The sequence below is a fragment of the Beta vulgaris genome, chromosome 9, assembly GCF_026745355.1.
Source record: "Beta vulgaris subsp. vulgaris cultivar EL10 chromosome 9, EL10.2, whole genome shotgun sequence".
NCBI lineage: Eukaryota > Viridiplantae > Streptophyta > Magnoliopsida > Caryophyllales > Amaranthaceae > Beta > Beta vulgaris.
In genome coordinates, this window is record NC_079210.1 from 22,708,850 (window position 1) to 22,853,028 (window position 144,179).

At 36.7% G+C, this 144,179-nt stretch overlaps 3 protein-coding genes across 7 annotated transcripts; 1 reads left to right on the top strand and 2 right to left on the bottom strand.

Moving 5' to 3' along the window:
• The first annotated feature begins 32,814 nt into the window (after positions 1–32,814).
• On the top strand, positions 32,815–68,476 carry LOC104903035 (diacylglycerol kinase 5). 4 transcript variants are annotated; one of them, XM_048635833.2, is made up of 14 exons: positions 32,815–33,053; positions 45,100–45,258; positions 55,703–55,891; positions 55,982–56,104; positions 56,215–56,343; positions 56,606–56,691; positions 58,781–58,904; positions 61,474–61,522; positions 62,550–62,632; positions 64,403–64,470; positions 64,606–64,683; positions 65,843–65,930; positions 66,127–66,243; positions 67,939–68,476. In XM_048635833.2, the coding sequence occupies exons 2-14, from the start codon at positions 45,181–45,183 to the stop codon at positions 68,260–68,262; spliced, it is 1,536 nt and encodes a 511-aa protein (XP_048491790.1). In that variant the 5' UTR covers positions 32,815–33,053; positions 45,100–45,180; the 3' UTR covers positions 68,263–68,476. The 4 variants fall into 4 exon arrangements, with proteins under 4 accessions (XP_048491790.1, XP_010689308.1, XP_010689309.1 ...); XM_010691006.4 differs by having other exon boundaries at positions 45,142–45,258; XM_010691007.4 differs by lacking the exons at positions 32,815–33,053; positions 45,100–45,258 and adding an exon at positions 54,920–55,136.
• A 161-nt stretch (positions 68,477–68,637) lies between these two features.
• Positions 68,638–85,744, bottom strand: LOC104903036 (protein THYLAKOID FORMATION1, chloroplastic). 2 transcript variants are annotated; one of them, XM_010691008.4, is made up of 5 exons: positions 85,325–85,744; positions 70,849–71,116; positions 69,913–70,129; positions 68,951–69,066; positions 68,638–68,839 (listed from the first exon to the last, which is right to left on the bottom strand). In XM_010691008.4, the coding sequence occupies exons 1-5, from the start codon at positions 85,524–85,526 to the stop codon at positions 68,776–68,778; spliced, it is 867 nt and encodes a 288-aa protein (XP_010689310.1). In that variant the 5' UTR covers positions 85,527–85,744; the 3' UTR covers positions 68,638–68,775. The 2 variants fall into 2 exon arrangements, with proteins under 2 accessions (XP_010689310.1, XP_048491792.1); XM_048635835.2 differs by lacking the exons at positions 68,638–68,839; positions 68,951–69,066; positions 69,913–70,129; positions 70,849–71,116 and adding an exon at positions 79,760–83,383 and having other exon boundaries at positions 85,325–85,466.
• Positions 85,745–127,989: 42,245 nt separating this feature from the next.
• LOC104903034 (germin-like protein) lies at positions 127,990–129,063 on the bottom strand. The gene is made up of 2 exons (XM_010691003.3): positions 128,882–129,063; positions 127,990–128,740 (listed from the first exon to the last, which is right to left on the bottom strand). Exons 1-2 carry the CDS (start codon positions 129,006–129,008, stop codon positions 128,181–128,183), a joined length of 687 nt encoding a protein of 228 aa, XP_010689305.2. The 5' UTR covers positions 129,009–129,063; the 3' UTR covers positions 127,990–128,180.
• Between the last annotated feature and the right edge of the window lie 15,116 nt (positions 129,064–144,179).

Consider the following 144,179-nt stretch of genomic DNA (forward strand, 5'->3'; position numbering starts at 1 on the left):
GCCCTTTAGCCTATTGGAATCTAATGGAAACCTATAAATATATTACTGCCTCATAAATTTTGTCTCTCATTAAATAAGCAAAGCCCTAATTTCTCTCTTTCTCCATCCCTCTCACCCGGTTTCTCTCTCGATTTTCCTCCCACCCGATTTTCTTTCTATCTCTTTCTTTTCTTCTCGACTGTTGTCAGCTACCGCCAGCGACCACCTACCGCCAACCACGCCCAACCGCCGTCAGCCCAGCCAGCGTCCCTCCTCCTCGGCCGCCCTTGTTTCCTTCTCTTCTTTTGGTTTAATTCCTCCCTTATTCTTAGTATTATTTATGATGTGAATTGTTTTCATGTTTTAAGTATTGTTTTATTGAATTATAGTTTAAAGTTTGTATCTTTAGCTATTTTAATATTAGTTTCAGATTATATAATCAGTTTCATAAAGAAAATATATTTCAGAGTTAATACATATGCTTAAATTAGGGTTTTAAATATTTAAGCATGGTTTTTAGTGTTTTTTAAGAGTGAAAACTATAGTACTATATTATAATTTATGAAAATTGAGCACATTAATCTTTCGAACAATTTTATAGTAACTTTAAAAGAGTTATAAAGAACTTATACCTTGCCGGACCTTTTATTGGTGTACTTACAGTGGATATTTTATTTTTGGTAGGAGGAGATTTCACTTTAAGTGAGTTCTAAGGTTGAGAAAGTGGCTTCCCGTGTTGTTTACACAAGGTACGTACATGCATACGTGTTTTTAGACTAGTATCAGGTTCTAAGGTTAGGAATGATATAGTATCATGTGTAGGGAACATTTTATGGTTCATATGTGGCTTATATCTAAGTAAATTGGCATGTCGTTTACTGTGTGTGAAGCATGTTGCCTATAATGAAGTATTACATGTTTGTATGAATCATTGTGGGTTGGGAACGTTTAATTTATTAGTTCACATGAGGGATTAATAAATGTATTTTTTATTGGATCATGAAATGTATTATGGTGTTCCCTTGACTATATTATATTATTTACTTTATAAGGATTGTAGGCCTTGTTTAGTAAAGTTGGATATTCACCTATTTAAGGCTTGGTTGGTTGTTGATTTAAGTCAACAAATAAAGGCGTTGGTTATTGATCTTAGTCAATAAATAGATGGGATTAAATTTTGAGTCAATTAAGCTGTATGATCACATAATTTAATTCTAAGCTAAAAATGGGAGTCTTTGTGTATTCATGTTATTTGTGTTGGTTGTCTTATTGTTGTGAGTCCCAAAATCGAATAAATATTAATACTTAAAGTGAAAAGTGAATAGAAATAAGCTATAGACGTGTGCACATCTGAAACAATTATGAGTTAGAGTACATGGTGGTAGCCCATGACTGTTCTTGGGCCGGAGTGATCACCGTGTCCTATTTTATTTAATTAGTGCCTCGATATTGTTGGTCGTGGGAGCACAAAGTCGGGCCCGTATTTCGTCTTCTAAATTTGAGAAAAGGTTTGGTTGGACAACTCTATCCATTCACTGTTAAAATTTATTAATATGATAATATGTTGGTTTGTGGAGTGAAGTTCAGTCTAGTGAGTCTGATGTTTTACTATGTTATTACTTATCCCTAATTTAATGCTTATTAGTATCATATCAGGTTATGTGTTTTATTTATTATGTAAGTACTCAGCTTTACTGGTTATATGCTTTTAAGTTATTTGATCATGGTTGTGCCTTATTGATCTTGTAATGACCCCATTGGCGAGCAGCCTTTCAGGATCAATATAGCATCGGCCATTCCAGGTTTGAAGATGATGCCACTAATGGAAAAAAGTCCATCTGATGCGGTCAAAATCGAGCTTACTGATGCGGTTTTGGTCCACATAAGATGGGCACGCAGCAGATCCCAATTATTTACTGAACCAGTGTGGACCGGATCTGTAAATTATTTACTGATGCGGTTTGAAGCTAAAACCGCATCAGTTAATCGCATTAACTGATGCGATTTTGGCTTAAAACTGCAGTAGATTTTCCAAAAAAAATTTGTCAAAAAAAAAAAAATTGCAGACCTGCATCATGCAGGTTTGCACTCTCTACCTCGAACGAAAATTTCAACACATGGAAGGTTGTGTACCATAAAGGTACAACACACACACACATACACACACACACACACACACACACACACACACACACACACAACACACACACACCACACACAAATATATAATAATATATTAATATAATATTATAATATTATATTATATATATATATATATATGATAAAATGGCCATATACATAGATATAAATAACAATACTTATCAATTTACCTTATTTTCAATTTCCAAAAAAACGTAAATATATATTATAAAAAACGAAAGATAAAAACGAAATAAAAAACGTAAAAAAAACTAGATCTATGATTGCAAAAAAAAAAAAACGAGCCTAAGAACCTAAAGCTCGTGGAGGTTCATGGCGGAAAGGACGGCGAACAACAAACGAAATCTGACGACGAAGCTTAAGAGACGGCGAACAACGAACAACGAACAAAGCTTAAGAGACAGCGAATAACGAACAACGATCGAAATTCGACGAGTTTTCGATCAACAACGAACAAAATCCGTTGAGTTTTCGATCAACAACGAACAAAGAACGAAATCCGGCGAGTTTTTCGAGAGAGAAATGCGGAAAAAGTAGAGGAGAGAGATTGAAGGGGAAGGGAATTCATAGCAGAAGGAGGAAAACGGCGTGTGAGAAGGGAGAAGGGAGATGGGTCATTAGGTTAAGAGAAGAGAGAAAAATGAGAGAGGGGAGAGGGAGGAATGTAGGGAGATCAATTAAGGTTTCAGATTTATGAGGGAAGGGGGGAGAGAGAGTTTAGATTTATGAGAGGTAAGGCTCGCGCGTGTTTTGGGCTTGGTCCATTAAAAAGAGGCGCGCGTTTTTTGGGTTGTTTTTTTGGGTTCGAAAATATAACCATTTTTCTGATGCGGTCCACTAACCGCATCAGATTTTTAAAAAATCGCAACAGTTTTTTAATCTGATGCGGTCCACAAGAGGACCGCATCAGATTATTTTGCCAATTTTGCCTCCTATTTTTTGGTTGATTTTCGAATGCAATTTTACAAAAACCGCATATGTTACTAAGTGATATAAGTTTTTTACTAGTGCATCCTTGGATTCGGCAAATAGTTGGCAGAGCTTTTTTTGGGCCTCTTTTAATACTCTTTATACTTTTGGATATGTTTCATTAGTTTTACTTTTTATATTTGGTTTGACTTTAGTTTGATTTTGGAGTTGACAATCATTGTGGTTGACTTAATTTAGTAACATTATGGTTCTTAGACACTAAAATATCTTTGAAGTTCAATTAATGATTTCAACTACTTTATTTATTTTCCGCTACAAAATTTTGAGTAAGCCGATATGTTTTCACACGGGCGATAATATCTCTTTGATTCTCTATGGTTTGTGGGAAAATGTATTTAATAAAATAGAGAATTATATGGGTGTTACAAAGTGGTATCTTGGAGTTTAGTTTTTTATTGGCCTCTTGTGCGAATCAACCTTTTTTAGGCGCCTAGTTATTTAAAAATAATTTCCAAATAAAACAAGCTCCTACATATTCATTGTTCTTAAATCACTTTTGATGAATTCGAAACATTTCTTTAAAAGGGGTTCGAAATTTTATTTTATTTTATTTTGGTTCAAAAAATGTTTTTAGTCGATTTATTTTATTTTCGATTTTCTTATTTTTCGAAAGTTTATTAATTCCATAAATTTCGTTAGTAAGTCCGAAATTTTTTGGCATCATGCTTTTATTTTTCGAAAAAAAATTGTGTCAAAAAAAATTATGTCTGAATTTAGTTTTCATCTTATTTACTTCATCAATTTTTGAGAGATGGGTAGAATAGGAAGGCCATATAGGATAGAAATATTATATGTCTGCATTTAATGTTATATTCAATATGTTTAGTGTCTGCAACTCTAGTAAGTCTGTTCAACTACTTTAGTATGTTCACTATTGTTAGTCTGTTTATTTTAGTCTGAATGTTTGTTTAATGCCTACTCGTCTGAAGTGTTGTTTATGCTTATTTGCCTGAATACATGTTCAGTGTTTTTCTTCCCTGCTTAGCTGTTTGATCTTATACATGGTTTTAAATATTTATTTATTTATCTGCTTATTATTTATTATTGGGGCTATACGCTAAGTGAGAGTATTGTTTATTGTAGATGTTCTGTTCAAATGTAAATGGACCCTTAGTACGACTGATAGTGAAGTTAATCGAGTGGGAAGCTACTCCAACCCTATTGTGATTAGTGATGATGAGTCTGATGGTGAAAGCTATACTAGACTAGACCTTGATAAGCGACTTATCTTGAAGTTAGGTCTCCCTTATAGCGATGATGAATTAATACGCGCATTTGACCATGCTAGAGGACAAACACAAAAGGATATTTATACCTCTACTTGGAGATCTTATCTGGATAGCGATAGTGATACAAAGTGGGAGGAAGATGAACCTCAACCCAAAATAATTGAAAGGTCGACTAGGGCTGAAGAGCCAAATTATCATTGTGTTATTCAAGACATTGAAGATTTTGAAGATGAGATATTCACTCCAGAGAAGTACAAGAAAGATAAGAATAGGAATGATGATATTATTCCATAGGGTTATTTATTCATATTATGAGAGATTAGTTTGGTTGAATAAGTAGCTAAGCTACAATAGTTTGAATTTCTTTTCTTTGGCATCTTTATTTTGTTGAGAAATAACTTCATTCATTTTTGGATTGGAGAAATATTATTATTATTGTTTTGAGGAATAAGTAATTATTTAGTTATTTGATTTGACCAAGAATTTATTTTAGTACGCGAATGGGAAATATTTTATTTAGTTATTGTGATTAATTTTGTTTGATCCTTATGTGATTATTGATCTTAACAATTATACTTTAGTGAATATATACATGATTGTTTATGGTTATAGTGGTGAACTTAGCGCTATTATAATTCCATTGAATTCTATTTTGATGCAATCTTGTATAATCAAATCAATTTGATGCCTTTGTAGTAAATGACAAGTAGTTATGAAGCGAACCCTAAAGTAGACCTACGTTAAATTTCAGGTAACAAAGTATAATGTCGAACAACGATACCAATTAGCTTTTGCTATCCGCCTTTTAGCTGAGAAATTAACTCAAGAAAGGACAGAGCGTCCTGATCTTAAGGGGGCATGTTCGAAAGGTTAGCTGAGATTAAGCTGCCATTCTTTAAGGGGCAGACTGACACTACTTTTTCAGAAAGCTGGATTAGATAATTTGATAAGAAATTTGGCGCTATGAATTGCCCTGAGGCGATGAAAGTGGTTCAAACTCTATTGTACTTGAAGGATGAAGTCAATTTATGGTGAAAGGAGAATGGGAATAGGATTAGTGCTGAGGAAGGTTTCAATTGGGGTTCTTTTACTATTACTTTGAGAGGAAAGTTCTACCCTGCCTTTATGAGGCAGCAAAAGGCTCGGGAGTTCATAAACCTTAGGATGGGGAGTATGACTATTTCAGAGTATTACAACAAGTTCATAGCGTTGTCTAGATTTGCGCTTGAAGTTATAGCGATCAAAGAACTTAAAGCTAAGAGGTTTGAGCAAGGCCTAACTGAATAGATTCAGTTGGGATTAGGAGGTGAGACCTTTACGTCTCTAGATATTCTTTATCGGAGAGCTACCCATATTTATGGACTATGATCGAGGCATGATAAGAATAATGCGGTGATATGTGAGAAAAGGAAGGATTTCAATGCTAGTGGAAGTCAAGGAAGTTTTAAGAGAAATAGGAATGGGAGTGGAAATTTTAAAGGGATAAGTGGAAAGGATTTTAACGGTAAAGCCCAGTCTGAGAGAAGTTACAATTGCAGGAGGTGTAACAAGAACCATCCTGGTAAAGACGACAAAGGAGAGCTAGTGACTTGTCATTACTGCTAGAAGAAGGGGCATATGAAATTTGAGTGTTTCACTAAGCAGAAGAAAGAACATAATGGTAATGGAAATCGTAGTCAAGGAATGTCTAGGTATAATAATAATCAAGGGCGGAATCCTATAGGTTCTCATAATAATCAAGGAAGCAACGGACTGTCTACTAATGGGAACGGCAACAACAACAACAACAACAACAACAACAACAACAACAACAACAACAACAACAAGAGCAAAACTCTGGGAAGGCTATTTGTAATGAGTCGTAATGAAGCTAAAAAGTCCGATGATGTAGTTTCTGGTACTTATTCTATTAACTCCATTATATTTAAAGCGTTGTTTGATTCTGGAGCGGCCTATTCATTTGTTTTTTGTCCATCGTAAAGAGTTTGGGTTAGTAGACTTCGAAGTGACTGACTTACCCATAAGTATACCTATTGGAGAAGTTATAAAGTGTACTAAGATGTATAGATGCTTACCTTTAAAGGTAGGAGAGTGTGTTTTCCCTTCTAATCTTATAGAATCTTATCTGGGAGATTTAGACGTCATTTTGGGAATGAACTAGTTAGGTTCCTATAAGGTCAAGATAGATTGTAAAGCTTAGAAGGTAGTACTGAAGAGTCCTTTAGGAAAGTCAACTTTATATTGATGATATTGAAACCTAATTGTTTTGGGATCATTTTCGCAATGCAAGTAAAGAAGTTGATGAAGAAGGGGTGAGAGTTGTTCTTCTGTAGTGTGCAAGATGTGAGCAACGAAGTTGAGTTAAGGATTGATGTTATACCGGTTGTGAATGAGTTTATGGATGTGTTTCTAAATTAGATTGTTGGTATGCCACCTAAGAGAGCCGTAGAGTTTACCATACACTTAGTACCTAGTACTGCACCTATTTTGAAGGCACCGTACAGAATGGCACCTCCTAAGATGAGCGAGTTAAAGACGCAATTGCAAGCATTGTTGGAGAAGGGTTATATTAGGCCTAGTGCATCACTTCGGGGAGCACCTGTGCTATTTGTGAACAAGAAAGATGGAAGTATGAGGTTGTGCATCGATTTTAGGGAGTTGAACAATGTGACAATTAAGAATAATTACCTTTTGCCTAAGATAGATGATTTATTCGATTATTTGAATGGAGCAAGTTTGCTCTCGAAGATCGATTTATGGTCGGGGTATCACCAATTGAAGGTAGCCGGTAACGACACACCTAAGACTGCATTTAGGTCGAGTTATGGTCACTATGAGTTTACAATGATTCCATTTGGATTGACCAATGCACCGCCTATATTCATGGACTTCATGAATAGGATATTCCATCAGTTTCATAGTGTTTATTGATGATATTTTGATCTATTCTAAGAGTGAAGAAGAGCACGATGAACATTTGAGAATATAGAAAGAACCAATTGTATGCAAAGTTCTCCAAAATTGAGTTTTGATTAGAGAAAGTAGCATACTTGGGTCATTATATATCTAAGAAAGGAGTTTATGTGGATCCTGCAAAGATACAAGCCGTTAATGAGTGGCCTGGACCGAAGAATGTGTTTGATATAAGAAGTTTTCTAGGATTAGCTAGCCATTATAGGAGATTTGTGAAAGATTCATCCAAGATAGCAAGGTCGTTGACAAGTCTGATGAAGAAAGAGTCGAAGTTTGAGTGGAATGAGAAGTCATAGGAAGCCTTTCAGACTTTGAAGGAGCGTATAATCTGCGCTCCTATTTTAACCGTGCCTGATGGAAATGAAGGATTCAAGGTGTATATTGATGCTTCAAAGAATGGATTCGAGTGTGTTCTACAGCAAAATAGGAAAATGATCGGGTATGCGTCGCGTCAGTTGAAGGCGTATGAGTGAAATTATCCTACCCATGAGCTAGAGCTCACTACTATTGTGTTTGCTTTGAAGATTTGGAGACATTATTTTTATGGAGCGACTTGCAAGATCTTTATTGATCACAAGCGTACGAGGTATATTTTCACCTAGAAGGATCTCAATATAAGACTGAGAAGATGGTTGGAATTGATTAAGGACTATGACCTAGATATTCAGTTGCATGAGAGGAAAGTGAATATAGTCACCGATGCTTTGAGTAGAAAGTCGAGTCATAGCGTGAATGTGTTGGTAGTTCATGAGGAATTGTACCGAGATATGCAAAGGTTAAGCCTTAAAATTTTGAATCCTAGAGAGATTGAAGCAATATTGAGGGCTTCGTCATTAGGATCTTCGATTTTTGACGAGATCAGAGAGTCAAGTTCGAGGCGACCACCTAGAAAATATTAAGGAGAAGATGAAGCAAGGAAATGAAGTTGATTTCAAGGTTCATGGTGATGGAAGCTTGAGGTTTAAAGGAAGGTGGTGTAAGTGAGAAGAGCTTAAGAGGAAGCTCTTGGAAGAAGGGCACAATACCCGATATTTTCTGCACCCCGGTAGTGATAAGTTGTATAAGGATCTTAAGGAGATTTATTGGTGGCCGAGTATGAATCAAGAAGTAGTCGAGTTCGTGTCAAAGTGTTTGACATGTCAGAAAGTAAAGAACGATCATAAGAGACCAATGGGGAAGGTCTAATCATTATAAGTGCGTGGATGGAAGTGGGATTCAATATCAATGGACTTTGAAACTGCTTTCCAAAAGACGAAAAATGGCAATGATACTATTTGGGTTATTGTGAACTGATTGGCGAGATGTGTTGTGTTCATTTTGATCAAGGAAACATGGAAGAAGAAACAACTTGCCAAGACGTATATCAAGCACGTGGTGAGACTGCATGGAGTCCTGAAGGACATTATGCTAAATCGTGATTCAAAATTCCTCTCGAAATTTTTGCAAATGGTTTAGTTAAATCTTGGAATGACGTTGAAGATGAGTACTACATTTCATCCTATGGCAGATGGTCAGACTAAAAGGACCAATCAGACTATGAAAGACATATAGAGAGCATGCGCGATTGATTTCCATGGAAGTTGGGAAGACCACATGGATTTGATCGAATTTTCGTACAATAATAGTTACCATGCTAGCATTAAGATGGCACCATTAGGGGCGTTGTATGGAAGAAAGTGTAGAAGTCCCATTTATTGGAATGAATTTAATGAGAATGTAGTATTTGGGACTGAATTTATTGAGGAAATTGTCAAGAATGTGAAGTTGATTCAAGCTAGAATTCAAGCTGCCCATGATAGGCAGAAAAGCTATGCTGATTAAAGAGAAGAGGAAATGAAGTCTTTTTTGGTGATAAGGTGTTCTTGAAGGTATAATCGACTAAAGGTGTGGTGAGATTTAGTAAGAAGGGCAAATTCAATGCCAAGTACGTTGGCCCATATGAGATTTTGCAAAGAGTTAGAAAGGTAGCCATAAGTTGGCTTTACCGATGGAATTTAAGAAGATGCATGATATATTTCACATTTCTCAACTTAAGAGATATATCCCTGATAAAAATCATATTTGGAACCCGAAAGAATCCAGATAGATAGTAGCCTCACGTATGAGGAAAGACCTTTGAAAATCTTGGATAGAAAGGTGCGTAGTACACGCAATAAGGATGTGAGTATCTTGAAAGTGCTTTGGTATAACCATTAGTACAAAGAGGCAACGTGGAAGCCGAAGATGAAACAAAGAAGAAGTATCCTGAATTGTTCATTGAGGTGAGTTACGAGGTTGTAACTCGTTTTCTTTAAGAGGGGTAGAATGCAATAGAATTTCGCGCTTTTTGCCTTATTTTATGGTATTATTATGCATTTATAAGCTTATTTTAGCGACTGCACATGTTGGTGCAAAATAAATTGGTTTCTGCTTCGAAAGATGTGTCCATGTAGTGACACAACTAGTTTTAAGATTAGTAAAGTGTGCACACATTGAGTCACAAGTATTTCGAAAATGGAAGATCTTAATGGAAATTTTGAAACTGTGGGAGTTTTCGTGTCAAGTTTCGGGACGAAATTTCTTTTAAGAGGTGTAGAATGTAATTCCCCATAATTTTATGAATTTATAAATATATTTAAAGTATATTTATAAGTATCCTAATACTTAAATAATTAAACTCTTGAATATTGACTACTTTAGAGTCAATGATTATTTAATGTTTTAAATAGTCAAAGTATTTAAATTATTTTTAATATGGACTTTTGAGAGTCAATAGTTAATTTAAATAAGTTTAAATAGTAGTAAAAATGATTTTAATATTGGGTAAGAAGAGCCTAAAACTTTTGTATCCTTTTTCATATTGTCATCTTTCATTAAATTAACCAAATATAAGCCTATTGGACTCTAATGGGAACCTGTAAATAAAGTACTCCCTCACAAATTTTGCCTCTCATTAAACAAGGAAAGCACTAATTTTTTTTTCTCTCTCTCCCTCTCACATGGTGTCTATCTTTTCTTCCCACCCAATTTTCTTTCTCTCTCTTTCTTTTTTTCTCGGCTGCCACCAGCTACCGTCGGTGACAACCTGCTGCCAGCCACGTTTGGCCGCTGTAGCCAGCCAGCGTCCTTCCTCCTCGGCCGCCCTCGTCCCTCTATCTTCTTTTGGTTTATTTCCTCCCTTATTCTTAGTATTATTTATGATGTTTATTGTTTTCATGTTTGAAGTATTGTTTTATTGGATTATAGTTTGAAGTTTGTATCTTTAGTTATTTTATTAATACTAATTTCAGATTATATAATTAGTTTGGTGAAGTAAATAAATTTCAGATTTAATAGATATGTTTAAATTAGGTTTGTAAATATGTAAGCATGGATTTTTAGTGTTTTTAAGAGTAAAAATTATAGTTTACATTATAGTTTATGAAAAATAAGTACTTTAATATTTAGAACTATTTTAAAGTAAGTTTAAAAGAGTTTTAGAGAAGTTTGACCTTGCTGGAACTTTTACTAGTGTACTTATAGTGGAAACTTTATTCATTTGGTATGAGGAGATTTAACTTTGAGTGAGTTCTAAGTTTGAAAAAGTGGCCTCCCGTATTGTTTACACAAGGTACGTATATCTATGTGTTTTTAGACTAGTATCATGTCCTAAGGTTAGTAATGATATAGTATCATGTGTAAGGAACTTTTTATAGTTCATATGTGGCTTATATCTAAGTGAATTTGCATGTCTTATACTGTTGTGTGATGCATGTTGCCTATTATAAAGTATTATATGTTTGTATGGATGATTGATGCAAGTATGTGGATTGAGAACGTTTAGTTTATTAATTCACATGAGGGATTAATAAATGTATTATTAATTGAAAAAAGGATTTCTATTCCCTAAAACCCTCTAGTGGCACACGATACGAGTGAATGATATCATGCACCTCTCTAGTATTATAGGACGGAGAAAGAAGATGGCGGCTCTAGTAACTATCTCTCGCGGACTAGGATCGCTTACTGGGCCTCGTTCTGCAGGTAGAGTAGAGAATGTAGAAGTTCTAGAAGCTCCTACCAAAGAAACAATAACAGCTCCGATTCAACTCGAGAAATCGCCTGAACTAGAGAAATCGGGGATGTCAAAGCATATACAGAAGATGCTCAGAAGAAATGGTAATGATAGACTAGGTAAAACTGAATCTCTGATAAAGGTATGGGGTTAATGTTTAATGCTCCTCCTATTGTCGAAGGAACGTTGACTACAAAATTGGACAAGAATGAAGTTCAAAAAGCTTAATGTAACTTAGGAAAATGCTATAATTATGTATGTTGTGGGTCAAAACCCTATAATGACTGCATGACTGCTTATGTTAAAGGTCAATGGGGGTTAATGAAGGAATCAACACTATTTAAGCATGATGAAGGCTACTTTATAGTTTATATGAAATGGAGGGAAGATAGGGATTAGATTCTATATTGTGGCCTTCATATATTTTTTGGAAAACCCATGATTGTTAAACATTGGACTCCTTAAGTTTGATTTTCACAAAGAAGTGTTGAAGGTAGTCCCTATTTGGGTCAAACTGCCTAATCTACCACTTGATTGTTGGAGTGATGATTCCCTAAGCAGAATTAGGAGTTCCCATCCATGCAGATGAGTTCACAACAAGGTTTTGAGGGTATCTTTTACCCGAATCCTTGTTGAGATGGATGTTACAATGAATAGTCCATAGGAAGTTTAGATTGAAGACCCTAACGGAAGAAAAATTTTCAAACGGTGGTGTATGATTGGCTGCCACCATTCTGTAAAAAATGTCAGATGGTGGGCCATAATTGTGATGTAAAAGGAAGGCACCAATGAAGGTAACTCAAAAATGGGTGCCTAAGGTGGTTGGTCCTCCAATTCATGAAATAAAGCAAGATACAACAGATGAGATACTAGATTTAGAAGCTAAAAATGACAATAATGACCAGAATGGTATAGCTATGAATAATATGTCAGATGTTAGTGCTCCTTCCTTGATTGTAGATCCTAGCCTTGCTGGTGGTCCTCCTTTGGTTGTAGAGTCTAACACAGATATAACTCTTGTAGTTACTCATGTTCACCAAACTGCAGAGGTTGAAGAAGAACCTTGGAAACTAGTGACTAGAAAATCTGAAGGCAGACATGTCGCATCTCAGACTGCTAGGGTGGTAAGCTATAACACTGGATATGACTCCGGGAGACCTGGAGTGCTAGGTGACCAAGTCCCTATCTTGATGATACTGTGGACTCGAATGTTAGGGGTCGTAATGATCCTATTAAAATAAAGGAGGTGAAGGGTTTTATTCATCAACAAAATACTTATTGTTGTGTGTTGATTGAAACAAGAGAGAGAAGTAATAAAGTGGAAAAAGTTTAGAGAAAATTTGGAGATCAATTAAAATGGAGTAGTAATAATGATTTTTCTCCAAGAGGGAGAATATGGTTTGGATGGAGGCTTGGTGAGGTTAAGGTAGTTTTGCCGAGGGCTTCAAAGCAATGCCTAACAATGCAATTTACAGTAGGGAGGTATGATTTTATTGTGGTTGCTGTCTATGGATTGCATACTACAACTGATAGAATGGTTTTATGGACTGATCTAAATCACGTCCTTGATGAGTACAATGGGCCTATGATCATATTAGGTGACTTCAATGTTGTTAATAGTGCTTCAGAGAGAATAAATTGTGTGGATGTTAGTGAGGCAAAGACTCGGGATTTTACTCAATTTATGTTGGAGTCTCAACTCTTAGAAGCTCCAAGTAGTGGCATTTACTACTCATATACTAACAAAGGCATTGGTAAATGGAGGATATCAAGCATGATTGACAAAGGGTTTATTAATGATGAGATGTTGCATCTTTGTCCCGAGGTTACGATAAATTACCTACTAAGAAGTATATCTGACCACACTCCTCTTGTGGTAAGATTTTTTCAGCAAGAGCAGCCTAGAAGTAAGCCTTTTAAGTTTCTTAATATTATTGCTGATGATGATAGATTTATCCCAACAGTTCAAGAAGCTTGGAGGTCTTGCAATGGGAGACATATGATGAAGCATGTTTGAGACAAGTTGAAGCAAGTTAAAAAAAAAAAAAAGCAATTGAAGATCTTCACTCTCATCACTACTCTGAGGCTTAGAAGAAAGTAGATGATCTTAGAGTTCGATTAAATGTTATGCAACAAGACCCTGCTATTATGAGAGTGAGGAGTTGGAAGGAAAAATAGACCATTGAGGAAAGCATTTTGCAACAAAAGTCCAAAATTAATTAGTTATCCTTTAAATTCTTCTTTACTGTGGTAAAGATTAGGAAAGCTAGGAATAATATCAACTTGATTCAGAATGACCAAGGAGAATTGCTTACTGCTCCAGAAGAAAGTCAGAAGGAGATGGTAAATTTCTATGAAGGATTGTTAAGTACCTATTCCAATAACTTGCCCTCTATTGATTTAGCAACTGTTAGAGCTGGTAAGTCTTTAAGTCCTATAGCTAGAAGCTCTTTGATTCAAGCAATTTCTCTAGGGGAAATTGACACAACTTTGAGCAACATTGATGATCATAAAGCTCCAAGTGTAGATGGGTTCAATGTTATTTGTTTTCTTTAAAAAGAGCTGGAGTATCATTAAGTAAGATGTTTATGAAGTTGTGTTAGAATTCTTTCACAATGCAATTATGCATAAGCCTATGAATATCACTCTTATTACTCTTGTTCCTAAGGTATATCAAGCTTTGTTTGCCAAGGATTACAGACCCATAGCCTATAGCACTATAATGTATAAAATTATAGCTAAGGTGCTTACTATTAGGTTGATCAGGTGATTCACGAAGTTGTTAACCCCCCCTCAAGCAGGGTTCATCCCTGAAAGATTTATAGCAAATAACATTATGCTTGCAACTTAACTGATTAGGGGCTATTCTAGAGCTCATGTGTCCCCAAGGTGTGTGATCAAAGTTGAAATAAAGAAGGCTTATGACTAAGTTGAGTGACCTTTCTTATAAACTATGATGCTTGAATTAGGGTTTCCTAATCAATGGGTGGATTGGATCATAGCTTGTGTTAGATGTGTCTTTTACTGAGTTCAACTAAATGGAATGCCTTCTAAACCTTTTCAGGCTAAGAGAGGCATGAGACAAGGAGACTCCAATTAATCAGGAGCATTCTTAGTAGTATACAAAATTATTGGGACCATATCTTTCCTTTATCTAAGAAGCTTATAAAAGCTGTGAAGGCGGTGTTTGTAGAAGATTTTTATGGACAGGGAAGACTCTCGAATCCAAGAGAGCTCCTGTCTCTTCGCACACTTTTTAAACCCCGAAGTTGTTGGTGGTTGGAATCTTATCAACATGACTCTCTGGAATCAAGTGGTTATGCTCAAGCTTTTGTGGGATATTTTTTTCAAGGTTGATAAGCTCTGGGTGCAATGGATTAATGCTTACTACTTGAGAAGGTTTGATATTAACAATGTTGTTATAAGCAACAACATTTCTTGGATCCTCAGAAAGATTGTTAAGTCTATGGATCTGATTGAAGGCATTGGAGGCTGCGCAAAAGTCATTGTGAATGGTAAACTCAACACCAAAAAATCTTATAGGCTTCTTCAAGGAAGTATAGATCATGTGCAATGGCAGAAGACTAGTCTATAATAATCAAGCAAGCCCATAGAGGAATTTTATTTTGTGGCTGACTTTACAAAATAGACTTGCTATTTATGACGGAATTAGTAGATTGAATCCTGGTTGTAAGCTGGTGTGTTACTTATGTTCTACTTTAGAGTCTATACTACACTTACTTTTCAATTCAGCTATTCTTATGAGGTGCAGACTAAGGTTCTAAAATAGCTTAAGGTGGATCATACTGTTTATGCTAAAATTTATCGCTAACGATGAAATTGAAGTTTGTGGGACGTGTCAACCAGATAATGTTAAGGTCAATGCGACGAATGAATGCAAAGGGGAGTCAAAGGGGATGAACACACAAAAATGGTGACGCGGAAAACCCCAATGAAGATGGGTAAAAACTGCGGGTTGTTAGAGATCCACCAAACTAATATCGTTCACTATCTTTCTTTGTGACTGAGTGTCGTTTACAAGAATGCCAAGTTCACCTTAGTGTCTTTCTCACAATGTTGCGTAAAAAACATGAAAATGACCTCTCTCTCTCTTTTATATGCCTTTTCTTTCCTTTGGCTCTTTCCCAACGAATACAACAATAAATCTACCCATTATTACATTGATTTCCTTGCTTAAATCACGGCGATCTCCTTCACTTATGTGCCAACGTCTTGACCCACGCTCCTTAACGGCTGAATTTAAGGCTGGTTAAATTCTTCCCTTATTTAGCCAGACCGTTACTCATTTAATGTTCCAGCTTCAAATTCCACTTTGCCTGCTACGTCTTCGGGTCTAATTTTCTTCGTCACTGTGCCGTAGGTTGTCATGTCATCGTGTCATTGCGTCCTTGCGTCAATGTCAACCCGTAAAAAATTCAGCCATAACAGTTTGCCCCCAATTGTTGAAATCGGGGTGACACAAAGCCCATGAGACAATTGTAAAAAAATTCCTTTAAATTAATCAAAGAAGTTCTGTCTAAATCGTTAGGAGATCACAAGATCATAAGCTAAATCTTTGTACTTGTCAGAATTTGGAAAAAATTCCGAAGGGAACATAAGGAAGGAAAAGAAATCCTCTCGAACGGTTTATATTTGGCAACTCAAGAGTCGCCAACTGCAAAAAGGTAGTTTTTTTTGTTTAAAATGTCGTTTTAATTATAATCGTTGGTCCCATTGTCATGATTACTTTTAGTTGGCATAAATAACTAAGGCGGTTTTTAAACAACTCAATCCCCACTTCCAATTTCATCAAATCATTCTCTCTCTTAAGTAAGGCAACTTCCTTAACTCTCTTTATTCTCTCCGCCGGGAAATCGATCGCTGACACCAGGTAACTTCGCACTTTCTCGCTCATTTTTTCCTTTGATTCGCTCTATCTTTTCTTCTTCTACCGTTCTTATGGCTCCAATTAGACGCAGTATTAGGACTTTTGTGAAAAATCAAGAGAAGTCGAAAGGAAAGGAGAAAGCTGTAGAATTAAGGGTAGAGAATGAGGACGAACTGTCAACGATGTCAGAAGAGGACCTTTTAAGATTTTTAGACTTAGGAAATTTGCCTGAGAGTACTGTCATTAGGAATGCCGAACCTGACGAACCCCCAGAATCGTGTCCCCAAAAATGGGTAGTGCTTTACGAATACCCTTTCAAAATAGGTCTTAGGCTTCCTTTTACCCCCCTGGCAAGGGATATGATGCAGATTTACCAGATCAGTCCTAGACAAATCATGCCCCAAGTCTGGAGGATTCTTAGCGTCATCGACAGGGTGACACCGTCTTGGGAAGAGGCCTTCACCCTTCACGACCTACTGTTGCACTATGAAATTAGGGTTAAAGCAAAAAATAGGATAGCTCTACATGCAAAAGCGAGGTTAGAACCTCTGGTCGGGGAATTCAGTCAAACGACAGAGGTTGGAAGAACAGGTTTGTTTTTGTGAAGAGGTCGTCGCTAGGGGGAAGCTGGGGCGTCTCTGGTCGGTGGCTGGAATACCAAAGGTGTGTTAATTTCCAGTTTTTCTAAGTTCGCGACGTGTCGTTAACACCATTCTTACATCGTTTCTTCTGCAGGTCTTAATCCAAAACTATTGTCGCATCGCGACGAGTCTCAGAGTCTCTGTGACAAGTTTCTAAAGGTGTCAGAGGACGACAGGCAGTTCAGAAGGGATCTCTTTGCTTCTCAAGATAGTTGTTCATCTATGGCATCTGGTTAGTCCATCTGTCTTCTATTTCTAAGTAAGATTCTCTAAGGAAGGTCCTTGCGTTACTAACTTGCTCTGGTATTCTTGGACAGGTTCATCACAATCGCGTCCTAGGGGGAGTTTGGACGGTCAAGCGCTAGCTGAGATGCTGCGCAAACGTAATAGGGAATCTTCTGCTGACGCGACGTCCCTATCGTCAGCATCAGCAAAGAAGGACACGGCGGTCGTCGTCCATTTGGACGATGAACAGGACGTCGCGTCCAGGACGCGCAAAACTGATTTCTTGGCCCCTCCAGACAAGAGTGGGCCTTCCTACTCTGTGACCGTCCCAAGTGACTTCATGTCGTTGGAACGGTCCATATGGCCTGAAGCAGACAGGTTCCTCTTTCCCAGCGCAATGGAAAGGATCAAGGAACATACTCTTCCTCGCATGATGTCGGATGGGCTGGAACTCCTATTTCAGGTATAAACTTCCGACTTCCCTTTTCAAACATTATGCCTTCTTATGACTATAGCTTGCGACTCTCTAAATGACACGTATCTTTTTTTTTTTTTTGTGCAGTCTTCTCAACATATCCTGATGGCTAAGAGGGAGATCTCCTCTCTGCTGAAAGGTCATCTGACCATGAAGCAGAGAATGGAGAAGGTTGAGTTGGACGCAAAGTCCAAGAGCGACGAGGTGGAGTCCTGCAAGAAGGTCATGGAGGACATGAAGAAGTCTTTGCAAAAGAATGGGGAGGAGCTGGAAGAGATAAGGCTGAGGGCAACTAGGTTGGAGGAGTCTTCTCGTCTGGAAATCTCGAAGCTCCAAGCGAGCGTCGACGCACAGAAGAACGAGCTGGACATGCTCGAGGCTGAGGTGACAACTAGGGTCAAGGCGAAGCTGATGTACCAGTTCCTGATGAAGAAGACAGCATCCTGGACGCCGCAAAAGGACATCGACCTATACATCCAATTCATGGGGTCAATGAAAGATCTTATGGATGAGGAGGACTTAGTTGCGACGGCGGATTCCACATCAAAGGTTGATGAAAACGCCCCGTCTTGTGTTGGGTTCATAGCGTCAGATGTGCCTCCTGACCCTGAGACTGAGAAGGAAGCCCCATCCACTGTCTTGCCAGCTGAAACGTTAGAGGAGAAGGAAGCTGAGAAGGTCTCTGACGTTTAATCTCCTAGTCCCTTATGTCATGCCTCTTATCCTTTAAACTTTTTTAATCAAACTGTGTTTTAAGTCACTCAAGGGAGTGACTGTTTGTATTGTACTTTTGGGTCACCTAAGGGGGTGACCATAACTTTTAAATTACTAATCGTCGTACTTTTTGGGTCGCCTATGGGGGTGACCATTTACTACGTTGCTTCTGAAAAAATTTCTTATCATAGATAATCTTATGTCCCTGCTGTGTGTCACATGCATGTATCCTGGTCGTTATTCTGACGTTTCTAAAGGCTTAATCTGGCGGTCTATAGGCCATCCTTGGTCGCTCAGACGTATCGCTTGGACTTAGTAAGAGTCATAATTAGTCAAACGGACGTATCATTTGGACTCAATAAAAGTCATAATTAGTCATACTGACGTATCGTTTGGACTCGATAAAAGTCATAATTAGTCATACTGACGTATCGTTTGGACTCGATAAAAGTCATAACTGATCGTTCAGACGCGCCGTTTGGATTAAACGACTTCCTAGAATACACATAGGAAATACACAAAACTTACATGTGCCCGTCAGGGGGATGGCTAAAATGTCACCAATAGCTATGATTTTAAAATGACTGTGCCCCTGTCGTTGCGTCGGCTGAGGTAATGGTGGAAGTCGTTGGGACGTTCATGAGTTGAATGTGGACAACTTGCCTGCAACTTCAACAAGTACCCAGTGAGAGAACACTATGGTCGCTAATCACCTAGCACCCAATTATAACATTACCAACCAATCCACTTCTCTATGCATATATGTTGTTTTTTTTTTTAGTGAAAATGAAAACAAAGCTCGCCACTTGGCTTTTAAAAGTAGTATCGTTTGAGGTGCGTGGCATTCCAACTGCGAGGTACTGAGCTTCCGTCATGTCGAACCAATTGGTAGGCTCCATGGCCTACTACTTTACTGATTTGATATGGCCCTTCCCATTCTGGTCTAGTTCGCCAGCGTTAGCCTCTTGTGTGTTTTGGAACACTTTTCTTAGGACCCAATCTCCTTCGACGAAGGACTTGGCTTGGACGTTTTTGTTGAAGCTCCTCGCTACTATTTGCTGCTGTGCTGCCATGCGCACCAGCACTGCATCGCGCAATTCCTCAATGTTATCTAGGTCGTTAATCAATTCGTCGCGGTTCCGTGGTTCCGTCGCTAGGCTGCATCTCGCAGTCGGGACGCTCACCTCTGTTGGCAGGACAGCCTCGCAACCATAGACTAATGAGAAGGAGTTTGTCCGGTGGCGGTGCGTGGTGTCGTACGATTAGCCCACAAGATGGAAGGCAACGCCTCCGCCCATTTACCTTTTTGGCTGTGAGCATTTCTTCAAAGAGTCAATGATCGCTTTGTTGCTGGATTCGGCCTGTCCATTAGCTTGCGGGTATCTTGGCGTTGACGTTAGCAACGCTATGCCCCACTCATCGCAGAAGCGTCTTGTTTCGTTGCTAATGAACTGCGACCCTTGTCGCATACTATCTCGGACGGGACACCAAATCTGCAAATGATGTTAGTGTATATAAAGGAGATCACTTCCTTATCACGTACCTGCTGAAAAGATCCTGCCTCAATCCACTTAGAAAAATAGTCAGTTAGTGCCAACATAAAGACCTTTGCCGGGGCTGGAGGTAACTTACCAACTATGTCCATGCCCCACTTCATGAAAGGCCAAGGTGTTAGAGTAGGATGCAAAGTTCACAAGGTTTGTGCGTCATACCTGCATGTCGTTGACAACTATCACATTTGGCGACATACCTTGTTGCGTCCTTCCTCATTGTCGGCCAATAATAGCCCATGCGCAATACTCTATTAGATAAGCTGCGCCCTCCTGAATGATTCCCACAGGTGCCATCTGCATGTCCTTCAGGACTTGGCCCCACTGCTCCTTTTCCAAACAACGTAGGTAGGGGCCTGCGGCGGACCGTTTGAAGAGTACTCCCTGAATGAGGACGTATCGCGACGCCTTGAATCGCATTCTGCGTCTCCGCCTTATCTGTTGGGAGTACATCGTTAGCAAGGAAATCATAAAATGGTTTTGTCCAACTGACACTTACCTCGTCACCGTCGGGATTACTTCCTGACGCGGGACCGTCTATATTATTGACGACCCCACGACTGTCTCGAAGTTGGTCGGTCGTGGTTGCGACAGCGTCTCCAATATTTTTAGCGATGGCTGGGTTTGTCAAGTGAACAATAGGGACGGACGTAAACGAAACGTCCCTTAAAGAAGATCCGAGGTTGGCCAATGCATCCGCTTGTGTATTTTGATCCCTAGGTATCTGCAAAATATCAAACGAATTAAATACTTTACTTTTACTCTGAGCTATTTCCAGATACATGGCCATTTTAGAGTCTTTTGCTGCGAATTCGCCTTTGACTTGGCTGACTATCAGCAGTGAATCGCTGAAGACTTTCAACGCTTTCGCTCCCATGTCTTCTGCTAACGTCATTCCGGCTATGAGCGCCTCGTATTCGGCTTCGTTATTCGTCGCTCTAAATTCACAGCAAATGGCTCGTACTATCTTGCCCCCCTGTGGTGACTTTAGCACAATGCCTAGACCTGCGCCACGAAAATTAGAAGATCCATCGACGAACAATATCCAGTAGTCGTCGTTTACTTGGTTAATCCTTGCAACTTCGTCGTCTGCGAGCTTCTCTAGCTCTGGGCTAAAGTCCGCCACAAAATCTGCCAAAGCTTGTGACTTGACAGTAGTCCTTGGATGAAACTGGATGTCGTACGCGCTGAGTGCTATTGCCCACTTGCTCATGCGACCTGTCAATTCCGGATGTCGCAAAACAGACTTGATAGGATAATTAGTCATTACGACTACAGTATGCGTTTCAAAATATGCCTAAGCTTCTTAACAGCTACGACTATAGCTAAGATGAGTTTTTCTAATGAAGAATACCTGGTCTCGCGTCTAGCAGAGACTTACTGACATAGTAAATTGGTAGTGCTGGCTCTCCGCCTCCCGCGTCAGGACAGCGCTGACGGACACGTTACTTACCGCGAGATAGAGCTGCAACGTTTCCCCAATGTTTGGCTTTGACAGCAATGGCGGCTCGCCAATAGTTTTTCAGCTTTTGCAACGCATCTTCATGTTGTTGCGTCCATGCGAAGCCCTTGTTCTTTCTCAGGACGTCAAAAACGATGACCTTCTCAGATGACCGGGATATGAAACGATTTAATGCGGCCACGCGACCGGTCAACTTTTGTACTTCCTTGACGCTTCGTGGGGACTGAATGTTGATGATGGCTTTGATTTGATCTTGGCTGGCTCAATTTCCTGTGCGTCACACGTACCCTAGAAATTTTCCTGCGGACACTCCAAAGGTGCACTTAGTAGGATTTAATTTCATGCCATACCTTCGTAATACGTCGAAAGCCTCCGACAGTGTTGAATGTGATCCTCGCTCGCTTGGATTTGACGAGCATATCATCGATGTACACTTCCATGCGCCCAGTTGATCTTTAAACATTTGATTAACTAGTCGCTGATACGTGGCACCTGCATTTTTCAAACCAAAAGGCATAACCTTGTAACAATATATACCTTTATCAGTGACAAACCGGTCTTTTCCTGGTCGTCCGGATGCATCAATATTTGGTTGTACCCGGAATACGCGTCCATGAACGTTAAAAGCTCGTGACCGGCCGTCGCGTCGACCATTGCATCTATATGAGGAAGAGGAAACGGATCCTTAGGACATGCTTTGTTTAGGTCTGTGAAGTCGATGCAGACTCTCCACTTTCTTCTTTTTGCTGACCACCACGACGTTAGCTAACCAATCTGGGTATTTACTTCGCGGATTTCCGGTATCGATCAATTTCTGGACCTCATCATTGATGACCTGGTTCCTTTCAGGAGCGAACTTCGTCTTTTCTGCTTCACAGGCTTGTGAGCGGGATCGACGTTGAGCTTATGCGTGATAACGTCAGGACTGATACCTGTCATATCTTCATGGGACCAAGCAAAACAATCTTGGTTAGCTTTCAAGAAATCGATTAACTGACCTCGTATCTCTGTACAATGTCGCTCCGATTCGAACGACGCGATCGGGGATGGATGGATCGAGCATTACTTCATCCACGTCCTGCTCGCTGGGCGCGTCGGGTGCTGACCCATCCTTTAATTGCTAGATAGCTGCCTTTGGGGGCTTGAGCGACGAACTATAGCATTCCCTTGCAGACTTCTGCTCGCCCTTTATTTCTTGGACCCCCCATTTGGTAGGAAACTTCAGCGACTGATGATAGGTTGAAGGGACGGCCTTCATCTTGTGTATCCATGGGGTACCGAGAATGATGTTGTATGCTGACGGGCAATCTACGACGTTGAACCTGGTTGGGAGGTTGACGCCTTTGGCTAGCGTCGGCAGCGTGATCTCCCGACAGTATGTTGGCCTCTCCACTGAAACCTACTAAAACAGTAGATTTTTTAGTAATATCTTTATACACAGACCCATACCTTCGAGGGCGCTTTTGAATATGATGTTGGTGAGCTCCCCCATCGACCAACACTCGCTTCAACAGGCAGTTGCTGACAGTCAGGGATATGACTAATCCGTCATGATGCTCCACGTCGCAGACGTCGTCGTCATCAAAGGTTATGCCATCGCTTCGAGCTTGCGCTCCTCGCTGACCTGCAAGATTTATAAACGCGCGACGAGGGGTACCCTCTCTTGCTAGCCTTTTGGCTGCGGAATACGTTAGTCCACATACATCAGATCCACCAGAAATGACGTTAATTACCTTTACGTGTGCGGGCGACGCAGGAGGGTCGGATTGCGCGGTATTTTTCCAAAGGACGCTTTACCTTTGTCGCTCAGAAGATCCTTAAGATGCCCCTTATTGAGCATGAACGCGACTTCGCGTCGCAACGCAATGCACTCCTCCGTCTTATGCCATGATCATGATGGAACTGACACCATTTTGACTGATCTTTTTGCGCCTCAGGGCGGTCGCTCTTTTTCGGTCAACGAACTGGCGCTCCGATTCTAGCTAAGGCATTCACAACGCCTCCGACGTCGACGGAGAACCGTAGGAATCAAGGCAGGGAAGGTTGGCGACTCCGTCCTTGTGCTGTTACCTGCACTTCTGCGATGTTAGTAACATTGTTTACCTGGTTTGAACGGCTGTAGGGTGACTTCGCCAGTTGTTCTTCTTAGGGACGAAGGCCTTCCGATCAACGGGAGTATCCGGCGGCGTCGGGTGGATATGGTGTTAGGAGGCGTCGTCTTCCTCCAACCTCTTTGTGCTAATGCTCGCGACTTGACTTCCTCGAACGTCTGGCACGGGTACTTCGTCAGGCAGATTGTATAGCTTCGACCGCAAGATTAGTCCTTTCCTGAAACATTCAATAGCAGTCTTAGTATCAAGATTTTTAATGCTAATCATTTCTTTGTTAAAGCGATTATAATAATCGCGAACGGATTCTTTGGGTCCCTGCACGACGCCATATAGGTCGCTCGTTTGCTTTTCCAGGCTGCGACTGCCTTCAAACTTCTCATAGAACTTATTGACGAGGGTGGAGAAATTGCCAATGCTTCCTGGCTTGAGAGATCCCAACCACTTGAGAGCGGGACCGGTGAGCGTGGCTCCGAACGACTTGCACATGCTTGCCTCTACTAGATGCCAGGGATCGACGCTTGCCACATCCGTTGCTTATATTGCGCGACGTGGTCGCCCGGATCGGTTGAACCATCATAAGTAGCAGCTAGGGTAGGCAGGTTGAGCTTTTTGGGGAGCACGGCTCTTGAGATCCTATCAACGAACGGTGACTCTGCGTAGCCGTCGGGTGCTCCACGATGCCTGGTGTTGGGGCTCCGGGGAGCTGGGACATGAGCTTCATCAAGAGCCTGTTCTGCTTTTCGATCTGAGTCAGGCGCTTCGTCATAAGGTTTGTTTCTTCTTCACCTTGGTCGTTTCCTTCGTTATTCAAGGGCTCTTCATCCTCGGGCTCTTCATCATTTTTGGTTCTTCGTCATCCGACTCAGAGAGATTCCCCATATAAGGGATGTCATTCAGATTTTCTCGACGTCGGGCTTTCGAGGCCTTGGACGATGCCAACTCCTCTTGTAATTTCTGGATCCTCTCTTGCGATGTCGTAAAGTCGGTAGTTAGACGCTCGTTAACTTGCCTCATTTCGAGCATCTCTGCTCTCATTTGCTCGTACTGCCTTTGCATTTCCTCGAGGTTAGGTGTTTCTCCCATTTGACAGATTTTGAATAGTAGATGGTCTGGTTATGCCCCACGGTGGGGCCAAATTGTTTATGCTAAAATTTATCGCTAACGATGAAATTGAAGTTTGTGGGACGTGTAACCAGATAATGTTAAGGTCAATGCGACGAAAGAATGCAAAGGGGAGTCAAAGGGGATGAACACACAAAAATGGTGACGCGGAAAACCCCAATGAAGATGGGTAAAAACCGCGGGTGGTTAGAGATCCACCAAACTAATATCATTCACTATCTTTCTTTGTGACTGAGTGTGTTTACAAGAATGCCAAGTTCACCTTAGTGTCTTTCTCACAATGTTGCGTAAAAAACATGAAAATGACCTCTCTATCTCTTTTATATGCCTTTTCTTTCCTTTGGCTCTTTCCCAATGAATACAACAATAAATCTGCCCATTATTACATTGATTTCCTTGCTTAAACCACGGCGATCTCCTTCACTTATGTGCCAACGTCTTGACCCACGCTCCTTAACGGCTGAATTTAAGGCTGGTTAAATTCTTCCCTTATTTAGCCAGATCGTTACTCATTTGATGTTCCAGCTTCAAATTCCACGTTGCCTGCTACGTCTTCGGGTCTAATTTTCTTCGTCACTGTGCCGTAGGTTGTCATGTCATCGTGTCATTGCGTCCTTGCGTCAATGTCAACCTGTAAAAAATTCAGCCATAACACATACTACCACCTATTTTGATGATGAAAGCAGAATTGCTATGTGCAAAGCTAAAGGGAAAAATCCTGAAACTCGTGTTTATGTGATACTCTTCACTAAGACCATCGATGCCATTTGGAAGCAAAGCAATATAAAGATCTTTGATGTTGGCTGCCCAAATGCTTGTTAAAGAAATTTTATTTAACACTGCTTGTAACTGTAATGAGCAGGAAAGAAAACTTCTCATTTAGTAGTTTTGTGCAGCCTTTATATTTGAGGTTGCATGTAGCCTCTTTTGTCTTTTTAGCCATGTTGGCTGCTCTCTGTGATGTGGGCTGGTTATTGTAGCCTTTAGTCTTGCTTGGCTAGGTTGTATCTCAAACACCAATTATTTTTGGTTTTCAATAACAACTTTAAATTGTCAAAAAAGAATGTATTATTCATTGGATCATGAAATGTGTCATGTTGTTCCCTTGAATGTATTATATTATTTACTTTATAAGGACCGTGGACCTTGTTTAGTAAAGTTGGATATTCATCTATTGATAAGTTGGTTGGTTGTTGATTTAAGTCAAAAAATAAAGGTTTGTTGGTTATTGATCTCCGTCAATAAATAAATGGGATTAATTCTAGGTCAATTGAATTGTATGATCACAATATTTAATCCTAAGATAAAAATTGTGGTCTTTGTGTATTTGTGCTCGTTGTATTATTGTTGTGAGTCCCAACATCAAAAAAAATATTAATACTTATAGTGAAAAGTGAATAGCAATAAGTTTTAGACTTATGCACGTTTGAAGTATTGGACTAGTATGAGTTGGAGAACATGGTGGTAGCCTATGACTTTTCTTGGGGTCCGGTTGATCATCGTGTTCTATTTTATTTAATTAGTACCTCGATATCATTGGTCGCGAGAGTAGGGAGCCGCTCCCGTATTTCGTCTTCTAAAGTGGAGACAATGTTTGGTTGGACAACTCTATCCATTAACTATTCTAATTTATTAATAAAATAATATGTTGGTTTTGTGGAGTCAAGTTCAGTCTAGTGAGTGATATTTTATTATGTTATTACTCATCCCTGATTTAATGTTAATTACTATCATGTTAGGTTATGTGTTTTATTTATTATGTAAGTACTCAACTTTGCTGATTACGTGCTTTTTAGTGTGTCGAGTATGGTTGTGCCTTATTGATCCTGTAATGACCCCATTTGGTGAGCAGTCTTTTAGGATCCATATAGCATCGACCATTCCAGATTAGAAGATGATGCATCCATTGGGATTTCGGGAAACAATTGGGAGAGCATATGTTTTGGCCTCTTTTAATACTCTTTATAATTCTAGTTTAGTTATGTTTCATTTATTTTACTTTTTATTTTTTGCTTGACTTTTGTTTGATTTTGGAGTTGACTTTATGGTTTAATTTTGGAACATTATGGTCTTAAACACTAAAATATCTTTTAAGTTAAATTTATGATTTCAAGTACTTTATTTATTTTTCATTGCAAAACTCTGAGTTTTACACGTGCGATAATATCTTGGTCATTCTCTATATTTTGTGGGAAAACGTATTTTATAAAATAGAGAATTATCGTGGTGTTACAGAGATAACATGGGCATAGGGAAGACTTTATATGCGCATGTCGTTTTGTGCTCATCAGATCAGTTAACTGATCCAATCCATCATCCCAAGCAGATTAGTTACTGGATCCAGTCCTTTGCCATTACAACATTTAAATCAACGGGTCTGATTTTTTCAAGATTGAATTAGTTGTCTTGTGTCAATTAAGGTTTTTTTCTTAGTGATATAATATGATAGGATAGATATGTTGGAAGAGATTTGTTGTATACAAAGGATAAGATGGTATGATATGACGTGCAGGACGACTCGAACTTTATCATGACCACTTATCTAGATGCACTTTTTAGGATAGGCTCAACCTTAGATGATATATGTATATGCGTGGAAAGACTATTCTTATCCTTGAATTCGGTGACTTTTGTTTTGAAAAAGATGACCTAAAAGTGATCATTGACGACAATGCAAATATGGAACACAAAATCGGCAAATACATCATCGAAGACTACGAAGTGGAAAGCTTATGCCTCACGCAAGCATGTTGCGCACCATGCAAGTTCCTTAAGCCACACACAAGAGCTTGCGTGCCACACAAGCTGGTGCATCAGGCGCAATAACCTTGCGTGTTATGCAAGTTTCTTACGCTTAGCGCATTATACTAGCGATGCCTATTTGTGCTTTTGACGATCTATTTATCGTTCTTCAATTATTTTTATCCTAATTCGAGGGGAAATCAAGGAGAATGCATGTTGAACATAGTAAACAAGCAATAAAAAATATCATATATGCAAGAAAAATTATGCAGTTCCAACCTAAATTCATGATCTATGTTTGATACTATGTCAGGCTTAGATTAAAGCTTAAAAGGGTACATGACTAAGAGATTTGATCCCACGCATCACATATGTGCTTAAAAAAAGGTCACGTGTAGGGCGCACTTTAGTCTCTCGTCAAGAATAAGAGATCAGTGTCATGGTTGGTTAGGTTTACTTATGACTAAGATCCAATACTATAGCTCAAGAAGCTTGTTGGAGTAACAAAGCGCAATCCCTTGGGGGTGGCCTCATGCATAGAACATGCGCTAATAAAAGCATGGACATATAGAACTTAGTGGCCTAGAAAATAGTCATGCATATACAAAACTGTAATGTCATTTAAAAGCATAAAGCTAGTATGAATTATTTTTTCGAGTTTTACTCACTCATTAAAAATTAATGGTAAATCCACCCAAGTGAATTTGCCAAATTGTAGGCGTATTTTTATTACCTACGTGGGATGATCGTGTATTTGACTACCTAATTGTAAAAGTTTTTGTTTTGAAAATGTTCTGAAAGAAAGAAGTCGTCAATAAATTTTTAAAGGAAGACTTATAAACCTAATTGATTTTGGGAAACTATAGGGACAATATAGGGACTTATCCAATGTAGATTTTCTCCATCATTACTTTATAATTGGTCAACAAACCAAAGATTGAGTTCATGGGTAAAGGTACAAATTTGATTAGGAACCAAATTCGCACATTATTAGCCTCTACTTAATACAATCCATGTTGGAGTTTTATACAACTAAACAACCATATAATATGTTCTTGCAATCTAAAATTAATCTATGTTGGTTCGTTAAAGCAGAAGACTAAATTTTGGTGACATGTTATTAAGCAATCAAATTACAAGGAACCTAATCCAATTATCCAACTTAGTTGAATTTGATATTACTTCCTCCGTATCAAATTTAATGCAACAATTATTGACACGGACTCGTAGGCAAAATTTCTTAAGGCTTAATTAACAAAAGTGATGGCAAGTGTTTAGTGTAATTACCCACCACCAAGCACCACTACCACCTAATACTGCCACTACCATCTAATACTGCCACTACCACCTACTGCCACCAACACCACTGAAACACCACCGACACACCACTACCATCAAAACACCTTCCTGATGCCCCAAAATTTAAAACCAAAATAAACCAAAAACCAACTTCCTGATGCCCTCGAAATACGAAACCCAAATCAACCAAAAATCACCTTCCTATTGCCCCCACCACCACCCACCGACAAAACCCATTCCACCCCCACAACAAGTTAAAGGCGAGAGAAAGAGCCCGAAGAGAGGGATGCGGGGGAGAGAACGAAGGAAGATGGAGGTGAGAGAAAGACAAGAAAGGAGATTGAAGGTGGTAGGGTGGTTGTGTGGTGAGAGAAAGGAGATCAATGGAGAATCGGTGAGAGAAAGGAGATCGATGAAAGATGGAGGTGAGAGAAAGGAGATTGATGGAGGATGTCGGTGAGACAAAGGACACCGATGGAAGATGGAGGTGAAAGAAAGGAGATCGATGGAGGATTTGGGTGGTTTTGGGATGGCGGGGGAAGAGATCGAAGGTGGAGTAATATCACGAAGGTGATGATGATGGTGGTGGGTGGTGGCTGGCGGAGGACGTATGAAGGACACCGGCGAGAATGGTGATGATGATGGTGGTGATGGAGGAAAGAAAATGGTGATGGAGGATGAAAGATGGAGGAGAGAGAAGAATGATTGAGGTTGAAGAAAATGGTGATGGCAGGATGAAGGAGAGAGAAATTGGGGTGGGTGATGGGTGGTGGGTAGATTAATTTTGATTAGGTTTGTAATTAATTTGTTTTGGGTAGTATAATATGTGTTTTAGTTTTTTAATAAGGACATTTAGGTAATTGCAAGGGTAAAAATCATACCAAAAATAGAAAGATAGAAAATGTTGCATTTAATTTGAAACATCCGTTTTTAAAAACTGTTGTATTTAATATGATACGGAGGAAGTATAACTTTTATTTAGGTCTTATAATAGCAAAAATAAGCATCTCTGGTGATGAAAACATTAAAGCATATAGCATGCATATAACCAATAATGAAATACAAAAGAAATATAAAAAGAAGAGAGATTAGAGAATAATGTACATAAGAGTGTTAATTCCTATAATGATCTACATATCTACTTCATGACAAATAGATTGTTAGTAAAATAAGTAATCAATCGAAAGTGCTCTGTGTAATTATACCTTTGTCGTTTGGGTCTTATGTAAGAATCTGCAGAAAGAGCAATCCTGAAATTTTAATGGAGTTTGAATGTATTAATGAAGTTTGAATGCAAGTTTGAATATTTATTTGAGAGAGCTTCGTAGTAGGTAAGTATGTGGAAGTGTGATGAAATATGAGTGATAATGTTGTGGGAAAATTATGTATTAAAATTGAGTAAAATGTTCTTCGAAAACAAGGCTATTTATAGGAGAAACAAGTTTGAAAATCATGCGGAGATAAGAGAAAAAGTGGTGCGCCTAGCGGACGGTTGTTGCACATGGCGCAATCGTCATGCGTCTGACACAGCAAGGCTACGCACCACACACCTTGTTGCTTAAGAGGCAACCTCTAGTTGCATTTTTGTATTTTATAAACTGTTTTCGATGTTGCACGCGCACATCCTGGTTTTTTTATCCTTTATCAAATATTATCTTTTAAACTCTGAAATCATTTATCTTTAGGAAATAAATATGATTTTCATAATATCTTTTAGAAAATAATTATCAAAAATAATTAATATCTATTGAAAATATAATTCATTATCAGGAATAATTAATTGGGATTTTTGAAAGTGGGGTTGAAGATACAATTAATTATCATAAATAATTAATTGGGCTCTCCAAAATAGGCTCGCATTTATTCTAAATAAATACATTGACTTTTATGTTCGTGAAACAATTTTAGGCTTAGTTATTCATACCACTCTTCCTTTGGAATAGACCAATCAGGATGAGGGTATGATTCATCATTGGGTGCTAATAGGGAGACACGATTTTGTGTCCACAAGTAGAAATCCTCATCTCGCACCCCGATCACTTCATTAAATAAATTAATCAAGGTCTCATGATTTGACTTTCTAGAATTCACATGTTCTCTCTAGATCCCAACATAAACTCGAGTTTAAACCTAGTCAAGTTAATGGCCTTGTTTGGCAATTACTAAATAGTTGTTAACTATTAGCTTATTGTATTAGTTGATATCTCATTTCACTAGCTGATTGTGTTAGCTGTTTGTATAAAGGTATTTGGTAGCTGATAGTTGATTACTACATGATTGTGTAAAATGACCAATGAGAACATGTGCATAATCTATTATTATAACTTCTATTGTTTATTAATGTAAAGTTCAACAACTTTAGACATAAATGTAATTAACCACTCATCCCCAAACCTCTAATGTCTTAAATCTCCTCTCACGAGCTTTTTGACAAAGACCTTTTCGAGCCTAATTAGCTAATTGAAACATCTTTTTACCACACTCAAATCATAATACTGGCCAAATTCTCTAATATCAATTCAAACCTTTAATTTTATCCCAAACCTCTCTTTACCAAACAAGACCTTTATTTTTGAATCCAAACTCTCCTTACCCTTAAAGGACCCTCCAACAATAATAAGACTTGTAGCGACACCTCACTTTACCTCAATCCAAATCAAGTATCCTTCAATCTAAACTCCAAGTTTATTTTTCAAGTCAAGCTTTCCCAAAATGGGACTTCCTACATTTGTGGTGGAATACTCAGTCCTCCAGATCAGACTCCCCAAGAGTTGTAGTCTGCGGACCTCACTTGCAAATCCCAATTTTCATTAAAAGCGATTTTTAAATCAATTTATCTCCTTTCATCAATCTATCTCTCTTAGCTTTACATAACCATAACCTTGCATATTGTCTCATGGATACTTATAGAGTTTAAGTCTGCATAAATCATTATTTGCATTTTCATGCATTTGATCATCCTTGTATTATTCAAAGATTTGTGTTAATAAACTAAGTTGTTTGCACCTATTAACATCTTTTTTTCAGGCAAACATAATTACTTGTGTTTATTGTCTTGCAAACTAACATTGTTTTGCAGAAACTGGCGATACATAGACCGATATAGATTGCAGAACATCTAAATTTGTTCGTTGTCCCGGCACTAAATACTTTGACTTCCAGTTCTGCACCACCATTATTGCTTCGACTCAATTCATCACACTCGATTATGCTCTTTTAGATCAAGTTGTGAGATTGTAGTAATTTTATTCGATTGTTGCTCCATATATATCTAATCTTCTTCATAATTTTGTTTATTTTTAGTGGAAATTTTTTGGATGGAAGAGAGAGAAAATTGGGCTAGAGAAATTTTGCTTCAGAAGTTGTGGACTGAAGTTCCGTGAATCAAGAGAGAGAAATCCGAAGAGCATTAATTTTTCTAGATCATTATTTGTTTGGTGGCTGCAAGTAGAGCTGGTAAACTAAACATGTCGTGTCAAATTTGTGTAGTGTTTATCGATAAATGTGTTGAATACTCTCGACCTAACCTGAACCTTTTATTTAATGAGTTAACATTCAACTCTAACATGGCCCGTTTATTGACCCACTTATCAAACGCGCATATATACATAAACTAAACAAATTTATTTCATATATTTCTAAACCAGTGTCTTATATACTAATATCTTACCTAAATAAACCAAACCAAACAACCAAAAAATAAATCTTATATATTTATGAGAAATATTCAAATTATTTCAAGCACAACTAATAATATTGGTAGTAGAATAAATAGTTAAACGGGTTGTCGTCTCAAATTCGGGTTAACATTTTCAACCCTAACCCGACTGTTTAATAAATGGATTGTATTTGGTCAAGTGCTTACTTAAACGGGTTGAAAACCTTAATCAGAACTTGCTAATTTCGTATTGAAAACTGGTCAAATTAGCAGATCGTGTCAAGTTTTACCACTTCTATTTACAAGTGACTACGCGTTCATTTTGTTTTGGGCTTTATTCTCTATGCTTGGGCTATTATCAAAGTTTGGATTATCAACCCAAAACTCAGTAAATTATCAACTTGTTTTGGGCTTTATTCTGTGTGCTTGGCCACCACGAGTCACTTGCAGCTCGACGAGTCGTGTTGACCAAGCGCCGAAGACGAACAAATTGAAAAAGACAAAGCAAAGAAGTTCCATAATACCTAACAATTTAAAAACTACGACATCTTAATCCTTTCGCTTGACCATTGATATTCTAAATACTGTTAACAAGAACGGAACACAAGAAATCAAAAGCCGCCTTCTTCCCTCCCTCAATTTTGTTGAACACAATCCACTTTACTTTTCATGATTCAACCACATATATATACATCGAATAAGAATAAAACTAAAAGTGCGTGCCAACTGCAAAAAAAACTAAAACTAAATCAACTGATCAACTCAGACTCTCATATTCAGGAGCTAGCAATCCTCTCATCAGGTACGAACTTCTTAACTTTCATCTTTATTCTATATAAACTGGTCAGATTCTTATTGTTTGTGCTTTGTCATCCATAAGTTTGCATTAGCATAGTAATGGTAATACCCTTCTTCAGTTCAACTCTCAATTCTTGTAAGGAGGATCTCCGATATCTCATCTCCTTTTATGAGGGAATAGTTTTCCTTACATAAGATCATGATTCAAATTTAGATTTGAATAGTTTTCCTTACCTTGTAAACAATTAGTTTGCATGATTAGTATCGGTGTCTTCATGTATCCCAGTATTTTCTTTTATTCTTTAGTTTCTTTTACGGAAGTGGGTTTAGGTGGAGAGATTAAATTTGCGGATAAATGCAGGTGGATTAGGAGGAAAAATTGTTTTTATTGAATTAGGTTAAACCAATTTTTTTGAGTTAAAATTAAAAAAAATGGACCTATTACATACTAATTTAGTGTGTGCCGGGTTGGTAATTGATATTAACTTTATATAGTGAGTTTTATCGAGACATAGTGAACTTATACAATATAGTGGATTTTTTTTACGAAAAACATTAATGAAATTATATGTAATATAGTGGAGGATTTAATTTTAATGCTTTAACATGCAGAAAAATGTAAGTTGTGTAGTATATATATCATGACACGTGCTTCAATATATAGATTGATGTAGTTTCTGCAGGATATAATGAGTGTTTGAATCATATAGTGAGTTTCTGCATGATTTAGTGTGTGTCTGAATAATATAATGAATTGTTCAGAAATGATGTAGTTCTCGCATAATATAGTATGATTCTGAATGATATAGCAGATTTATGTATGAAGTGTATGGTTTAGAAATGATGTAGTTTATGCATAATATAAGTTATTTCTGCATGATTAGTGAGTTTCTACATGATATAGTGAGTTGTTTGAATAGAAACGTGCTTTTAACCTGCTGCATATTAATGTTAACGTGAATAGGATCTACACAAATCATATCGTAAAATTAATTAAAATATCAGATATGTATTAGTAGTAATAAGAACCAACAGCTTTTTCACCTACTTTCTTGACTTAACCACGATGAGAATGTTGCATGCTTTCTACTCGGAAGTAAATGTATCTCAATAATTTGGCCAGGCCGCCACTATTAGGGAAATTGTGCAGATATGGTGTCTTTTCTTATTGTTCCTTTTAAAATAGATACTAGTTATTAGGTTCGGGCTATGCTCCGGGTAAGAAAATTTTCATTTATTAATATTGTACTTTGATATGATATCACTAAATACAACTTGGTCTAGTGGTTAAAACTTTAGTACATGAACTTGAGGTCACGGGATCAAAACCTATCATGCAATCTCTAATTTTTTTTATTGTATATGGATTACATGAACTAAAACTCTCTAGGGAGAGCGCCACGTGGCACCGTTCCTGGTTTACGCACGCCTTTTAATATATTAGTATAGATTTTTAATTTTTAAATTTTTGTGAGAAACTATCTTATAGAAAATTTATTGTCTTAAACTATTTTACTTTTATCATTTTGTTGTTGATAATTATCTTATGCCGATTTTCGGCGTTGACTTTTTTTTTCAATTTTTTTAATGCCATGTGACATGTGATATCACTTAACCCTTTCAAACACTTTTTTTCATTTTCTCTACCCTATTTTCTCCATTTCTCTATGTGTGTGCGTTCTCTCTCTCTCATATCTATGTCGACACTTTGTATCACCAATCCACCAATAAATTCCTCTTCTAATACTTAACCTAAATTGAAACAATCACTCTCTCGATCCTTCTCGTAGTCTCCTCGAATCTCAAGCAAATTTCATAAGGATAAATTTGTTTTCTCCTACAATTTTGAACTGAAAAAAAAATCAACGTCAAACACAACCATAAGGTAGTTGTCATCAACAAAATGGTAAAAGTAAGATAGTTTGGGACAACAAATATTTTATAAGGTAGTTTCTCGCAAAAACTTGAAAGTTAAAGTTAGTTTGGGACAAAAAATATTTTTAAAATATAAAATAAAATTCTCAACATATCTTGCATGTTTTATATGTGCTCAACTATATTATTAGTTAACGTTGTAATTGTTTTGAGCAGATATTACACAATGATCGATTTGCTTGAAAAGGGGTTTGATAATTAAGTTGCAATACTAGTAAAATAAATGGGCGAAATATAATGTAGAAATAAAGAAATAAAACACAAGTCAATTTTATGTGGAAATCCTCTAGATGAGAAGAAAACCACGGGGGAATCGGTGTTTCGTCCATCCACTATAGTAATATCAATTTTCAAGTACAAGTACAATGTTTTTGTCTGATTGACGAGATGAACGAGCAACTCATGTTTTAGAGAGAAAGAGATGGCAAATTAAGAATACAAAAGAAAAATGATTGAGAAAGTAAGGCTAGGGGTGTAAGTTATTTGGTTAAAAACCGAAAACCAAACCAAACCAAACCGAATTAGTAATTTGGTTTGGTTTTTTTGGAAATTCGGTTTGGTTTGGATTCAAAAAAATTATTTTTTCGGTTTTTCGTTTGGATTGGTTTTGGTTTTGGAAAACCGAAAAACCGAATTATTGTCACTTAACATACGAATGTTGTCTATTATTTTTTGTGTTTCTTTTTTTTAATATTGATTACGAAAATACAAAAATATTGTCACTTAAAATACAAATTATCAGAATGTTTGGTTTAAATTCGTTTGGTTTTTATCTTGGTTTGATTTAATTTCATTTCGGTTTGGTTTGGATTTTGGAATATGAAAAAAAATTGGTTTGTTTTGGTTTAGATTTTGAAAGATAAAAAAAATCCGGTTTGGTTTGGTTTGGTTTGGTTTGGTTTGGTTTTTGGTTTCATATTTTGGTTTAGTTTGGTTTGGATTGAGTCGAATTTCGGTTTGGATTTGGTTTGGAAATTTGAAAACCGAATTTATTTCGGTTTGGTTTGGTTTTGACCTAAAACCAAACCAAAAACCGAACTTACACCCCTAAGTAAGGCGTAATATAGTTTTTAGGGTTATGAGTGATTGGGAGAGAGTTATCTATTTTGCATGGTTTACAAAAGGAGTATATATTATAAAAAGAATGATGGTTTAAGCAAAATCAGTCAATGTGATGCATCATTTTAGTTCCTAATTTTTACAGATCTTCCTTGATCTTTCCAACAGTTTGTGAACTGATTTGACCACTGACTTACTGTTTGCCTCTTCCTCCACTTGCTACTATTTGAAAAAAAAATTGCCACAACTGGCAGCATTTTAGAAACTGCCACAATAACCAGTCACGTTAGCAATGCTTCCATCACCAAACCAATATCCTGCGACCAAGTGGCAGTGTACAATAATTATATTGTTGTCATTGATTGCCATGTGCAAATGGAATTTTACCCCATAACAATAACTAGTCCATACACAAGGTTTATTATTTTATTTTGAGGTTACATATATACTATGGGTAATTTATAATTGTTGGGGTTATTTATTACTCTATCCGTTTCTTTTTAATTGTTACACTTACACTTTTCACGCATGTCAATGCAAAACTTTGACAATATATATCTCTAGTTTTGTATTTGTAAAAATTATAAAAAGTACATATTAATAAAATAAATACTAAGACGAATCTAACAAGATCCCACATGACTATGTTTTTATTCTCGTATAAATCACAAACGAGGGTCAAAATTCAACTGTGAATAGTGTAAAATGTCAAAGTGTAACAATTAAAATGAAACGGAGGGAGTAATATTATAGGGGTTATTTATGTTAATATGTACTCTTCTGTTAGGATTGCTTGTATTATAGGCTACTTATTAATATAATTGGGATTACTTAAAATTTTTCGGGGTTACTTATATTTTTTCTTGGTTACTTATATCAATTGGAAGAGTTACTTGTGTTGTAATATAGTTAGGGTATGTTTTGTCCAGCTTATCCAAAAAAAAAAATCTAATAAGTTCAAATTTAAGATAATAATTCCTCCGTTATTTAATAATTACAACATGTATGTGTTGAACATTTTTAAGGAAGATAATAGAGATAGAGAGGGATGAGAAAAGGGATTCATGTGATAAGGAGAGAGACAAGGAGAAAATATAGTCAAATTTAGTAATGTTGCAATTAATATGAAACTTATAAATAAGGGAAAATGTTGCAATAATAAAAGAAAGGAGGAAGTATCTAACAACATATAAAATAAACTTCAGTAAATTCCAATAATTCATATAAGATAATTCATATAAGTCTAGAAAAGTCAATATAAGTAACATAGAACTAGAGATGGCCAACAGTGCGGGCCAATCCAGCCTAGCTAGCCCACCTCGTGGGCCGTGTGGGTCGGACCAGCAAAAAGCCCGGTCCAGCCCAGTTTGAACCGTGAAATTGGTGGGTGGGTCGTGGGCTAGATTTCTTGGGCCCAGCCCACTACTAAAACCGCCCAGCTCGGACCATGAAACTGGTCCAACCCGATCCATGAACCAGACCAGTCCAATCCAAGTAAATATTGAATCAAATTGTGTATATTTTAATCAAATTGTATATATTCTAATCAAATTGCATATATTATAATTCAATCAAATTTAAAAATAATAAAATTATTCATTAATATTAATATTTGTATATATTATTAATTCATTTTAAAGATTTTATTTAACAATAATGAATAATTTCAATGATTAAATAATTTTGAAAAAAAAAATTCTCATGTCGGTCCGTTTGCCCGGTCCAGCCCACCAGACCCACGAACCGTGAGAACCGGTAATAGACCAATGTGGGCCAAGATTTTTCAGCCTGCAGACCAACCCGCCCAACCCATGAATTTCACGGTCCGGTCCTGGGCCGTGAAATCTTAGCCCAGCCCACTATGGCCTACGGTCTGACCCACACAGCCCGCACCAATGGCCATCACTACATAGAACACACCCTTAATTTGTTAGCCTTTGACTTAGGAGGCCACATTTAGGGGTGTAAGTTATTTGGTTAAAAACCGAAAACCAAACCAAACCAAACCGAATTAGTAATTTGGTTTGGTTTTTTTGGAAATTCGGTTTGGTTTGGATTCAAAAAAATTATTTTTTCGGTTTTTCGGTTTGGATTGGTTTTGGTTTTGGAAAACCGAAAAAACCGAATTATTGTCACTTAACATACGAATGTTGTCTATTATTTTTTTGTGTTTTTTTTTTTAATATTGATTACGAAAATACAAAAATATTGTCACTTAAAATACAAATTATCAGAATGTTTGGTTTAAATTCGGTTTGGTTTTTATCTTGGTTTGATTTAATTTCATTTCGGTTTGGTTTGGATTTTGGAATATGAAAAAAAATTGGTTTGTTTTGGTTTAGATTTGAAAGATAAAAAAAATCCGGTTTGGTTTGGTTTGGTTTGGTTTTTGGTTTCATATTTTGGTTTAGTTTGGTTTGGATTGAGTCGAATTTCGGTTTGGATTTGGTTTGGAAATTTGAAAACCGAATTTATTTCGGTTTGGTTTGGTTTTGACCTAAAACCAAACCAAAAACCGAACTTACACCCCTAGCCACATTATTGTTAATCGTTCGGTCAACTGCACAAATCAGACAACATAGCACAGGAGGAGCAAAACCAAACTAAAAATCAACAATTATTCTTTTGGGTATTTTCACATCTATGTAAACAATTGTACTTTTGGTATAAAAAATAACTTTGGTTCACATTATTACCCTTACTTTATCCTACTAAATAAACTCTCATTAATTATTCATCAACTCACCTTTTTATTGTTAAATGGGATACTTTTACTTTATTATGATCATTTATATTGTAGCCTTTAAAAATGTGCTGAAACTTATTGTTTTAATACAAAAAAAACAGAGGTAATATATATTATGACTCCTTAACCTAATGAACTACTAAAAAGATAAACATAAATAACAACTCCAAAACATGTCTAAACTAGAATATTTGGACGAAAAGCATAATCAAAATTCAGACGACCTTAACTCCTATTCCTATGCTAAAACCAAGTCAAACATTTTCCAAGTATGAAAGTAAAACCTCAGTAGCAAAAGACTCATAATTAGACTTAGACTCTTAATCCAACATAGATTAGTAGTACAAAACCCTAACAAAATTAGTAGATACAAACTAAGTCCTAATTGAAATAGCAAATGCAAACCAATTCCTATTAGGATTAGGAAATCAAAACCAACTTCCTTTAGGAGTTCAAAACCAACTCCTTTTAGGAGTTCACCTTCCTAACTCTAATCATAGTTAGAACTCCATGAAATCACCATGCACACCTTATCTTCTTCTAAGCTCAGCACATGAGCTTCACTAAACCTCCCATTATACTCGTCCATGTTCTTGATTTGCAAAACCTCACGATCTTCAGTCCCTCCTTGAGAAGGAATTGCCCTCAATCTCGCCATTTATTCATCACTTAAATAAGGAGATAAGTCCCCATATTAATTCTAGTAGAGACATCATACTCACCTAGCAAATCAAGTTTATATGCACCATCATCTAGCCTTCTCACAACCATAAATGTTCCTTCAGCTCTTTTGTGCTTTCTTTTCCCTAGATACCTCTCCTTCCTCAAATGCAACCAAATTAAATCTCCGGGTTGAAATTTTGGTTGACTTCTATGCTTGTTTGCCCTCTTCTTATAAGCCTCATTTGAGTTCTCTATATGAGCTCACACTTACTTATGTAACTTCATCATGGCCTCATCATCTTCTCGTGCATCCTTATGTATGTATTCATCTCTTGGCATGCAATCATTCAACTTTATAGCTATGTACAAAGCTAAGTAGAGTAGTTCAATTTCCCACCACCAAGCTTCTCACTAAAGTAAACTATTAGAAGCCCCTCTTGTATCAACACTGCCCCAATACCCTTACCACTAGCATCACATTGCACCTCAAACGGCCTAGAAAAATCTAAGAGTGCTTGTATGTGAGGACTACATATACTTCTTTTCACCTCTTCAAACGCCTCTTGAGCTTGCTTTGTCCACTCAAAGCTTCTCTTCTTTATGCTCAGTGGTAGGAGCCAACAACGTTCTAAAATTCTTTATAAACCTCCAATAAGATGATGCTAGACTATGGAAAGATCTTACCTCCAGTTAATGTTTTAGGAATTGGCCAAGATTTGACCGCCTCCACTTTAGATGGATCCACCTTGTTCCCTTGTTCAATAATTATGTAACCAAGGAAGGTAATCTCACATTACATGAACGTGCACTTCTCCGTATTCCCATATAGCTTGCTTCCTCAATACTTCAAACAATTCCCTTAGATGTTGTAGGTGTGACTCCTCATCCGTACTATACATCAATATGTCATCTAAGTACACCACGATAAACCTACTCAAGAATGGCCTAAGTACCTCTTTTGTGAGTCTCATGAAGGTAATAGGTGCATTCGCGAGTCTAAATTATAAGCCATTCATAGACCCCATGCTTAGTATTAAATGTTGTCTTCCACTCATCCTTTTCTCTAATCCTAGTTTGACGATATCCACTCCTAAGATCCACCTTGAAAAACAACTTTGCGCCACATAATTCGTCAACCATGTAGTCTAATCTAGAGATTGGGAATCTATATTTGATATTAATATTATTCATGACCCTATTATCAATGCACATTCTCCAAATCTCATCCTTCTTAGGCACCAAAAAGTAGGCACAATACAAGGACTTGTACCTTCCTTCACGTATGGCCTCTTACCACTAACTCCCCTATTTGCCTTTGAAGCTCCTTTGTTTCATATGGATTCGCCCTATAAATTGTTTTTTTAAAAGGCGCCCTTGGGATTAAATGAATTTGGTGCTCAATGTCACGAATTGGTGGTGAACCTGGTGGTAAATCCTTCGGAAACACATCTTCAAGCTCCTCCAACAATAACGCCAATTTAGGGCTCTTCTCCTCTAGTCTCTCCACTACCTCCTTGCTAACCAACATATAGTATGCTGCTCCTAGTTCAATCTCCCTCTCCATGACATTTATTCCCACCAAGAGTTTGTCCTTTGACTTACATTTTGTATGGGGGTTAATTTCCCCATAGGTAATTGTAGCAGCTCCTTTTTCACCCTATACTTCCTAATGGTGTACACATTAGTGACACCATTATGTTTAAATTGCCTACCAATATTGACGTGACCTACCTAAGAGTATATGGCATACATCCATACTCATTACATCACATATAATTTCATCACTGCAGGATCCAATTTAAAACCATACTAGTGCTTGTTTTATGACAAATGTGTCTTGTTCATGTAACCACCTTAGCTTGCATGGCCTAAGGTGCCTCGTAAAATTCAAGCTCAACTTCTATACCAACTCCTTGGACATGACATTAGTCATGCCCCCTATATTTATGATTAGGTCACGCAACTCTCCCTTCACTATACACAGTCTAAAAGATATTTTCTCTTTATTCAGGTGGTCCACCACTTGTTGTACGAGCATGACCCTCCTAATGATGAGGCTTCTCTCCCCTTCTAGAACACAAATCTCGCCTCTTCATCAATGCCACCCTCATCCATATCCAACTCCTCCTTGTCATCCTCATCTTCAGTGAAAGATCGGATGTGTATGGCTTGAATCTCCATGATTTTACATGCCCTAAGGTTAAGATAATCCATCTTGTAATGCTTGCCGCCTTGGCACTTGAAACACTTAATTTTGAAAAAGTCTCCAGCACTACTTGCCACTTGATTCTCCTTGTCTACCTCCGTGCTTCTAGTGTTAGGTGTTTTAAGGTTAGTTTCACGCTTAGTTTCTCCTACATGAGAATCCTTAAACTTCGAACTCCCTCCCTTCTCACATGAAGCAGTATTTTTGTGATTCTTCTTGTGCCTATCAAACTTCATGGCTGACTCATAAGCCTCGTCATAAGTAATATAGAGATTGAATCTTTCCTTTTCCATCCCTCCTTGTTTGAGCTTGTAACCCTTCTAACAATATAGCAGCATGCTTGGTTAGCTTCAATTTAGCAATTTGGAATTGCTTTTATCCGGTAATTCTCTATACTAAAAAAAACCGTTTTATAGACCTCTCCCACTCCATGTACACCTCCGAATCAAGGGTGCCATCAAAGTCATTAATGTCTATTTTATGCCCCTATCACTCGCCCCACCATCACTCTTCTTCTCCTTCTCCTTCCCTAGCACACTTAATGTCAACGTGATCAAGACTTGTTGTATAGCAGCAAGTTATTGTTGAAGCAAGTCATTGATTCTTTCTTGGTTGTTTCTCCCATGCAGGGGCGGTTCTTGGCCCATGCAGTATAGGCGACGGAATAGGTCCCCAAAAATAGAGGAGTCCCGAAATATATTATATGTATTAAATATTTGAAAGAAAAACAAAAGGAAAGCATTTGGATCAGTGGTAAAGTAGTAAGGGATGGGGGAAAGGGGCACGGGTTCAATTCTACTCAGGAGTAGTTTTTTTAAAAAGTTTTGTTGTTTTAATTATGGATGCTGACTCATCACCTACTCACATTAATAAACCATCACGCATGGGTTTTTCTTTGGCTACTTCAAATCCCCAATTCCCCATTAATGGCTACTCTCTTCTCTCTCCTCCTAACTCTCTCTCAATAAAATTTACTCTATTTATATCTAAATATTTGTTTATTTATAATTATTTGATATGTTAGAGTATTTTTTTAATTGAGAATCTAATATCTTTTATGAACTAAATATGAAAGGCCTAATTTTAAGAGAGCGTATAGGGCCCCCGCTATGTTTGCCCCGCTCCTGCTCCCATGGTCATGCAAGATCACCTCCAAGGCCCCTTCAAGAATCAACAAGAAACCACCAAGAACCCTTAAACAACTGCCCAAACCCTGTATGAGAAATGCTTGCACAATAATAGCCTTTCTTGGACTCCAAGTGACTTGCTGAGCACGCCAAGAACTCCACAATCATGCATTTGCTCTTATACCAATTGATGCGTAACGTGTGTTAATTAAACTGAAATATAATTTTATTAATGTAATAAAATTACAATATATATGATATGACTCCTTAAACTAATGACTACTAACAAGATAAACATAATTGATAACTCTAAAACCTATCTAAACTAGAATATTGGACGACAAGCATAATCATAACTCGCACGCCCTTAACTCCTAATCCTATGCTAAAACCAAGTAAAATCCTCGTAGCAAAAGGCTCCTAATTAGACTTAGACTCCTAATCCGACATGGATTAGTATTACAAAACCTTCTACTAGCAGAACTTGGAGATACAATCCAACTCCTAATTGAAATACGAAATGAAAATCAATTATGAGTATTTGGATTAGGAAACCAAAATCAACTCCCTTCAGGAGTTTACCTTCCTAACTCTAATCATAGTTAGGACTCCATCATGAGATCATCATGCACACCTTTTCTTCTTCTAAACTCGGCCCATGAGTTTCACTTAACCTCCCATTGCACTCATCCATGTTCTTGATTAGCAAAACCTCATGATTTTCATTTGAAGTGTCACTTGATCTTGTATCATACTTCCTCCGTTTAAAAATAGTTGCACCATTTGTATAGTGTTTACTATTCACATCTTGCATTTTGATTGTCTTTGGTGATATGTATTTCACGAAAAACATAGTCATATGAGATCTTGTTAGATTCGTATCAATGTATATTATTCTAATATCAACTTTTCATAATTTTTACTTATTGATAATTAGAGATATTAATGTTTGAAATAATGCATTGGCAAACGTGAAAACATGTAATGGTGCAACTTATCTCTATTATATAAGAGAAGGGGGAGCAATGGTGTCCTCTTTTGAAATGCCTATTTTGCCCCACTTTCCTTTCTAAATTTAAAAAGGAATGTCAAAATCAAAATCAGCACTCAAAGAAAACTACCGAAAATTAATTTACAACACTCACTTACAAATTACTTAATAGAATAAACTATACAAATCACTCATACAATTGAGAAAATCACGTTATAAAAATCACGCAAATCACTCAAATAATCGGAAAACTTTATTAGAACTTAAAATTAACATACAAACTAAAACTAATAACCTAGAACGTCAATACATACAAAAACATTTACAAAAATTTACTTACAAATCACTATTCTCAAGAACTATTCACAATTAATGATGGGTTATGATAAAAATAAAGGTGTATTTGTAGTGAAATCAAAATTTAGAAGTTAGACAAGGAAAAAAACTATTTACTTTTTTATAGTGTTTAGAATTTAGAAGTTAGTACTGTATTTAATTCAAAAATCAACTAAAAAATTATAATATTGTAAATCATAAATAAATTCAATAAAATTTATATTTTGTCCATAGAATTTAACTTTGAAAAGTAAAAAGATACAAAAATAATGGTGAGAGACTTAAGTGACAAAAATTAAACCAATCAAATTTTGCAACTAAAAACAATTATACTTCATATGTCTAATGTTCAAATTTTGACTCTTATGCCGAAGAAAATCGAGTTTTTGTTTCGAAAAAAATTCAAGCATGCATCGCGTGCAAAAAATTCTAGTTCTAAATAGAGGAAGTATATATGAGTAAAATAAAAACAATTTGATTATATAAATATCGCAAATTTAATAATTAATGGAAATAACTAAATAAACGGATCTAATGGGATTGATTATTATGAAATGCTAGACGCTTGAAGAAAAGGCCATGCGTAGTGGTTCTTGTTGCCAACATGCAAGACTTATGAGTCTCTATATAGAACTTTATATTAAACTTATTAGGGGTTTGAAAACTTATTTCAACGTATCATTTGTAAGTTATATCATAAAATAAAAGTAGTAGGATAGAAAACACTTACATCTTTGTTCAAAAGAATTGTGCGGATAAGCTTCCTCATAGTCACCAATTTAGTGCTCATAACTCAAATTATCTTTTCCTGTCCAAAAAAAAAAAACTCGATTGTCTTTTAGAGTTGATGTATGATACTACTTATAAGCTTTATATCATGTTATTGAGGTAATATTTGAGTTTGTATTTGTACGCTTCGGGACTTCTAAATTGCCTAATGTTACAACTTACAAGCCTATCTGCTGTTTGAATATATATATGTGAAAGAATTTTAGATGCAAGTCATGCAACCTCTACAATTCTGATCAGGAAGCAGTAATATAGCTGTCACTACTGCTCGAACATTTTATGCGGAGATTAAATCGTCACCATCGTCAAATGCGCGGATCAAAAGAACACATCAAGCAAATCTTTAGAAAACATAGAGTAAGCAAATCTAATTTTACTCCTGTCATTTGATTCTTGCATTCAAATGATCTATATTCATGTCATTTTATATATATATATATATATATACATATATATATATATATACACATATATATATATATATATATATACATATATATATATATATATACACATATATATATATATATATATACATATATATATATATACTAAGGTACAAGGACAATTTATGCAATGCATTTCTTGAGGGGCCAATATTCCTTGCATTATGGTTAGGGAAAAATAAAAGAATTAGGGTGTGTGGTTTTTTTTGCTTTGGAAAGAATTAGAATGTGTTCTGCTCAACTTATTTAAATTAGTTTCAACAAGAATAAATCAAGTTTAGCCCAAACAAGTTAATTTTAATAAAAAAAAAAGTGCATCGATGGTTAAGCTTACTTGTCAATATGATAAAGTCTTGTAATAATTACAATTAATAATTTAGTTGCTATTTAACAACGAAAATGAAAAAATTGGTTGCTATTTAGCAACGAATTTGTAGTTGGTTGCTAAAAGGGCAACGAAATTTACTTCTTTTTCGTTGCTAAATACAATTGGCGACTGACCCTTGCAACCAACCATTTTGGTTGCCAACTTCGTTGCTAACAACATTAGCAACCATTTTTGGTCATTTAGCAATGAAAATGGCTAGTTGCTAAATCCACTAATTTTTGTAGTGACGTCACGACGTGATGAGAAAAAAAATGAAAGGTTTGAGTTTGAAAACATTACCTTAAAAGAAATTATGGTAAAAGAATATGGCATCAATATTCTCTTGTAAGTTAAGTATTTTTAGTTAATTGTAATTATTACAAGACTTTATCATATTTTATTTGAAACATTAAGCAACAAAGTCATAGTGTATCGATGGTTAAGCTCTTAGTTTTCATTTCAAAGGTCACGTGTTCGATACTTTGCACTTACACATTTTTTTAAAATTGAGGAGTACACATAAACATAAAACATTTGCATTAGACATTTGAGATGAGTGTCACATGACACATAGATTTTTTTTCGCACGTCTTTTAATATATTTGTATAGATGAGTTGTACTATAACAGAAACTCAACACATTATCAAGTTATGATTGTTACTTGTCAATCGTTTCAGCTCATCTAGTGCAAAAAAACTAAGTTAAGTTAATTAAATTGTTACCCATGAACACAACATGAGAAAGAAGCACGCAAGAGGAAAAATCTTAGACAAATTCAAGGTTGTTAGCCATCATAGACTATTATCAGATCAACCTTTGCGCTTCGTAATCCGATCACACGTTTGAAGTGGGGGTTGCTAAACATCGTCCTCAAATTACTGAAATTGTCCCAACTCCTCTAAAAAAGTACCATTATACTCTTATTATATTTTTTTGATTTTTTACTCCAACTTAACTCCTCCTCTAATTCATATTCTCTCGCATCTTCGCCATCAACTGCTGACGATCAACACCGACGAACACAAAATTCCGAACAGCATAAATTCCAATTAGGTAATTTTTTTTAACGAATTCCATTGGGGCTATAGTGTGGCTTGCACGTTGGCCCCATGGGGCACAACTTGTGTCATGGACACAACGTCTGTCCTGGACGTTGTGTCCATGGATGCAATGTCCATGACAGACGTTGTGTCCATGGATACAACGTCTAGGACACAAGTTGTGCCCCATGGGGCTAATGTGCAGGCCACACGCTAGCCCCATGGAATTCGTTGAAAAAAAAAAGATTACCTCCTGGGAAAAAATTACATAGTCGGAAGACATTGTTGTTGTCGGTGGTGATTGTTAGTGGGTTGGAGAGGTAGCGATTGGTAGTTAGTGATTTTAGGTGGTGGTGGAGAGAGAGTTGTAAAAGCAGCCAAGGGTATAATGGTACATTTTCATAGTAGTTGGGGCGATTTTAAGTAATTTCAAGGCGATGAATAGAAGTTCAGGTTTGAGGTACCAATTTCACAAATGACTAATTGGACTACTTGTATAGAACCAAGAGCATACATTACTATGTCTGACACTAATATAAAAATCAGTTAGAATAAATACAAAATGGATTAAAAAGTTTCAGTCCAATCAAGTTAAATTCAGCAAAGATAAGTTAAGTTGGGTTACAAAATAAGTCAAGTTCAATAAAAATAAATTCAGCAATAACAAATTCAACAAAATCAATTTAATTTCAATAAAAATAAGTTAGATTCTAACACAAAAAAAAAGTTCAAGAGAACAAAACTTATCTCAAGTAAACCATACATTCTTAAATGGGTTTCTTTTCATGATAATGCACATTTCTCTATAATACTCTTACATTGTCTAGCAAATATATGATTCAGGCCTTGTTTGGTTGTATATAGGAAGTCATACTTCCTAGGAAGTTATTTTTTCCATGTATTTGAAATTTCTAGGAAGTGTAAAATTGTGTTTGGTTGATAATGGGAAGTAGAAATTCCTATGGGAAGCTCTACTTACCTAGGGGGACATAGGTAAGTAACTTCCTCCATTTTGGAGGAAGTAGAACTTCCTAGGAAGTGCAAATTCCCATGGTTTTGTCAACCAAACAACTTCATATACTTCTACTTCCTAGAAATTTGTACTTCCCATGATTTGTTTTGTCAACCAAACAAGGCCTCAAACATCATTATTTGATCTCATCGATGAAATTTCTCATCTCACTAGATTGTTTTTGAAAATACATGATCCCCATATCATGAATTATTATGGAACGAACTATAGTTAGAAATTTCGGATGAAATAAAGGCCATTGTAGACTTGTAGTAGAGATTTTCCTCGTTTCTCCTTACATATAAATATATAATTATAGCAATCTGACTTGTGTGAACCCTGTTCACGTTAATATGAGTGTGCACCAGGCCAAAATCACATATTATTTATGAACAACCTACTAGATCATTCAGAAGCTCACTATATTATACAAAAATTCATTATTATCATGCAGAAACTCGCTATATCATTAATAAATATACTATATCATACATAAAGTACGTTATTTCTAAACAATCTACTCAAAGTTGTCTCACACAAATTTTGGGCCTTGGGACAGGAATTGAACATGGGCCCTATGAGGATCTATAAAAAGGATCCACAATCCCATATTTTTAGTAACTAAATTAATTTTTCTTAAAGTTGATAAATTATTAACTTTTTTAAATACTTCAATGTTATTTTCATTTTTAGGAACGAGGCACCTTAAATATTACAAAATAGTAAGATATAGCAAATATAAAACTAAAATAAGTTATGATATATGAAAACGAATAGTACATAGAATAAGGGCAAAAATTTTGGAATAACAAATGTAGAAACTTTTTTCCATCTAATAAACTCATAGAAATAAAATTGGAGGACCTGAGCGATCGCTCACTTTGCTCATGTGTTTGAGACCCATCTTATATCATTCACACACTTACTATATCATGTAGTTTCTCACAATATCATTCACATTCTCACTATATCATGCAACAACTACATCTTTCTATATGTTAAAGCACATGTCATGATGTATAATATACAACCTACATCTTCTTGCCTGTTAAAACATTTAATTTAAATCCTCTATATTGCATATAATTTTACTATATATTTTTTGTTAATAAAATTCACTATATTGTATATAAGTTTACTATATTTATATAAACTCACTAAATGAAGTTAATATCGAGTACCGGTGCAAAATAATTTTTTTTTTATAACTACAGCGGGTCAACTAAAATTTTAAAATTTCAATGACTTAGAATCAGACTTCTTTATTTTTTTAGAGACCAAGACCGACCCCAGACCCGTTGGGTCTATATTTTTCAGACCCAGACCCAGATCCGCTGGGTTTAACGGGTCCTAACGGGGTCCTTAATGGGTCCTTCTTAGTTTTAAGTTTTCATCACATTTTGAGAAGGTTTCTCTCAAAAGTTAGAATTATTCTATAATAATTCAAAGTTGAAATTATTTTGAAAAGACAGACGAAAGTTAAAATTATTTATGTCAATTTTTCTAAATTAATACTCCTTGCTCTCTCAACTTTGAATCTAGTTGGAATAAATTTCTAGAGCTAATTCAATCCCTTTAGAAAAGTCGTATCTGAACTCGGTCATTTCAACTCAATTTAGTAAGTACAACATTAATTTTCTTTTTTGGAATTAGCACAACATTAATTTTAAATGAACTTGGTACAAATAGAAGAATATAAACATGCATACAAAATAGCTTTAAATTATCGGTTCCGTTATATGCAGCCCTTAGGGCTATGCATAAAAACTACCAAAATTCCATTCATTAATGTACATTTGCTATTTCTATGGAATCTAGTAAAACAATAATATGAAATTAATTATACAGTCATTAAATGCTTACCGTAAATACTTCTCGTAAACTAATTTTTAGCTCTCCACCAATCTTTGTAATAAATGCCACTACACTTAACACTTCCCACAAAACCATGATAGTGCAGTATTTGCCAGGTAAGCTCTTTTTTTTTTTTTCTTTTCTTCCCTAATAATGTTTGTTCATGATAAACGCTTTACAAGAAAAAAAAAATTCGAACCATCCTTATGAAGATGAAGATAAACAAAAATACTTACTGAATTTATACTCTTAGCTAGTTGGGAAAACCAAAATTGCAGCATCAAGACCAAATTCAACTAACTCATACAGAGTAAAATTCAATCTCTATTCCAATAAAATACTGTAAAAAAAAAAAATTCAAAAGTCTGACAAATATTAACTTCAATAACAACAGATCGAAAAAAGCTTTTCTTTTCCTAGTCTTGCTCTATAATCTTCAACCTCCAAATTTTAAGAGTAAGTAAATATATAGACGTGGAAGAATAAAAAAGAAAGTTTAGAGTAGCATTACCTTTAAACCTTCAAAGTAAACATGGGGTTAAGTCCAAAACATTCGGATGTTATCTTCTGTTTTTTCTGTGGTACACCATCATTTGCATTAGCAATGGAACATATATTTTCTTTGAAAGGACATGTTGGTTTCGTATGACCAGGTTGCTTGCAAATAGAGCAACTCTTAGTCTGTTTTTTTGCTATTTTTTTTCCACCTTTCTCACGCTTCTTTTTGGGACGCCCTTTAGTCTTGGATTGTGAAGGGCGCAACACTTCAGCTATAATCGCATGGGTGTTAGGAACTACTTCTCCTAGTGACAATATTTCTTCTACTACAACTTCTTGAGTACTAGTAGTAGCTTGCAATGCCTCACAACACCATCGTATAGGTAAATAGAAGGATGGGATCTTGAAGCAATCATTGTGGAACAACACCCGTAATATATGGCAGCAAAGTATACCCCAAAACTCAAAATTTTCGCAACTACACCTTGTTGTACTACCATTCCAAAAGACTCTATGAGATCTTTTATCTTCCCCTTCATAATATCTCACTACAAATTCATCACCTTCCACATGAATTATAGAATACAAAGCTGCTCTTGTAAGTTCATGTTGAAACTTTTTAAAAGCAAATGGCGTAAATATTCCAGAAACTTGTTCTTCCAAAGGTGATTTTGTTTTCAAAGAATAAAAGATGCTGACAAGTTCAAATGTATACGCCTTTGATTAATTTCTTCAACAGAAATACCCACCTATAATGTTCAGCCATAACACATATATTAGTTTGTATTAATTGAAGATAATCTTGTTTACATAAATTAGAACTTAGAGTAAATAAGCACTACAGTAGCAAAAATAATGTAAAATAAAAACAACATTAATATGTTTTAGGATTGCCGACTATCTTTGGTGATATATATAATGTTTGCATTAGCTTCCTTCATAGTATTAGACCAACACTATTAGTAATTATGATAGAAATACTAACCTGTTTAACAAATTCTGTCAGACTTATATGAGATGAAACAAATCTCTTGATGAATGCATTTATGCTCTCCGACCTTCCGGTGGTTACCATCCCTCCAAAAAAATGATCACGGAGATAAGCCGGTGCCCAAAAAAATCTGATATTGTACAAACCTTGGATGTGCTTGTTGTCTTCCAAGTTATACTTCCCAACTATGAGAGGCCAATTTTGTTCAAACTCATCAGGATCAGTCATCTTATATAACAAATAAAAATCTCCACACCACTTTTGGTAGTTATCACGAAGAAGAGCAACAAACCAACAACTAAACTTTGAAGTGATATGCCAAATACAGAAACTGTGTTTTGTACTTTGGCATCTCAATCGCAATAGCCTCAGACATCCATGGGTCTTGGTCGGTTATGATAGTTTTTGGTGCTTTCTTCATTATAGTAACAAAGGTCTGTTATTTGTTTTAAAAAAAAATTGAAACAAATTAGATTTACTAGGTGAATTTATATACTTTAAATATTTATAATCTGTAAAAAAAAAATGAAAGTAATATGTAAAAGATATATTTACCTTCATTAGCCACTTAAAAGTAATTGTTGTCTCGTTGTGGAGGAGAGCACACCCGAACATAATTGTCTTCCCATGATTATCAATACCAACAAAAATTCCACAAGGCATGTCATATGCATTAACTTTGTAGGTAGTATCAAAAACCACCACATCACCATACTTTTGGTACCAATCAAAGCTTTCACCTTCACACCAAAACAAATTTTCCATTTTGTTTTCTTCATCTACTGTGTATGCATATTGAAACAATGGATTTTCTTGCTTTGAAGATTTCATATATTGTAAAAGATTTTTCATATCATCCCCCTCAAGCATCCTCTTAACTCTAGTAAAAAGATTACGAATATTCTTTTCGAGAAATGGCAACGTACCATGCTTAACATTCTTTTGAAGCTCCATCACTCGAATTATTTGTCTAACCGGCAACCCAACTTCCTTGTATAACAAAATCTGTTTTTCGTCCTCTTGAGTTATAACTCGATTTGCCGGTAAAAAACGCATTTCTTCAAGTGACACCATACAATGGTTATGCTCCTTTACAAATTTTGTTACATGCCATTCCTCTGGAAAAATATCAAAGCACCTCTTCAATGCAATACGCATGTGAGCCTTGCAACTACATCTTGCTGATTCCTTATTTCTGCGAGATTTAGAGGGATCAACTACCTTCAAACGTTGATTGACTCCACGATGGCATAAAAAATCATGCCTAATAGTCCTCCCATGTTTAGTGTCTAAACGATCCTTGCGGACTACAAATCCATGTCGTCTTGCATATTTGTTATAGAAAACAAATGCTTCTTCTTGGCTACCAAAAGTTTGGCCAATAAAAGGTTTATCATATTCTCTATCATCTTCCTCAGTTAGAGGCTCATTCAAGTCAAAACAAAGCATCACTTAAATCTGTTCAATAAGTTAATTCTAAGATCAATTTCAGAGGAACACAATTATCCAAAAAAAAATATCAAAGGAACACAAATACTAGTAACAAAAACAGAGAACATAAATTTGTTGCTCATACAGAATATGTGTATGGAATGCTGCAGATGGATATAGTGATAATATTATTAGAGGCAAATTATCGAACACATGGTAGGCACAACCTATACAATATTTTGCATATAGATTTTTTTTGATGATTAAGTTACATATGATTTACAATAAAGTTGAAGGAGATATGAATTTTTGATCTATAAACAAATAAAAAAGAAAGGGAGAAAAATCAAGAAAAGAGAATATGCAACCGTGATTTTTTTTTTTGATGAGGCTTCTACTTTCTTGGCCCAAAGTATCAGGTTGTTTTTCTGCAACTTTTGATAGAAAATTGCTTGATTTCCATTTAATGGAACTTGTAGAGACAATGATGATGATATAGTTGGCGCCATAATCCCGTTATCTTCTTGTGCCATTAAATGATATGGTTGACAATATTACTAGGAAGTGTAGAAAAAGTTCAGATTTAATTTGCACTAGACCTTTTTGTGATTTATGTTGGGAATAGATGGAATCTTGAAACTAATTAATGCTTATTTGCAGCCCTTAGGGCTGCAAATAGCTTTTGCCTTAAATTATACATAGTACGCCTCTACTTACTTCATAATTTTTGTCTTTATTTTCCTTCTAACATATTTTTTGTGTTTTAAAAATAATTATACCATTTCATGTATTTACATTTGCCGATACATGGTTTCAAACATTAATATGAAGTATCTTTAATGGGTTTTTTCACCAAATACCCCCGAAAAATTAAATAATTCACCATATACCCTCAATGTTTTAGAAATGCACCATCTACCCTTGAGTTTCGAAAACGTGCACAAGATGACCTTTTTCTAACTTTTGTTAACTCACCGTTAGCTTTATTAACCATTTTGCCATTATTTAATCATAAACCCTAATTCTAATCTAACCCTAACTCTAATTTTAACCCTAATCTCAAACCTAAACTCTTACCTTAACCCATAACCCTAACCCTCCCCTCCCCTCCACTGCCGCTCCCCCACCCCTCCCCTCCCCTCCACTGCTGCTCCCCCCACTGCCGCTCCCCTACCCCTCCCCTCCCCTCCACTGCCGCTCCCCCACCCCCTCCCTTCTCCTCCCCTCCACCGCTGCTCCCCCACCCCTCCCCTCCCCCCCACCCTCTCCCCTCTCCTCTCTCCTCCCCTCCACCGCTGCTCCCCCCCACCCTTCCCCGTCGATTTCCCAGTCGCTCCCCCAACCCTCCCCGTCGATTTTCCAGTCGCTCCCCCACCCCTTCCCTGTCGATTTCCCCAGCCCCTCCACAACCCTTCGAATTGCTCGTCGATTTCCCCATCCACCCTTCGAATTCTCAAACTTGCTATGGTTGCCATCCCTTCGAATTCTCGAACTTGCTATGGTCGCCATTAATTCTCGAGCTTCATGGTCGCTGATGTTCGAAGGGGAGGGGTGGGAGTTTGGCGTTCGAGGGGGAGGGGTGGGGAATTCGAAGGGTCGGGGCTGGGAAATCGACCGGGAATGGGGTGAGGGGAGGCCGGTGGTTAACGGACGCGTAGGGGGTGGGGGAGGCCGTCGGTGAACGGACGCGTAGCGGCGGTGGGGGAGGGGTATACGTAGGGGCTGGGGTGGGGTGGAGGGGGTAGGGTATGTCAAGGAGTAGGGTTAGGGTAAGGGGGAAGGGTTTAGAGATAGGATTAGAATAAGGGTTAGGGTTACATTAGGGTTAAGGTTAGGTTCAATTAGGGTTAGGGCTTAATGATGGTAAAATCGTAAATAAATCTAACGGTGGGTTAACGGTAGTTAGGAAAAGGGTATATGGTGCACAATTTTCGAAATTCATAGGTATATGGTGCATTTCGGAAATATTGAGGGTATATATGGTGAATTTTTAAATTTATCAGGGATATTTGGTGAAAAAACCCATCTTTAATTAACAAGAAGTAAAAATTATGAAAAATTGATTTAAAAAAAATATACATTGAGATGAATCTACCAAGATTCACGATCATATGATGTTTTTTCTAAAATATAAATCATTAAAAACAATCAAAATGTAAAATATGAATAATAAACACTATGCAAATAATATAATCATTTTTGAATGGAGAAGTAGATATAAGACATCAAACTCAAATTTTAGTTTTATTGCATTAGAATATATTTTTAACAAAATCGACCATGTGCGGTATGCCATTATAAAAAAAACATATTCTAATAGTGGCAATTATTGGTAATGCATTAATGCATGCAATATAATTAAATTAGTAGAGTCAACGGCAAAAGCGCGGAGGCTGTTGATGAGACTACTTTTCTTACATCTCCATTGCCTTTGTAGTTTCTAATTTCTATCTTCTCCATTTGTGGATTGCCATTTGCCAAATGAAGATCATATAACTATTTAACGGTTCTAACATTTCCTCCAACTTTTTTTCCCTTCCCATTTACTCTGCACACTAACTCCGGATTCCTGGCTTCCCTCCATCATTCATTCAGGTAATAATTCTCTCTCTAACACCACGCGCACAATTCCATGGTGGAATTTGGGACGGAGCTAGATCTTTTCTAGCTTTGTCGCCGCAAAATTCAAAACCCTTATTTTCCGCGCTTTTTTTTTTAATTATTATTATGGGTCGAAGTTTCAAACTCTCTAATTCATTCAAGAAAATCTTCTTCTGTGGTGGTGGTGCTAGATATGCTCCTTTTGAGCATTCGGTAACATTCTCTCCATCTTTTACTTATTTTTTTAATTGTAGTTTTTCGAAATTCGGAAATTGACGCACGTTTGGATTATTCTGATTTTTTATTGTCGTTGAAAATGATGGAATAACAATTTGTTTTGGAATTTGTGATCTGATGTTTTCTTCGATTCTTTTTTTTTCAAGTATTTTGGCTGCATTATAGTTTGAAATTTTCACTTATGATGCGTATTTCGAAGCAGATTCTGGAATAGTAGCTTAGTTTGATGGTATTGTGGCTATGTGTGCTCGTGTTTGTTCGATTAATTAGTTTGCGAATTTTGTTCTGATTTGGTTGATTAATTAGATGCGAATTTTCTGCAGTTGCATCATAGGATGGGGGATTTAAGGGAGTTTTGGATTCCTGATTATATACTAAATTCGGATTCCGAGCATGAGGACTGTTTAGATGAACCTCAGTGTCCTGTGATTGTCTTTGTTAACTCGAAAAGTGGTGGTCAGCTTGGTGGGGGTCTTCTTGATACATATCGTTCGCTTTTGAATAAAAACCAGGTATGTTGGATGGATTGTTGTACTAATTATGAATGCCGAGTTGAACCAGTGGCCTTGGATCACTTACCTGACTAGGTTGACTAAATGCAGGTGGTTGATTTGTTGGATCAAGCTCCTGATAAGTTTCTCAGTGCGCTCTATCTCAATCTCGAAAGGCTAAAACAAAAGGAAGATGAACTGGCTTCTAAGATCCAGGAGAAACTTAGACTAATTGTAAGTCTATGTTTTGATAATTCATTCGTGTATGTTGGTTGTTATTGTATCTATGATGATTGTTTCCCAATTTATAAATCATATGTCATTAATGTATGCTTGCACATTAGGTTGCCGGTGGTGATGGTACAGCTGGATGGCTTCTTGGAGTTGTTTGCGACTTGAAACTGTCCCACCCTCCTGCTATCGCTACTGTACCCCTTGGAACAGGAAATAACCTCCCTTTCGCATTCGGCTGGGTAAAGAATCTTTCTTTTGATGTAGTGTCCTTTTATACCAAGATCATTCGGTACTTTGCTCAAGATTGCCTTTGTCGTTACTTTTGCTGCAACCTATTTCCTTTGCCTTTTCATGTTACATCACTTTTCTATTTATCAGCTAAACATCTTGGATTCATTTGTTTCGTGCTCTTTATTTGACCCTTAATTTCGAATTTTTTTTACATCCATGGAATGGGTAATCCTATATGGTAAAACTTTAACATTTAGTTGTGACTTGCAGGGAAAAAAAAACCCAGGGACAGATCAGCAATCTGTAAAGTCATTCTTGTATCAAGTCATGAACGCAAAAGAAATGAAAATTGACAAGTATTTTTCTGATTGACTCAGTTCTTGCTTAGTATGTTATTTTCACTGTTCTAATCGTTGTATTAGTTTTAGGCTGTTGTTGGAAATATTTATGCTTCATCCCTTAACGTCCTTCATATATTTTATTTTTGGGTTATTTCTAATTGAATTCATAATTTTATTTTAAGTAAGGTATTACTTCTCTCTCCATCACTACCAGCCCCATATTTCTTGTCCCAATTCTAGTACTTTTTATGCGTAAGCGAGCATGGATTATATAAGTTTTTGGAAGCTGTTGAAGAAGAAGTTTTCCTAGTTCTGTTAGGATGCAATCACTATTTTAATATGCTTTCTTTGGTTGTTGCATGGTTTTACTTTACTCTTAAAGTGAAGGTTTTACATGTAACTAAAAATATGTCTTTTAATTATTAGTGATAATTAACTTAAGTAAAGTAGTTTAATTAATAAAGGTCCGAAAATCAGCTTTGTAATTCGTTCATTTAGGGCCTCTTTGGCAAAAGTAATTGTTGAGGTAGCTGTCAGATATTATGTGTTAGAGTTTTGACTGTGAAATAGCTTTTCCTATAATTATTGTTCAGTAAAACTAGCTGTTAGTTTAAATAAATAACAAAAATAAACTATATTTAATCTTCAAAAGCTACTCTAAAAGCTACCCCTACCTCAAAAGCTAATATTTATTGTTTTTCCAAACCACTAGTTCAAACACCAAAAGCTACTGCAAACACTACATCACCAAACACAACTTTTCACCATTATTAGAGTTCTGAATTCTGATTTAGTCTAAACACTAAAAGCTACCTCAAAAGCTATTGCCGAACATGCCACAGGCTCCAAGTAGGTGAGTTGTCATGAGTTGTATTTTAGGCAACTAGAAACAATCTTTCCTATTTTGCTCTAGTAGTGGGCGGCAAGCAAGGAGAGATTCCCTTGCTTAGTGCCATGTGGTTTTTATGGTTGCCTATATCTAGTCTTTTCCTTATTTTCTTTTAGGCATGTGATCTTATGCTGTTTAGGAAAGTTCCTGCATCTCTTTATTTTTTAATGCCTATATAAAGGCCTTAAGTTTCATTAATAAAACAAGATTTTAGAATTTATGAAAATAGAATGCTCATTGAGAGACTTCCATGTGTTAGCTAACCACAAAACTCAAACCTTGACTTTGAGAGGAGATTGTGCCGAGACCACAACTTTCCACCTTGAACCGAGACTTCAAGGATCAATCTATCCATTCTCCCAGAGCAGAGACCTTAGTCTGATTATTGCTTTTGTTAGAGGTGATAGGGGACATTAAAATTTACTTCATTTCTGCTTGCAATGGGTACCAACACAGGCACACACTCCCATGGCCCTGTCCAAGAGAAAGAAACTGCATAGAATCTTTAATCCTGCAGTTTTCCTGTTTCAAGAAAGGATATTCCTGTCTATCTTTGATTAGATGGTATTGACTGAAATTTTACTTGCTTTAGAGCAACAGCTAAAACTTGAAAGATTTTACTGTAGTCATCTTTTGAGCTTTGTTGAACATGAGCATACTGTAAGTAATATGTTATGTTATATTCTGTTTATAAAGCTGAAAAGCTCTTATGACCTTTTGCATGTTCTTACAAGACTATAGAAACATCAGGAGCCGCTGCTTCATACCCCCTTGACAACACACAAAATGTTGAAGCCCTTATCCCTGAAAGGATGGGTTCAGCTGTATGGATCAAAATGTCAGATGTCACTCTGATGAAATGGTCACATATATCCCTGTTCTTGCTCCCGCCTACAGTGCAATATAATTTTGGAGACTCGGTTATTTCATATTTCGTTTTTAACCTTCCATCTAGTTTATTTTTTGTTCATCTCTCTGCTTTTATACCTTTGTCATTCGAACTCTCCATTCATCGATTATCTCCAGTAAAGCCACCAAGCTTTACCTAATGTATATGGAATTCATTGCTGGCATGTCCTTGTTTCTTTGTCGGCATAAACAACTTATACTACATATGGGACTATCGGAAGCGACTGCATACTACAGAAATTAACCTTTATTTTCGTGGGTAGTAGTAAATTCTAATAATTTCATTGTTTGTTATGTTACTTCTAGCTGGCACATTCTCATGAGAATGAAGGTACCAACTGAAGGAAATTGTGACCCGATTGCACCTCTTGAGTTGCCACATTCACTACATGCGTTTCATCGTGTTTCCTCAAACGATTCTTCAAACATGGTATCTTTTACCTCTCCTTAGCTGCCTTTATATGAACTAATTGCAATAATAAACGTTTATCTACATATCGAGTTGTATGTGCATGTGTGTCATTTTACTGTTTATAGGTAGTCATGGTGGTAAGATTCATTAACTCTGTTATTGTGCTTTGCTTTAGAATCCTGAAAATTGTAGTTCCGAGAGAGTGGATAGGATTCGGGAAGTGTAAAAGACTGGAGAGATGAGAGGTGGGACAAATGCACACTGATGTTGAAACTAGACTTAAGCCCAACATGTGCTTTTTGTTTGTATTGCTCATGTTGTTGTGCATTAGAAGGTAGAGACTTATCTATATATACAATGAGAAAATGGGGATCCTTATCTACTCAACCACCAGAATTTATTATCCAATGAACCGTCTCAGGATATTTTTGCATTATTGATTCTCTTGCTGATGAGCTCAACGAAATTTTAACAGGACAGAAAGTAGGACCATTAGATTTGAGGCATGCTTAGCATATGTCTTATTAAGAGTACACCTGTCTTTGGTCAAATCATTTTGGGCTAAAAGTACTCAAACCTAATCCAACCAACACAGGTACCCTCACACTTTTCAAAATTAACCTGATACCCCCGAGTTTCATGGTAATACATCAAAATGCCTTTATGACCAACATCGGTTAACTCCATTAGTCATTATCCCTAATTTTTTGTTTTAAACCCTAATTAACCGCACCCTCTCTCCCTAACTCCTAACCCTAACTTTAACCCCTAACCCTAAACACCACCTGAACCCTAACCATCTCCCCTTACCCCTGCAACCCCCTCCCATTCCCCACCTCCTCCCTTCCACTGCAACCCTCCACACAACCAGTCACACAAAACCCCAACCCCCAACCCCACCCCCACCCCCACCCACGCAGACCCCCAACCCACCACCCCCGCAACTCGCACCCCCCTTCGATTTTCGCATCCCCCAATCCCCTTCGAAGTTCCACAGTCCCCTACCCCTGCGTGGGTGGTGGGTGGGGGTATGCGTGGATGGGGTGGGGGTCTACGTGGGTAACTGCGTCTGCGGGGGAGGGAATTGTGGAGGGGGTGGGGGAAGGGGTAGTGGTTGGGTGGTTAGCATTTTGGCATTAGATTAGGGGATTAGGGTTAGAGGGGCTAATTACGGTTAGAAGGGTTAATTAAGGGCATTTTGATGTATTACCATGAAATTGAGGGGTACCTGGTGAATTTTGAAAAGTTCGAGGGTACTTGGTGAATTTTATGAAAACTCGGGGATATTTGGTGAAAAAATCGTCTAACCGAATTGTAAATAGTTGAGTTTCTAGGTTTATGCCTTATTTTCAAGTTTCGGTGGACAAAAGCTACAAATATCCATTAGATTATTACAAGTGATGGAAAAATCAGTCAAACGTTGCATGGGGACAAGCATGACCGAGCTGCTAGGCCCATAATAATAAAAAACTCGACCCGTTTGCCAAACCTATCGAGTTATGTAACAATTCTTGATCAGCATTCCTTTACATGCCAGGAAGCACAATAATCAATTGAATGTCCAGCACACGAGGGTGGAGTTATGTGACAACTCACTTGATTGAGTGAGTCATTCAAAATCCAAATAGGAGAGAATGAGAGATAAACACTAGTTGCAATATTCAATATGGAATTTTTTTTTATTTTTTTATTTTTTTTTTTTTTTTTGCCTTCAATTTTTTTCATTTTATTGATCGATTCCTACTTGTGCTGTTTTCAAACAGAGAGTATCAATTTTCAATTTTTTTGTTTGTTAATATTCGACACAACTTCACTCGTTATTCTATGGGCTTTTTGGTGCGTGTCAAAAGCATTGTTGATCAGTAAGATAACTAACAATGAAGGTGTGTAGTTGGTAAGAACGTGAGCTAAATCACTAAATTCTTTTGTTCAAATCCTCATAGCTGCAAGAAAACTGCATTTTACCTTTAAGCAATAAAGAATGGAGCAAGTAATGGTTTCTTAGCAGATTCGGACTCTAGTCAGACGTGTGATAGGTTAAGTTTCCTACCATCAGCGTACCAATACTTAGCTGTTCTCTACTATAATGGTAATATATGGGTAACCCTGCCTATTAAGTTATCACATAGCGGTTTCAACATTAAAAGCGCTATCTGGTATGGCGGTTTCTCCACTCAAATTGCTATTCTAAAAAGCGGTTCTGGTCATAGGTCACTATCCCAACTAGTGGTTTTTTATCCTAAGCGTAAAAAAAAGAGCCTCTCCAAATTCTATGTGGACAGTTGATCCGTAAATAAGCTGAAGACCAATGCAAAAAAATGATATTTTATTGTTAGCATCACTGAAGATTATTTTATATCCTATCAATTGCTAGAAACGGACTATGCATTGTAATTTCACTAAAAGGGGGACCCATAAAACTGATGCTGTCATGCATTATCATTAAAAGAACTTTATTGCATGCAGGTTTCTAACTGTACATCTAACAGGTGATCATCTGTGTACAACTATAAATATTCTGAAAATGAATTCCTTAGCATCGTATGTGGAGATCTCATGAAAATCTTCTTATGATTATGATCTGTAGGAAGGCTACCTTACTTTTCGTGGTGGATTTTGGAACTACTTTAGCATGGGTATGGTGGTGATTTTGTCTCTCTTTGTCTCTTGCTTAAATTTTTGACCTTAACATAAATCATCTGAGAATTTCTTTTATTTTCCAATGTGCATCTATTTCATTCTAAGAATTCCTTTTTTTTGGTGGGACAATGGCTTGTTCTGGTGCTGAACTATGTGTCTTTGATGTGGTAACATCTGACATGCTAAATATTTGTTTCTTTGTTTAAGATATAGGTATACAAGATTTTCTACTTATATTTCATGATTATGTGCCTACATGACTAAGTAGTTTTCCCCCTTATCTTCATGTTTCTAATTCTTTTCTCGAAGTTTAACATAGTAAAAGTCAGAAGCTCCTTCTCTTTTCAAGTACATTTTTGTTGTCTCATTTGATTTTTATTTAGCGTTCAGGTTGTGCAGTTGTAATTCATCATTTCCCATTAACCTCTTACACTTTGTTTGGGTAGCAGAATAGGAGGTAAAAGGAAGGGGAGGGGAAAAAAAAGGAGGGGGAAGATGGATCTCCATATTCTCTCCAAATCTATCATGTTTCCCCTTCCTTGCTTCAATCCCTTATCCAAACAAGGGATCTTGTTCCCCTTCCTTCCCTTTCTCTCCATTTCTCCTATCCAAACAAAGTTTAAATTAGATGTTAGGCTGTTCTTTTACCAATAGGGTTCCTGTACTACATGGATATTGAGATTCGAATCATGTCTTGCTTCATTGATGTAGCTTGTGCTAGGTAAAAGAATCTATCACCAAACTATAGTTTCTTCTTTACTTCCCTTGGCCTCCTTCCCCAAACTTAACGTTGGAAAAAACCTTTGTAAATATTTGCAATGTTTTGTCTGATTCTTGTGGGTTCTTTTTTGAATCATATCTTTTATGAATTAAGATAATGGGAGATTCTACGTTGTTTACTTTCCCATTTTATAAATGAACTTGTCTTCTTCGGAATATGTACACTTGTTAACTTTATATGTGACCATTTAATTTTCCCTTTACTCTTGTATTCTTATTATATCTTTTTAATTTTCACTACAGGAATGGATGCCCAAGTGTCGTACGCATTTCATTCTGAGAGGAAGTTGAATCCTGAAAAGTTTAAGAACCAGTTAGTTAATCAGGTTGATAGTCTTCGATTATTATATTTGCATAATGCACCTGTTGCTAAATAATCAATTGTTGTGTTCAGCTTGCACTCGAGGGGGAAGATCTCTCTCTCTCTCTCTGTCCCTTTCTCTGCTCTGATTTTATGGGTTTGTTGAGAGCCAGTGGTTGGACATAGATGCTAATAGGCATACTAGGGAGAGCTAAATACGGATATCGGACCTCTAGGTCTTTATATATCTTGGCCATGATAATAGAAAATACTGCTCTCTATATTTATGTACACTTGAAAGACTATAAGTGATTACTACTTGTGGCCTAATTATATCTAGATTTCAAGCATTTGCCTTTTATAGTAACCCAAGAAATTGCATTGTGATGAAGTTCGTAAGTGAATGCTTCCTGAACTAGATGCTGATGTTTGGACTCTTCTGGAGATCCTATCCTGTGCATTGGTCGACCCTGCCATAAAGATTCAAATTGTGGTTGGTGTTACTATTAATCTAGACCAACCCAAATAACTTGCATGTGCTTATTCCTCATTAGTAAGATGAACTTTTGGTCATCTGCTATGATGCTTATGCCTCTATTAAATGATTACATATCCCTATCTTTTGGCCCTGGCATATCGTAGTAGATTATCATTAGTTTTGGGTGTATACTTGCACCTGTGGAAGGCCGTTACCCTTGTGTTCTTGAGTAACACCACCTACTGTGAGGACGATGAGGTGCATGTAAGATAAGATGTTCAACTTTGACGTGCACCTCCTCTTTCAATTTTTTTTTTGCTTTTTGCTTGGTTTCTCTATCCTCCTTGTTTCTGGCTTTGCTGCTCATCATAATTTAATCCGTATCCCCATTTAATTTTTCCGTTATGTGAATAAAAGAAATTGAAAGTCGATAGAAGGTGAAAAGTGGTAACAGAGTTTTGGAATTGTGTGAGAAAAAGATTTGGTGTTATAAAGAGAAAAAAAGGTATCTATAGTTTTGCTATACATACCTATTTTGAACTCTTGCTTCGTAAATTGGATGTGGGAGGTGGTGGTCAGCAAAGGGGAGGGATTATAGGGATCCTACCTTACCTCCTCCCTGTAGATGCACAAACAAACAGCATGAAAAAGGGTGGCACGCTGGCACTGCAGGATTCGCTGCTTCCCTCCTTAAGTGAATCTCAAGTGTATCAGGAGCGTTGAGCCATTGATAGTTCTTTTGACTTCTCTTTTTATTTGTCTACAACCGCCATTTCAAGTTGCTTTTGAACCCAGTAATTTTGTAACATGGATAGTTACTAAATTTGATACAATGCATTACTAACTCTTTTCTATATGTGACTTTAAATGTCTTAGTCAGACCAATGTTCCTCTTTTTAAAAAAAGGTCCCTGAAATTACCGAGGGAGTGTGTATGATCTCATATGTTCATCGAATGGCAGAAGAATGTAATGAAAGATATTTAAGGTCAAAGAAGTATATTGGCAAACACGCACAGTTGTAGTAGGAAAGATAAAAAGATACAAGAGTGTTTTCTTGATTCAATGAATTAATGGATTAAACATTCTTTGATGTTAATCATGTGCTGTGCAAGCTGCGTGTAATTATATCTATATTCAAACTGATAAATATTAATGAATAATTTTGATGGTTGTAACACCTAGCAATAAGCCCTAGCTTCTTGCTTACTGAAAACTGAATTCTATCTATTATACGGTTTAGTGTAAGTTCTATGATTTTCCCTTCTTTCCAAAGGCTACTTATAGCAACAATAAGATCCCTTTTTATTGCATTGCAGAGTACATATGCTAAACTTGGGTGTACTCAAGGCTGGTTTATGGCTTCCCTTTTCCACCCTGCTGATAAGTGAGTATCCTCTGGTCTTCTTCAATATGCCAAAGATGCTAAGGTTTAGGATCATTGATATCTGTACTTTGAACTATTTACACAAATTACTACTTTTGGTCTTAGTAAGTAAAGATTTTGTCTTCTTTTGCTTAGGAATATCGCACAGATGACAAAGGTGAAGATCATGAAGAAACATTGTAGTCAATGGGAAGAGCTTCATATTCCTCCCAGGTAATAAGGAAGTCTATTTAAGTAAATAGATAATCGCTGCTGGTCTACCACAGTTCTATATCTGTAATTTTATCTGCAGAAAATAGGTATTACATTGAATTTCACTTGGTAGACTTATGCGGAGCTTTTATTATGCGCTGTTTCTTTTTTCGCTCTAAAATTGCTGGTCATATCGATTAAATAGAATTGGCCAATGGCTCGATTTGGAGTAGTACATATCTGCACTGGAAGCAGTGGTAGAATTGTTGTCAAGCTAGTACCTAATTGTCAGACAGAAGTTAGAAATTGCGGGCCATAGAAAGATGGCCAATCTTTTTATGTAGGGTCCAGGCATCAGTCTTTAGTGATGCAATTGAACAGTTGATTAAGTGGTGGTAGCAGTCCACTGTATGCTAGGAATCAGCCTGGGGCAGTGTCTTCTGGTTTAGACTAAGGTAAAAAGCTGACCTCCTAGAGTTTCAGGGACATAGCACTGGTATGTCGTTGGTGTTTCCTTGTGTATGGAATTTTTACATTAAGGTGATAGTAGTGTTCTACTGTACACCTATCAGAGCCTTGCCAAGATTATATTTGTGAATGAATATCTTTCACAAGTCATACGCAGCTTCCATCTATGTCAGGTGAATATACACTACCTTCCCTATGAGAGAAGAGGCTGTTTTAGTGGCATGCTTATATGGAAAGGCTGAATGGCATTTTACAAAGTATAGGGTGTTTGATTGGTTCAAGAGTCTAATTATTTTTATTAGCGTCTCTATCCGCTTTGTCTCTAGTGGCTTATCTTTGTCTTCACTGGCTTTGTTGATTGGAAAATCCATAAACAACAGTGTCCTTAAAATTAGGGTACCTTGGTGCACTTGAAGGACATGGTTGTTTATGGAATTACCCTGGTTTATGACACCTTGTTGCATTGGGTATCACTTGATGAGTTAATTGTAGTATGCGTAGAAGAAGATATATATGAGAATGCTTGCAGCTGATGAGAGGTATCATGTACCTGAGCTGTTAGTATCCATATATTTGACTCTTAATCGTTCTGTGTGTTTGCATCATTAATATCTTGTTGCATAGAAAATAATTGCAGTCGTGGCAACTTCTAATGTATTGAATTTCATATTATTGGCTAGCCTACTAATTTTTTATTTTCTTTAACATACAGTATCAGGTCAATTGTATGCCTTAACTTACCAAGTTTCTCAGGAGGATTAAATCCTTGGGGCACCCCAAACAAGAACAAATTACGAGATGTTAGTTCATTAATGCTGCTTTTGGAATACTTTCTAGATTTCTTATCCTGTTTCTCTTCTTTGCCACCCCAGCTCCCCTCATTCCCAAATGAAATGTATAATGTATCGAAAATTCCATTGAAAATTAACCTCCCTCTGCCCCCACTCTTTTTTGTGGGGGTTCTAACGAGAGCGCTTGCTGGGACCTTGCGTGCAGAGAGATTTAACTCCTCCATATGTGGATGATGGACTTATCGAAGTTGTTGGTTTTAGAGATGCTTGGCATGGGCTTGTTCTGTTAGCGCCAAATGGCCATGGGACTCGTCTTGCACAGGTATTTTACTTTTTCTCACAAGCATGGAAGTAACTTAATGTTCAATTGTGGTTAAAAAGATGATGCACACTCTAGTTACATGCTCCATAACTATTCACCATCAGTGCAACTTTCCTTTCGGCATGTTAAATTTCAAAGTGTACGTTGTGATGCTGTCAGTCAATGTTCCTTTACCTCCTTAACTGACCAAGGTTTTACTGTAATTTGCAATTCTGTGATAATGATGATTAGGGTTTTGTGAGTGATAATAACTTTTCTTAAAGCAACTGACTGGAGTTTGGTTGCTATACAAACGCAATTCAGGAAATTTGCTCAAAGTACACTATATATTGGACATTCTGAACACAAGTAGTTAAAAAATCGGTGAATTGTTGTAAATCACGATTGGTAATCTTAAAATCTAATTTGAACTTCGATTATCTCCATTTTTGTCAAATGAGGGTGAAATAATGATTTTCAGTATGCTTAGTCTTTTTTGACGGGCAGTATGCTTAGTCAATGGTCCATTTGGAGTATGATGAACAATTTAGCGTCATCATTGATACCGGGAACGTGGTACGTGGCCACGTTCCAGGGATGCGTCCCGGAACACAGAATGTGGTACGTGGTACCGTCTAGGAGTCCGTCTGGTTTACTCTAGAGGCTGCGTTCCGTGTTCCCGTTTTCGAACCACGTTCCAGGACGTTCTGCGTTTCATGTAACAATGAGCATCATATCAGATTTTTATTCAATTTGAGAAATAAACTTGGTCATATTCAGTTTAAAGTGATTTGTAAATAAGAGAAAGTTGTACAAGGTCTGTAATAAAGTTTTATAAAAGTTGAGTACTTCTTAAAGGCGCTATGGAAAGGATAGGTTTGACAAAAGTTTCTTATTGTATTCTTTTCAATTTGCATGGTTCTTAATGGCACATGTCTGGCAAAGGATCTAAGCATCATCACCTTTTATTATTAAGCCAACGCCTCCAAAGAGGCTTCTACTTAGGGAGGGGTTGGAGGGGTGAGCTGCCTGACCAGTACGATTTCCAAAAGGCACGCTTAGTTCTAATACCCTACTTGCAAATATGTTCTTGTCTAGAGCGAGGGGGCAGATATGAACAGCCTTGTAAGAGAGTCTTGGGTCATTGTTGCAATATGCTATCCAGAAATTCGTGGACACTTATTATGACACAGAGGGAGGATTGTCCAGAACCAAGTTTGCATTGAGGCCTCCGGTTTAGAGCATGTCTGTCTGATGTGATAGGGAGAAGATGAGATTAGCTCAAATGAGTTTGATCTACCTGAGAACCTTCAAAGATAATTAGCTTTTCAAAATCTTTTCTTTTTATTATCTTCTTAAACGTAATCTTTCTATCCCAAAATAGTGTCCAATGAAAAAGTGATGCGGGTTTTGTTGGATTTAGAAAAGATTGTAAAGAAATGATATATCTTCACTGTTAAAGAAGTACTAAAATGGCCTTTAACAGAAGGATATTTGTGGATTGTGGACCTGTGGTAGACTATTCTTCTAGAATTTCATGTTTCTTAGCTCGTTTGTCTGTTAGAATCACTTCCTTTTTGTGTTATATCCATATTGTTTTGCATTAAGAATCCAGTATCTAGTTGGAGGATTGTATTGTTCAGCGCTATGCTTCTTTTCTGAAAATTTAACAGTTTACGTTCTTAATCCATTTTTTTTGGATTTATACACTATTAGGCAAACCGAATCCGTTTTGAGTTTCACAAAGGTGCTGCTGACCATACCTTTATGAGGATTGATGGAGAACCTTGGAAACAGCCTCTTTCGGTTGATGATGATACTGTTATGGTGGAAATCTCTCACCACGGTCAGGTGAACATGCTTGCCACCCAAGGCTGCCGTTCAAAAAGTATACATGATCCCTCTTCAGTACATCAAAGTGCAACTGAGGAAGGCGATAATGAAGATGATTCAACCATGGGAGGTGAAGAGTGGAGCAAATTTGGTGCTGCTGACACATTCAGGATCCCAGATGGAGTTGACATATCACATCTGAGTTAGGCCTGTTGTCCAACTTACTGTGAATATTATTGGCATTTGTGAGCAAACTCTCTGGATGATATCCCTCGCGCTGACTTTATCAACTTGATGATTCCTTTGTGATTATTTCAACGTTAATTATTGTTTTGTGTAGATAAAAGCATGGTATTGGTATTGATATTTTATTTAGCTACCTCTTGATAAAAGCATGGTATTGGTATTGATATTTTATTTAGCCTTGTTATCCAATGAGCACATTGTAAGTGAACATTTGAAGGGGTAATAGTTGACATGGATTCCCCACATCTTTGATAATTTTTTTTACTGAAGTGAAACAACATATATAATTACAATTACAAGTAACCTCATTTAGTGAAATCTAATAAGAGCATGGGATAATATAAACATATATATGTAGCTCTCATGTTCTCTAAGTTACTTGGGAACAAAAATAAGGGCACTGCAGATGCAGAGAAAAATATCTGTATATTATCGACAGCAATGCTGTGTACAACACATTCAGTATGCTCTCAATCATTTTGTAACTGCCTCGTTAGCTTTTTGTATGTCTGATCTCTCTTCTCTTTTCTTCTTCTCTCTGCAAGGAAGAGTAGAAAATATAAGTCTTCTCTTGTTTTGATAACAATATAGACACATTATGTGGCCTGAATAAATGAATGTGTCGCATCTTGCATGTGAACAAACTTACCTCTCCACATACTCCTTCAACAGCTCTTTGGCTTGTACAAGCTTTGACAGGAGGTTGCGGTATACATCAAGATCCCGATCCACATTTTTCTTGTTTACATTCAACGCAGAGCAAAGCTGTCATAATAAAGGGCCCGAAAAAAAAATCAGCAATTATATGAATAAATAGTTTTAGGCATGTGATTTAAGAGCTTTTACCAACATAAAGAACATTCCCTTTAAAAAAGCACCCTGAAGCAAACAGCACTTTTGACATTTTGTCGTAGGGTCCTTGTGACATTCAGATATCAACAACACTTTTGCCAAAGAGACTCGAAAGGTTAGGTGCTTAATTGCATTATTTGGCAATTGTGAGTCAGAGAAGGAGCTTAATTGCAGATTTGACATGGTTAGCAAGCATCAGCTTTTCTGGCAGCCAATGAAACTTAACAGGGAGCTTCAAAAGACAATCAGAGTCCCAGCAGACACATCACACATATACTGGAGCATAATCTTGAACAAATCATGACAATACACTTCATACTAAACAGAATTAAGATGGATCAGTCAGAAGTTCATCAGTAATTTTTAAAAATCATGACAATTCGATTTCTTCTAAACAGAAATTAAGATGGATCAATAAAATGTTCATCAGTTTCATAAGATATCGAAACTCACATCAAAGGCTGCATCGAACTTTAAAACTTATCATTACCATGAACTAACCACTAGTTCACAATAAGCTACTGTATAATACCCTACAGAAGTTCAATAATGCATTCTATATATACATAATAGCAGCTAGACAACACCAAATGTAAGATGCAGTATACTACTGCATTCCATAAGATGAGTTGTTATGGTCAACTGAAAGTGAGGAGATAGAGAAGACATGGAATTGCATGTATATAAATATTTTCGAAGTCACACATGACACTTGTTTGAAACTTGCATTCTCGATATTTATGAAATTCAAAGACTGACCTTCTCTAAGATAGTGGGTTCAGATGCATTAGCCAATTCAAGGAGACGAAACAAGCCAACTGCAAAGAACCGACTGTAACTGAAACTCCCAGTACCACCAGCTCTTCCTGCAATATCCTTTAAAATATCCTCAATTTCGCCTTCTCTTGATGAAAAATCGACCAATGATGCAGGTGTTTGGGCACGAGCCCACTCCTCCAATTTTTGTGCATCTTTCCTGATGAATAGAAAATTTCTCATCACTATTTGACTCAGAATGTTGTATCAACTTTTATGACACAAGGGAAAAAATACTGGAGCATAAAAATTTGACATAGTCATGTAACTTATATCAGTATATCCCAGGCAGGTGATCTAATAGTTGAGGGAGGGGCTAACAACAATAACACACAATCATAATGTGACACCCTCAGAATTGAGAGTCAAATATAATCTGCCCACCTCTAGTTAATCAAGTGTATAGTAGCATTTATGGAAAAATATGTAAGTTTCCAGAGGCACCTACACCTGTGAAAAGATGAGTCGGCAAAAGGATCTATTTGAGTCAGTTGAAGGATGACAAATAAGGAAAGCCAAAATTATTTAACTGAGTTTATGACAGAAAACATCAACAACTAGTATACGGAAGAAAGTTTTATGTAATATTAGGGAGTGGAATCAACTCAACCCTGAAGAGAGAGTGAGAGAGATGATGGTATATTGTTCTCAGATATTATATGTTAAAAGATCAGCAGTGAGAGACATGTGTTGAAGATACAACTCATTGACTTCTTCAGATTATGCACTTTTTGCTCGTGAAAACCATAGGAAACTGAAATTCTTATTATCTAAAATAGCTAGCTATTGCTACTAGGTGGTAGTTTTTGCTAGTGGGACATTTTCTCTAATATTTTCACCTTAATCTGATACTGACAGATAATTGCAACCAACACAAACCTGTACTGCTCTGGATCCTCATTTAGTGCATTAATGTAAGCTTCAAAGATAGCACTCCGATCTTCATCACTCGGATATCCTTCCATTAGCTGATCATAGACAGTAACAAAACCGAGAGCAAAAACAGGATCATATCTATATGTCCTTTTGTATCTCATCAGATGTTGCTGAACGATCAACTCTTGTAGCACATTGTTGTAGATACTAGGAATTGGCCGTTTATAAGCCTTGAGAAAATTCAGCTTCGTCTGGGATACCGGAGGAGTATCTGAAAGAAATTACAATAAAGGATTTTATGGAACTGTCAAAAGAATACCTGTACAAGATTTTTTATTTTTTTTCCATTGTAAGGTTGATTGTAAATACAACTAGGCATTTTTACAACTTCCCTCAGCAATCATGTTTAAAGGAAAGAAAAAAATGAAGTTACTTGAATTTAACTACAGATAACAAACAATTCAATACATATACCCAACTAGGCTGGAATATAATAAAATGCAAACCAAAAGATATACTATAATTTTATTTCTCCTTTACCCCACAAAAGCACGTGGAGCAATTGATACTTGTGGAACATTTTAGTATTAAACAAGTAAAGGAGCTTCCCATTTTGATAAAACTATGCATTTGCGTGTCCATTAGCTCCTCCAAGAAAAAAAAAATGTCCATTAGCTCCTTCCTTTACGAGATTCAACTCTTTAATTGGACATCAATTGATGCGTTCATATACAACTAATTGTGGTCAAGCCTAAGGCCCTCACCAATGAGCCAAAAGTCATTATACAGCCATGTGGTACCCAATCGAATCATAAAAACATGACACGTGTCCTAGCGCCAATGGATCACTAGAAGCCGATAATTAACAAGCTTGAGGTCATCTATGAGGTAGGTTGGTGTTTTTCTTAATATTCTAACTCCTTCAAGAAGTTCTTTATCAACAGAGCCAAATGCAGGGCCATTGCAAATCACAACCCTATCAGGCTGCAGGATGATGACCTTCTCTGTCTTGAGAACCAGTGAATACTGATAGAACTGTAGTCATCGATGTTTGGGCCAGCAAACACATGCATCAGCCATCTCAACAATCGCAGCACAGAATGCAGTGCTCACTGCTCTTCAGCAAGTCCTGATGAAATGTGAATGGTGCTCTTGAGCTAGGCCACTGGGCAAGGTCATTACCAGTGCATAGCCAGATGCATTAGCTAAGTCACAAAGGTGTCACAGACCTTGATTTAGAAAGAATCTAATTTACTTGATGGTGATCAGTCATGGTACCCATAGCATTGCTTCTTTTTGGGCCAGACCCTGATTCCATTGAGCTTTTTCTGGTCGTCAAGCATATGGCAGACTTGACTCACTTCCTTGCCCTTCGGCCTCTCACTTTCTTTCGTCACATCTCTTTAAAATTGGGGACAAAATAGCTATTCCCAAAAAGTTGAACAGAAATTCCCTTCCTTTCTGTAATAGCCCCTTATTGAGGAGAGGCGGGAGGAGCTGCGAAGGAGCACACCGCGATCCTTGGAATGACTGCGGGGCCTCCAAGTCCCCCCAGCATGGTAGAAACTTCTGTTCTGTTCAAGGAGATAGAAGGTTCTGACTTTGTCAAGGCTTGAATAAGCTAGTGGCGAGCATCCAGATTCAACAAGCCGCGAGGATAGACTAAACCAGCTGTATCAAGATCTTAAATAGCCTACAAACGCCGCTTGCTCTCATTTATTACTCTTCTTCTGAATCAATTCCGAGCTTACTTAGTCATAGCAAAGAGAATCCTCAGCCATATTCTTGAGACCAATTGTTTGGTTTTCTTACAGGTCCCTAATCAACGTCCAATCCTACATTCTTGCTCTATACTTGTTAATATTTATTTTCCCCCTGGTACCTTATTTCATACCCAAGCAGTTGTGATATTTCTGTGTTGGCAAAGTTACACATAAAATGCAATCAAACATGGAAAGTCCAAAGAACTTTTGGCATTTACTTAGGTATAGGCCAAATATTTGGACCTGTAAATAGGGAATGAAGAACTACTATTGGGATAGGAAGAATACTTAAAATTATTATAAAATAGAACATTTGACAAGTATCAACTACGGCTCAAGCTCTCAAGCAAAGAAACCATATGAGGAGCATCTGGTTATAGTGGAGACAGTAAATTCCGATTTGGCAAAAAAATTATTGGCGACTCCTGTACCTTGCAGCTTAGGACTAAGTAGAAACAATTAGATACAATTATCTGTTCAATCACCAAAGTTCCAAAACTATCGCTAGCTTGGCAGATGGAGCATGTTATACGGAAGTAAAAAGTTTGTGATGGATTAGGATAGTAATTTGGGTTGAATTAGAAAGTAATAGTAAATCAATCAGTGGTCTTTTAAGCTATCTAGCTCATCCTACCTATGAGTCAAATAAGATGACAGATAAACCTCAAACTGGCTGCAGCTCGAAGCAACACATTTTGAACAACGCATAACATACTCACTCATCACGAGCAGACCTATATGATGCAAGAATTGTGGACCAAGATCAAGGAGCCAACCCTGCTGATCCCAGTATGCTTTTTGTTAAAAGACAATTAATATCCTATATGATGCAAGAATTGTGGACCAAGATCAAGGAGCCAACCCTGCTGATCCCAGTATGCTTTTTGTTAAAAGACAATTAATATCCGTGGCTATCATGGCATCATGCTTGTAGAAAAAAACAATCAATAAATAGGTATCTAATGCTAGGACCTGAGTTCCTTAGATTGGCAAATGGAGAACAACAAGACAAATAAGTAGCCAAGGATAGATATTGTGTTGAAGGTAGATTTCCCTAATAAAACCCTTACTTTCGAGAGGTAAGGACTCTCCCAATTACAAGAACTTCTATACTGATTTCTGGATATCTCTTGATGTTGAGCCATGCTCCTATTTATATACATCAGCTCTCTTCTTGAAAATACTGGCTAGTGCCACCTCAGCATTCCTTTTAAAAGAAATCTCCCAACAGATTCTGTTATGTATAGTCAGAGCTTATTTCCTTCTTCCACAATTTCAGTAGTGCCAGCTGTAGCATGGGTATTGGTGAGTGTAGCTCCCTCCAGGTGCTTCCTTCTTTCTCCTGGTGTACGTATGCAGGGGTAAATCTAGCAGGGGACTTAGCAATACCCCCTTCCCAATTGTACACCATGTCCTCAAGGTGGAAGTCAGGGAAGCGGTTGTCTAGGAGCTGCACATCCTCCCAAATGGCTTTAAACGGGGGTAAGTTGGTCCACTTGATGAGTATTTCTGCAACTTGGGTAGGATTAAAGGGTGCTCTGACTCCCAGAAGAGCCTCAGTGGTCAACTGTGGGGGTAGGGAGGCAGACATCAGAGCATCCCCTATGGCTTTCTTGAGTTGTGAGACATGAAAAACAGGGTGGATTCTCGAATGAGGTGGAAGGAGGAGGTGATAGGCCACTGTGCCAATCTTTCTCAGGACCTTGAAGGGTCCATAAAACCTGGGAGCTAGCTTTTGCAGCTTGTAAGGTTGGAGCTTCAAATACAACCAATCATCCACCTCAAAGTGTACTTCTCTTCTTTTCTTGTTCTCTTGCTGTTTCACATCATGTTTCATATCATTCTGAGCAGCTAAAAGGTGAAACTACAACTCATCTAAGATAGCATCTCTCTCCAAAATTTCCTCCTCTAAGGTAGAGACTGCTGTACTCCCTTTTTCAAACCTGAATAATGGAGGGGGTGCCTGCCATAAACTGCTTTCTATGGAGTACACTTGGTGGAGATGTGGGCACAGTTATTGTACCAGGCAGCCAAGTTCCCCACACCAAGGGTTTGCCATTGCAAAAGCACCTAAGATAAGCTTCAAGGGTTTTGTTTACCACCTCGAGAGTGATAAGCAATGCTTCTGTGAAGTAGGGTACCCTGAAGTTTGAACAATTCTTTCCAAATAAGACTAATGAAGACTTTATCTGTGTCTGGAACTATTGTTGCTGGGAACCCATGGAGCTTAACCACCTCTTTAATGAACAAGGAGGCTACAGATGCAGCAGTAAAAGGGTGTTTCAGACCAATGAAGTGCCCGTACTTTGATAATATGTCTACTATTACAAGGATTGTGTCCCACCCTTTGGACTTGGGCAAACCCTCCACAAAGTCCATGGATATGTCATCCCAAATTTGATTAGGAATGGGTAAGAGTTGCAACAAGCCTGTTGGGCCAAGGGTGGAAGTTTTGTGTTGTTGACATACATGGCACCCCTGAACATAAGCAGTGACAACCTTTTTCATGCCCTTCCAAAACCATTCTCTTGCCATTCTTTGATAAGTTTTTAAAAACACCAGAGTGCCCCCCAAAAGGAGAAGAGTGGTATTCTTCTAGTAAAGCAGTGGTTAAGGAAGAGTTCCTTGGAATCACCAAATGCCCTTTATACTTCAAAATTCCATGCTCAATTGAAAACCCTTACAAAGGTAATCTTGTTGCTACTTCAGTGGTCAAGTGCTAGATGCTAGTATCCTGTTGAATGGCTTGACCGCTTGAGTGACCATCTGCTAACTAGGACTATGGGAGCTAGTGATGGTATAAAATTCCACTTCAGGGGGCTGCTTCAACTATTCTGTTCCTGGCCCATGGCTTATACTTTATCTCAAAGTCAAAACCCACAAGCTTTCCTATCCATTTTTGGTAGCTAGGACCCACTTCCCTATGACTCAACAGGTGCCTTAAGCTTTCTGATGAGTGTGGATAGTAATATGTCTCCCTATCAGATAAAGCTTCCATTTCATGCTATAGGTGTCCCTGCTGGAGCAAGACAGCCCCTAAACCATACCCATGGGCATCAGCCTCTATTACAAAAGGAAGGCTAAAATCTGGCATATGTAGGATAGAAGCCTATGCGAGTCCCTTTTTCAACTGTTCAAATGTCTTTGTTGCTTCTGTGGACCACCAAAAAGCATTTTTTTTGAGTTGATGAGTGAGTGGCTGTGCAATGCTAGCATAACCTTTCACAAAACGCCTATAATACCCATCTCTGAGGTCACTGTAGCTTCTAGGAATAGGCCAACCCAACATGGCTTGAACTTTGGATTGGTCCATGGCTAACTGAGATAACATGCCCCAAATATAAAACTTCACCCTTCCAAAACTCACATTTCTTTTTGTTTGCATAGAGATGGTTAGCAGCTAAGGCTCCCAAAACGACATTCAAATGTTGCTTGTGTTGCTCCATGCTAGTGCTATATATCATATATCATCAAAGAAGTCCAAGACAAATTTTCGAAGGTAGGGTTTAAAAACCTAATTCATTAAGACTTGAAATGTAGCCGGGGCCTGGGGCATTAGTGAGCCCAAAGGGCATCACCAAAAACTCATAATGACCCTCACGGGTCCTAAAAGCTGACTTATGCACATCTTCAAATTTCATCTTAATCTGGTGACACCCAGACTTAAGGTCTAGCTTAGAAAACACACAAGAGCCTACTAACTCATCAAGAAGCTCATCAATAATGGGTATATAATATATGTGAGGCAAAATTACATTATTAAGAGCTATGTAATGAATACAAAACCTCGAAGACCCATTTTTCTTTTTAAGAAGCAAAACAGGATTAGAGAAAGCACTATGTGATGCTTGTAAGTTGTATGATACCAACAGTTAACATATCTTTTAAGCTATTCGATTTCATCTTTCTTTTTATGATTGAGGATATATATAGGGCCGGTCACTAACTGCATGTGTCCCATGTTTCAAATTAAAAGCATGTTCATGGCCCCTTTTAGCTAGGAGACCAAATGGCATATGAAACACCTGCTCATAAGTTGTATACTGGGTCACCTGCTTCCTCCATCATCTGATTGAATTCTACCCATAATCCTTTGCCTTCCTTTTTCAGGACTCTGATCATGGCTTTTAATGACACCCCTGTTGTACTCAATGCCGGAGTGTTGTCCCCACATTTGTATTGCAACGTTTGTGTCTTCCAATTAGTCTCATACTCCCCGATTTCTCAAGCCACTGAATGCCTAATATAATATTTGAATTTCCCGAAGGAAGGGGAAGATAATCCTCACTACCATTGTCTCTTGAATGAGTAAAGGAACAACCTGCAAACTCCTTGCCCTTGTACTTCTCCCCTATACCCAAGGATACCTCAAACGTGTGGAAGGTACCCAAGGATACCTCAAATGTGTGGGAAGGAGTGATGGGTATGCTCGCTCATTTGTCATCACAACGGAAAATTTGTATTGTAGTTCCTTCTCACTAAGTCTCCTTATTTCTCCAATGGTTGGGAGTTCAGTTTAGATTGGCTAGATGAGGCATACTGATTTTGGGCGAGGTAATGAAAGAGTTCGAAAAAGTGGATTGGTTGGCTGATATGAATGATGCGATTTGGTGGAGGAAAAGGAGGGTGTATAGGATTGGGTATGGGTTAATCCAGGCTAGTAAATGCTTCTAGGCTCCCATCTCTTCTTAGTCCCATAATTCAGTTTAGTTTCTATATGGACCGCCAACTCCATGGCATGATCCTGTTGGAAGCGTGATGGACACACAATATTTTGGTAGAATAATATATAGAAAAGAAGACAAAATGTACTAAATAATAACTCTTATATTTCTTATATGTGTTACAAAAAGAATTACATAATGCATTTATATAAGGGTATTGTAAACTAATTAATGAATGTTACTCCTTATTCTTCCCTCGTCATTCTAACATATTAATGACATTCCTTGATTTTCTCCCTATCAAGCATTGTATAGTCAAGTTTAATTGCTAATTTTAACACTCCCCCTTAAACTTGACCTTCTCACAATCCCGATTAATTTTTGCATGCGAATGAAGTCTTCAAACTTTAGTGGCTTTGTAAAGATATCAGCAATTTGGTCCATCGACTTTACAAACTTCAATTCAATTTCCTTCTGTTCAATGCATTGTCGTATGAAATGAAACCTTGTGTCAATATGTTTGCTTCGGTCATGAAAAACTGGATTTTTGGCCAAAGCAAGAGCTGACTTATTATCGGTCATAATCTTAGTGGACTCCATTTGTGGTAGTTGGAGTTCCTTCAATAATCTTCGTGGCCATATTGAGTGACATGCAAACGAGGTTGCAACAATATATTATGATTCACATGTAGAGAGTGTAACAATTGGTTGTTTCTTTGAACTCCATGAAACAACATTATTACCAAGTAAAAATACAAAACCAGTTGTACTTTTGCGATCATCAACATCTCCAGCAAAATCACTATCACAATATCCCTTAAGTTTGAAATCATCTGAAGTAGAGTATAACAACCCATGATCTAATGTGCCTTTCAAATAACGGAGAATTCTCTTTGCAGCCTTCAGATGAGAAGTAGATGGATTTTTCCATAAAGCGACTTACTAGTCCAACAAAAAATGAGATGTCTGGCCGAGTAAATGTCAAATATCGTAGACTTCCGACCAAACTCTTATATAAGGTTGGATTCACCTTTTCTCCATAAGGATCATTTTTCGATAATTTCAGCCCACATTCCATTGGAGTGCTCACTGGATTAACATTTAACATATTGAATTTCTTCAATACTCCTTTTGTATAAGCTTCTTGTAAGATAAAAATTCCTTCATCACTCATATCTGTCATCCATTTGATGAATCTTCCAGTGAGTCCCTAGATAATAGGACATGAGTCCCTAGATACTCCTTTTGTATAAGCTTCTTGTAAGATAAAAATTTCTTCAATACTCCTTTTGTATAAGCTTCTTGTAACTTCAATTCCTAGATAATAGGACATGAGTCCTATATCTGTCATCTCAAATTTGCGTGCCATTCTTTTCTTAAACTCTTCAAACATTTCGATACTACTTCCTGTGAAAATTAGATCATCTACATAGATGCAAACATAGAACACATCGTTGTTTTTTTTCTTGACATAGAGTGCATATTCATGAAGACACCTGGCAAATCCATTTTCTTGCAAGTATTTATCAAGCCGACTAATCCATGCTCGAGGTGCTTGCTTCAACCCATATAAAGCCTTTTTCAATCTTAATACTTTATTTTCTTGTCCTTTGACAACATAACCTTGTGGTTCAATGTACACCTCTTCTTCTACAATCCATTTAGAAAAGCTGATTTTACATCCATTTGATGAATCTTCCATTGAAATTGCGCTGCTATTGAAATTAGCAACCTCACTGTCTCTAATCGGGCAACTGGGGCAAATACCTCTTCATAGTCAATTCCTTGTTTTGCTTATAACCTTTAGCAACAAGCCTCGCTTTGTATCTTTCAACATCACCATTAGCATTCTCTTGATTTTGAATACCCATTTGACTCCTATCGCCTTTTTTCCTTTTTGGAGTGGTGTCAATTCCCATGTTTCATTCTTTTGAATAGACGGTATCTCTTCATTCATTGCACGAATCCATTCCTTATGTTTCTTTGCTTCATTGAAGCTCATTGGTTCAATATTAGAAAATAAGCAAAATAATGAAGTATTATCTTCAAGCCTTTCGGTGACTTCATAAAGATCAGAAAGACTTCTAAACTCTTTGGTCCTTCACTTGAACTAGAAGACTCTCCACTTGATTGCAATGTAGGTGATGTCCTATGAGGAGATGTTGGTGGAGTAGTGGGTGTAGCCTCCGGAACATGATGTGTCGAATTTTCTTCACCAAAATAAGAAAGAAAGTTGTAAGATTCTTCCTCTTCGGTGATGTTCCAATCCCATATTGCCTCTTCATCAAATTCTACATCTTTGATCACTAACTTGCTAGTGCTTGGATTGAACAACTTGTAACCCTTAGACTTTTCATCATATCCAATGAAAAGTAATTTCTCACTTCGATCATCAAGCTTGGACCTGAGTTGCTTGGGAACTTGTGCACAAGCAATGGAACCAAATATTCGAAGATGTGATACACATGGCTTCCATCCACTCCAAGCTTCCTGAGGCGTAACATTCTCTAAGCTCTTTGTAGGGGAACGATTTGACAAGTAAACTGCACATGAAACTGCTTCTGCCCAAAATTCTTTAGGCATCTTCTTGTTTTTCAGCATAGATCTAGTCTAGCCCTGTTGAGAATAGTCCTATTCTTTCTTTTCGCTACACCATTTTGTTGTGGCGTTCTTGGAACAGTAAGTGATCTGCGTATTCCATGGTCCTCAAAGCATTTGTTGAATTCATTGGATGTGAACTCACCACCTCTATCTGTTCTCAATGCTTTAATCTCATAACCACTCTCTTTCTCAACCATTGCTTTGAACGTCTTGAAGGTGTCAAATGCTTCTGATTTATTTTTCAAGAAATAAACCAATGTTTTTCTGCTATAATCATCAATGAAAAGAATAAAGTATGAACTTTTACCAAGTGATTTGGGTTTGATTGGTCGGCATATATCTGAATGCACCACTTCAAGTGGCTTCGTCGCTCTTGAAATAAATGGTTTTGGAAATGCCTTTCTTGGTTGCTTACCAGGTAAACATGCTTCACACAGTTGATTAGGATGATCAATACAAGGCAATCCTCTTACCATTTTCTTGTGTCCTATCTCTTTAAGATTTTCAAAATTAAGGTGACCAAATCTCATGTGCCACTTCCAAGAAGGATCTTCAGCACAAGTCTTCAAACACATTGGACCAATTGTTTGTAGATTAATCAAGAACATTCTATTCTTCGTCATAGAAACAGTAGTTATTAGATTAGAGTTTCTATCACGAAGCCATAACTTTTGTCCCTCCATCATAATTTTGCATCCATTGACTTCTAAGAGCTGACCCACACTTAAGATATTACTTCTTAATTTATGACTTGAATCTTTTAATTCAATCATAATCGTACCTTTTCCCTCAATTTTTACTTTTGAGCCATAGCCAAAAGTAACGTTGCATGTCACACTTGTGTCCAGATCAACAAATTTGTTCTTGTCTCCTGTCATGTGGTTACTCGCTCCATTGTCAAGATACCACGTTAAATTATCATCCTTCTTATCTTCTATTTTAAGAGCTAACAACATAGTTGATTCTTCTGTATCATCCTTATTTTCAATAAGATTTGTTTCTTCCTGCACCTTTTTTGAATAGCATTCCCATGCAAAGTGGCCATATTTGTTACAATTGTAACATTGAATATTAGCCTTATCATTACTTCTCTGGTATTGATTCATTCCTCTACCACGTCCATGACCTCTGGTAGAGGTTTCACCTCTAATAATTTTGGGAATTTCGATCATCACCCCCTCTTCCTTGACCACGACCACGTCCTCGCTGGCCGCCTCTACCACGTGATTGATAATGTTGCTTATCACGTGTAAATCCTTTATTGTTAAAGGATGTCCTGGCTTGCAACACCTGCTCATCTTCCTTCTTTCCTTTCTTAACCATTCGTTGTTCATGGGCTCGAAGTGACCCATTCAATTCATCGATTGTCATTGAATCTGAGTCCTTAGTTGACTCTTCGATAGCAACCACTACGCGGTTGAAATCAGAATTGAGCGAACGCAATATTTTTTCTACTACTCGAGAATCTTCCATCGATTCTCCAAGCCTCTTCATTTGATTCACAATGTTTAGAACTTTTGTGAAATAATATGAGATGGATTCTTTCTCCATCATCTCAAGTTTTTCGAACTCTCCTCTTAGAGTTTGAAGTCGAACCTTCTTTACTCGACTTACACCTTCAAAGGAATTGTGAAGGGTACACCATGCTTCTTTTGAACTTCTTGCATTAGCAACTTTTTCAAACATGTCATCATCCAAACCTTGATGGATGATTGTAAGTGCATTCTGATCCTTTTTCCTCTCATTATCCAAAGCTTCTTTCTCTGTTTGGTTTAACTTTGTTTCGTATAACCTTTCTCAACAATCTCCCAAACACCTTGGGCTCCAAGAATTGTTCTCATACGTAGAGACCACTTATCATAATTTTCTTTTGTAAGTTTGGGATATTGGAAAGCTACAACATTAGTTTGTGACGCCATAATATAAACACTAGCTCTGATACCACTTTGTTGGAAGCGTGATGGACACACACAATATTTTGGTAGAATAATATATAGAAAAGAAGACAAAATTCACTAAATAATAACTCTTATATTTCTTATATGTGTCTTACAAAAAGAATTACGTAATGCATTTATATAAGGGTATTGTAAATTAATTAATGAATGTTACTCCTTATTCTTCTCTTGTCATTCTAACATATTAATGGCATTCCTTGATTTTCTCCCTATCAAGCATTGTAATGTCAAGTTTAATTGCTAATTTTAACAGATCCACAGATTGTGAGCTAATGAGTCCCATTTCGTTGTTTATGTCCTATTTGAGCTTACTTATAAACTGGTTTGGAGTACGGAGTTGGGTATTCCTTCCAAAGGGGCCAAAAGCTCAATGAATCATCACCTATACTCCTCCACCACTCCCTCGTGGCTAAGACACTGCTAGTGCAAGGTAATTGTCGTTTCGCGAAAATTGACGCAACATGGTTTTCATCTTCGACCACCTCATATTGGATGTCGACGATTCTCCCTGTGGTACTAGAGGAGCGCATTTCCGTCCATGGATACGACAGTCGCCTTCACTTGCTCTTTCGCGTTCAGGGCTTCAGGCTATAGAATTTGAAACTCTTATAATCCACCCATCTGGATTGTACCGGTGGAGATGGGTAGATCCAACATTTTTGCACACCAATTGCCACCACCATGGTACCTCCCTCCATATCTCATGTCATCCTCTTCGCCACCACCATGGTACCTCCCTCCATATCTCATGTCATCCTCTTCCTCCGTTTCATTCCCAAACTCCCCCATTCTACTTTCTCTCCTTTCTTCCCTCCTTGCAAACTCACGACAGCAAGCTTGCTCGCTTGGCGCTTCCCTGCCCATCTCAGCATCTCCACGAGCTTCCTTCATCCCGTTCATACAGTGTACCCATCTCTATTGTCAAATGTTGTGTGGCTTTCTCCATACTAGTGGCGATTTGGGCGGCCAACATCTGCGGTAGGGGACCAACAACTAGTTCCACCACTAACGCCACTTCCTCTGTCAGCGCGGCGCGTAGATCTATAATTCCTCCAAATGTTGAGTTCGTTGAGTGTTCGAGACCAAATTGCTAGGACATGAGTTCCTTAGCTTCGCAAATAGAGAACAACAAGATAAATAAGTAACCAAGGATAGATATTATATTGAGGGTACATTTCCTTAATACAACCCTTACTTTCGAGAGGCAAGGACTCTACCAATTACAAGAGCTTCACTACTATTTTTTGGATATCCCTAGATGTTAGCCATGCTCCTATTTATATACATCAGCTTTATTCTATAAAATACTGGCTAGCACCACCTCGACATTCCTTCTAAAAGAATTCTCTTAACAGATTATGTCATGTATAGTCACAAAATATTTCCTTCTTCCACCATTCCAGTAGTGCCATATATAGAGCCAGTTGTAGCATGGGTATTGGTGAGTGTAGCTCCCTCTCGGTGCTTTTTCTTTCTCTTGGTGTATGTATGCAGTATAAAGGGGTGAATCTGGCACGGGACTTGGACTTAGCAGTTCGCACTTTGCACTATACTGCCATTGTGGAGGTCAACATGTATCTCAACAAATAAGATGTAGTGTCTAAGGGCAAAAACACAAAGCAAAAATAAGGCATATAAATTTAATAGCTATAGGAAGAAGAGTGAGCCAATCAAATGGTTTAAGCAACAAAACCAGTTTACTTGGCTTATGTTGATAAGAAAGGAAGATACGACACTTACACGTTAAGTTTAACCCAAAAGATAATTGGTAAATATGTATACTTTTTCCTTATCCAAAGTTGCACAATACACATGAAAATAAAGGAATTCTAACACTTTCATGCATACATATATCAGTCTCTCAAAGTTTAAACAAACCAATGAAAGAACATCTATTTTGGGGTGGGCATCAGATAGAAAGTCAAATCCTTCTGAAGTTGCATGATGATGATCATAAATGGATCTACGCCACAACTTTGAGAGAGTGGAAGTCATGCAATTACATTAATGGCATTCGACACCAAAATCAATTGGCATAATACAAAATACGCACAATGTCACTCGAATAATATGAAATGAGTGAGTAGCATGATGTCGATGACTCATTATAGTTTCATAGGTTTTACAAATATCATAATTCATTTCACAATTAGGTAAAATTTTCATATATAATTTCTCTTTTGGTGATGAGACTCACACTAAATCTAGAACACATCAAGGATTGGTGTGTAGATGATTGATACTAAAATTATGATCACATCAAATGCTTAACGATCTTCTTTGGCAGAACATAGAACAATCAAATTCACACTCAATGTCACAAGACATTTACCTTTAAACTTTGTAGAAAACATGAATAATATTAGCAAGTTAATTAAGTAGCATATGGCTACAATGATGTGGTAGGGGAAGTGAAGCATAAACGAAGCAGACATAGTTTATCCACAACAAACAAACGCAAGAACTTTGTGCTAAATCTAGAACCAACAATATTAAAGAGTATATAACATGCATGGCTAAAAGATAAACACGTACTTGTTCCATCTCAAAAAGTGTTCTGATAGATATATATCCACAACTGTTTTTTATTGGTAGTCAAAGACACACATATACACTTGTGGTTGGCTGGATGTTGCATACTGTCATGTAATTAATTTAACTCACTCGACTAAACACTGTTTCCTACACTTCTTTCCCAGCCATCATAGGTAATTATACTGCGGGTAAAAAGCCAGTTATATCACTGTCTACCGATAATTTCTGCTCCTCATATATCCATTCATACATGCAAATAGTGCATATATCCGATATATACTTCAAATAATACCAAAATCCGAGAATAAGCTTCTAATGGCTTTAATACCTCTCAGCATTTCCCAACGTCAACTAATATATGCAACAATTTTGTTCGAATGATAAGCAAAGCATCACACACACACACAGAGGAAATAGGAGCCTTATAATCATTCATCAATCAATCACAAGTCAAAAGCCATCAAAATTCATCAAAGTATACAGCATAATACTATAACATGACCATAAAATCACACTAAATAACGCTCATAGGTAAAATTTAATCAGCCTTGAATGAAGAAAATAATGACATTAAATCTAGCCTTACGTTTGCACTCCATCATATCTAATCAATCACAAGCGTCAGAGCAAATCAACACTGAAATTTCACCAACTTAATCAAATTATACAACATTATACTAATACATGACCATAAAATCACACTTAATAACGCTCATAAGTCCATTTAATCAGCCTTCAACCAAAAAAATTAAGGACATTATATACCTTACTTTGCACTCCATCATATTGAATCAATCACAAGCGCAAGAGCAAAAGAACATCAAAATTTCACGAAATTAATCAAATTATACAACATTATACTATTACATGACCATAAAATCACACTTAATATGCTCATAAATCCGTTTAATCAACCTTCAATCAAGAAAAAAAAAAAAATTCTAGAAATTAGAAATACCTGTAGTAGGGGACATGCACTGAATCACCAAACCAGAAGAAGAATTTGAAGCTCTGACAGCTGCAGAAAAATCACAGGAGAAATTCGAGCGCAGACGAATCGATTCGAAAGCAGATGAAAAAGTTCGCGTCGAAGAAAAATTCACTCGTCGCTCAAATGACTGAGATAATGCGGAGAACGACAGTGATGTTACAGCCGCCATTAAAGATAAAGCGAAGCTCAACTACACAGTATATTGTGATGAAGGAGAGGAGAAATTTTGGGAGAATTCTTGTTGTTTATTTTATGTGAAGTTACGCCATAGAAATGCGTAGTTCGAAGGAGAAATTCTTAGCTAATGAGACTTGAACTTGTTTATTTTTTCTGTTTTTCTCTCTCTGTTTGATGTAGAAGCTGATGGAGGAGTCAGGAGAGGCTGAAAATAGAGGAGTTTAGATTATCCAAGTTTATCAAATCCAAAATTTTGTCATCCCTTCAGTTGAGCCATTAAAAGATTGACACGTCGATTGTCAAGGTGAAGGGTGATGTTGACTTTCTCAAATCTTAGGTTTACTGTATGACAAGTCGATTAGATTTTGATTTTAGGGAAATTCAACCTTTTCTATTTGAAGGGAATGGAAATTCAATTTTTGTACTATGATGATTAGGTCCAGTATTTTGGGAGTTATTTTCCGTCTATTTCAGTTCAATTTAGTTCTTCATTTAAGGCATATTCTCTTCGGTATAAAATAATTGAACTGAATTGAATTAATTGCAACTGCACTAAACTGATTGCAACTGAACTAAACTGATTGCAACTGAACTAAACTGAACTCATTGCAATTGAACTAAACTGATTGCAATTGAACTAAATTGAACTGAATTAAATTATAACTAATAGTAGTGATAATAATATAATATAATATTATTTAATTAATTAATTATAAATTCATAAGAATGATATTATTAATAATAAGTTATTAATACAATAATAATTAACCAATTATGAAAACTAGTTAATGTTCGATAGTACTATTATTTTTGCCTAGTAGTCTATACAAATATATTAAAAGGCGTGCGAAAACAAGAAACTATGTCATGTGGTGCTGTCCCTAGGGAGTTTTAGTTCATGTAATTCATGTACAATAAAAAAATTAAGAAATTGCATAGTATAGGGTTTGATCTCGAGACCTCGGCTACATATACTGAAGTTTTAACCACTAGTGTAAGTTATATTTTGTGTTATCATCATAAAGTATTATATTAATAAATGAAATTTTTTTCTTACCCGGGGCATAGCCTGTGCCTAATAACTAGTTCAACTATCAAACGTGTATTTTTTTTCATTTCAACAATGATAAATATTATTGTTGTTATTTTTAATATTATTATTGTTGTCATCTATTAAAAAGTTTGTACTTTGAACAATGACAAATATTATTGCAATGTGTACTTATTAGGCTTAAATTATCATTTCAATATAACTAGCTGAATCATATAGGAAAAAAAGTATTAGCAAAATAATAATTAGCAATATTAAAATAATAACAATAATAATAATAATAATAATAATAATAATAATAATATTAAACGCAATAGTAATAGGAGTAATAAGAACAATAATAATATTATAATAATTATTATAATCATGATCTTAATATTTATAATATAATAGTAATAGCAGTAGTAATAATAATGATGATAATAATAATAATTATCATTGTTTTATTATTAGAGAATTAAATGACTGAACTGAATTAAACTAAACTAAACTGAACTAATTGCAACTGAACTGAACTGAGCTGAGCTGAACTGAAGTAAACTAAAAATAAGCCGGGGAGAATAGGCCCTTACTCTCTTTATTACAATTTCTTTCATTTCAATTCAATTTAGATTATCTCAATCCAAATGAACGGAGATAATATGATCTTGGGTTGTTAAGTTGTTGTTGATCACCAAAAATATGACCATTGATGTCAATGAAAGTCAGATGGCTTTAGAATCACAAGTTAGTTAACCACCTCTTTTATTTTTCATTTCTTAGCTAAAATTAGAATTGTGTTTTGTAACTATTTAAAATACTTTTGTAAATTCCCCAAAGATAAATACAAAATCTAAAAAATTGTGTAACAGCCCGCTCTTCCTAGCTGCTAGCGAAACACACTCAACAACCATAAACAACAATTAACTCTTAACTAAATTACTTCGCAGGGGAAAAATCACCTTAATTACACCAATAACTCGACTAATATTCCCAAATATTATACAATGAGAAATTAGTAACTATTCTTGAATCAACTATCTAAAATACAATCTTAATCCTTAATCTACGACGACATCATAATCTCGCTTCACTTCCATTCCCAAGCTCTTGATACCAAACCTGCATATTCAGGGAAGAAATACAAAACAAACAAAATTTCAAAATGAGTGGAAAACTCGTAACCTTTACTTCAGCCCGTTATAGACATTTTATTTATCAAACCATTTTCATCTCATTACAACGCTGACATAGCTCACTCTATTAAACAAATCAGTGGCAAGAACAGGCTTTCGACAAACGCTTCCTCCAAGGTTCGTTATGGGGCCCAGCAATACTACCCTCAAGGTTCGTTATGGAGCGTAGTCGACCGTATCATGATCAGGTCAAAAGTGTAACCATTCTCCACCCATACATTGCCCACTTTTTTATTTTCAGTTCATAAACTAAGCCAACAAAACAGTTGCGTATTCATAATCAATCAATGACATTTCATCATCACATTCATATCTATGGCCATAGTACGAACTTATTTATCAAAAGTAGAACAGAGAGATTCACACACAAAAGGGCATGAGTAAATAATTTTACTGAACATAAAAGTTACCTTATACGCAAACCAATTCCTTAATGATAAGCCTCCAAAACAATTGGCAATTTTATCACCAAGGACGCAATCACAATCCACCTTACAACAATGATAACAACTGATAAATTACTCGATAAATGAGAAACTCATCTACCTAACCCTTTTCTAACTCAACTAATTACTCTTTGCTCCATCTTCATCAACAATAAAGATATTCTTAAAACTTAACTAATCTAATGGTACCATAACCAATTCCCAATATGAAAATTCTTCACAATCTTAATTCCAATCACATATTACTAAATTCCCTAAACTAATTCTACACTACCCACCACAACACATCATCAACAACAGCACAACAACAACAATGCATCACCACCACCAACAATAACAACAACAGTACCATAGTAACAATCGAGAACAATAACAACCACAATACCAATTTGATACTATATCATAAATTAATTCTTCCCAAATAATGCACAATTAATTTAATCAACAACATAATTTCATACACAAAACTTTCAATTTAAACTGACGTCTAGTAATAGAGAAAAAAGCAAAGGAAGCTTAGCTTAATCATTAGTTTGATAGTAATTTATTCTTTACATTTGAAGATTTAGGGTTTTGGTTTTAGATTAGTACCATTTGGGCAGCAATACAAAGAAGGAAGAGGAGAAATCAGGGGAAGAGAAGGAGGTTGTGGTGGTGATTGCAACACCACCCCAGCAGCGGCGCAAGCAACCGATGCGTCGCGCATCTGGCGTCGCGAGTGGCGTTCGTCGAGCCTCGAAGACCTGGGCAACACTGAATAGAGAAAACAGAGGACGACGAGTGAAACTCCATTGAGGTTAGGGAACATGCCGGCAAGGGCTAGGTGGTTGGGAACAAGAGAGAGACATGGCTGGGGGTTTCATGGGGTCGGGGTTTTGTGGCTTCACATGGGAAGATAGAGAAAAATGTTGGGATTTGTTTGGTGTTATTTAACCGACCGAATAAAAGGAGAAAGGAGATTTGGGTTTCCAAAATTGGATATTAAAAGGAATATAAAGGAGAACCGACTTTAGTTTCCTAATTTGCGAAATACCGCTCAACTAATTGCACAAAATCTAAAATATAAAATAGTAATAATAATAATAATAATAATAATAATAATAATAATAATAATAATAATAATAAGAATAAGAATAATAATAATAATAATAATAATAATAATAATAATAATAATAATAATAATAATAACCTCATAAAATTAAACAGATAAATATATTACAAACACGACAATATAATTCATACTCCAACTCAAATAAAATAATAGTTTTCGGAACATAATTAACTTAGTAATTATAATTATCTTTTAAATAAACGCTCTTAAAAACAGAGCTATTACAAACTGATATTTCATTTTTCTGAAATTTATTACTTTCATAAAAAAAAAAATACCCAACTTTTTTCTCTCTCCTCTTTTTTCACCTAAACCTCGATTTCAACCTTCTTCCTTCTCCGCGTTCTCTCTCCACCCATCTCATCTCCTTCCTCCACCATTTTGGATCAATCAACTGCTCTTTTGTTACTCTACTATTCATGTATAAGTGAATCTTTTTTAATGAAATACCATGGATCAAAGTAATGCTTTCGACATCAAAGAAAAATCGATGAACAAAGCTCAAAACAAGCGCATCATGGACATAAATCTGAAATCTTCACCTCCAACCGATTTGAAGTATGTTTATAAATTAATCATTAGTTTGATAGTAATTTATTCTTTACATTTGAAGATTTAGGGTTTTGGTTATAGAAAAAGTTCGATTTGAATCGTCTTCATATGTAGGATTTTTGGTTTTCGGGAATGTTCAATTTCAATTGTCTTCGTTTGTTTGATTTACGCCTTTAATCCATTTCGCATAAACAAAACGATTTGTTTCACCATTTATTGATGTTCTATGTTCTTTAATCTCGAATTGGATTTAATTGATTTTGGGATTTTTTTCGGGGTTTTCTCAAATTGACACAGGGCCTTGTTCGCATGTTGGGGATTTTTCAATGGGGGGGGGTTCGGGTAATAAATCAACTATGGGTAGGGATGGGAAAGGGTAGGGTCTGGGTCAGATCCAGCTGGACCCTAGAACTGGACCCTACCAGACCCGGACCCGGACCCCAAGGGTCTGAAAAAATTGGATCCTGACCCGGACCCGGACCCTTAGGGTCTGGAGGGTCTAGAGGGTCTGGAGGGTCCAGGCCTAAATTTTTTATTTTGTTAAATTTTCAGCTTTATTAATATCAATAATCATCTGAAATTCGCATGAAACAAACACAAAAATCGCATAAACAAACACAAACATAATAAATTGAAAAAAACGAAACGAAACAAACACAAACACAAACTTATAAACTGAAAAAAAAAACGAAACAAACACAATTCACAAACATATAAACTAAAAAAACGAAACAAAAACACAAACTTACACTGAAAAAAAACGAAATAAACATAACTTACATAAGAGTTGAGAATGGGTGTTTTGGTGTTTTAGTTTAGGTTTTAGTCTTTTAGAAAATCAGTTTGTTTTTTCCAAAAAAAGTTAAAATGTATATATAAGATAAGTTTAGGGTCTAAGGGTAGGGTCTGGGTCCAAAACTTTAAGACCCGGACCCTAAAAAATTTACTTGACCCAGACCCAGACCCGGACCCTTAGGGTCTGAAAAAGTTGGACCCAAACCCTTAAATTAGGGTCGGGTCCAACATGGTCCGGGTAGGGTCCTGGACCCATGCCTATCCCTAACTATGGGGCTTTGGTTGATGACCGAACTATGGGGGATTGGGTGATGACCCAACTATGAGGCTTTGGGTTATGACCTAACTATGGGGATAGGGTGACAATTTTTGTATCTAGGATGAACCAATTTCCGTCGGATGGGCCAAGGGGTAGTCCAACGCAAATTAGTCTTTTGCAACGCACATCAACAAGGTACGACGCATAATGCTCGTATCCGGTGTTGATGTACCCATGTGACGCAAATTATGTTTTTGCGTCGCTTTGCCTTTCATGCGACGCACTTGGGGGGATGCAAATCGTCCTTTTTCTACTAGTGTGTTTTCATATTCGCCTGTTTGGAGGATTTTTTCAATTTGTTCAGATGTTTGGGCATCAGTTATAACACCCTGACAATTCTCTATTTTCCAATACCTTTTAAATATAAAACTTGGAGAATTATCAAAGTATTATCGTACGTGTCATAACATATCAGCTTATTCAGAATTTTGCAGCGGAAAACATAGTAAATAAACTATAGAAATAAAACTTAGTCAACCAAAGAGTCAAACCAACAAAAGTTAAATCAAACTCAAAAGTCAAAGTTAACGACAATAGTCAAAGTCAACTACAAAAAGTCAAAAGTCAAATATACTAAATAGTCAACATAAACTCTCCAAACCCGAACCCATAATGCATAATCTTCAAACCTGTGAATGGTGATGCACTATTGATCCCTAGAGACTGCTCACCAAATGGGTCATCACATGAATACATGATCAATAAGGCATAGCCATGATCAACATACACACACAAAGCACGTAATCAGCAAAGCTAAGTACTACATACTCCCTCCTAACATTTTATTTGCTACATTTACTTTTTCACAAAGACCAAGAAAACATGTGGGGCCCACTGTGCAGAGGGTAAATTAAGTGAAATGTTTGCTGATTAATTAGATGGTGAGAAAGGTGATTAAAAGGAAAAAAAAGGGGACTTGACCCACATGTTTTAAAGTGGCGCCAGTTTTTATTGAGAGTGGGAATTCATTTCCCTCCAGAATTTCACAAGGAAGAATTCATAAAGTGAATTTCAGTTACAAATATACAACCAAAGGGAAATTAAATTTTCCCTCCAAAATTTAACATAAAACTATACAGAACAGGGGTTGAAATTTTTCCTAAAATTCAAAATTAAGGGGGAATTGAAATTTCCCTCAAAAACTTGAAAAAAAATTTCTAAATTTCAGGGGACTATATATGTATACAACCACTTTTGCAGTTGCAATAAATTTTAGCACCACAACTTTCAACCAGAACAAGTCTCCAAAACCTCATCATCAAAGACACCAACCAGCAGCCAACCACCACCATCAAAGACACCAACCAGCAGCCATTTCCTTTTAGGGGGGGGGGGGTTTGGGGTAGATTAACTCTCAGAAAATTCATCATTGAGTTTTTTAGAAGCCATTTCTGATTTTAAAGCTTCACTTGAGGAAAGTGCTGAAGCTTTCTCAGCTTGAACATGTCTGGCATCCATAGCTTAGCTATAGCCCCCCTAGATAGTTCTACTAATAACACCTCAATACCATCCCCATCAGCTCAACCAACACAAGAAATTCACCCACCTTTTGATCTCAATCATCCACTGCCAGAACCAAAACCACAACCAGAACCACAACCCGAACCAGAGGATTTTGATCTTAACATACCACCAGCAGCTTCAACTCAAGAAGAAGAACAAGATTTCTTCACTGAAATTGAACAACAAGGAAATGGTGATGAGGAGTTTGTTGCTGAGTGGTTAGATGATGACTCAGATGTCCAAGTCACAGAATATGATTGGACAGATAGTGAAACAGATGAAGACCATGAAGAACAACAACAACCAGAACAAGTGGTCAGTAGGACCAAGTTTTTGAACAATCATGCAAGAGGTCATGTTGCAAACAGGCTACAACAAGTAGCATAAAGAAACAATTATGGCCAGTTCACTTTAATTACCTCATGAAGCTATACTAAGAATTGCAATTGAGTTGAAGACTTCAAGGTGGACAGTTGGTAGAATATGGAAGAATGTATCACAACAACTCCAACAAAATGCAAATAATAGAGGTCAATCACAAAAAAACAGGAAGGGTAGGCAGAAAAAGAATTCAATTGGATCCTTAACAACTAACTTCAATTCCACTAAGGAAGAGGACAAGTATAAGATCAACATCAGCAGCATTAGGTATGCACAAGTCAACCTTGCACAGATTGGTGAAAAGGGGGGCTATAAAAAAACACACTAATGCTATCAAACCACATCTGACCCCAGCACATAGGGTTGCAAGGGTGTTGTGGTGTTTGGGTTCCATCATACCTAACACTATCGAAACAATACCAAAATTCCTCTTAGGATGTCCCCACTCATCTATAATACTCAACACATGAATTAAATCAGAGGGAAAGTTGAAAAGAAGAGCACAAATAAGTGGTGGCAATAAGAGTATAATGGTGTGAAAAGGCATAATGTCCAAAGTATAAATCATCAGACCTCATTCATCATTGAGGAATATAGTACACCTCTCATGTAAACATATTATAAGTCATTAAAACTCTTTTGGACAGCCAACATAACACCAAAATATAATACATATGCCTCATCAATTATTTATGCTACAATCCTATTCATTTTACCACTGATTAAATGAAAAATGGAGTAATAATTTAGATGTTACATCCCATTTCATCCTAGAGGATCACACCAATACACACTCAAAAACAAGAAGCAAGAAATCATGGCTAAAACAAGAAGGCAGAACATGATCAAAAGTAACAAGAAATCATGGCTAAAACAAGAAGGGCATAACATGATCAAAAGTAACAACAAATTATGGGTAAAACAAGAAGGAAGAACATGATTAAAAGGAGCAACAAGTCATGGCTAAAACAAGAAGGCAGAACATGTTTATAAACAAATCAAGGCAAAGAAACCACATAAACATAGTTAGCAAGAAATCAAGGCTAAATGAAGACAACATAAAAAACAAATCAAACCACAGAAACATAGATATAAACAAATCAAGGCAAAGATAACATATTTATAAACAAGAAGGCAAAAATAACATTGTTATTAACAAATCAAGGCTAAAACAAGACAATAATATTCAAAAATCATGGCGAAACAAGAAAGAAAACAGAGTACATGTAATTAAAACAGATCGAGCCTTTAAAAAAAACATAAACCATGAAATCATCCACATATATAAAATAAAAGGCCAAAACATCGTATTTATACACAAGTCAAACCACAAAACAACATAAAAATCAAATCAAACCACCGAAACATATTTATAAATAAATCAAGGCAAAAATAACATATTTATAAACAAATCAAGGCAAAAATAACATTGTTATAAACAAATCAAGGCAAAAACATCATATTTATACACAAATCAAACCACAAAACAACATAAAAATCAAATCAAACCACCGAAACATATTTATAAACAAATCAAGGCAAATATAACATATTTATAAACAAATCAAGACAAAAATAACATATTTATAAACAAATCAAGGCAAAAATAACATATTTATAAACAAATCGAGGCAAAAACATCATATTTATACACAAATCAAACCACAGAAGAACATAAAAATCAAATCAAACCACCGAAACATATTTATAAACAAATCAAAGCAAAAAATAACATATTTATAAACAAATCAAGGCAAAAAGAAAATATTTATAAAAACATAAACCCTAAACATGCAATCCAACCAAACGCAATCCCACAGGCAAATCATAGCAAAAAAACTTCCTAAAATGTAAAAACAGAGATTAAAGTTAAGGAGTGGACCGATCTCCCGCAAAATCAACAAGGGGACGTTCGAAAACCATTTCTTGATGGTTTTTATACCACCGAAGGTAAGATTGCCATGATTTGAACCCTTCCTGAGGTGGATCTTTCAAAATTTCAGGTTTTTTGCCCTGAACTACACCACCAAAATCAAGATCTGGTGGTTTTGTTGAAGGCGCGCCACAAGCCCAGCAAAAAGAACCAAAATTCCAAGGGTTTTTTTGAAACCCTAGATTTTTTAGCCTCAACATCAAACTCATCAAGCAAATAAAGAGTATTTTCTTTGAATTTGGTGTTAACTCATCCATGGAAAACCGACAGAAAAAAGAAACAGGGGACTCAGTTTTAGAACTCACTCAAAAACCACAAATTTTGGTTTTAGAATGATCGCAAGGAGTAGAAAATTAGTCTACAGTTTTTTTTTTGAGAAATTCGCACTCTCAAACCCCAGATATGAGGGTTTGAAGAAGAAGAAGAGAGAGGAAAGTGAGAGTCAGAAGGAGAGAGAGAGTCAGAAGGAGACAGAGAGAAGTGACGGATGAAATGGGATTAGGGTTTTGGAGGGAGTAATTATAGGGGGGTTGGGGTAGGGTTAAATGGGGGGAGGTTGGTAGTAAATGGTGTTAGGTGGGTTGGGTGGGTATTAATTTGGGCTAATTTATTTGGGCTGAAGTTTAGTAGGTTTGTTTTATTATCATTTGTAGAAAGTTTGGCAAATGTAGCAAATAAATCAGGATACACCTAAATGGCAAAAATGTAGCAAATAAAATGGGACGGAGGGAGTACTAAATAATTAAATAAATAATCCTAATATGATACTAATGATCAATAAGTAGGGATAAATAATAATAAAATAACATTGCAGACTACCTTTACTGAACTAAATTTCACAATTAACAGATTAATTAATTTAGATGGAATAATCAATGGAATGAGTTATCTAACCACAACCAGTGTGCAATTTAGAAGACGAAATACGGGCCTACTTCGTATTCCCCTAACTTACGATATCGAGAAACCTTTAATATAAAATAGGACACGGTGATCAATCTGGTCCCAAAAAAAGCCATGGGCTACCACTATGTACTCCAACTCATGCACTTTAGACGTGCGCAAGTCTAAAGCTATTGTTATCCACATTTCGCTTTACATGATCACTTGTTATGTGTAACACCCCCAAAATCCACACGCGCCTACCACTGCTGCGTCGCGTCGACCTCGGGGGCGTTACCGCCGCGATGGAACGCAAGGCATAATAAGAGTTAACGATAACTTAAAACATTAACTTGAAAACTAAAATGCAGCGGAATTAAAATATAAATACAACTCGGGAATCATCAATGACCCCTTTCATTCAAACCACAAACCATATCTAAGTCTTTGAAAAACCAATAATACTTATTTCAAAATGCTTTAATGTAATTACCAAAGCCTAATCCCCGTATGCTCGATATTATGCAGCAACACCAGCACACCTAGTCTGCTCCCCATTGTAGCATCAATGGTTCATCGCAGTTCATCAAACACATAATAACACACAGTCAGCTATGCTGAGTACGTAATGAACCAATGAATACATATAAGCATAAATGATGCACACATGAACAATCTTAAGCATGGTGCTACATTATTTTACATCTTTAACCTTTATATCTTTAATCTTTAATTGGCATCGAACGGGCACCGTCATCTTACTAGAATCATACGGGCTACTGAATCCTTAACAGACACTAGGTCTGTTAGATGAAATGCAAATAGGTTTTGTTCCGTCTCACACCCATCACCTTAGTATGCATACCCCCAAGATCGAACGGAACCTTCCGCCTACTTGAGTGTCAAAATATAAGGACACTACTGTCGTCACAGTAGGCCGCGTAGGAGCATAGGACAAGTCCCACTCCCCCATTGTTCATCACTTGTAGGGAGTCCAACTACAAGATATTGCCATAATTCATTTTAATATTAACCATTCATTTCATAACCACATATAGTCATTTACCTTTTCTCTTAGTTACCATGCTCAAATCGTATCTCTTGTAACACTCTTGTTACACTATGGATACATAGAATCATTTACCCGTACTCTTAGTTAGAATGCTCAAATCGTATCTCCTGTAACAACCTTGTTACACTATGGATACATAGAATCATTTACCTGTCCTCTTATGCTCGAATCATATCTCTTGTAACACCTTGTTACACTATGGATAGATTAAAAAAATGCTCTTGTTTATACTACGATAGAATTACGCATTCCAATGCAACATATCAATTTCAATTACAAATGTCTAACCAGACAATCTCAATCAATCAAACATTCCCTATCATGCTTCTAGTTCCAATAACATAGATTGCAACCTAATCATGATACTAATACTTGGGATTAAATTGGTACGCGTACGTACCTTGTAACGGAGAATTTTCGCTGTCTTAATCGAACGTTCCGCTTATGAAATTGGGACCTAAACCGTTAAATATAACTTTAGTGCTACGTCGTTGATAACATTAACAACTACTACGTAACTAAGACTATATGGTTTAATAATTTGAAGTAAACGATTAATAAACCCCTTGTTTAAGAATTTTCGTTACTTTTCTTATTATAAAGAGTTTAACGTCTTTTAAGAGTTAAAGCTAGTGAACATACTAATATTAGTTAGTGTCATTAGTCCACTATCTTTACCAAACCAGTTAATTATAAGTCCAACCATGTTTTATGTCCAAATCTTATTTCCAAAACTCTTAGTCCGATCCAGTATTATGTCCAAAAGTAGATTCACAACTTTAGTCAGAATAATAAAATAAACTCATTAACTTGAATTATTAATTAACTAATTATAATTTAACATAATTATGAAAACATAATTTATAATTAAACTTTATATAATAATATAATATTATAAAATGTTTTATTACGTTAAGCTCGCCGGAAATCAAATTCCGGCGACCGATTTGCGGCAACGGCGCAACAACCACACTCGAACACGAACGCACAGCAGCACCCTCGCGCACCTTCGTCGCGCGATCAGCACTCGGACCACCACACCACTTCGCTCGCACACGCGAGCCTCGCACCAGATCTCTCGTCGCTCGCACAGCTCGCACTCCTGCACGCTTCACACAGCACGCACCTCGAGCCTCGCACAACCTCGTGCGCTCGTCGTCTCCCTCGACTTCACTCACTCGCACAATCCGCACAACACTCGCACCAGGCCTTCGCACCAACCCGCTCGCTCGCACAACCTTCGATCCAACCCTCGACTCGCTCGTCTCACACACCACCCTCGCACACACTTTCGCACTGTCCTCACAAAACCGCTCGCACTGCCCGACACTCGCTCGCACACGCTGGCCGCGCCACTCGTCGCACAACGCGACGAGGATCCGAGAAGGCACGCGAGGGAGAGAGAAAGAGGAGGCACGAGCAGAGAAGAGGAGGCAGCAAGAGAAGAGGAGAGCAGCGAGAGAGGAGAGAGAAGAGAGAGAGAGAAGAAAGGGAGATGACGGCTGAGGAGGAGAGGAAGAAATTTGGGTTTCTGAAATTTTCTCCTCTTCTTTCCTTTTTATACCTTCTAAAAGTGGTAACTCTAGATCGGGTGAACTCGGTTTAACCTTTATAAATCCGAAATTAACACAACCGACTCGTATTAATATTATTATATTCTTATTATTCTGTAAATAATATTAAAATACCTTTTTATTAATTTCTTGTATTTTTCTTAATTAATACGAATTAATTCCAAAAATACGGAGTATTACAGGCTTTCCCCCTTAAAAGAAGTTTCGTCCCGAAACTTGGAGGTAGCCAGTCTTAACGACGATCTTTTGCACTTCTAAGTCCCAAAATTTCATAAGCGTTTTCTAACGTTCGCACAACAGATCAGCAATAATTACAAATAACTATCATAATTAACATACTTTAGGGTGAAAGCGCGAAATTCTATCGCATTCTTCCCCCCTTAAAAGAAAAGTTACGTCCCCGTAACTCACGTACCTCTTGAAAAAGCTCAGGGTACTTCAGACGCATTGCATCTTCGGCTTCCCAGGTGGCTTCTTCAGTATTTTGATTTCTCCACAACACTTTGACAATTCTGATGTCCTTATTCCTCGTACTACGCACTTTGCGGTCTAGATCTGGACAGGTTTCTCCTCATAGGATAAGGTTTCGTCTATTTCGACATTTTCCGGTTCAAGTACATGTGACTCATCCGGTACGTATCTCCGGAGTTGGGATACGTGAAACACATTATGGACCCTTTCTAAGTTATTGGGCAAATCTAGGCGATAAGCGACTTTGCCTACTCTCGCCAGAATCTCATATGGTCCTATGAATTTAGGGCTTAGCTTCCCCTTTTTCCCGAATCGCATCACTCCTTTCATTGGAGACACCTTAAGCAATACTTTTTCCCCGACTTCGTAATTCTCATCCTTCGCTTCTGATCCGCATAGGATTTCTGCCTGTCCTGTGCAGCCTTAATCTTTTCTTGAATGAATCGCACCTGATCCACTGTCTCCTGAATCATCTCAGGTCCTAACACCACAGTCTCACTAATGTCGTTCCAACACAAAGGGCTACGACACTTTCTCCCATATAGTGCTTCAAATGGTGCCATCTTAATACTAGCATGGTAGCTGTTGTTGTATGAGAATTCTATGAGGTCCAAATGGTCTTCCCATGATCCTTGGTATTCTAAGGCACACGCTCTCAACATGTCCTCTAAGGTCTGAATAGTTCTTTCGGTTTGACCGTCTGTAGCTGGGTGAAAACTGTACTCATCAATAGCTCACTACCAAAAGCTTCCTGAACCTTTTTCCAGAAATTCGAAAGGAATCGCGAATCTCTATCTGATACTATACTCGTGGGTACTCCATGCAATCGAATGACATTTTTCACATAGGCCTTGGCTAAGGCTTCCATACTCCACGTATCTTTCATAGGTATGAACCTTGCTGTTTTGGTTAGTCTATCCACTATCACCCATATGGTATTATTGCCTCCCCGACTCCTAGGTAAGGCTACAACGAAATCCATGGATATCGAGTCCCATTTCCATGTCGGAATGTCTAAAGGTTGAATCTTTCCTTGAGGTCTCTTGTGTTCACTTTTGACTTTCTGGCACGTTAGACATTTTGAAACAAATTCAGCTACTGCTCTTTTCATCCCAGGCCACCAGAACATCTTCTTGAGGTCCTTATATAACTTATCTCCCCTGGGTGGACGGAATAAGTCGTGTTATGACCCTCACCCATTATCTTTTGTTTCAATTCTTCACATTTTTGTGGCACACACCACCTACCCTTATATCTTATGCTTCCATCCTCATGGATCGCAAACCCTTCTGCTTTTCCCTCCTTAAGCTTTGCTTTGACTCGCTCAAGCTTCACATCCCCAGGTTGACTCTCTTATTTCGTCTAGAAAGTTGGGCTCGATGGTTAAGGCACTCAGCAATCTTTCTACCTCCCCTTCATGAACAACTTCTAACTGGAGTCTAGAAAACTCCTCACAAAGTTTGTCGGCAACGACTAATGTATTCAGGCTATGGCTAGACTTGCGACTTAACGCATCAGCAACGACGTTGGCTTTACCCTCATGGTACTGGATGTCTAAGTCATAGTCCTTGATGAGCTCTAACCATCTGCGCTGTCTCATATTAAGGTCTTTCTGGGTGAAGATGTATTTGAGACTTTTGTGATCAGTGAAGATTCGACAAGTCACCCCGTAAAGGTAGTGTCTCCAGATTTTTAGGGCAAACACTATTGCGGCCAATTCTAAGTCGTGTGTTGGGTAATTGACTTCATACGGCTTCAACTGCGAGACGCATAAGCTATGACCTTCCCATTTTGCATAAGAACACAACCCAACCCATTCTTGGACGCATCACTATACACATCATATCCCTCATTCCCATTAGGCAAGGTTAGGACAGGGGCTGATGTTAACCTTTCTTTGAGCGTTTGAAAGGCTTTCTCACTGTCCTCATTCCAGTTAAACCTACAATCCTTCTTATCAAAGTGGTCATGGGTTTGCTATTTTGGAGAAGTCTTTCACAAATCTCCTATAGTAACCGGCTAAACCCAAGAAACTTCTTATGTCTGTGACATTCTTTGGAGTAGGCCATTCACTCACGGCTTTGATCTTTGCAGGATCGACTGACACACCCTCCTTGGAGACAAAGTGACCCAAAAATGACACTCTTTCCAACCAAAATTCACATTTGAAAACTTCGCATATAGTTGGTTGTCCCTAAGTGTCTGCAAAATGACTCTCAAATGACCCTCATGGTCCTCCTTGCTCCTAGAATAGATCAGTATATCGTCTATGAACACAACGACAAATTTTCGAGGTAGGGTCGAAAGATCCTATTCATAAGTCCATGAAAACTGCAGGTGCATTAGATAACCCAAAAGGCATTACCGTAAACTCATAGTGGCCATATCTAGTCCTGAAAGCAGTCTTAGGTATATCATGATCAACAATCCTCAATTGATGGTAACCTGACCTTAAGTCTATTTTGGAGAACATCCCCGCACCCTGAAGTTGGTCGAACAAGTCATCAATCCTAGGCAATGGGTACTTGTTTTTCACAGTGACATTGTTCAACTCTCGATAGTCTATACACAACCTCAAACTACCATCCTTCTTTTTCACAAATAAGACAGGTGCTCCCCATGGTGACATGCTAGGTCTAATATACCCTTTGTCAAGTAGTTCCTCCAACTGGTTTTTGACTCGTTCATTTCTGCTGGAGCCATTCGATATGGGGCTTTCGAAATTGGTCCAGTCCCAGGTACTAGGTCAACGGTGAACTCTACATCTCTCCTTGGTGGCATACCAGGTATATCTTCAGGAAAAACATCCTGAACTCTCGGACTACTGGCACATCCTCAGGCCTCAACGGATCATCCTCAACTCTTCTCACCGAGCACATAAAGAGAGGCCATCCCTTGTCTACATAGTTCTTAAGTTGTAAGGCATTGATCACCTTAATCCCGGGTTCTCGAGGTATTCTCCTATATGACACTCTTTTTCCCAAAGGATCTCTCAGTTCCACTTTCTGCGCATCGCAGTCTATCTTAGCCATGTACTTTCCAAGCCAATCCATCCCCAAAATAAGTCTAGGTTTGATAAGTTAAACTCTATCAGGTCAGAAGGAAAGAAACTCTCTCCTATTTTCAGTGGCACTTTTAGAAATCTTTTAGAGCAATTAACAGTCTCCCAGACGGAATGACTATAGGCATAGAAATCGACTCAGACTCGATCAATGTTAAAGTCCTAACAGTTGAATGGGCAATAAATGACAATGATGCTCCAGAATCAAACAATACTTTAACAGGAGTGGAGTTGATAGAAAATGTACCCGAGACAACATCCCTTCGAGCCTCTTGTTCTCTAGTCGACATCATATACAGCTTCCCCTTGCCCTTATCTTGGGAATTGGTTGCATTGTTCCCATTAGATGTCTGATTATTGGTGTTGGTTACAGGCTTGGAGTAGTTAGAATTCCCATTGTAAGCACTTCCCCCATTTCCATTCCCGTTTCCATTTCCATTTCGGGGCTTGTCCCCATAATTCCCATTCTTTTGGCCATTAGGGTTGATCAGTTTGTTCTTCGAGTAGCACTCATATGCCCTATGTCCCAATTTCCCGCATTCTCGACATTCCACCTTGTTACCCTCACAGTCTCTACCAGGATGGTTGTTAGGGCACTTCCACACCTATACACACGCTCAGATCTGCGGTCATTGGTGTTGTTATTGCGGTTATTGTTGTTATTGGTGTCCTTACCGAAATTCCTTTGAGGGTCTTGATGGTTTTGGTTCCTATTATGCTTCTTCTCAAATTTCTGGACCTCGGGGTTTGGATTATTTTTTCATTTCTCACCCTGCTTACCCCTTCCTCTCTCTTCCTGATGGCATAAAGATGAGCAGCTTTGCCAAACACATGATCTAAAGAGGTGAATGTATCTCCCCCCAGTCTTCCTTGCAGGTCAAGGGTAAGTCCTAGTTCGAAACGTGAGGCTTTAGATTCCTCAGTAGGTGCTATTTCCGGGGCAAATCTCATCAGCTCGATGAATTTCCGGTAGTACTCCTCAACAGACAGAGTCCCTTGTTCCAACATCATAAATTCTTGGGCTTTCTGCTTCTTAAGGTATGGAGGGTAATATTTGTCCCTTAAGGCCTTTTTGAAAGTTTCCCACCCAAAACCAGGCTGACTCAGGAGGTTGCTCTTAGCTTGGGTCCACCAGAAATGAGCATCTCCCTGAAGGTAGTAGCTCGCTAAGGGCACAGTTTTCTCATAGGGCAGGATAAGGTGAAGAAAAGTTTATCGAATTCCCCAACCCAGTTCTCTAATTCTTCAGGTCCCCCTTTCCCATTCAGTATTGGTGGGTTCCTACGGGCAACCTTTTCGGATAAATCCCCTTCACGATTGTGACCTTGGGCTAGGTTGGCAGTGATTTGCACCAAGTCACGTATCGATTGCTCGATATTCAGAGAGGTTTCAGGCGTGCCTCCCTCCCGAACCATTCTACGCTGAAAATAACATAATAGCTATCTCAGTGACACACATATCCTGTCCTTTCTTAACCAATACACATTGCACATATAGCAAGCAGTTGTCACGAACAAATATTAAGTCTTTATTGACTTGCAACACAAACATCTCACATGAGACGTCACAACCATAACAAGGAATATCATAAAGTATCCTTAAAGGTTTTGAAACATATTCATATAGTATATAGTATTTAAGAGATAAAACGATCGTTTCAATCAAGTAAATAGTTTTGTCGCAAAAATAAGGTTTTAGTTCAACACCTTTTTGAAACATCCTTGTACATCCTCTTACCTATTCTATTTGAATATTGCAAGAATCGTTCGCAACTTCAATTGAACAATCAAACAACACATTCGAGTTCAAGACACGAAACGAAATCACATTTGCAATCATTCCTATGACTTAATGCACATAACATAATATGTTCTATATGCTCCTATCCCATACTACCCATTTTGAAATCGTTTTTAAAACGTCTTTGAAATTCAGAGCCTTCGGCTCTGATACCAGTTTTGTAACACCCCCAAAATCCACGCGCCTACCACTGCTGCGTCGCGTCGACCTCGGGGCGTTACCGCCGCGATGGAACGCAAGGCATAATAAGAGTTAACGATAACTTAAAACATTAACTTGAAAACTAAAATGCAGCGGAATTAAAATATAAATACAACTCGGGAATCATCAATGACCCCTTTCATTCAAACCACAAACCATATATAAGTCTTAGAAAAACCAATAATACTTATTTCAAAATGCTTTAAATGTAAATACCAAGCCTAGTCCCCGTATGCTCGAGATTATGCAGCACACCAGCACACCTAGTCTGCTCCCCATTGTAGCATCAATGGTTCATCGCAGTTCATCAAACACATAATAAACACAACATCAGCTATGCTGAGTACGTAATGAACCATTGAATACATAAACATAAATGATGCACACATGAACAATCTTAAGCATGATGCTACATATGTTACATCCTTTAACCTTTATCTTTAATCTTTAATTGGCATCGAACGGGCACCGTCATCTTACTAGAATCATACGGGCTACTGAATCCTTAACAGACACTAGGTCTGTTAGATGAAATGCAAATACGGTTTTGTTCCGTCTCACACCCATCACCTTAGTATGCATACCCCCAAGATCGAACGGAACCTTCCGCCTACTTGAGTGTCAAAAATATAAGGACACTACTGTCGTCACAGTAGGCCTGCGTAGGAGCGTAGGACAAGTCCCACACTCCCCCCATTGTTCATCACTTGTAGGGAGTCCAGCTACAAGATATTGCCATAATTCATTTTAATATTAACCATTCATTTCATAACCACATATAGTCATTTACCTTTCTCTTAGTTACAATGCTCAAATCGTATCTCTTGTAACACTCTTGTTACACTATGGATACATAGAATCATTTACCTGTCTCTTATTAAAATGCTCAAATCGTATCTCTTGTAACAACCTTGTTACACTATGGATACATAGAATCATTTACCTGTCCTCTTATGCTCGAATCATATCTCTTGTAACAACCTTGTTACACTATGGATAGATTAAAAATGCTCTTGTTTATACTACGATAGAATTACGCATTCCAATGCAACATATCAATTTCAATTACAAATGTCTAACCAGACAATCTCAATCAATCAAACTTCCCTATCATGCTTCTAGGTTCCAATAACATAGATTGCAACCTAATCATGATACTAATACTTGGGATTAAACTGGTACGCGTACGTACCTTGTAACGGAAGAATTTTCGCTGTCTTAATCGAACGTTTCGCTTATGAAATTGGGACCTAAACCGTTAAATAAAACTTTAGTGCTACGTCGTTGATAACATTAACAACTACTACGTAACTAAGACTATACGGTTTAATAATTTGAAGTAAACGATTAATAAACCCCTTGTTTAAGAATTTTTGTTACTTTTCTTATTATAAAGAGTTTAACGTCTTTTAAGAGTTAAAGCTAGTGAACATACTAATATTAGTTAGTGTCATTAGTCCACTATCTTTACCAAACCAGTTAACTTATAAGTTCAACCATGTTTTATGTCCAAATCTTATGTCCAAAACTCTTAGGTCCGATCCAGTATTATGTCCAAAAGTCAGATTCACAACTTTAGTCAGAATAATAAAATAAACTCATTAACTTGAATTATTAATTAACTAATTATAATTTAACATAATTATGAAAACATAATTTATAATTAAACTTTATATAATAATATAATATATAAAATGTTTTATACCGTTAAGCTCGCCGGAAATCAAATTCCGGCGACCGATTTCCGGCAACGGCGCAACAACCACACTCGAACACGAACGCACAGCAGCACCCTCGCGCACCTTCGTCGCGCGCGCAGCACTCGGACCACCACACCACTTCGCTCGCACACGCGAGCCTCGCACCAGATCTCTCGTCGCTCGCACCAGCTTCGTCACTTGCACGGCTTCACACAGCACGCGCACCCGAGCCTCGCACAACCTCGTGCGCTCGCTCGTCTCCCTCGACTTCACTCACTCGCACAATCCGCACAACACTCGCACCAGGCCTTCGCACCAACCCGCTCGCTCGCACAGCCTTCGATCCAACCCTCGACTCGCTCATCTCACACACCACCCTCGCACACACTTTCGCACTGTCCTCACAAAACCGCTCGCACTGCCCGACACTCGCTCGCACACGCTGCCGCGCCACTCCTCGCACAACGCGACGAGGATCCGAGAAGGCACGGCGGGGGAGATGAGAAAAGAGGAGGACAGCGAGCGAGAAGAGGAGGGCAGCAAGAGAAAAGAGGAGAGCAGCGAGAGAGGAGAGCAGAGAGGGAGGAGAGAGAAGAAAAGGGGAGATGACGGCTGAGGGAGGAGAGGACGAAATTTAGGGTTTCTGAAATTTTTCTCCTCTTCTTTTCCTTTTTATAACCTTCTAAAAGTAGTAACTCTAGATTGAGTGAACTCGGTTTAACTTTTATAAATCCGAAATTAACACAACCGACTCGTATTAATATTATTATATTCTTATTATTCTGTAAATAATATTAAAATACCTTTTTATTATTTTCTTGGTATTTCCTAATTATTACGAATTAATTCCAAAAATACAGAGTATTACATTATGACTCATAAGTAGGACAAATAATATAATCATCCAACAATCATACACTTTCATTTTTATCTTAGGATTAGATAAGGTGATCAACAACAACTTAACAACCCAAGATTAATTCGAACTTTAATCCATAACCTTCCTTTATTTGTTGAACCAAGTCAACAACCAATCAACCTTTCATAGGTATTAAATACACTTACCAAATAAGGCCCTCGGTCCTCATAAAGTAATTAAGTAATCAAAAGGGAACAACATGATTCAATCATGATCCAAACCAACATATATATTAATCCCTCATATGAATTAATAAAATAAAGTTCCCGAATCCCAAATGATTGCATCAATCTTCCATATAAATACACAATGTCATAAAACATGCAAATTCAACTTACTAGAAACCACATATGAACTAAAATAGTTCTCTATACATGATACTACGTAATTCTCATCCTTAGAATCATGATATTAGTTCAATCAACACATAGATATGTACGTACCTTGTGTAGACAAATCGAGAGGCCACTTTCACAGCCTTGAAAGTCGCCTAAAGAGAATTCTCCGCCTAAAACAACCAATATAAATCCGCAATTATTCCTTTAAGAATTTACAACAATAATAAAATACTTTAAACCCCTCTTAAAAGTGTTTAAAAACCTTTTCCATCATTAAAACTTAATTATTAAAATCTCCTAGTATACTACTACTACACTAGTTGTTAAAAACTTTAAAAATCTCATGTTTAAATCATAAATACTTCATCATCAATACTCTTTTCAAATTTCCAGCAACATATTATATTTTAATACTCCTTTTAAACATACCTAAACATACTTAATATCGTTACTCAATCACATAAACTATAACATACTACTATCATTTTCCAACTTATAAAACCCTATAAACCCATACTTTGATAATTAAAAAATCCAATTCAAACATAATAGTAAATCTGAATTTTTATATCTTTAATACACAAAGTATATAATCTTAGATTCATAATTAAATCATCAAACTATAACTTTTAAACATAATCATACTATATAAATCTTTAAAATTTAAACTTTGCATTAAAATAAACTCGAGGAGGAAGAAAGTAACCAAAATAAGAAGGAAAGAGAGACGCCGGCGGGGAGGTGGCAGCTGGTTGGCTGGGCTGTCCTGGCTAGCCTGTGGTCGGTGGCGGTTGTTGCACGAGGAGGAGCGAAGGCCGAAGGAAGAGGAAGAGAGAAAAAGAAAAGAAAGAGATAAGGAAGGAGGGGGCCTAAAATTATGAGAAGGAAGGAGAAAGGAAATAAAGTGTGTGAGAATTTATGTGTAAACAAGGGTATTTATAGTTTCCCCTACTAGGGGGTCCAATTAGGAGTTGGGCTTTGTGTAATAGCTAAAGAGAATGTTTATAGGAAAATTATAAGGTTTGGGCTCGTCTAATCCAATGGTAAAATCCTTTTCATAACCCAAAAAGTGTTTTAAGCCTTTCAAATATTTTAAAAGCATGATTAGACAAAATGTTTAACTTCTTTAAATCATTAAAACAATTCATTTGACTTTCAAATAGTCAACTTTTGAAGAAATAAATCATTCAAATACTAAAATATACTTAATTATATATAAATAAAAATTGAAATATATTTATAATATTCATAAATTTACGGGAGATTACATCAGTCAAGCAACTTCTTCCAGGATATTGAGCTTGCTACTCTCAAAGTGCATATTTGTCATGTGCCTGAACTAGTTTATTCCATCTGGATTCAAAGGAACAAGATAAATAGTTTTTTGTAACACCCTCAAATTACTCGCTTTAAAATAAATAATTTAGCAAATAATATTTTAGTGATTTAGGAGTATTACCGCAACCAACTACTAACTAACAAAATAACTTACAGGAGAGGACTTTGACCAAAAATAATAATAATTCTTTATTAATAAAAGTAAATATTGTCTCAATACTCAATATAAATATAACACCCTAATCTTAAATCTAGGTGAAGATCCCCTTCTTAGTATGCTCCCATGCACATCCAAAAATTCACCTGTAAAACTGCTTACCAAAAAGGTAAGCAGAGCAAAGCCAAATAGGAAAAAAGGAAATACGCGTCAGTATAAAACTGAGTACGAAATGTATTAGATAGTAACACATTTGTTAGTTCGCAACATTTTTCATTTCGAAAACTCCATCACTAATAATTCAAGAATAATTCTTTAAGAACAAACTATTTTCAAACACTTTAATAATTCAAGAATAACCTTTTAAGAACAAACTCTTTCTAAACACTTGAATAATAATAATTCAAGAATAACCTTTTAAGGACAAACTCCTGCGAAACAACTTGGATTAAAAATAATCTTGAAAATAATCCTCTTCTTATCTCCCCTTTTATTTTGCTGCAAACCCCCCAAACTAGTCATTCCAACACGGAGCTATATCAAGGGGTAACTATAATTGACAACAAGTGACTTTGAAGCTCTTGATATTAATCAAGCGAGAATAATAATATGACTTGTAAGTCATGGATAAACCTCCTTTCCTCATAAACAACGTTTTGAAGATTCAAATGCTCATGTTTAAAATGCATATAATGACTCAAAAATATGCTAGAATGCAATAACTATAGTAAAAGCGCGAAACTCTATCGCATTCTATCCTCCTTAAAAGGAGTTACGACCCCATAACTCGACAACTAACCTCGAAAAACAATGCAGTATATTTCTTGCGCATATCCGCTTTAACTTACCATGTTGCTTCCTCAATCTGATGATTTGACCATAACACTTTGACTAATCTTACATCCTTAGTCTGAGTACGTACTTCTAACTTTACTATCAAGGATTCTTACAGGTCTTTCCTCGTAAAGTCAAACTATCATCTAATTCAATGGTCTCAGGTTGCAGCACATGAGACACATCAGGAATATACTTCCTTAACTAAGATATATGGAAAACATCATGGAATCGACTTAAATCATTTGGCAAATCCAAATTATATGCCACTTTCCCGATCTTCTTCAACACCTCATACGGCCTGATATACTTTGGGCTTAACTTTCCCTTCTTCCCAAATCGGATCACCCCTTTCATTGGAGATATTTTCAACAATACCTTCTCCCCAACCTCAAACTCTTCATCCCTTCGCTTCAAATCATCATAACTCTTCTGCCGATCTTGAGCTGCCTTGATCGTTTCTTAAATCACTTTCACTTGCTTCACCGTCTCTTCGAGGAACTCGGGTCCAAGCACCACAGTTTCATTAATATCATTCCATCATACCGGACTTCTACACTTCCGATCATATAAAGCCTCAAACGGAGCCATACCAATACTTGCATGAGACTATTATTTTAGGAAATTCTATCAAATCCAGGAAATCCTCCCACAAAGCTTGATACTCCATAACACAAGATCGCAACATATCTTCTAAAGCCGGATGAAAAGTTGTACTCATTAACAAATTAGTACCCAAAGCCTTATGCAAACTCTGCCAAAAGTTGGACAAGAACCGTGAATCATGATCGGATGCAATGTTCTTAGGCACACCATGATATTTCACCATCCACTTCACATATGCTTTAGCCAATTGATCCATCGACCAAGTATTCTTCATAGGTATGAGAGTACGGATTTAGTTGAGCCATCTACCATTACCCAAATTGTATCATTTCCAGCCTTAGTTCTTGGTAATGCATACATAAAATTCATTGATATAGAATCCCATTTCCAACTCGAATATCCAGAGGTTGAACCTTCCCTTGCGGCCTCTTGTGCTCAAACTTGACCTTTTGCATGTGAGACACTTAGCCACGAACTCTCTACCTCTCGCTTCATGTTTGGCCACCGAACTTTTGCTTCATGTCCTTATACAACTTATCACCACCTGGGTGTACTGAATAAGCGAGCTATGAGCTTCTTCCATTAATTTCTGCTTCAGCTCTTCTCTATTACTTGGTATACACCACCTCCCCTTGAACCGAATTTCCATCATCAGCTATCTGGAAATTCGACACCTGACCATCCTGGATCTTCTCTTAAATATTTTCTAACTTTTCATCCTTTGATTGACCCTCCCTAATTTCATCATAGATTAAGAGTTAAACTGAAAAAGAACCCAAAAATTCTTCAACATCTCCTTCTTCCAGTACTTCTAATGATAGTTTCTCAAAATCTACACATAACTGACTCGGCAGCACCATTACGTTAACTGAATGAATCGACTTTCGACTCAATGCATCAGCAACAACATTAGCTTTCCCTTCATGATACTGGATTTCTAAATCATAATCTTTGATCAACTCCAACCACCTCCTCTGCCTCATGTTCAACTCATTCTGAGTGAAAATATACTTTAAGCTCTTATGATCCGTGTACAACTTACATGTTGCCCCATATAATTAGTGTCGCCATATCTTCAAAGCAAACACTATTGTAGCTAATTCAAGATCATGGGTTGGATAATTCACCTCATATGGTTTTAACTCCCTAGAAGAATAAGCGATGACCTTCCTGTTTTGCATCAATACACACCCTAACTCAAATTTTGAAGCATCACTATAAACATCATACTGCTGGACTTTCATCGGTAGAGCCAAAACAGGTGTTGTAGTCAACCTTTCCTTAACGCCGAAAAAGCTTCCTCACACTCTGAGTTCAACAAACTTACATTTTTCTTTCATCAAGCTAGTCATTGGTCTCGAGATATTCGAGAAATCCTTTACAAATCATCGATAGTAACCAGCTAATCGAAGGAAACTCCTTATATCAGACACCGTTTTCGGGGTTGGCAACTCGCGCACCGCTTGAATCTTAGCAGGATCCACTGAAACTCCTTCCTTTGAGATAACATGTCCTAAAAATGCAACCTCATCCAACCAAAACTCACAGTTAGAGAGCTTTGGCGTACAACTTATGCTCTCTTAGGGTATCTCGCAAATGCATCTCCTGACTGCTCTTATCCTTCGAATATATCAAAATATCATCTATAAACACAACCACATATTTATCCAAGTATGGCCTGAAAATCCTATGCATCAAATCCATGAACATTCCAGGTGCGTTAGTTAGACCAAATGGCATCACTGTGCATAGTGACCATAATGCGTCCTAAACGCAGTCTTAGAAATATCACCCTCAGCAATCCTCAATTGGTGATAACCTGACCTCAAATATATCTTCGAGAAAATCCCCGCTCCTTTCAACTTACCAAATAAATCATCTATTCTCGGAAGTGGATACTTTTTCTTGATCGTCACACTGTTCAACTCTCGGTAATCAATGCACAACCTCAAACTACCATCTTTCTTTTTCACGAACAATACAGGTGCACCTCAAGGAGACGAACTAGGTCTTATATACGCTTTCTCCAACAACTCCTCCAACTGAACTTTTAAATTTTTTTATCTTAGCTGGAGCCATTCTATACGAAGCCTTTGTTCAGGTTACTCAGATACGACCGGGATCTCCCTATTCTCATCTGCCTTTACATAAGAATAACGGACACCCCTTCTTCACATAATATTGAATTCTCATCGCAGACACTATCTTCATTCCCTTCTCCTTCCCAAGCTTCCTATAAGTCACCCTTTCTTTCTTAGGACCGACTAAGGACACCTTATGGGCCTCACAATCAATCTGAGCCTTGAATCTTCCCAACCAACCCATCCCCAAAACTACATCGAGGTATGACAAGTCAAACTCAATTAAGTCTGATGTAAAGTTCACCTCAACTATCACTAAAGGTACTTGACTATGCAACCTAGTACAATTAAACACCTCCCCTGATGGCAATGAATTTCTAATGAAATAGAACTGACTGCTTAACTGGAGATTTTATACTAAAGTGCTAGAAATGAATGAATGAGATGCTTATGAATCAAATAACACTTTGACAACAAGGAATTAATGGAAAAGGTTCTAACTACTACCTCATAAACATTCTGAGCCTCACGGTGGTTCATGACGAAACTTTTGCCTTTAGACTGATTCCTCATCCCTGGTATGACAACAACATTCGAAGAAGCTAACTTTTGTTGATCATTCTGAGGGGCCTTACTACTCGGTCAGGTTTGACTGTAGGTTCTCCATCAGCTTTTCTAAAGCACTCATACTCCCGGTGCCCCAATTTCTAACAATAATGGCATGTCACCATGACAATCCTTTCCACGATGGTTCTTATCACACCTTTTGCAAAATAAGGTTCTCTCAGCTTTCTTCCCATTCCCTTGGTTCCCATTAGGCTTCCGACTAGGATACCTATTGTCTTGCTCGGTTTGGTTGAATCCATCATTGGGCTTAAGCTTCTTATCTCCATTTTGTTGGTTCCCATCGTTGTTATACTTCCTATTTTCCCCAGAGGAGGTCCCTTAGAGCTCTCTTCCTTTAATCCCGTACAAGTGAGCAAATCTACAATAAATTTCAACAAGCTCAAAAGTTACACCTCCTAGCTTACTTTGGAGAGTTAAGGTTAACCCTTGCATAAACCTTCGGGCCTTCAAAGTCTCAGATGGTACTATCTCAAGTGCGAACCTCATTAACTCCAAAAATTCGTTATAATACTCATTAACAGATGTAGTTCCATCCTCAGATTGGTGAACTCCATAGCCTTTTGCTTCCTTAAGTACAGAGGATAAAACTAAGTCCTCAAGGCATCTTTAAACTCGTTTCACCCAAATTCCGAATCCTCTAAAGACTAGTGAAAAAAACCTTATATGTCACTTAGTAACAGATGCAATTTTTGTTAAACTGCATACGAAAATCAACCAAAAATTATGAGGAAAATTTGGCAAACAAAATCTGATACGGTCCTTAAAAAACCGCATCAGATTTTAAATCTGATGCGATTTTTCATGAGCCTGATGCGGTTCACGGGACCGCATCCGAAAATTGTTCCATAAAATAACCCATGAAACAAAATGCGCAGCCCAAATGAAGCATTACTTAAACCTAAAGCGCAACCCAAATTCCGCCTCATTTCATTTCGTCCTAAAAGGGCGGCCCATTCTCTTCTCTCTCTCCTCTATTCATTTCGTTACTCCTCAAACCCTAACTCCCTCCTCTCTACACCTCCCTCAGACGCAACCCCCATTCTCCTCCCTCTCTCTCTCTCTTCGTACCAGCCACTACCTCAAACCCTAACTCCCTCACAGACCAAATTCTCACTCCCATATCTCCCCCCTCTCTACTCTTCCCTTACAAAACGAATGTATCGCGAAGAAATTAGAACGAATTAAGAGCGAAGACAAATGAATCGCAATGAAGAAGATCGAAAAAGAAGGGTGAAAATGAATAACAAGTTAGCGAGCGAATATTGAAGATCGAAAATGAAGAACAAAATAACGAGCGAAACTAAGAATTGAAGATACACAAGAAATTGGTTCCTTTGAGTTTTTATGGGATTTAGTTTTTGGATCTGGTTTTAGGTGTTTTTTTTTTTGGTTTATTTTGGATTTTGCTTTTATATTTGGTTTAGGTTTAGGTTTTTATTTCCTTTTTCGTTTTAGAATCCATTTTCGTTTCCTTTTTTTTAGGCTTCATTTTCGTTTGATTTTTTTGTTCGATTCTTAATTTTCGTTTTATCTGGGTAGTGTTTTTTAGTTCTTCGTTTTCTAATTTTCGTTATTTTTTCGTATCTTATTTTTTTTTTCTAATTTTCGTTTTTAGTTCCTTCATTTACTAATTTTAGTTTTTAGATCTAATTTTCGATCTCGTTTCAATTATTTCTTATAATTACTGGATAATTTCAATTATTTCGTGAACAAACTGAAATTTTCGTATAATTAGTATATTGCAATTTTCGTATAATGAGTTTTTAGATCTAATTTTCATTTCGTTTTTATATATAAATTCTCATTATTGTCAATTATTTTTAGGATTTAGTTTCTTAATTTTCGTATAGTCTCAATTTTAGGTTTGTAATATTCTGTTATATATGTTAAATTTTATTTTTGTATGTTTCTGTAATTTTCTTTATTTATATCATAATGTTATTTCTATGAATTTATTTAGTTTCTATTTATAGATTCTTATTTATATATATTTTGTATAATTTTATTTCTGTATAATTTATTATTGTTGCATATATATGTTTGGTTTGGTATATTTTTAGACTAAAATAGTGGGAAAGTATTGTGCCAAAAATTGAGTATTGTTTAATGTGCAGACCTGCAGCTGTAGGTGTGCAACTTTTTTTTGACACCAAATACTACATACTGATGCGATTCTTTTAATACTGCATTAGAAAAAGGTAATCTGATGCGGTTTTAAGGTAAAACCGCATCAGATTATCGTTTTCTGATGCGATTTTCGACCGCGTCAGAAAAAATTGGTTAGCTGCTGCGACCCTATCCGATGCGGATCAAAACCACATCAGAAAGTCCGATTTTGACATCATCGGGTAGGCTTTTTTCCACTAGTGAAAAAAATCATCTTTCCTTTGTTTCCACCATAGGTCTGCCTCATCTCTAAAATGATAAACAGCATTATTAACTCTAAGGTTTTCAAGGCACATTATGGCATCAAAAAGCTTATCGAATTCTCGGATCTAGTTTTCTAAGCTAGCTGGGTCCTCCTTCCCATGGTAAGTCGAAGGTTTGACAAGTACTACCCTCTTAAAGACCTCACCAAAACTTTTCACTGTACTTGGTCTATTGATTATCTATCACTTGAGTGACGTTTCTAGTTATATTTGCTAACCTACTAACCATATCCTTCTCCTTCTTTCTGCCATTCTGCTATGAATAAGGTTGTTTGAGGAAAAGTCTCAACTAACATTCATAGAATAACTGTGTATCTACCAAACAATTACCAATGGAAAAAAGTTCAACTGCTGCGGTCAAAACCAGGCCTACCGCTGCGGTTTGGGCTGCAACGGTTCGACTCGTAGCAGTTCCCAAATATTAACTGATGCGGTCCAAAATTGCAGCAGTTAATCATTTACTGCTGCGGCTTTGGGTCAAAATCGCAGCGGTTGACCACCCCAAAAACCATTTTTTTTTTTTTGCATTTTTTCATTATAAATCAATACAAAATCAATAATATATGTCAATAATCATTTTATTAAGCATATTATGCTCAATCGAAGCATAGACATAAATGATTAGATACATATGAATATTTATTATAATTTTAATATCATACTTAACTATAACTATATACATTGTACAGAATGACATTAACAATGCAATCTATGTAAGTATTCCAGTAAAACAGATTATGTCAATAAAAGAACAATGTTAAGCAAAAGTTCCCTTCTCCAATATAGATGAGCCAGCTGTAGGTAGTGTCTGATAAATCATGCCTTTTCTCCACTTCAGATTATTCAAAAGGAGAAATTTCCACTGGCTTTAAGTTCTATATAGAGCAAAGTCATCCTCTTCATACTCTTATCTATCTTCTAATAAACAGCAAGTGAAAAGTTTGTGTCCCCCATGCCTTCACAAGAACCAGCAAGAGATAACTTCCTAATAACAAACTTAAGATTCAATCAGATGACAAAATCATATGTGAACCAGTTACAAGTGGTTGGGGGATAATACCAAGCTTTCCTCAACAACCATAATACCAAGCTAGTTGGGGGATACGAAGGTACCAAATTAATTTCCAAGAGGAGGAAGTATCCAAGACAAAATGTGGAGCATATTTCAAGTTAACTCAAGAAATCTCATCACAATATAATTCAACTGAAGAGAAAATGAGTGAATACAATCTTCATAGTGAAGAGTAAAACGAAAAAGGTATACTTGGCTACCTGCCCAGACTCTTCATATAGTCCAAGTTTCTATGTAGTATACAAGAAGAAGCTAAATAGAATGCATGCATGACACACTTCAATCATGACAAAAAGAGGGAAGTTAATACATTACTATTAGCTAGTTACTACTCATATGTACCTATACAACAAAGGAAACCAGAAAAGTATTCTTGTCTTCCTTATCCATATCATAACTCTGGAAATTCGTCAATGGTCATAATTTGCTCATATCTTCATTTAAGATGCTTAATGTAATCTTTGAATGATTGCTATTATCAAAACATCCAAAACAAACAAAAATACAAAATTTGAAATACAAATGCCATGTGTCACAGCCTCACAGGGAGATTCACATTGTTTTATCATATTTAATAGAATGTAAACAGCACAATCACGAAATTTGAGAAACAAGAATCATCATATACTAAATTCATTCATATACACTACAAATCACCAGAATGTAAAAATGATCATATACTAATTCATTCAGATACGCAAAAAACAGCTGTTTGTAAAGATGACACTAACATCAGCCAGATAAAGAAGAAAACTTACTTGATTCCAAGATCAATGTGCTCTTGAATACCAAATCCAAAGCAACCGGTGTCACTGATGTTCCTCCTCAACAACTCGTATTCCTTGACCTCCAAACCACTTTCAAGTAGCTGCATTGCCTTCTCAGCTCTAACAGTCATGAGCAGCAATCTTTTCATTACGTCTGATACTGAAGGATCGGACAATGTACATTGCTGTTGATCATAATCAAACCACTATAAGCCAACAGGAGAACACATGATATCCTTCATTGATTCAGCTAAAAAAACCTCAACAATTCATGATGAACTACGATTCCAGCTACAACAAACAACATGAAGATGCATAGACATTATCGGCATTACTCAAGTAAGCCATTCAATTAAATAATTCACTCAAAGGCAAAGCAATCATAATTCATAACCTAGAAGTCTACTCCAACTACTAGCTCATACAATATTGTTGCATTAAACTTGAGACTGTATAGGCTTTTATAATCTAAACTAAACTGCTGAGTTCCGCATATTACTGAAATAATCAATTAAGCTTCCAGCGCACAAAGATAAATCAAAATCAACGACAGTAGTCACGAATAATCCATTACGAAAATTGAGCTGTCAAAAACTTTCAAGTACTGTAACTTCAATTACAACAAACACAACTTTACACAGATTTCACCATTGAAATAATATCTTCTATACAAATATATTAAAAAGCATGCGAAAGAAAGCCTATGTGCCATGACACTCTCCTCACATTTCTAATGCAAATGTTTTATGTCTATGTGTACTCCTCACTTTAAAAAAATTATGTAAGTGCAAGGTATCGAACATGTGACCTTTTGAAATGAAAAGTAAGAGTTTAACAATCAATATACTATGACTTTGTTGTCTAATGTTTCAAATAAAATATGATGAAGTCTTGTAATAATTATAGTTAACTAAAAAGAATTAAACAAGTATATATATATATATATATATATATATATATATATATATATATATATATATATATATATATATATATATATATATATATATATATATAATATCTCTAACACTCTTATTATGTAACTTAGATCCATTAAAATCAACGTAAGGAGAGTGAGAGGAGAGATAAAATCGATGTTAGGAAGAGAGAGAAATCACCATTTATGTGAGTTGGGAGTAGCAGCCAAATGAGGAAGAAGAGTAGAGAGAGATAAAGTGTGTGTGCGCGATGCGGAGGAGAAGAATAAAAACCATAATGGGAAGCAAAGGGCGAAATAGGGTTTTTATTTTGCCCTCTAATTTTAGATGTGTTTCGTGGGTGTGAGGATGCCGGAGAACTGGAGAATTGAGAGGGGATGAGGAATTGAGAGGGAGTTAGGGTTTCATCAGTGGAGAAGGAAGAAATGGGGAGTTAGGGTTGCATGGGTGTGAGGCTGGGACGAACAGAGAAGAGAGGGAAGAGGGTGCGAGAGCAGATGGCGAGTGAGGGAGAGCAGATGGGCCACGCGTTTTTTACAAAATTAAATGGATGAAATGGGCCACATGAAACATGGACCGCGTGCTTTTTTTTTTATAGAAAAAATAACTCAAAATCTGATGCGGTCTTGTGAACCGGATCAGATTAAAAAAAGCACACCAGTTTTTAAAATCTGATCTGGTCCATAATGGACCGCATCAGATTGTCCTCCCAGCTTTCCTTCTCATTTTTTATGTTGATTTTCGGATGCGGTTTTACAAAAACCGAATCTGTTACAAAGTGACAAATAAGGTTTTTTCCCCTAGTGAATTCAATAAACATGTAAGTATAACTAGTTCAAAGCATAGCAATCACATACTTCATATATCATGGAAAATATTAGACCTTATACATAACAACTACTAGAACATTTGAGTGTATCAAAATATTCTTAAGATGGCTAGGCCGATTCATGGCCAAAACAAAAGTATATGTGTCTAGGTTACTGAAGACTTCAAACTCTGATAGTTTGTCTCAATAATATCTCCAACTCGTCAATGGCCATATAATCATATTGGCATGGGTATTCTCAAGAGGTAAATAATAATACACATAATACTACTATTTGCTAGTCAAAGCAACATGACTTCCTTGCTCATCCCATACATAGAGAATAACATATATTTTTTCCTCTATTTCCAACAACAATCATATAAAAGTATGAAGAATTGAGATATTACAAAAACAACATCATAAAAGTAATATTAATATACGTCAACTAAAAAAAATATGGTCCAAGATTTGTACTAAATGCACCACTATGGCTTAAAATATTTATTTCAAAAATTTTAAAGTGTACGTGATTTCAAGGTATGGAATAGTCAAGGTTATTATAGCTCCCATGTAAGGAAGTTACCCACAGCGTCGGGGAGAGCCTTCCTAATCCTAGAAAGAGCTTGTCACTCCAAAATATCTACACCCTTCATCTTTCCAAATAATAAAACATATATATATATATTATATTATATATATATATATATAATTATATATATAATATATATATATATATATATATATATATATATATAGCAAGATGCATCTATACAAATAGTCAAAAAGAATACAATTAAACTTAACAAAAATAATTTAGAATGCAAACGTGAAACTCTATATGCCCATCTTATGTCTACCCATCAATTTCAATGTTCAACTTTTCAACTTTAACCATTTCAAGACTTAAAAAATTGATACCACTTTGTAACACCCCCAAATTACTCGCTTTTAAATAAATAATTTAGTAAATAATATTTTAGTAATTTTACTAACTAACAAAATAACTTGCAACGGAAGACTTTAACTAAAAATAATAATACTTCTTTATTTATAAAAGTATATATTGTCTCAATACTCAATATAAATAAAATACCCTGATCTAGGTAAAGATCCCGTTCTTAGTATGCTCCCATGCACATCCAAAATTCACCTGCAAATCTGCTTACCGAAAAGGTAAACAGGGCAAAGCCAAATAGGAAAAAGAAAATACGCGTCAGTATAAAACTGAGTTCGAAATGTACTAGATAAGTAACACATTTGATAATTCGCAACATTTTTCATTTCGAAAACTCCATTACAAATAATTCAAGAATAATTCTTTAAGAACAAACTCTTTTCAAACACTTTAATAATTAAAGAAAGTTCAAAATTTGAGCAGTCATAAATTAATGCATATTAGATCGGATCATGGTAAAGAATTCGAAAATCATAAATTTGGTGACTTAAGTAGAGATCATGGCCTAGATCATAATTTTTCTACACCTAGTTCACCACAACAAAATGGTGTTGTGGAAAGAAAAATTAGGACTTTGGAGGAAATGGCTAGAACTATATTAATAGCTAGTGAACTTTCGAGAAACTTTTGGGCTCAGGCTGTTAATACTGCTTGTCATATAATAAATTGTGTCATGATGAGACATATCATTAATAAAACTCCATATGAACCTTATTTCAGAAAGAAACAAAAACGGCGGTAGAAGAGCAAAAATTGGAGTCACCAAGAAGAAGTGTGAGAAGAAGATAACTGATTGGGGAAGATGATGAAGAAGAAACCCGAGAAATAGTTGATGGGGAATAAGAAGCTATGCTTATTGCTTCCAAAGGAATTGCTGCTGCTTCCTCGAAGTAAAGAGTGGAACAAAGTGATTCAAGGTATGTCTTAGGTCCTATGTTGATTTGGAATGAGCCAAGCAAGTTCAATTCAATGAATTTCTTGAAATCCTAAAGGAACAAGGTAAGAAATACCTTTTTGAAACTGCATTTAACAATGCCTTGGTTCCTTTAGCTATGGATGAGCTTTATGCAAACTTCATCAACAGTAATGGAGTATGTACAACTAAAGTTAGTGCGAAGAAAATAAAATTTTCCCACTAAACTTTAGGAAAAATATGTGAAGTTCCTTACAAAGGAACTGATCAATATTTTAAGAGGAAAGGAATTGTCAGCTTTCCAAATTTCTCCCAAGATGACATTGTCAAATATTTTAGGGGAACTACTGTCCAAATAAAACTTAACCATAATCTCCTCTCTCCTATCCATAAAATTTTCCTTAACCTTGTTTGGAGAGCACTCATTCCTCGAACGAAAAAGTGGAATGAAGTGGGCCTCCTTGATATGTGTTACATGTTTTTCCCTAACCACCACATCCAAATAAACTTCCATCTCTTCTTTCTCACTTCAAAGTCAAGACCACTAGTTGTCCTACCTTGGCAATTGAATAAGGTAATATATTAAACGGTCTTTTCACCAGGTACCCTTGTAGTTTTCAAAAATCATGGGGTACCCCTGGTTTTAAAAAAATGCACCAAGTACCCTTATTATTTCAATAAAATTCAAGAAATGCCCTTAATGACTAACGACGTCAAGATTCCTTTAGTCATTAGGGTTAATTAACCTATCTAATTCCTCTAACCCTAACCCTAACCCTGACCTTAATATTCTAATACCCTAACCCTAATCCTAACCCCTAACCCTCTCACAGTTCACCCCCACCCCTAAACCCTAACTACCCAACCAACACATCGCCTCTACCCTCCCCCACCCCCGTACCTGCCCTTCCCCCACCCCGCAGCCGCCCTCCCCACAACCCCACTTGATTCTTATCTTTTCGTCGTTTCTATGGCTTGAATTTTCATAGTCTTTTCAGGTGCTCGCCATTGTTTTCACAACTCTTGTTTCGTCTCTTGTTTGTGGGTATCGATTTTGGATTGCTATTGGATTGCCGAGTGAGTGTTTTCCTTTTGTTTTGAATTGTCAGATTGTTCTTCTTGGGTGTAATTTGATCTGCCATGTTGGTGTTCTTCTTATGCATTTTCTTAAAGGTGGATGTAATAGTATTGGTGCTTGGGGGTTTAATTCGGTTTTGAATATTGCCATTTTATCCCTTTTCTTGAATTACTAATGGCAATAACCGACGAGGTAGCAGTGGCAAGAAACAAGAACAGAGGATGAAGAAGAGAAGAGAAACAAGGCTCCAGACTACGCGAGACCAGCGAGGTAGGGTGATGCATCACCGGCGATGCTGCACCGTCAGGGCCGGCAACCTATAAGGGGGAGGAGAATGCGTACGCGAGATTGATGCGAGGATGCTGGGGGAAAGGGGAGAGGGCTGCGAGGTGGGGGGGGGGGCTACTAGGGTGGAGGAAAGGGGTAAAGGGGTGTTGCATGGGAGGGTCTGCTGCGGGACTAGGGTGGTGGGGGTGGGAGTTGGGGAGGGGGAGGGGAGGTGGTGGTGGGGTGTGGTGGGGTTAGTGTTTGAAGTTTAGGGGTTAAGGTTAGGTTAGGGTTTTAAGTTAGGGGGTTAGGGTTACAAGTTAGGATTTAGTTAATTAGGCTAATTAGGGTTTTATTTAGTTAGAAGGGTTAATGACTAACGGAAACTTATCATCGTTAGTCATTAAGGGTATTTCGTGCATTTCACCCCTAAAGTAACGGTACCTGGTGCATTTTTTTTAAATCAGGGGTACCCCATGAATTTCAAAAAACCACAGGGGTACCTGGTGAAAAAACTATATATTAAATCAAAAGACTTTATATGGATTGGACCTCTCTGTCCAAGATGAGATTTTGACTCAAGGGCGGATTGCCTCTAGTTCCTTTCAAAAGAGAAAACTACCTAAGGCAGCATAAGAGGAGTTAGTGGAGGTAATGTTGGAGAAACAAGTTCCTGCCCATACTGAACCAAAGGAACAACCACCCAAGAGAAGAAAATTGTTAGGCAAAGTTTTAGGTTGCAGATTACCAAAACTACACATGTTCCTTCAAATAAGGACTCTCCTTTAGTTTTATCCGATGAAGAGAAACTGCCTACCAACTCACCTAAGGAAGAAACTCCTCCATCCTCACCAAAAATACCAATTACCCTCACTACAATTCCTTCCATCTCTCCCTTCTCCTTCTTTGTTCCTTCTAGTTATGAACAGATGAAGGTTGAAATGAATGAACCAAACCCTTTCTCCTTTACATCAATGACCTTCAACCACAACCTCTATTTCATCCTTCACTTTACACCACCACTTCATCTTCTGTTTCTCTCACAGGAACAACAGGACCTCCCAAGAAAACACCCCAGTTCCACCACCTAAACCACCCACTAACTTTGGTTCAAAGGGAAAGGAAAAAGTTCCTTCGGATGATTTTGGTTGGGTAAATGATGTTTGTCTCCCTATTCAACATATGATCAAGTTCTATAATCACCTTCGTTGGACTTTGGATGATTAAATGGATAAGATGATGGGTTTAATGAAAGTCCTTTCTGATACAGAGATAGAACAACAAAAGAATATGGATCGGAGATGATGACCCAAGCAATCAACACATTGAAGAAGCAACTCGATGGACATCAACGAGGAGGTGATGAAGAAGTTGGAGGAGGTGGTTGGAGAAGAAGTAAGAGAGGAACACAACTCCCCTTCCCTTCCTAATGTTTAATTCATATTTCTCTTAAAGAAACAAGAACTCTTCACTATTGTTTCTTTTCTTCCTTTTCTCTTTTGTACTTTTATGGAACAAGTGCTATAAATATGATGACTTTTGCTAAATTTGTCTACGTTTGTGATTTAATTGCATAATTTTTTACTTGGAATGGCTAGTATTATGTGATTTATGTTTGAGCAAGTCTAACCTTTGAACTTCCTAACTTAACCTTTTTTTTGGGTGCTTGTTAATGGTCCAAAAGGTCTTGAAAATATTAGTCTTACCAAAATCACCAAGAGTTTGATCTTTTTGAGGATGAAAAAGAGGGAAAAGATCCTAGAGGAACAAACTAAAGTGAAAATTTGAAAAAAAAATTAAAAACCTTAATATGCCTGATTAAAACATTATAAAGTATTATTTTATTTCTGTTTATTTCTGACTTTCATTTTGCTTAAGTTATTTGTTATTTTATTTTCCTTAGTTTGTAACTTTGTTATCATCAACAAAACTAGGAAAATTGTTGAACCCTAGTATTGATGATGACAAAGGAACAAAGATAAAAACTACATATTGAACTAACAAGTTGTTATGTAAATGGATTTTACAAGGTATCAATGAAAAGAGCAAAGAGAATACTAAGTCGAAGAAGAAATCAAGTTTAAATTTTGAAAACTAAGTGAAAATGCTCAAGGAATTGGTAATGCAGAAGCGCTGGAACAAGAAGAGCAAAGCAAGACTTTATGTTTCTAGTTCCAATGTAAACGGACGAGTAATAATTGGTAAGGAACTAGGCCAATTTATAATGAGAATGAGCGTATGTTCGTTTGTAAGGAACATACGAATTGACACTGTCATATTAAGTTAAAGGAACTAATTATTGAAAGGAACTTAGACATAGGATGAAGTAGTACGACGGTTAATAATGTCGTTTGAGTGATTTATATCTAGATTCTAGGAAACTGTTTTGTTTAAGTACAAATCTGATTTTAAGGAATATCTTTTTATGGAAAAGATTTTTTTTTTTATAAGATAATAAATATCCTTTTAGGTTTTTAGGAAATTATGTTTAAAGATAATAGTTTGGTAAAAGGATTCTATTTCAGTTTTATTACTTAAAATACTTTTTAATCAAATCATATTTTTGATTTACTACTTAAGTGGTTGCTAAAATTAAGGAAGCAGTAATACTTTCGTCTCCCACGTTTAAGAGAGATCATGTAGATCATGGGTGTAAAAAGGGACATGTTCCTCTAGTTGAGGAACATCATGGGAAAAATCTTTTTACCACTAGAACACGATTTTATCTATCGTTCTATGTAATCACTGCTATAAATACTAATGTCTAATTAATTTTCAATTTGTGTCTGACCAAGTGATTTAGTGAGTCTTTATCTACTTACTCTATTCCACTAAGCTATACTGATCATTGTAAATTTGGTTTTGGGGTAAGGGGACTTTGAGTGAATTTCTATAAGAGAGATGCTTTGAGTAAAGCAAGTTATACTGACAAAACTTCAAGCGAAGTGAGGAACAATTGTTCAGAGAACAATTGTTCAGGAACTTGAGTTTAGGTACTCAACACGGTGTTGCTCGTGAGTAGAATAATGTTGTAACAAAGTTGTTTGGCATAATTAGTGAAAGTGTTAAGTTTAAAATCCCTAGTGTTAACTTCATCAAGGCCGAAAACTACCAGGTATGGAGAGTTATTGAATTTGGTGATTTTGAGGCCACAACTACTAATGACAAAAATGAGGTAATTGCTAAACCTTTCTCTGAATATGACAAAGCTGATTTTGAAAAAATGGAAGTAAATGCTATGGTTGTTAAATTATTGCATTGTGGACTCAGACCCCATGAACACAATGGGATCATGGGATGCAAATTGCAAATATGGGATTTACTTGAAGTAACTCATGAAGAAACTAATGAAGTCAAAAGATCTAAAATTGCGATGAAACAATATGAACTATTCTCCAAGAAGGCTAAGGAAAGCATACAAGAGATGTTTACTCGTTTTACTAAAATTATCAAGCAGAAAGGCGACATACAATCTTCGCGTTTGCGGACCATCATCAAGCAGAAAGGCGACAAACAATCATCGATTCCGCGGACCATCAACTACGTCATAAACCGGATTAAAATAGCTCGTAACACAACCCAGGAGCAGACGCGACTCTACTTCGTCATGAGCCGAACTAAAATAGCTCGTAACACAGTCCTGGAGCGGATGCAGCTCTACTCCGTTATGAGCCGGACTAAAATAGGTGGTAACACAGCCTAGAGCGGATGAAGCTCTACCCCGACACGAGTCGCACTCCTTGAAGTGGATGCAACTCTATTCTAACACGAGCCAGACTAAAATAGCTCATGAAACCTTCTTTCACACACCATCTCACTTTTACATATTTATAGATATGTTGAACACATGCTTGTTCCTGAAACTTTTGCTTTTTTGGCAGGTACCAGCATAAAAAAGTGATCTTAGATTGCAGACCATATATGATCATTCTTTGTCCCGACACATATATACTTTGGCTTCCAATTTTACAAACTTCAATCAAAGTGGGGGCTTTTATAGACACATAACTGTGTCTTCACATTTAGTAACATATGATGACTAATACCCTGTTCCAATGGGTCCGGATTGACGAAATAATAAGCTAAGGTTTTGATTACTAAGATTCCACGATTAATTTGCTAAGATCCGTACAAGTTAACTATTCCTGATGGTATAATATCTGACGGTCAACTAAATTAACTAACCATTTCATATTTATTTTTATTATTTTCTTGAATTTACTAACATTTTATTTACGATTTAGATTGTTAGCACATTCTTGCTACTCTAAGTATTGTATATATTCTACTAACTCCCTGCAATGATTTATTTTCTTATTTTTATTAATTTTCATGAACATATTATTTTTATGCATGATTGCAATATTTATCACCTTGTATTTATTGTTAAACGAGACGTAAATAAATATTCTAACTAATTCAGATTATATGGACAACCTGTTATGTACCTTGTTATATTATTGCATAATAACTTCCTACTAAAAAATAGTATATTATGTGCTTCTGAACCAACTTAGACTAAATATTTTTAGGGTGTATAAAAATATTATGTGATTATTTTTAGAAATAAATTAGTTATGAATCGATATTTAGTAAAGACCAACAATGGGCAACATGGTGTCTGACTGTTTTGTACCCTCATCATCCCCGAACTCAACTTTTAGTTCCTAACCATCTATAGAATCTAGATGGAAAAATCTACATTGGATAGGTTCCTAAGATGTCCATACAATTTCAATATCCAATTACGTTTATGAATCTTCATTTAAAAAGTTGCTAACAACTTCTAAATTGAACGAACTTCAAATAAAACCTTAACAATGAGTAGTCAAATAAATGTGCTCACATCACGGTAGGCAAAAAGTAAAAAGCCACGCCTACAATTTCAAATAAACAAATCCTTGACTCAAGATACACTTCATTTCCTTGATCCAATGAAAAATTTCAATCATATAGTTCGAATTACACTTTTGTTGCTTTACACAATGTCTAATAATAAACTAATACTAGAAGACAGATTATCTAATCTCTTTTGAAGTTCCCTCTCAAAAACTTCTCCTTTTCTTCATTGGAGTCCAACTGAGGAACGTTAACTTTTCTTGGAATTTCCACTAGGAACTTCCTTCATTAGACACCATTATTATGCATCTTGCATACCTAAAACTCAAAAACTATATGTTTATTGATTACTTTTGTTCATCGTCATCAAAACCTTATTGGTCAACAATTGCAATTCATTGAATATGTAGGTGCTATATTATAATTCATCAAATACAAATAAAAATATTCAAAAGAATGAAGCTGTGGATTTCGGCACATTTAGAATTTGATGAAGGTAACTTACCGAACAAGAAAACACAATACGAAGGCCTAAAATTTCAGTAAATGGTTGGCGACCTTCCCCGCCTCTCCTTAAATATAGCTTTTTATCCAAACTAAACCTTATAATCGAATTATGATCCATAAGTTCAATTGCCTTTACCTGGTTTGATGATCTCCTACCCGACCCTATATGTGTAATTAGTTATAGCAGCAAGCCTGATTCGTTAAGTGAGTCCATCGTACATGGTTTAACTACCCATTCAACATAGGAATAGGTTGTAGTGATTTCAAGTATAAACACAACTTACACTAAAAAAAAAAAAGAAGCTTACAACAACCTAGCTGTAGCTCAAGGAGCTTCTGTTATTCCTCTCTGGTGTCTGTTATTAGCTTTCTACTTTCTGTTATTACTCAATGATGAGCTGTCATAAAGTTGTTAGAGTTAGTTTTAGTTTGTTACTTTTAGCTTCTATTACACTCTAAGCTTTCTCTCTTGTATATATAGTTTTTAGTGCTGTAATTCATTTCTCAGATTAATAAACACATTTCTTACTTCTTTTCATTTCTTCTTCTCTCTAAGATAACTTGTTTATCTCAACACTAGCTAAAATTAATTAATTGAATGTTTATTAAACTATTTGTAGTAGCTACTATTGCAATATTGCATGGTTGATTGTCGGTCGTCAGATACATCCATAGCAACATGAGAAAGTATACCTTTTCTCATACCATTTACTTGATATGATTAAATATAGTTCATATATGATTTGATAGCTAACTGATATGATAAAATAGTGTTAAAATATGATATAAGATTTCAACTAACAAGCCCAAAAAAAAACATATGAAATTTTTTTTTATAATTTTTAACATTATTTTTGTCATAAAAATTCCATAAATGCCATGGTATTGGCACATATCGAGTATGGGAATATCATTGCTGATAGTAACATAAGGCATATAATTTTTTCTGATGTCATCCAACGTTGTTGCTTTATTACACAACAGGTATATGTTTTCGTACTATTACAAGGCTTTCGCAAACATTCTAATTAAGCGAAGCACATGAGAAGCTGAAATACTTTATATAACACCATTTATTTTATCAAACAAGTCCAAAATTAGACCTTCTTAAGAGAATTAAACAAACTACATGACATTATATATCTAGTAGTTACCCGCACCAAACTGAGCTTGAAGATACTTGACTAAATTACCTTCAATCTGGAAAGCCTTAGTAAGAACGTCAACAGAAATAGGAGGTTGTGACCCAAATACAGCATTAGCTATTGTAATCACACCTGGGTTCTGGCTACTTAACGCTGCAAGTGCGAAACCGGGTGTGTGACCAACATTAAGCTGAAAATGTATGAGACCTTGAGGGAAAACAAATACATCTCCCTTGTTAAGCAACTTGGCAAATAGCTTATTTTTAGCGTTAGCCAGATTCGAGGTCACGAAACCAACATAAAATGCTCCCTCTAACACTGTAAAGATTTCAGTAGCGCGAGGGTGTGTGTGTGGAGGGTTAAGACCATATGGTGCAAAATCAAGTCTAGCAATGGATATACCAAGAGTGTTAAGCCCCGGTAGGTTGGCTGCTGTTACTTGTGTTGCGACAAAGCCTAGCTTGTTGTCGGTGTCGCCGGGAACATCTAGTCCTTCGAAGAAGAAGTCGTTAGGATTCGCCCTCATTGGATCTTTACAGAACAATCCATTCACAAACACTGGAAAATAGTTTGGACATGTATATGTTAGTATCATGTATATATTATATTAGTAACCTAGCAAAAAATAAAAAATAAACATGTTTTAAGTTGCTAAATTTGAAGATTATGAAGTTGTGGGATAGAATACTGAATACGTACATCCTTCAATAGGGTTGTTTACTCCAACACAAAAATCTTGCAGTTGGGTTGGATCAGTAGCGTAGGCTACATAGCAAGTGACAGTCAAAAGGGTAACATATGTGAGAAATTTATTATGAGCTTCCATAATTTTCTTAAAATTTCTGTTATTTTTGGATGGAGCATTAAAAGGGATGATCTTACCAAAGAAAGTGCATGAACTTTTATAGCTGAATATTAGGTACTGTTTGGCAATTATAATTGGGTAATTGCATACAACATGTCAACTATTTTTGGTTTCTCAGTAAATGGATAGTTAATGGCCCATTAATCCACATAATGCTTAGCCGCCTTTGGCGTGTTTTAACAATTGACATTGTAAAAACTTAATTTATCTAGCATGTGCAATTGGAGAGAGATCTTACTGGTTGCAGGTTGTGAGTAAATTTAATTATCCTTTGAGCACTTTAAATTAGTCATTATGTTTAGTGATGTGCTTCCCATTTTCTGGTGATGGGATACCGGTAAGAGGCACTATCAAAGAACGTCGGGAGCTAAAATACCTAATACATACACTACATGCTTTTCTAAGATTACTCTACTAATGCTTAGTATGAGAATATGCGAAGTTTAAATATTAAAGTAAGATTTTGTCTTATCATATTAAAAAATACTAAGATCAAAGGGGTTGGACTTGCACAAATTTTGTCGAAAAGAATCTTATCTCTCACTTATTTATACTCTTTCGCCCCGTCCTAAAATATAGTTTCGATTTCTTTTTACACAATCTACAAAACGTACATTTGACATACTATATCTTCTATTTCGTATTAGTGAAAAAAATAAAAAGTTGATATTATGATTGTACACATCGAGACAAATCTAACAGAACCCCACATGAATATATTTATCAATATACATTGATGAGAATATTTGGTCAAAGATTATAAAATTTGACTCTCAAAATAGAAATGAAAACTGTATCTTGGGACAAAGTGAGTAGAAGTGAATGGATTTGATACAGGAGTAGTGGATGAAAGTTTACTAGCTCTTGCATACAAAAGCATCTCACTAAACCTTGGCTCAATTGATGTACATGGAGGACTCTTCATGGGAATGACTACTAAGGTGGTAGCATGCTTGCTAACCAACCAAGGTAGTATGGAGTAGGCGTGTGAAATGAACATGTCTATGAGGATCCTAATTCTATTAGGATTCATATCTTTAATTGCTTTCTTAGTTCTAATTGTATTAGGAATCATGGTTTTGCCTACGTTCTTAAAACGGTGGATTTTACATGATTCAAAGAGTTCTAAGGAGTCTAGGACTTAGGGACTTGTCCTAAGCCTATTAGGTTTATGTTTTGTCAAGTAGTATAAATATGGAGTCATGTAGTTCGAATTATTTACAGAATTAATAAAAATTTTCGAGTGTTTTGAGTTAAACATTGATTGTTTACAAATCCTCTTGAGTGTTGGTGGTTTAGCCTTTATGCATTCAAAACCCTTAGTATTATTCCTTGTGGTGGCTTAGCCTTTATCATTGAATAATCTAAGTTCTATCCTGGTTACTTAGTTTGAGTTCTTGAAGTGTTCTTGCTTGAGTCTTTGTATTCTTGCTCGAATCTTGGTGTTTCTTGATTGAGTTTGATTGATATTGATTAGCTTCCGCACATTATTTGATCTTAATAAGATTAAATACATCATATGGTATCAAGAGCATAGGTGACATCCATTGAAGGGGTCCGAAATTTTTTCCTTTAAGGGGGAGTATTAGATCTTCAAGAAAGTCTTAAAGATCCAATCTTTTTTTCAAGATTCTTGATTTTTCATAAAGTTTCATCAAAGTACTACAATATTATTATTGATTGGTGAAAGAAAAACATCCAAGATCCATAAAAACATCCAAGAACATACATCTACACATCATATTGAGGCGTTTGAGGCGGTTTCTTGGAGACGAAATCAAGGGCAGTCCACGCCAAGTTCTGTTTGGCTACCATGGACAATGATCAAGGAGGAAGAGAGGTGGAGAAGGGAGAGTCCCTAGAGGGCTTAGCTTGAGCAAGCACAAAATTGCGCAAGGGATAGGCAGCTTGAAGACCTAACCACACGCATGGATGAACTCATGCGCATGATGCAACAAGGATGCATGGTAGGCGCAACAATTCTCCTAGTCCTGTTAGGAGTATCATACAGCACCATGAATAGTTCTGATGAGGAGTTCACATCCAAGCATAGACAACCACCAAGGATGATGATAGAGGTTAAGGCTGATCTCCAGATTTTGATGGTGCTATGAAGCCAGAGAAGTTCCTTGAATGGCTAAAAGAATGGAGAGGGTCTTTGATATAAGGACTATGATGATAAAAGAGATTTAAGGTGCTATCTAAAGCTTACAGGTTATGCTAGCCTATGGTATGAGAACTTAAGAACAAGAGGCGCAAGGATGGCAAACTAGCTTACACTCATGGAGAGAACTAAAGACTAGGATGAAGAAAAGATTCTTCCTTCTGATTTTACACCAAGATATGTTTCGAAACTCCAAGTTTTACAACAAAACTCTCTAAGTGTGGAGGAATATGTGGTGGAAGTTTGAAAAATCAACATGTTATGTGATGTAGATGAGAAAGCTGACATAAGATTGCTCGTTTCATTGCTGGATTGGATAAAAAATAGCTAAGAAGGTGGATCTACAACCTTATTGGAGTTTGAAGAGGTGGTACAAGTGCTTTGAGGGCTGAAAAGTATGTCAAGGCTAAGAAAGCTCCAACCTTTAAGCCTTTTGTAAGCAAGGAGGAAACCCTATAATGGCGCCAAGAAGAAGAAGAAGGTAGCATCTACTTCTAAGTTTGATAAGTTTAAAGGGATAAGGAAGGCTTCTACACCCCTAGCCAACAGATGAGAGGCGCATATGTTCAAGTGTAAAGGTTATGGACACATCTTAAAGATTGTCCAATAATAGGGTGATGACTTTAAGGGACATCCAAGAGATGAGGATGAATATGCTAAGGGCAACTTTGAAGAAGAGGAGTCTAAAGGAAGAAAAGGAGCATGAGGAGAGCACTTATGAAGCTGATTCAGAGGAAGAACCAGTGTATGAGGGCCAACAATTATAGTGAGGCGCATGCTCCACATCAACCAGCCCCTTTGGAGCACACTCAAAGGGACAAGATCTTTTTCACTCGTTGCTTAGTGAAACAAAGGGTATGTGATTTAATAATTGATAATGGTAGTTGTGCTAATGTGGTGTCTACTACTCTTATAATAATTGAATGGCCTATCAAACCATCCACACCCTTACAAGCTTAATTGGCTTAGTGATGATAATGGCATCAAGGTGACTAAACAAGCCTTGATTGTGTTCGAAATTGGCAAGTTCAAGGATGAGGTTTTATGTGATGTATGCAACATGGATACCTGTCACATCCTTTTGGGACGACCATGGCAATATGATAGCATGTAAGTATGATGGCCGCACAATGTATGCATTGCTAATTGGAGGTAGAGAACTGCTTTAAACCTTTACTTTCCCTCTTCCAAAGAAAGGTACATTGTTAGTGAGTGCTAAGGAGATTGAGAAGGAATTGGAGGAAGAACATGAAGGTATCTTTTATGGCAAAGGAAATAGAAGGGAGCAACAACTATAAAGTTCCTAAACACCTTGAACATGTACTTGATGAGTATGTGATGTCTTCCCTCAAGACTTACCTCCAGGTTTCCCCCATCCGTGGCATTGACACCAAATTGCTAGTTCCAGGTGCTTCTTGCCAAACAAAGCTGCTTATAGGTGCAATCCTCAAGAGACAAAGAGTTGCAAAGGCAAATTGAAGAGTTGATGTCTAGGGGATATGTGCGTGAAAGATGAGCCATGTGCAGTACCAGCCTTGTTGGTGCCTAAGAAAGATGGTACTTGGCGCATGTGCATTGATAGTAGGGCGTTAATAACATAACCATTAAGTATCGTTTTCCTATTCCTAGGTTGGATGATCTACTTGATGAATTGCATGGTCTACTATATTTTCTAAGATTGATTTAAGGAGTGGTATCATCAAATCAGAATGAGAGAAGGAGATGAATGGAAAACAGCATTCAAGCTAAGATGGGGTATATGAATGGCTTGTGATGCCATTTGGTTAACTAATGCACCTAGCACCTTTATGAGATTGATGAATGAGTGTTAAAACCATTCTTAGGTAAGTGTGTTGTGGTTTATCTTGATGATATTCTATTATAGCAAGAATGTGGTGGAACACTTACTCATTTAAAGGAGTTTTGAGTGTTAGGCAACAAAAGCTCTATGGGAAGCTAGAGAAGTGCTACTTTCTAGTTCCTAGTGTTACATTCTTGGGGTATATTGTCTCAAAGATGGTGTTCTGTGGATCCATCCAAGGTTGAAGCTATAAAGAGTTGGCCTATTCCTACCACTATAACTGAGGTACGTTCCTTTCATGGTTTAGCTTCTTTTTATAGAAGATTTGTGCGAATTTAGTAGTATTGTGGCCCTATGACCGAATGCATCAAGCAAGGAAGTTCATGTGGACAAAGGCAGCTCAACAAGCCTTTGATACTATTAAAGACTGTTATGTAATACTCCTATTCTTGACTTCCGGATTTTCCAACCATTTGAGGTTGAATGTGATGCTAGGGATGGGATTGGAGCTGTGTGATTCAAAAGAAGCGCCTATTGCATACTTTAGTGAGAAGTTGAGTGGTGCTAACTAATATTCTACATATGATAAGGAGTTCTATGCAATAGTGAGAGCACTTGACCATTGGAGTCATACCTTGGCCAAGTCATTTTGTGCTTCACTCAGATCATGAAGCTTTGAAGTATATCATGGACAACAAAAGCTAAACCCTAGGCATGCAAATGGGTGGATTTTTGCAATCTTTCAATTTCTCTTCTAAGTATAAGAAGGCAAGGCTAATGTGGTGGCAGATGCTTTGTCTAGGAGGCATTCTTTGCTTGGAGTGTTGAGTTCAAGACTTCTTGGTTTTGAATTAGTGAAGGAATACTACAAGGAAGATTCGCACTTTAAGGAGATTATGGAAGCATGCTCCAAGGGTTCATATGGTTCATATGTGCTTCATGATGGTTATATTTTCAAGGGAGAAGGTTATGCATTCCATCTTGTTCTATTCGAGAGTTTTGTAAGGGAAGCTCATGGGAGGTCTGCAGGACATTTGGAATGAACAAGACTTTGGCTATTCTACAAGAACATTTCTATTGGCCAAAGATGCAAGGGGACGTGCAAGGAGTCATATCTAGGTGTGCTACATGTCAAAAGGCCAAAAGTACATTTCACCAAGGTTTGTATACTCCTCTACCTATTCCTAATGGTCCTTGGGAAGATGTGGCTATGGATTTCATTGCAGGTTTGCCTAGGACACAAAGAGGCAAAGATTCAATCATGGTGGTCATTGATAGGTTCTCTAAGATGGCACACTTCATTCCTTGTCACAAAACTGATGATGCTTCAAAGGTAGCTGATTTATATTGCAAGGAGATCATTAGACTCCATGGTGTTCCTACAACTATTGTAAGTGATAGGGATACTAAATTATGAGTTACTTTTGGAAGACACTTTGGAATCTCCTTGGTACAAAGTTATGCTTTAGTACTTCCCTCATCCTCAAATGATGAAAACTGAAGTGACTAATAGGACTTTGGGCACCTTACTTAGAGGTTTGGTAAGTAGGAGTACCAAGGATCGGGATATGAAGCTTGCACATGCTGAATTTGCTTACAATAGGTCACCTACCTATGCTACAAATTGCTCTCCATTTGAGATGTTTATGCAGCTAACCCTAAGGTACCTATTGATCTTATTCCCTTCCCTAGTGATGAGGTCTATCATGTAGATGCAAAGGAGAAGGCGCAAGCTATGCTTAAACTTCATGCACAAGTTAAAGCAAGGATCACTAGTAGAATAAATGCTATTTGCTGCGGTCAAAAAGGGGCATATTGCTGCAGATTAAGGCGCGCAACAATTAAGAGGGCAGCAATAGGTAATAATAATATTGCTGCGGTTTAAAACCGCAGCAATATCTACAAATATTGCTGCGGTTTTTAGGCCAAACCGCAGCAATATTTGTAGATATTATCGATTTAACAGAGAGTATTGCTGCGGTTTTGGGCCAAAACCGCAGCAATATATCAAACTATTGCTGCGGTTTTGGCCAAAAACCGCAGCAATAGGTCCTGGTAACCAAAAAAATTTTTTTTTTTTTTTTTTTGCATTTTGCAATAAAATTTGAAAAATTAAAACCATGCAACTAACCCATCCACTATCCACCAAATTTGTAAACAAACTGAAAATAAAATAACATATGAATCTCATTAATATATAAAGATAAAAAAAACTAATTACATACATAATACAAAAGATTAAAAAATAAAAATAAATAAACAACCATTACAATTTGATGACTAATTACAAAAATATAATAAAAACAAAAAATATATTAACAAAACTGATTCCTAAAAAAAAATAATCTAAAAACAGATTAAAAAAACGAAAAAAAATCCTAAAACAAATCTAAAAAAACGAAAAAAGGAAACGAAAAAAAAAGTAAAAAAATAATATAGATCTGATACATTTCTAGTTGATGGTGCGGTGAACGAACGGACGAAAACACCAGTTTAACGAATGAACGAGGAGAAAAACAAATCTAAAAAAACGAAAAAAAGAAACGAAAAATAGTACATTTGTCGATCATACGGTGAACAACGGACTAAAAAAACTAGCTTCTCGAACGAACGAACAAAGAGGGTGGAAATGGCGCCGGTGAACAAACACCCGGTAGATCTGAGAAACCAGTCAAACGTCCGACGACGTTGTTGTTGTTGCTGATGACGTCGAGGAGTGGAGCGACGAACGACGCGACGTTGTTGTTGTTGCTGATGACGTCGAGGAGTGGAGCGACGAACGACCGACGAAGTAGCATCACAGCCGACGAACAACAAGTCAGGCGTAAGGAAGAGGAGAGATCGACGAATAGGCGGTGAAAGGAAGGATGAGAGAGGAAAGGAGAGTGAGGAAGATGAAGGATAAGTCGAGCGTGAGGAAGAGGAGAGTGAAAGAAGAGAATGAAAACGGCTGGGTGTATAGGAAGACTCAAGAAAAACCCTAATGGGTCGCGGGTCTTGTTTTATAAGAAAATAAGAGGATATTGCTGCGGGTGTTTAATGGAACCGCATCAATATTCTTATGAAATTAATGAGGAAACTTTCAAACAATGTTGCTGCGGTTTTCGATCGAAACCGCAACAATATGTCTATTTTATATTTTCCTTTTCTTTTTCCGTGATATATTGTTGCGTATGGGTAAAACCGCAGCAATACCACCGCAGCAAATAGCATTTATTTTACTAGTGGATTGAAAAGGTGAACACCAAATATCAACAACTAGAAAATAAAAATCGAGTGCAACATTCTTTTAAAGTTGGTGATTTGGTTTGGTTACACTTAAGGAAGGAAAGGTTTCCAGGGCTTAGGAAGAACAAGCTTATGCCACGCTCAGATGGTCCTTTCAAGATCATTGGCAAGGTGAATGACAATGCATTCAAGCTAGAGTTACCTGGAGACTACAATGTAAGTGCCATTGTGAATGTGGGAGATTTGGCACCTTATGTCCATGATGATGATATGGCTCAATTGAGGACAATTGTTTCTAAAGAAGGGGAGGATGATACAGGATTAGTGGATGAAAGTTTACTAGCTCTTGCATACAAAAGCATCTCACTAAACCTTGGCTCAATTGATGTACATGGAGGACTCTTCATGGGAATGACTACTAAGGTGGTAGCATGCTTGCTAACCAACCAAGATAGTATGGAGTAGGCGTGTGAAATGAACATGTCTATGAGGATCCTAATTCTATTAGGATTCATATCTTTAATTGCTTTCTTAGTTCTAATTGTATTAGGAATCATGGTTTTGCCTACGTTCTTAAAAGATGGATTTTACATGATTCAAAGAGTTCTAAGGAGTCTAGGACTCAGGGACTTGTCCTAAGCTTATTAGGTTTATGTTTTGTCAAGTAGTATAAATATGGAGTCATGTAGTTCGAATTATTTACAAAATTAATAAGAATTTTCGAGTGTTTTGAGTTAAACATTGATTGTTTACAAATCCTCTTGAGTGTTGGTGGCTTAGCCTTTATGCATTCAAAACCCTTAGTATTATTCCTTGTGGTGGCTTAGCCTTTATCATTGAATAATCTAAGTTCTATCTTGGTTACTTAGTTTGAGTTCTTGAAGTGTTCTTGCTTGAGTCTTTGTATTCTTGCTCGAATATTGGTGTTTCTTGATTGAGTTTGATTGATATTTGATTAGCTTCCGCACACTATTTGATCTTAATAAGATTAAATACATCAGGATTTTACAAGGTATCAATGAAAGGAGCAAAGTGAATACTAAGTCAAAGAAGAAGTCATGTTTGGATTTTGAAGACTAAGTGAAGATGCTCAAGGGATCGGCACTGGAGAAGCGTTGGAACAAGAAGACCAAAACAAGGCTTTATATGTTCCTAGTTACAATGTAAAGGAACGAGTAAGAATTGGTAAGGAACTGTAGCAATTTAAAATGAGAATGAGTGTATGTTTCTTTGTAAGGAATAGGAGAACTGACACTGTCATATTAAGTTAAAGGAACTAATTATTAAAAGGAATAGACATAGGATGAAGCAGTACAACTGTTAGTAATGTTGTTAGAGTGATTTATGCCTGGATTCTAGGAAACCGTTTTGTTTAAGTAAAAATATGATTTCATGGAACATCTTTTTAAGGAAAAGATTTATTTTTATAAGATAATTAATATCCTTTTCGGTTTTTAGGAAATAATTTTTAAAGATATAGTTTGGTAAAAGGATTTTATTTTGACTTTATTAATTAAATTACTTTTTAACTAAATCAGATTTTTGAATTACTGCTTAAGTGGTTGCTAAAATTAAAGAAGCGGTAATATTTCAATCTCCCACGTTTAACAGAGATCATGGAAATCATGGGTGTAAAAAGGAACGTGTTCCTCTAGTTGAGAAACATCATGGAAAAATGTTTTTAGCACAAACACATCATTTTATCCCACGTTCTAAGCAATCACTACTATCAATATTAATATCTAATTAAGTTCTAATTTGTGTCTGACCAAGTAATTTAGTGAGTTTAACTAAGTAAAATATTTGTGCTTTCATTCTCTCATAAAAGTCATTTATTCTTTGTCTACTTACACTATTCCACTAAGCTATTGTTGATCATTGTAATTTTGATTTTGGGGTAAGGGGACTTTGAGCCAAGTTCTATAAGAGAAAAACTTTGAGTAAAGAAATTTAAAGTGAGAAAACTTCAAGTGAAGTAGAGAGGAACAATTGTTAAGGGAACAATTGTTTAGGAACTTGAGTGTGGGAACTCAAGGTGTGGCCCGTCAGTAGAATTAGATTGTAACAAATTGTTTGGCGTATTTAGTGAAAGTGTTGAGTTTAAAATCCCTAGTGGTAGAAGTCGTTTCTTCTTGTTAGGCTCAAGAAGTTTTTCCTCGTAAAAATCCCTTGGGTCCCTTGAGCTTGTTTCTTTGTTTAACTTTTACAATTTCACAAAAAGTTACGTTTAGTTCTACAAATACAATTCACTCCCCCCTATTGTATTGTTCATAGTAAAATAACAATTGATATCAGGGCTAGAAATCATGAAAAATAGGAAACCCTATTGAGAAAAAGATCCATGTAACAATGAACACCACCGAGAAACTTGAGGAAGGTTACTCAATGCAAAGGTCTCCCGTGATCAATGTAAAATTCTATTCTTATTGGAAGAATAGAATGGAGATATTCATCAAGGCCGAAAACTACTAGGTATGCAGAGTTATTGAAGTTAGTGATTTTGAGGTCACAACTACTACTGACAAAAATGAGGTAATTCCTAAACCTTTCTCTAAATATGACAAAGTTGCTTTTGGAAAAATGGAAGTAAATGTTATGGCTGTTAAACTATTGCATTTGTGGACTTGGACCCCATGAACACAATAAGATCATGGGATGTAAATCCGCAAAGCAAATATGGGATTTACTTGAAGTACCCCCATGAAGGAACTAATAAAGTCAAAAGATCTATAATTGATTTACTTATGAATCAACATGAACTGTTCTCCATGAAGGTTAAGGAAAGCATACAAGAGATGTTTTTTCCCATTTTACTAACATTATTAATGAGTTAGCTTCTCTTAGTAAGTTTATTTCATCGGATGAACAGGTTCGAAAAGTTCTTATGAGTCTTCCTAAGGAGAGATGGATGGTTAAGGTCACTACTTTACAAGAAACAAAAGACTTCACCAAGTTCAACTTGTTGGATCAGTTATGACTCGTGAGCTTCATCTTGATACTGAGTATGGTGAAAGCTCTAAATTCAAATCCATTAACCTAAAAGTAGATGATGAAGATGACTTCGACTCAAAAGAAGAGGAAGCAGCACTCACTAGTAGAATAAATGCTATTTGTTGCGGTTAAAAAGTGTCCCATTGCTGCGGTTTTGGGCGCGCAGCAATGAATGGGGCAGCAATATATAATAATTATATTGCTGCGGTTTTAAACCGCAGCAATATCTACAAATATCGGTGCGGTTTTTAGGCCAAACCGCAGCAATATTATTATGTATTATCTAATTTACACGGAATATTGCTGCGGTTTTGGGCGCGCAGCAATGAATGGGGCAACAATATATAATAATTATATTGCTGCGGTTTTAAACCGCAGCAATATCTACAAATATCGCTGCGGTTTTTAGGCCAAACCGTAGCAATATTATTATGTATTGTCTAATTAACACGGAATATTGCTGCGATTTTGGGCCAGAAACCGCAGCAATATGCTATAATTAACAATAAAAAATAGGGATATTGTTGCGGTTCCTATTGAAAACCGCAGCAATATGTACTGCTACAGACAAATTTTTTTTATTTTTTTTTCATATTGTCATCAAATTTTATAAATAAAAATGCTGAAAAAAATAAAACACAACAAATTCAAAGTAATGATAAACAAAACTTTCTCAAATAATTGAGATACCAATTTTAACTAAAGCAACACAACAAATGCATAAACAAAAACTGACTTCAAACATTTACATTGTTCTTTACAAATCTGATAAATAACCCTTTTCATTTCTTCATTTGCTTTTGGTCTTCTCTGTCTCTGTCATATTGCTCAAATAAGTTGTATTTTTCGCAGTCTTTTCTTTCCCCTGAAATTCTCTTGAACCTTCCAACGAACACAGAAGACATAGAGAGAGAATTAAGGGTGAAAAAAAAATTACAAAAAAAAAAAAAACAAATCTAGCGAAATAAAATTACACCATAAAAATTCAGATCCAAAAAACAAAAAAAATAAAATAATAGCAGTAATAAGCGAATCGCAACCACCGTCCAACAAACACAGAAGACATACAGAGAGAATTAAGGGTGAAAAAAAAATTACACAAAAAAACAGATCTAGCGAAATAAAATTACACCAAAATAATTCAGATCTAAAAAATAAAAAAATAAAAAAATCGCAAGTAATAAGCGAAGGAAACATGAAGGTGGACGTGGAAACTCGTCAGAGGCGGCCGACAACCACCGTTTCACTCTTCTCTTCCTCGCGCGTCGTCGGCCGGCAACCATTGTTTCACTCCTCTCTTCCTCGCGCGTCGTCGTCGGCCGGCGACCATCGTTTCACTCCTCTCTTCCTTGCGCGTCGTCGGCCGAAAACTATCGGTTCACTCCTCTCTTCCTTGCGCATCGTAGGCCGCGTTATTCTTCTCTGCAATTTGCTGCGTCGTCAGATCGAACGGTGGCAATTGATGCGTCGTCAGATCGAACGATCTTTGGCGTGCGTGGTTCCTTTGTTGAGAGTAGATGACGGGAAAAGAGGAGAAAGAGTGGAATGAGGAAGTGAGGAGTAAGGAGTGCAAAGGAAGAGGGGAGGAGAGAGAGTGAGATGAGGAAGAGAGGAGTGAGGCGTTCAAAGTAAGAGAGGAGGAGAGAAGCGTGAGGCGTGTAAATGAGATGGAGTGAGGTGTGAAACCCTAAATAAACCTTTTATATTAATTTTAGAAGTCTATTGCTGCGGTTTTTGGTAGGAACCGCAGCAATATGTTTAAATAATTTTTTTAATATTATTTTAATATATTGTTGCGGTTCTTGTCAGGAACCGCAACAATATGTTTGGTCAAATGGTCAAAAAGTTTTTAAAATATTTATGTTGAAGCCATATTGCTGCGGTTTCGGCCCAAAACCGCAGCAATATGGTTATTTTATATTTTTCATTTTCTTTTTACATGATATATTGTTACGTATAGGTAAAATTGCAGCAATATCACCGCAGCAAATAGCATTTATTCTACTAGTGACTCATGGTCTGAAAAATTCGAAAGATGTATAGGAACGTGAAGAATGAGAACTTAAAAGGTAAAACTAATTAAAAAGTTCTCTAACAAAGTCGCTTGTCATGAATGTGGTAATACAGGTCAATTCATTAAGGAATGTCTACTTTGGAAAAATGACAAGACCAAAGATAGGAACAAGGAACGCTTCGCTGAAAGGAACAAGGAAGCTAAGGCACCTTTCCCTAAAGTGAATGTTCCAAAGGCAATGATAGCAGCTTAGGAGATTTAGACACTGAAAAGAAAGAGGATCAAGAAAATGAAGAAATTGCAAATATTAGCCTCATGATAAACACTGACATAAAAGAAGATGAAGAAATGTGGAGGTAAGTCAGCATATACTTGAATCGGACTTAGATGGAAAAACTAGGACGGGAATTTATGTTCTTCTTTATGATGCAATTCTTGAATGTAGAGATGAACATGACAAACGTGAACAAATTGAACAAGTTGTTAAAGTTTGTAAAGAACATATAGAATGGCTTAAGAAAATGAGAACGGATGTTGAAAGTAGGTTCTTTGACTTGTTTAGTGAAAATTTAAAAATCAAGGAACTGTATGAGAGTTTGAAAAAAGAAAATTATCTAATCAATTTATTGTACACCTAAAAGAATTTTTCCCTATTATAAGTTCCTTTGATATAAGGTCAACTGCTTTGAAAGGTTACAAATGTGAGATCGAAAATGTGAATAGAGAAAAAATAACGTTAAAGGAACATATCAGTAATCTCATAGGCAAAGTGATGGTTGTTCCTAAGTGGATCGAGAGACCTCATACTAAAAGAAAAGAAGGTGTTGATTTTGAAAACCGCAAGAAAAAGAACAAGCCTAAAAAATATGTTGACCTACCTAGTGACAAACATTGCATGTATTGTGGAAAGATAGGTCATTCCATAGCACAATGTCAACAAAGGACAAGAATGATTGGCAAGAAGATGGGAATGAGTAGTTGGTGTAATCAGGCTCATTACTCCATCAAGCAGGCTTATCATCACTTGACTGGTGATATGCCAAGGGTCCCACGGTCAAAAGCCATATGGAACAAAATTAGTGTACCAACACACTGCTTTATAACCTGGTTAAGCATACAAGAAAGACTAAAAACAAAACAAAAATTGTTTCAGTACCATATTAACACAGATGATGTTTGTTATCTGTGTGGTAGATTTACAGAGACAAACAATCATCTATTCTTTAACTGCTACTTCAGCAAGCATTTATTGGAAAAAATGCTGGAATGGCTAGGCGTAGATTGGAGAAGTAGGACTCTCATTCAATGGGTCTCATGGATCAACAGAAGATATGGTGGTTCTAAAATACAAAAGCAGTTGGTATACTTGACCTTGATTGTAGTGGTGTATCAAGTATGGCATTCCATAAATACAACCTTCTGGGATACGAAAGTATAAATAATAGATCATATAGTGAAAGATATAAAATGTATAGTTATACATAGAGCAAGTTTTTGTAGATCCACAAAGTGGAGTAGGAAAGATGTAAAATGGTTTAAAAATTTGTAATTTGGCTTATTTAGCTAGCCATGTTTTGTTCCCCTCCTCTCTTTGAGGACTAGGTTGTACATTGTTGGGTTTGATCAATATACTTACTTACTTACCAAAAAAAAAAAGACTGACTGGCAAGAATGTGAAATTGACCAATATAAAATTAAGACCAATGCTACTCAAGAACATGAACCCACAAAAGAAGCGGTTCCAACAACTAACAACTAGTTGATTTTTTCATGTTGGAGTGAGGAGGAACATCACTTTGTTTTTGGATAGTGGATAAACACATGACTGGAGAAAAATCTAAATTTCTCTCACTCTCAACCTATGAAGGTGGAAGTGTGACATTTGGTGACAACAAAAAGGTAACATAGTTGTCATGGGTAAGGTCAGTAAGTCACCATCACATTCCATTGAAAATGTTTCTCTAGCTGAAGGGTTAAAACACAATCTTTTAAGCATTTTTCAATAAGATAAATAATGTAAAATTTAATAGTGAAAAATGCTTGATCATAAAAAATAACTCTAAGAGTGGCATCGTGGAAGGAACAAGGAAAGGAAACACATATGTTGTGGATCTTGATCTTGTTCTTAGAAACAATTTGATATGCCTTAGTGTTATTGATGATGATCCACTCCTATGGCATAATCGACTTGGTCATGCAAGCTTTTCATTACTTGACAAACTTAGATCAAAAGATCTTGTTTTGGGATTACCATCTATAAAATTTTATATTGATCAAGTTTGTTATTCTTGTGCCAAAGGGAATCATATAAGATCCTCTTTCAAATCTAAAACTATTGTGAGTACCACAAAGCCATTAGAACTAATTCACATGGATTTGTGTGGTCCTATGAGGATCTAAAGTAGAAGTGGTAAGAAGTATGTATTAGTTATTGTTGATGACTACTCTAGATTTACATGGGTAATGTTCTCTCTAGCAAGGATCGGACTTATGATGAGTTCCTTGTCTTTGCAAAGAAAGGTCAAAATTTGAGTGGTCACAAATTAATGTATATTAGATTGCTAAAATTGTCAACAACTACCTAATATATATCACTTTTCATAAACAACTACCTAATATAAAACTTTTTTAATTCAACTACCTAATACAGCTATTCCGTCAACATAACACTACCAAAACCGTTAACTTTTGAATTTTCCGTTAACTTTTCAAAAATCCCCAATTACATGAACCCTAACTTTAACCATTTCAAACCCCATTTTAATAAATCTTAATATCATCAATTTTCCCCCAAATCCCAATTTATAAACCCATATTTCATTAATTTCCCAAAAACCCCAATTTCTGAACCCTTATTTGTTAAGTAATTGGGGATTTCATTAATTTTCCTTAAGTAGAAATTAATGAAATCTGGGTTTATAAATTGGGGTTTGG

What these genes read in the sequence shown, in the direction of transcription:
- LOC104903035 (XM_010691004.4), top strand. Translation starts at nt 55,269, where the DNA reads ATGGGTCGAAGTTTCAAACTCTCTAATTCATTCAAGAAAATCTTCTTC. An exon ending in AGGAGAAACTTAGACTAATT is followed by an intron (nt 56,105 to 56,214) that starts GTAAGTCTATGT and finishes CTTGCACATTAG; the next exon opens with GTTGCCGGTGGTGATGGTAC. An exon ending in ACAAGAACAAATTACGAGAT is followed by an intron (nt 65,931 to 66,126) that starts GTTAGTTCATTA and finishes CCTTGCGTGCAG; the next exon opens with AGAGATTTAACTCCTCCATA.
- LOC104903036 (XM_048635835.2), bottom strand. Translation starts at nt 81,225, where the DNA reads ATGGGTCACTTCGAGCCCATGAACAACGAATGGTTAAGAAAGGAAAGA.
- LOC104903034 (XM_010691003.3), bottom strand. Translation starts at nt 129,008, where the DNA reads ATGGAAGCTCATAATAAATTTCTCACATATGTTACCCTTTTGACTGTC. An exon ending in AAACAACCCTATTGAAGGAT is followed by an intron (nt 128,741 to 128,881) that starts GTACGTATTCAG and finishes ACTATTTTCCAG; the next exon opens with TGTTTGTGAATGGATTGTTC.